The sequence below is a fragment of the Pyrus communis genome, chromosome 7 (genome assembly GCF_041283825.1).
Source record: "Pyrus communis isolate YQ-2024b chromosome 7, ASM4128382v1, whole genome shotgun sequence".
NCBI lineage: Eukaryota > Viridiplantae > Streptophyta > Magnoliopsida > Rosales > Rosaceae > Pyrus > Pyrus communis.
The window spans coordinates 13,968,295-14,112,473 of NC_142571.1; positions in this window are offsets into that span (position 1 = coordinate 13,968,295).

Sequence of the window (144,179 nt, forward strand, 5' to 3'; positions counted from 1 at the left end):
GATTAGCAAAGTTGCTAATCCCCGGCAACGGCGCCAAAATTTGATGCGAGATTTATACGCACACAAATTAAACCCTCTTTTTGTCGATTTGTAGTATAAGTATAAGTAGGGATCGTTCTGGACCGGGGATTAGGAGGGATTGCAAATCTCTTGGAAACTGACTCAAAAACGTAAAATAACAATATGAAATACTAACTTAGACTCAAAGAATGCAAAACTAAAAATAAGAAAGATTAAGACTAAGACTTAAACGAAATATGGGGGGATTGATTTGGACGAATTTAAACTAAAATGAATACTTGGAAACAAAACAAATTGTAAATATGGATTTGACGGAAATGAATGGATGGGAAGCTAGCTAAGGGGTTCATCTCCATACATGTTACACTTGCATAATAAAATGGTTTCCAATTGCATTTCAATAAACCATGAATTCTCAACACCCCGGGTTAATTAGGTCCGCTTAAATTAACCGTCAAGTTTTCCTTAAGTTAATGAATTGGATGATTGCATACGACAACCCAAAGCATTCCTCACAAGTTCCCTACATGAATTGCATAATAGAGAAACAAGCAAGAATCATTAAGCATCATGAAAACTATAAGTGTTGACGAGGCATTCGTTACTATGATTGCATGAAACTTATGCCAAGAATTCATTTAACACGATTGTTTATAAGCAACCTCCACTACTTGTGAATATAAGTTCATAACGATTAGGTGAAACTCACTTATATTCTAGCGTCATATTCATGCATGAAAATTAAGCGCGCATTCTTAATAAACATACATAAATAAGTTATCAATCAAACGGTTAAACAAATTGAATCCACAACTTATGAAACGCAATTAGAAGTAATCAAATCAAAATGCAAGCATAAACATATATTTCGAATCCCCCCCTAGCTAAAGGGGGGTTTAGTTCCTCATACAAAACAAAGAGAATTGAAATTAAACATTGAAATCAAAGAAACGCCTAAACATTCCAACAACTCAAACTTGAATTGTATGAACGTTTAGGCCCTCTTCTCTTCCTCTTTATTGTAGCATAAGGTCTAGGGATAATTGGTTTGGGGGATGGAAGTGTGGAATGGAAAAGGAATTATGGAAATAGGTGAGGAGTGGTGGAGAAAATGGTACAGAAAATGGAGAGAAACTCACGGCTAGAGAAGGAATGGAGTGTTTGTGTTGTGGTATCTACAATGGAATGAGATGTTTTGAATGATGGGAATGCAAGGGTATTTATAGGAGGAGTGGAGATGTATATGGCTATTTGTTTAAGGTGTTTGTGTGGAGGAATGATGGAGAATTGCATGTGGAATGGCTGCAATGATGAAGAATGAAAGCTGGAAAATAAAAGGGAAAGCTGGAAATCTGAAAATGCAAATGGGAATCCTGAAATGCAAAGGTGGCCACGGTTTTGAGTGTGTTTTGTGTTGGAAATGCATGTGAATGCATGTGAATGTTGTTTGTGTGAAGTGTGTGTGGGTTAAAGAGTGAATGGTGGTGTAATGATGAAGTGTGATGGCTGAAAATGTCAAGGGAAATGCATGTGATTGCATGGCAAAGAATTTCAGGATGCATGTGTGTGTTGAATGGTTTCTTGGTGAGGGATGTGGAGTGGTTGAATGTGGTGCAATGATAATGTTTTGTGGCTGAATTGGTGGTGGAATTATGATGGGAGTGCATATGATTAAAGAGTGGGAGTGCATGTGGGTGAATGTGAAGGGAATGCATGTGTTGATGACTAGGTTAGTGGGTGGAAATCTGAAAATGGCATAAGGGAATGGGAGCTCACGGTTTTGAGTTGTTTGTTTGTGTGAAGTGTGTGTGAATGCATGTGAAGATGCTAATAAATAATGCATGTAGGGTTAGGAAATAAAATCATAACTTAAAGGGAGATGATTAAAGGGTGTTGAAAGGTTTGAAATGCATGTGTTGAATTGGTGGTTGAATGATGAAAGAATAAGTGAATGATTATGATAAGTGTATAAGTGAATGATTATGATAAGTGTATGATATGTTAAGTGATAAATGAATGATATGTGGTGAGTGATAAGTGAATGGAAGTGATAAGTGATAAGTGAATGGAAGTGATAAGTGAATGGTTTGATAAGTGAATGATATGATAAGTGAATGCTTATAATAAGTGAATGATATGATAAATGAATGCTTTAAGTGTTTAAAATAGGGAACAAAGCCCTTCCTTGCATGGCAAGGAAGGGAGACACAAGGAAACACACGACAATGTCCTAAGGTTGCAAGGAATGTTGTTTTTGTGTTCTAAAATGCGTAGGAGTCTTCAATGATGCTTAAACATGAGGTCTTTTAGGATTTAACTTTCCTACTTCAAGTCTTTAATTTCGTCCATCCTCTTGGCTCCAAGCATATGATATCCATTCCAATCTCTAATTTGCTCCAAAAGGCTCCAAAAGGCATCCTTTTGCATACCTTGCCCTTAGAACCTGAAAACACACAAAAGAAGCATAAAGGACTAAAATAACTAGAGAAACATAACGTAAATGCACGAGAACAAGCCATTTAAGTCGCATGAATATGCTCCTATCAAATACCCCCACACTTATCTTTTGCTAGTCCTCGAGCAAAACAGAAAGAAAAACAAAACAAAACCAAACGAAACAAAACAAGTAAAACACAACCTAAACCTTCCAACAACCGTCTTAGGGATTTCCAATGCACATGACATGTTAAAAATCATTATTCCCACAGATTTTAGCCATCTTTACACTTAAGTACATTCTTACTCATAGTCACCACATACTAGTTCGCATTTAATCAATTAAAACACATTTCGAATGTAGTAACATGCCTTAGAGAATTTTCTCAATTCCTCACTAGAATGCACTCTATTTTCACACAGATTTTCTAGCTTCACACCCTACACTAGGTATATGTGAGAAGATTGATGTAAATATGAATTCTAACACTCACATATGTTATATCAAAGAAAGCATTATCTGGAGTTAATAAGCATGTTTAGGTATGATCTCATGAATGGAATGCTACTACTTAGAAGCGAGAACCAGTGACACCATAAGCTCATACCAAGTTCAAACTCCACAAATTGAAACACATAACACTCAAGATAGAAGTCAAAGGGTTGTAACGGGGCTAGGGTATTGGCTAACAAAGAAGGGATATGGAAAACAAAGGTTCTTAAAGAAATAGCGAGCAAAGCATTTGAATCATCTTAGAATTCACTTTTGAATGAAAACTCAACTTTTGAACAAAAAGGGAGAACAAGCTCTTTTTTCTTTCTTTCTTTCTTTTCTTTTCGGTTTTTCTTTTTCATATGTTTTTCACAATTTTTTTTTTTTTTTCTTTTGACTCTCAAAACATACATATACACTTAAGAACAAAACATTCTCTCCCCCACACTCATTTTCTTTCATAATGTACTCAAAAGGAATTCATTTAAGTCATGCTCACTATCTTTTAAGAACAAGGGTGTGGATTGTCCTAAACTAGGCTAGGTGAGGATAATATGGGTTAACAAAGAATAAAGGCTAAACAAAGCTCAATGGGGGTAAAACTTACAACATATACGAAATATGGGAAGTGAGGCTATTTGGCTATGGTGGCAACTACACAACTTCATCTTGATATATGTTATGCAGTTCAATGTCATGCTTTGAATGAAACGGATATAAGTTCTAGCATTTAGTTCTATCATGATACAATTGCATTCTAAGTAGCAACCAAGCAAGGAATAATGAGATCATGCAACAACTAATTTATAACTCTCCAAAGAAGGTAATGGCTCGAGTCTCACAGGGTTGTAGCGTTTGTTTGAGTTCCTTCCTTCAAGCATGTTACAAAAACTAATTTTTCTTTTATGATTGCATGTGAAGTCATACATTATAACCATAACCAAGCATATACCAAGAGTAAATCAAACTTTCTCTAGTACTTGAATTCAATAAACAAAACACAAATCACAAACTAAAACTAAAATATATAACAGAAACGAAAACTAAAACTAATAAGAAAACGAAAATAACAATCCAAAGGATTAGCAACTACAATTTGTGTGCGTATAAATCACGCAACGGCGCCAAAATTTGATGCGAGATTTATACGCACACAAATTAAACCCTCTTTTCGTCAAATTGTAGTATAAGTATAAGTAGGGATCGTTCTTAACCGGGGATTAGGAGGGATTGCAAATCACTTGGAAACTGACTCAAAAACGTAAAATAAAGTTAAAAACGTTCACAAAGACTCAAAGGACTCAAAACGAGTTCAAAAGACTCAAAACTGCCTAAAAACACTAACTAGGCAGTTTCTGACCTTAAACCCAATGTTGGACGAATTTAAGATTATGGTTTGATTCAAACGTAAAAACACAATATAAAACACTATACTAGACTCAAAGAATGCAAAACTAAACTTTAAAACACTAAAACAAACCAAAAGACTCAAACATCACCCAAAACACTCAAAACAGCCTTAAAATCACTTTCTGGGCAGTTTTGAGCACTTTGGTGAATTTGGACGAATTTTGGGAAATAAATTGAATCAAAACACTTTAAAACATAAACTAAACAAAGTCTAAACACTAAAGAACAAGAAAGTAAAGGGGGGTTTTAAATTGACGAGAATTGAAATAACGAAAAAAGTTAATAAACTAGACAGAATGTAAAGATGAATTTGATGGAATTGAATGGATGGGAACCTAGCTAAGGGGTTCATCTCCGTACATGTTATACTTGCATAATAAAATGATTTCCAATTGCATTTCAATAAACTATGATACTCAACACCCCAAGTTAACCGTGATGCACTAATTAACCTTCAAATCTTCCTAACGTTATTGAATTGGATGATGCATGCGACAATTCAAAACATTCCCCACAAGTCCTCAACATGAATGCATAGAAGAGGTACAAGCAAGAATCATTACGCTCTATGAAAATTATAAGTGTTGACGAGGCATTCGTTACTATGATTGCATGAAACTTATGCCAAGAATTTGTTTAACGCGATTGTTTATAAGCAACCTCCACTACTTGCGAATATAAGTTCGTAACTATTAGGTGAAACTCACTTATATTCTAGCGTCATATTCATGCATGAAAATTAAGCGTGCATTCTCAATAAACATACATAAATAAGTTATCAATCAAACAGTTAAATAAATTGAATCCACAACTTATGAAACGCAATTAGAAGTAATCAAATCAAAATGCAAGCATAAACATATATTTCGAAACCAAATTCATGATAGCTTATGTTTGGAGCAAAAGGAATGGACGAAATTGAAGGATTCCTAATCCATTGTAGCCACATACACCCATAATCATTCACACCTTGCATCCACATGCATTCACATGCATAAATCAGCCACATGCATCTCCCATCACCATATCAGATTTCCATCATATTCACATGCATTCCATCCTTTAAAACATTGCACATGCACTCCCTTTAATTAATTAAGCCACATGCACTCCCATCCATTTCATCATTGCAGCCAACACATGCTTTCACATGCATTTTCAGATTGTCCCCTTGCACATGCAGCCACATATTCATTGCACATGCAATTCCAACCCACATGCATCCTTTAATCATTCAAACATGCAGCCACATTCCCTCCTAGCTGTCATGTTCCCCCCATTTCACCTATAAATAAGCATCCATTGCATTCATTCTCATTCACTCTTCCATATTCCAGAAATTCGTCAAAACCTCTCCACACCCTTGCAGCAGCCACCAAAACACTTTTCTCCTCCATTGCAACCACTCCAACCACTCCCCAAACCATTCACACCATCAAACTATCCTTAGACCTTGTGCTACAACGAAGAGGAAGATAAGAGGGCCTAAACGTTCATACAATTCAAGTTTGAGTTGTTGGAATGTTTAGGTGTTTCTTTGATTTCAATGTTTAATTTCAATACTCTTTGTTTTGTACGAATGAGGAATGGAAGAGAAGAGGGCCTAAACGTTCATACAATTCAAGTTTGAGTTGTTGGAATGTTTAGGTGTTTCTTTGATTCCAATGTTTAAATTCAACTAAACCCCCCTTGGCTAGGGGGGGGGATTCGAAATATATGTTTATGCTTGCATTTTGATTTGATTACTTCTAATTGCGTTTCATAAGTTGTGGATTCAATTTGTTTAACCGTTTGATTGATAACTTATTTATGTATGTTTATTGAGAATGCGCGCTTAATTTTCATGTATGAATATGTGATGCGAGATTTATACGCACACAAATTAAACCCTCTTTTCGTCAAATTGTAGTATATGTATAAGTAGGGATCGTTCTAGACCGGGGATTAGGAGGGATTGTTAACCACTTGGATTTGACTCAAAAACGTAAAATAACAATATGAAACACTATTGATGCGAGAATTATACGCACACAAATTAAACCCTCTTTTTGTCAATTGTAGTATAAGTATAAGTAGGGATCGTTCTTAACCGGGGATTAGGAGGGATTGCAAATCACTTGGAAACTGACTCAAAAACGTAAAAACACAATATAAAACACTATACTAGACTCAAAGAATGCAAAACTAAACTTTAAAACACTAAAATAAACCAAAAGACTCAAACATCACCCAAAACACTCAAAACAGCCTTAAAATCACTTTCTGGGCAGTTTTGAGCACTTTGGTGAATTTGGACGAATTTTGGGAAATAAATTGAATCAAAACACTTTAAAACATAAACTAAACAAAGTCTAAACACTAAAGAACAAGAAAGTAAAGTGGGGTTTTAAATTGACGAGAATTGAAATAACGAAAGAAGTTAATAAACTAGACAGAATGTAAAGATGAATTTGATGGAATTGAATGGATGGGAACCTAGCTAAGGGGTTCATCTCCGTACATGTTATACTTGCATAATAAAATGATTTCCAATTGCATTTCAATAAACTATGATACTCAACACCCCAAGTTAACCGTGATGCACTAATTAACCTTCAAATCTTCCTAACGTTATTGAATTGGATGATGCATGCGACAATTCAAAACATTCCCCACAAGTCCTCAACATGAATGCATAGAAGAGGTACAAGCAAGAATCATTACGCTCTATGAAAATTATAAGTGTTGACGAGGCATTCGTTACTATGATTGCATGAAACTTATGCCAAGAATTTGTTTAACGCGATTGTTTATAAGCAACCTCCACTACTTGTGAATATAAGTTCGTAACTAGTAGGTGAAACTCACTTATATTCTAGCGTCATATTCATGCATGAAAATTAAGCGCGCATTCTCAATAAACATACATAAATAAGTTATCAGTCAAACGGTTAAACAAATTGAATCCACAACTTATGAAACGCAATTAGAAGTAATCAAATCAAAATGCAAGCATAAACATATATTTCGAATCCCCCCCCTAGCCAAGGGGGGTTTAGTTCTTCATAATATTGAAATCAAAGAAACACCTAAACATTCCAACAACTCAAACTTGAATTGTATGAACGTTTAGGCACTCTTCTCTTCCATTCCTCATACGTACAAAACAAAGAGTATTGAAATTAAACATTGAAATCAAAGAAACACCTAAACATTCCAACATCTCAAACTTGAATTGTATGAACGTTTAGGCACTCTTCTCTTCCTCTTCGTTGTAGCACAAGGTTTAAGGATAGTTTGATGGTGTGAATGGTTTGGGGAGTGATGGAAATGGAAGAGGAGTGGTGTTTGGATTTGTAGGGAATTGGTGGATTTGCACGGCAAAGGGGGAGGGGTTTTGGTGAATTTCTGAATATGGAAGAATGAATGAGAATGAATGCAATGGATGCTTATTTATAGGTGAAATGGGGGGGAACATGACAGCTAGGAGGGAATGTGGCTGCATGTTTGAATGATTAAAGGATGCATGTGGGTTGGAATTGCATGTGCAATGAATATGTGGCTGCATGTGCAAGGGGACAATCTGAAAATGCATGTGAAAGCATGTGTTGGCTGCAATGATGAAATGGATGGGAGTGCATGTGGCTTAATTAATTAAAGGGAGTGCATGTGCAATGTTTTAAAGGATGGAATGCATGTGGATGTTTAGTGGCTGAAATGATGAAGTGGGAAGTGCATGTGGGTTGGAAATATAAAAGGGGAATGCATGTGGCTGCAAGGTGTGGTGAATGATGATGTGCATGTGGCTGCAATGGATTAGGAATCCTTCAATTTCGTCCATCCTCTTGGCTCCAAGCATATGATATCCATTCCAATCTCTAATTTGCTCCAAAATGCTCCAAAATGCATCTTTTTGCTTCCTTAGCCATATGAACCTAAAAACACACGAAAATGGCTTAAACTACTAAAACAACTATGAATTAACAATATAAATGCACGAAAACAAGCTAAGTAAGTCGCCTAAATATGCTCCTATCAAATTCCCCCACACTTATCTTTTGCTAGTCCTCGAGCAAAACAAAACAACAAAAGAACACGAAACTAGACAAAACGAACAAAACACAACCTACACCTTCCAACAATCGTCTCACGGATTTCCAATGCACATGACAAGTTAAAAATCATTAGTCCCATAGATTTTAGTCATCTTCACACTTGAATACATTCTTAATCATAGTCACCACATACTATTTCACAACTAAGCATTTAAAACCATGTTTTGAATGTAGTAACATGCCTTAGAGAATTTGCTCAAATCCTTAGAAGATATGCACTCGTTTTTCACACAGATTTTCTAACTACACACCCTATACTAGTTATATGTGAGAAGATTGGTGTAAATATGAATTCTAACACTCACATATGTTATATCAAAGAAAGCATTTTCTGGATTTATGATAATGACATGAATATGATCTCATGAATGGAATGCTACTACTTAGAATGAGAACCAGTGATTCCATAAGCTCATATCAATTCCAAACTCCACATATTGAATACATAACATCAAGATAGAAGTTGAGGGTTGTAACGGGGCTAAGGGTAATGGTTTAACAAAGAAAGGTAAAGTAAAACAAAGGTTCTTAAAGTAATAGGAAGCGAAGTAATGAAATTGACACTTAAACTCACTTTTAATGGCAGAAATCAACTTTTAAACACAAGGGAAGATTCATGCAACAACTAGGGTCAATTTCACTCTTTTGGACCCTTCCTTCAATAACCAATGCTTGTGAGATCATTCTCACTTATTTTTCAACTCTTTTTTTTTTTTTTTTCTTTCTTTTCAACAATTTTTTTTTCTTTATTTCATTCTTTGGCCGTGCCCTATTATCTTCCCCCACACTTATTTTCTGCAGTATATTGATCAAAAGGAGTTCATTCTAGGTCATGCTTCACTATCCTTTAAGAACAAGGGGTTAATAAAGAAAATAAGCTTGAAAAGGCTCAAAAGGGGTAATCCTACAATACATGTGAAAAGGGATAGGCTTTTTGGCTTTGGCTTGACTAACAACTTCATCTTATTGTATGTTATGCAATCAATATCATGCTTTGAATGAAACGGATATAAGTTCTAGCATTTAGTTCTATCATGATTCAATTGCATTCTAAGTAGCAACCAAGCAAGGAATAATGAGATCATGCAACAACTTTAGAAAACAAAGAATCACAGAAAATAACTCTCCAAAGAAAGTAATGGCTCGAGTCTCACAGGGATGTAGCGTTTTTTTTTAGTTCCTTCCTTCAAGCATGTTACAAAAACGAATTTTTCTTTTATGATTGCATGTGAAGTCATACATTATAACCATAACCAAGCATATACCAAGAGTAAATCAAACTTTTCTCTATGTTTACAACTCTTTTTAACCGTCATGCAATTACAAACCAAATCCTTATCATTGTGTTGGAAGGTACCCTAAGACACAAACACACAAAAACAACTCAAAACACTCTTTTTAGGCTTTTTAAAACATGTTTTTCAAATTTTTATGTGATTTTTGGAGTTATAAAAACAAAACATACTAAAACACTCTAAAACAACTTTAAAACACCTTAAAACAGCAAGGAACAACATTTGAAGTCATGGGTGATAAAATCCCACGAATTTGCATTAACAACATTAGTTACCAATACCCCCACACTTAAATCAAACATTGTCCTCAATGTTTTAAGCATAGATTCACACAAAACATAAGTAAACACACAAAAAGCACTTAAACATACTAAACATGGCAAAATGTAATTAACAAAGAGAAGAGTTTAGGGACGCAAATCTGGTTATGGAGTGTAAATTCCATCTTCTCTTTGTTGATTACAAAAACGAATTTTTCTTTTATGATTGCATGTGAAGTCATACATTATAACCATAACCAAGCATATACCAAGAGTAAATCAAACTTTTCTCTATGTTTACAACTCTTTTTAACCGTCATGCAATTACAAACCAAATCCTTATCATTGTGTTGGAAGGTACCCTAAGACACAAACACACAAAAACGACTCAAAACACTCTTTTTAGGCTTTTTAAAACATGTTTTTCAAATTTTTATGTGATTTTTGGAGTTATAAAAACAACACACACTAAAACACTCTAAAACAATTTAAAAACACCTTAAAACAGCAAGGAACAAGATTTGAAGTTATGGGTGATAAAATCCCACGAATTTGCATTAACAACATTAGTTACCCCCCCCCCCCCCCCACACTTAAATCAAACATTGTCCTCAATGTTTTAAGCATAGATTCACACAAAACATAAGTAAACACACAAAAAGCACTTAAACATACTAAACATGGCAAAATGTAATTAACAAAGAGAAGAGTTTAGGGACGCAAATCTGGTTATGGAGTGTAAATTCCATCTTCTCTTTGTTGATTGCAATGAGGCTTGATCTTGATGATTCCACAGGCTTACTCTCGAACTGGTTTCTGCCCATCATTGATTTTCCTTTGTGCTACTGGGCTGGAGGATTCTTTTGGTCTTCCCCGAAGGTCTGAGCATACCCTTTTGGTCTGTTTCTTTGTTCAATCTTTCCAATTCGTATTGAAAAGGGTTGGAGGATAACTCAGCCTATGTTTGTCTCCACTTGCTTCAATGTATCATTTTCACTTGCCTTACTCGCTCCCCTTTGCAGAAGTGGTCCCTTCTCCGGAAGTGTATCAACCGTTGAAGATGACTACTCGAGAGCAACGCTAGGTAAGCAATCAGGAATAGATTCCAGGCAGTTGGCTCCAGAACGGAAGACTGACTCCAAGTGCCGGCTGATTGCTTGTTTTACTTTGCCATGCGAGTAAGAACAAGGACAAAGAAAAAGACAGGGAAAGAGCATGATATGAGATACTTTTGCTTTTGACCTTGATGATATGAGATACCTTTGCTTTTGAAGAAGCGGTGAATGAATCAGCACAAGTATTTGTTGTGCTGTTTCCTCCTGGGTCATCTGTACTCCAGGCATCTGGTATCATCTTTGGGGAAGAGGAAAGAATTGAGTATTTCGAAAGGCTTTGCTAGGAGTGCGCCCTCAGAGGTGAAGGAGAGTTGGGCATTTTCTTCAGGTTTGCCCTGCCATAAAAGACGAAGGTCGACATATATAGAGATAATAGCAAGTGGTGGTACTTTTTACCTTTGTCGACAAACGTTTTGATCCCGCAACTCCGGCTTTTTGAAATAGTGGCGCCTCTTCGATCTTTGAATTCGCCTCTTCGATTTCTGAGCAGGCGCCCCTTCGATTTCTGAACGACGCCCCTTCGCTTTCTGAACGACACGTGGTAGTGCAGATGCGGCTCCTTTTGACAAAGCTGCACGCGTTTTCTGAAAAGCAGAGAAAGCGTCGCCGAACTTTGCGCTTGTTGGCTAAAGATGTGTAGTTGCGATGATGGCCTCCACGTGTTTTCAGCTTTGTCAGAAATCTTTTGACAAAGTTGAACGCGTCTTCTGAAAAGCCGAGAACGCGTCGCCTAAATTACGCCGGAAAATCCGGCTCTTTGAATCGGTGGACGCGTCGCCTTGGCTTTTTATAGAGCTATCGATCACCGCCAACATACACACTCTGAAGATCTCCCATTCTTGAAAATCGTCTCCGGCCCTTCGAAATTTAACTCCATCCACCCATTCTCTTTGAACACTTTTGAAAAAAATGGCAAACTCATCGAACCTTAGCTTAGATTTGAGTCTCAGCAGCGATCCGGTTGCGCCCCGTCAAGGTAATGTATGGCGCCCTTCTTTTTTATCTTCTAACGGTCCTCTTTCAGGTGAAGACTCTGTGATGCAGGACGCCACAACAGCTACAATAGTAGCTAGGAACCTCCTCACTCCAAAAGATAGTAGGCTGCTGTCAGGACGATCCGATGAGTTGGCCGTTCAAGAGTCCCTCGCACTTAGTGTTCAGTGTGCGAGCTCTGTGTCCAACATGGGCCTACGCCTGCTTGCTCGGTCCCGCCAAGTGGAATCGTTGATGGCAGAGGTGGAAAGTCTTAAGCAGGAAATCAAACAGCTTAAGTACGAGAATAGAAGTTTGCATGTGCTTGCAAATAACTATTCGGCGGGCATGAAGAGGAAGCTTGATGAGCTGCAAGAATCTGAGGGTCGAATTCACAATGACCGTCAAAGGCTTGCGTCTTATCTCCAGAGGCACCTTTTTCCTGGGTCATCCAGCGCTTGGCCAAGTATTGAGGCCTGGAATGCTCTAGCTCCGATGCCTCCCGCTCTGATGACTTCCGCTCCGATGCCTCCCGCTTTTATGCCTCCCGCTTCTGCGCCTTCCGCTTCTGCGCCTCGTAGTGGGGCTTCACGCAAACAACCTTTGTGAAGCTCCACCTTTCTCCATGTTTAGTATCTTTCTTTTTTTTCTTTTTTTTTTTTTTTATTTTTTTTTTATTTTTATTTTATTTATTTTTATTAACATAAATAAAATCAAACGGCATGGAATTGGTCCTTGAATGGAAGGTGATACTTGAAGTGAACCGGCATTGGTTTGAATTCTAATGTAGGTGCCTGATTCAAAAAAAACAAGAAGTTAGTATAAAATGTAATGGAATTTGAAAAAAATGACTTACTTGTTTTGTCTGACAAGAACTCAATGACAAACACCACTCCTTTGAAAGTTTCAGGGATATTGGACTTGGCCAGATTGCATGTGATGGTTATGACTTGTCCAATGTCATCAAATTCAACTTCTTTGGGCATTGTTGTCTCAAGTATATCCTCTTTGATGAATTCATGAAATTCCCTACTTTGCACCTTTGGAAGGTCTTCCAAGATGTCTTTTTCACTTTCTTCTTCCTTGGAATTCATGAACCTGCAAGGAATAGGGATATTAGGTGGAATGGGGTTAGAACTAATTGGAACAACCTTACTTGAATTAGGTGGCGTAGGAGCAATAAGTGCTTCCAGCAAAGGTGCTTCAAATTCTCCCTTCGGATTTACAATGGTTGAACTAGGGAGTTTGCCTTGGTCGCAAAATTGTCCTACGAACTCCGCTATCTGCCCAATTTGCTTTTCCAAGTGGTCCAACCTTTTGTCTTCTTGTCGAGCCTCATTGTCTTGATTTTGTGAGCCCTGCACCAAACAAATTAATTCGTTAAGCTTTTGATTATAATCTATTGACGAACTTAAGTTTGGTTGGGCATATTGAATATGTGGTTGTGGTGGCTGCCAATATCCTCCTTGTTGAGCATTTTGAGGTTCCCACCACATAGAGTTTGAATGATCACTCCAATCCGAATTGTAAGTATTGGAAAACACGTTATTCCTTGATTGAAGATTCAATATATCAACTCTTTGCATTTGGGACCTTTCCATGAGTTGTGACAAAAGAGAAGCATTATCAAGTGCCATCTAGTACTTGAATTCAACAAACAAAACATAAATAAATAAAAAAACTAAATCTAAAATACATAACAGAAACAAACAATCCAAGGGATTAGCAAATTTTCTAATCCCCGGCAACGGCGCCAAAATTTGGTGCGAGATTTATACGCGCACAAATTAAACCCTCTTTTTGTCAAATTGTAGTATAAGTATAAGTAGGGATCGTTCTGGACCGGGGATTAGGAGGGATTGTTAATCACTTGGTGATGCGAAAATTAACTTAACACACAAATTAACCCTCTTTTGACAATTGTAGCATATAAATAAGTAGGGATCGTTCTAAACCGGGGATTAGGAGGGATTGCTAAATCACTTGGAAACTGACTCAAAAACGTAAAACAAAGCTTAAAACACTAAACTAGACTCAAAGAATGCAAAACTAAACAATAAAAACACTAAAACAAACCCAAAGACTCAAAACAGCCCCAAAACACTCAAAACTGCCTTAAAAACACTTTCTGGGCAGTTTTGAGCACTTTCACTAATTTGGACGAATTTGGGTAACAACTTGAATCAAAACACTCAAAAACACAATCTAAAACATATTCTAACTAATTAGACACTCTAAGACACTTGGGGATTTGGTTTTTGACGAAAATCAAACAAACAAAACAAATATGTAAAATAGGCAGATTCTGACGAAATTGGTGAAATTAAGTGGATGGTGAGATGGCTAGGAGGTTTTTCTCCACACATGGCATACTTGCATACAAAATAATCTCCAGTTGCTTATTCGATGAATTTATGAACCTCAACACCCCAAGTTAATTAGGTACGCTTAAATTAACTCTCAGATTTCCCTTAGGTCATTGAATTGAATGGAATTAGCGCATTGCAATCAAATTATTCCTTAAAAGTTTTCTATATGAAAGCGCATGATAGGAAGACAATCAAAGATCATTAGGTTCTATGGAAATCATAGGTGTTGACGAGGCATTCGTAACTATGAAAGCGCATGATACTTATACCAAGAATTTACTTAACATAATTGCGACCAACAATCTTAACTACTCATGGATGTGAGTTCCCAACGATTAGGTGAAGTTCCCTCATATCCTAGCATCATGTTTATGCATGCAAATCAAGCGTGCACTCTCAATTCATATACATAAGCAAGTTTTAATTAAAATAGATAAGTAAATTGAATTCATCATTCATGAAATCACAACTGAAAGTAATCAAATCATCATGCAAATATAACCATGGTTTCGAAATTCCCCCCTAGCCAAAGGGGGGATTAGTTCCTCATGCTTGCACAACAAAAAGTATTGAATTTAAACATGGAAATCATAAGAAAGAATACACCTAAATGCTCAGCAATTCCAAGATGGATTCGATGCACAGATTGGCTCATCTTCCTCCTCCTTGCTGCGGCACAAAGTTAGGGTGATGGAATTGGTGGTGTTGGATGGTGTTTTCTAGTTTGGAGGGATGGAGGATGGTTGATTATGGTGGGGAAGGGTGCGGCAGAGATGTATGGATGTGTAGGGAGGTCTATGGAGGCTTAGAATGGAGAATGGAGGTGCGGCACAAGGGTTTCTGAATAGCATAAGGGGGTGGTACGAATTTGTGGCTGAAAATATGTTTATATAGTCCTAGGGTTTATTAGATTAGGGTTTACTTAGCAGATTTGGTGGATTATGATGCGTGATTTACTTGACACTCAAATTAAACCCTCGTTTGACAATTGTAGTAGAATGGATAAGTGAGGGATCGTTCTAGACCGGGGATTAGGAGGGCTTGCTAAAACCTTCTAAATTGACTTAAAAACGTAAAAACATAATATAAAACACTAAACTAGACTCAAAGAATGTAAAACTAAACTTTAAAACACTAAAACAAATCAAAAGACTCAAAATGCTTTTAAAAACACAAACTAAAATGCTATACTAAACTCGAAGAATTCAAAACTAAAAATAAGAAAGATTAAGACTAAGACTTAAACGAAATATGGGGGGATTGATTTTGGACGAATTTAAACTAAAATGGATAGATTGTAAAGAAAACAAATTGTAAATATGAAATTGACGGAAATGAATGGATGGTATGTTAGCTACGGGGTTCATCTCCACATATGTTATACTTGCATAATAAAACGATTTCCAATTGCATTTCAATAAATCATTAATTCTCAACGCCCCGGGTTAATTAGGTCCGCTTAAATTAACCGTCAAGTTTTCCTTAAGTTAATGAATTGGATGGGTTAGCGCAACGCAATTCACAACATTCTCCAAAAGTCCTTTACGTGAAAAGCACAATAAAGATACAATCAAAGATCATTAAGCATAATGAAAACTATAAGTGTTGACGAGGCATTCGTTACTATGATGAGCATGAAACTCGTGCCAAGAATTCATTTAACGCGATTTTTTATAAGCAACCTCCACTACTTGTGAATATAAGTTCGTAACTATTAGGTGAAACTCACTTATATTCTAGCGTCATATTCATGCATGAAAATTAAGCGTGCATTCTCAATAAACATACATAAATAAGTTATCAATCAAACGGTTAAACAAATTGAACCACAACTTATGAAACGCAATTAGAATTAATCAAATCAAAATGCAAGCATAAACATATATTTCGAATCACCCCCTAGCTAAAGGGGGTTTAGTTTATTATAACTTTGAAATCAAAGAAATACCTAAACATTCCAACAACTCAAACTTGAATTGTATGAACGTTTAGGCACTCTTCTCTTCCATTCCTCATACGTACAAACAAAGAGAATTGAATTTAAACATTGAAATCAAAGAAACACCTAAACATTCCAACAACTCAAACTTGAATTGTATGAACGTTTAGGCACTCTTCTCTTCCTCGTTGTTGTAGCACAAGGTCTAAGGATAGTTTGATGGTGTGAATGGTTTGGGGAGTGGTGTTTGGATTAATAGGGAAATGGAAAAATGGTGTTTGGATTACAAGGGAAATGGAAAAATGGTGTGTTGTGTATGAAATGAGATCTCCATGAATGAATGAATGCAAGGGTATTTATAGGAGTAGTGGAGGGAACATATGGCTATGTCATTTGTAGGTGAAGTAAGTGTGTGAGGTTGGTGAAGTAAGTGGAGGTTGTAGGTGAAGTAGGTGGATGTTGTAGGTGAAGTAGGTGGATGTTGTAGGTGAAGTAGGTGGATGTAGTAGGTGGATGTAGTAGGTGAAGTAGGTGGATGTTGTAGGTGAAGTACATGTGTTTAAATGGTTGAAATGTGTAGATGATTATGAGTGATAAGTGATAAGTGTATGATATGTTAAGTGATAAGTGAATGATTATGATAAGTGATAAATGAATGTATGATATGATAAGTGGTGAATGATATGTGGTGAATGATAAGTGGTAGTGTTTAAGTATTTAAAATAGGGAACAAAGCCCTTCCTTGCATGGCAAGGAAGGGAGACACAAGGAAACACACGACAATGTCCTAAGGTTGCTAGGAATGTTGTTTTTGTGTTCTAAAATGCGTAGGAGTTTTCAATGATGCTCAAACATGAGGTCTTTTTAGGATTTAACTTTCCTACTTCAAGTCTTCAATTTCGTCCAACCTTTTGGCTCCAAGCATATGATATACATTCCAATCTCTAATTTGCTCCAAAAGGCTCCTTTAGCATACTTTGCCCTTAGAACCTGAAAACACACAAAAGAAGCATAAAGAACTAAAATAATTAAAGAAACATAACGTAAATGTACGAGAACAAGCCATTTAAGTCGCATAAATATGCTCCTATCAAATACCCCCACACTTAGCTTTTGCTAGTCCTCGAGCAAAACAGAAACAAAACAAAAAGAACAAAACACAACCTACACCTTCCAACAATCGTATCAGGGACTTCCAATGCACATGACAAATTAAAAATCATTATTCTCACAGATTTGAGCCATCTTTACACTTAAGTACATTCTTACTCATAGTCACCACATACTAGTTCACAATTAAGCATTTAAAACCATGTTTTGAATGTAGTAACATGCCTTAGAGAATTCCCTCAATTTCTTACTAGATGTACTCTCGTTTTTCACACAGATTTTCTGACTACACACCCTACACTAGGTATATGTGAGAAGATTGATGTAATCATAAAAACGAACACTCACATATATGTATTTCAAAGGAAGCAATTTCTGGAGTTAATAAGCATGTTTAGATATGATCTCATGAATGGAATGCTACTACTTAGACGCGAGGACCTGTGATACCATATGCTCATACCAAGTTCAAACTCCACAAATTGAAATACACAACACTCAAGATAGAAGTCAAGGGTTGTAACGGGGCTTGGGGTATGTGGATAATAAAGAAGGGATATGGAAAACAAAGGTTTTTAAAGAAATAGTGAGCAAAGCATTTGAATCAACTTAGAATTCACTTTTGAATGAAAACTCAACTTTTGAACAAAAAGGGAGAATTTAGACAATTTACGCCCAGAATTGGTGTTTTGGAACCTTTCTTCAATCACTTATTCTTTCATTTTTTTTTAAGCTCTTTTTTCTTTCTTTCTTTCTTTTCTCTTTTTTTTTTTTTTTTTTTCTTTTCTTTTGAATCTCAAAACATAAACACTTAAACATTCTCTCCCCCACACTTATTTTCTTTCATAATGTAACTCAAAAGGAATTCAATTAAGTCATGCTCACTATCTTTTAAGAACAAGGGTGGGGATTGTCCTAAACTAGGCTAGGTGAGGAAAATGTGGGTAAACAAAGAATAAAGGCTAAACAAGGCTCAACGGGGTTAAAACTTACAACATATACGAAGTATGGGAAGTAAGGCTATTTGGCTATGGTGGTGGTCACTACACAACTTCTTCTTGAATATGTGTTATGCAAATCAATAACATGCTTTGAATCAAATGGGCATGAGTTCTAGCATTTAGTTCTATCATGATACAATTGCATTCTAAGTAGCAACCAAGCAAGGAATAATGAGATCATGCAACAACTTTAGAAAATAAAGAATCACAGAAAATAACTCTCCAAAGAAAGTAATGGCTCGAGTCTCACAGGGATGTAGCGTTTGTTTGAGTTTCTTCCTTCAAGCATGTTACAAAAACGAATTTTTCTTTTATGATTGCATGTGAAGTCATACATTATAACCATAACCAAGCATATACCAAGAGTAAATCAAACTTTTCTCTATGTTTATAACTCTTTCTAACCGTCATGCAATTATAAACCAAATCCTTATCATTGTGTTGGAAGGTACCCTAAGACACAAACACACAAAAACGACTTTTAAAACAACTCTTTTTGGGTTTTTCAAAACAATTTTTCAAATTTTTATGGGATTTTCGAATTATAAAACAAAACACACTAAAACACTCTAAAACAACTTAAAAACACCTTAAAACAACAAGGAACAACATTAGAAGTTATGGTGGATAAAACCCTACGAATTTGCATCAAAACACTTTAGTTACCCCCCCACACTTAAATCAAACATTGTCCTCAATGTTTTAAGCATAGATTCACACAAAACATAAGTAAACACACAAAAAGCAACTAAACATTTTAAACATGGCATAATGTAATTAACAAAAAGAAGAGTTTAGGGACGCAAATCTGGTTATGGAGTGTAAATTCCCTCTTCTCCTTGGTGATTGCATTGAGGCTTTGATCTTTGTGATTCCACAGGCTTACTCTTGAACTGGTTTCTGCCCATCGTTGATTTTCCTTTGTGCTACTTCTTGAACTGGGCAGCAGGATGGTTCTTTTGGTTTCCCCCGAAGGTCTGAGCTTCCTCCTGTTATCTGTTTCTTTGTTCAATCTTTGCAGGAGTGGTCCCTTCTCTGGAAGTGTATCAACCGTTGAAGATGACTACTCGAGAGCAACGCTAGGTAAGCAATCAGGAATAGATTCCAGGCAGTTGGCTCCAGATCGGAAGACTGACTCCAAGTGCCGGCTGATTGCTTCTTTTACTTTGCCATGCAAGTAAGAACAAGGACAAAGAAAAAGACAGGGAAAGAGCATGATATGAGATACTTTTGCTTTTGACCTTGATGATATGAGATACCTTTGCTTTGAAGAAGCGGTGAATGAATCAGCACATGCTTCAATCCGCCGTTTCCTCCTGGGTCATATGTACTCCAGGCATCTGGTATCATCTTTGGGGAAGAAGAAAGAATTGAGTATTTTGAAAGGCTTTGCTGGGAGTGCGCCCTCAGAGGTGAGGGAGAGTTGGGCATTTTCTTCAGGTTTGCCCTGCCATAAAAGACGAAGGTCAACATATATAGAGATAATATCAAGTGGTGGTACTTTTTACCCTTGTCGACAAACGTTTTGATCCCGCAAATCTGGTTCTTTGAAATAGTGGCGCCTCTTCGATCTTTGAATACGCCTCTTCGATTTCTGAGCAGGCGCCCCTTCGATTTCTGAACGACGCCCCTTCGCTTTCTGAACGACACGTGGTAGTGCAGATGCGGCTCCTTTTGACAAAGCTGCACGCGTCTTCTGAAAAGCAGAGAAAGCGTCGCCGAACTTTGCGCTTGTCGGCTAAAGATGTGTAGATGCGATGATGGCCTCCACGTGTTTTCAGCTTTGTCAGAAATCTTTTGACAAAGTTGAACGCGTTTTCTTGAAAAGCCGAGGGGGCGTCGCCTAAATTACGCCGGAAAATCCGGCTCTTTGAATCGGTGGACGCGTCGTCTTGGCTTTTTATAGAGCTATCAATCACCCCAACACACACACTCTGAAGATTTCCCATTCCTGAAACTCGACTCCGGCCCTTTGTGAAATTTTAACTCCATCCACCCCTTCTCTTTGAACATCGTTGAAAAAAAATGGCAAACTCATCGAACCTTAGCTTAGATTTGAGTCTCAGCAGCGATCCGGTTGCGCCCCGTCAAGGTAATGTATGGCGCCCTTCTTTTTTATCTTCTAACGGTCCTCTTTCAGGTGAAGACTCTGTGATGCAAGACGCCACAACAGCTACAATAGTAGCTAAAAACCTCCTCACTCCAAAAGATAGTAGGCTGCTATCAGGACGGTCCGATGAGTTGGCCGTTCAAGAGTCCCTCGCACTTAGTGTTCAGTGTGCGAGTTCTGTGTCCAACATGGGCCAACGCCTGCTTGCTCGGTCCCGCCAAGTGGAATCGTTGATGGCAGAGGTGGAAAGACTTAAGCAAGAAATCCAGCAGCTTAAGTACGAGAATAGAAGTTTGCATGTGCTTGCAAATAACTATTCGTCGGGGATGAAGAGGAAGCTTGATGAGCTGCAAGAATCTGAGGGTCGAATTCACAGTGACCGTCAAAGGCTTGCGTCTTATCTCCAGAGGCACCTTTTTCCTGGGTCATCCAGCGCTTGGCCAAGTATTGAGGCCTGGAATGCTCTAGCTCCGATGCCTCCCGCTCCGATGGCTTCCGCTCCGATGCCTCCCGCTTCTATGCCTCCAACTTCTATGCCTTCCGCTTCTGCGCCTCGTAGTGGGGCTTCACGCAAACAACCTTTGTGAAGCTCCACCTTTCTCCATGTTTAGTATCTTTTTTTTTTTTTTTTTTTTTTTTTTTTTTTTATTAACATAAATAAAATCAAACGGCATGAAATTGGTCCTTGAATGGAAGGTGATACTTGAAGTGAACCGGCAGTGGTTTGAATTCTAGTGTAGGTGCCTGATTCAAAAAAAATAGCAAGTTAGTATAAAATCTAATGGAATTTGGAAAAAAAAACTTACTTGTTTTGTCCGATAAGAACTCAATGACAAACACCACTCCTTTGAAAGTTTCAGGGATATTGGATTTGGCCAGATTGCAAGTGATGGTTATGACTTGTCCAATGTCATCAAATTTAACTTCTTTGGATTTTGTGGTTTCAAGAACGTCCTCTTTGATGAATTCATGACATTCCTTACTTGTCACCTTTGGAAGGGCTTCCAAGATGTCTTTTTCACCTTCTTCTTCCTTGGAAGTCATGAATCTTGGAACAGGGTTAAAAATAATGAAATTTGGAACAACCATACCTGTATTAGATGGCATAGGAGCAATAGGTGCCTCCGGTAAAGGTGTTTCCACCCTTTCCGTGGGTTGGGTGTATTCCTCTTCCTTGTGATTTGATTTTGATGGTTGAGGGTCCGTTCCAACCTCCTTGTCACTTCTCAACATGATTTCCTTGGCAGTTTCAAATTCTCCCTTCGGATTTGCAATGGTTGAACTAGGGAGTTCGCCTTGGTCTCGAAAATGTCCTATGAACTCCGCGATCTGCCCAATTTGCTTATCCAAGTGGTCCAACCTTTGTGGTGGCTGCATAGGCGTTGAATAGAACTCCTCATATGGCTGCCAATATCCTTCTTGTTGAGCCTCATTGTCTTGAATTTGTGAGCCCTGCACCAAACAAATTAATTCATTAAGCTTTTGATTATAATCTATTGACGAACTTGAGTTTGGTTGGGCATATTGAATATGAGGTTGTAGTGGCTGCCAATATCCTCCTTGTTGAGCATTTTGAGGTTCCCACCACATAGAGTTTGAATGATCACTCCAATCCGAATTGTAAGTATTGGAAAACACGTTATTCCTTGATTGAAGATTAGATATATCAACTCTTTGCATTTGGGACCTTTCCATGAGCTGTGACAAAAGAGAAGCGTTATCAAGTGCCATGTTGTTCTTAACAAACAAAACACAAATAAAAACTAAATCTAAAAGACAATACAGAAACAAACAATCCAAGGGATTAGCAAATTTTCTAATCCCCGGCAACGGCGCCAAAATTTGATGCGTGATTTACTTGACACTCAAATTAAACCCTCGTTTGACAATTGTAGTAGAATGGATAAGTGAGGGATCGTTCTAGACCGGGGATTAGGAGGGCTTGCTAAAACCTTCTAAATTGACTTAAAAACGTAAAAACATAATATAAAACACTAAACTAGACTCAAAGAATGTAAAACTAAACTTTAAAACACTAAAACAAATCAAAAGACTCAAAATGCTTTTAAAAACACAAACTAAAATGCTATACTAAACTCGAAGAATTCAAAACTAAAAATAAGAAAGATTAAGACTAAGACTTAAACGAAATATGGGGGGATTGATTTTGGACGAATTTAAACTAAAATGGATAGATTGTAAAGAAAACAAATTGTAAATATGAAATTGACGGAAATGAATGGATGGTATGTTAGCTACGGGGTTCATCTCCACATATGTTATACTTGCATAATAAAACGATTTCCAATTGCATTTCAATAAATCATTAATTCTCAACGCCCCGGGTTAATTAGGTCCGCTTAAATTAACCGTCAAGTTTTCCTTAAGTTAATGAATTGGATGGGTTAGCGCAACGCAATTCACAACATTCTCCAAAAGTCCTTTACGTGAAAAGCACAATAAAGATACAATCAAAGATCATTAAGCATAATGAAAACTATAAGTGTTGACGAGGCATTCGTTACTATGATGAGCATGAAACTCGTGCCAAGAATTCATTTAACGCGATTTTTTATAAGCAACCTCCACTACTTGTGAATATAAGTTCGTAACTATTAGGTGAAACTCACTTATATTCTAGCGTCATATTCATGCATGAAAATTAAGCGTGCATTCTCAATAAACATACATAAATAAGTTATCAATCAAACGGTTAAACAAATTGAACCACAACTTATGAAACGCAATTAGAATTAATCAAATCAAAATGCAAGCATAAACATATATTTCGAATCACCCCCTAGCTAAAGGGGGTTTAGTTTATTATAACTTTGAAATCAAAGAAATACCTAAACATTCCAACAACTCAAACTTGAATTGTATGAACGTTTAGGCACTCTTCTCTTCCATTCCTCATACGTACAAACAAAGAGAATTGAATTTAAACATTGAAATCAAAGAAACACCTAAACATTCCAACAACTCAAACTTGAATTGTATGAACGTTTAGGCACTCTTCTCTTCCTCGTTGTTGTAGCACAAGGTCTAAGGATAGTTTGATGGTGTGAATGGTTTGGGGAGTGGTGTTTGGATTAATAGGGAAATGGAAAAATGGTGTTTGGATTACAAGGGAAATGGAAAAATGGTGTGTTGTGTATGAAATGAGATCTCCATGAATGAATGAATGCAAGGGTATTTATAGGAGTAGTGGAGGGAACATATGGCTATGTCATTTGTAGGTGAAGTAAGTGTGTGAGGTTGGTGAAGTAAGTGGAGGTTGTAGGTGAAGTAGGTGGATGTTGTAGGTGAAGTAGGTGGATGTTGTAGGTGAAGTAGGTGGATGTAGTAGGTGGATGTAGTAGGTGAAGTAGGTGGATGTTGTAGGTGAAGTACATGTGTTTAAATGGTTGAAATGTGTAGATGATTATGAGTGATAAGTGATAAGTGTATGATATGTTAAGTGATAAGTGAATGATTATGATAAGTGATAAATGAATGTATGATATGATAAGTGGTGAATGATATGTGGTGAATGATAAGTGGTAGTGTTTAAGTATTTAAAATAGGGAACAAAGCCCTTCCTTGCATGGCAAGGAAGGGAGACACAAGGAAACACACGACAATGTCCTAAGGTTGCTAGGAATGTTGTTTTTGTGTTCTAAAATGCGTAGGAGTTTTCAATGATGCTCAAACATGAGGTCTTTTTAGGATTTAACTTTCCTACTTCAAGTCTTCAATTTCGTCCAACCTTTTGGCTCCAAGCATATGATATACATTCCAATCTCTAATTTGCTCCAAAAGGCTCCTTTAGCATACTTTGCCCTTAGAACCTGAAAACACACAAAAGAAGCATAAAGAACTAAAATAATTAAAGAAACATAACGTAAATGTACGAGAACAAGCCATTTAAGTCGCATAAATAGCGTGCACTCTCAATTCATATACATAAGCAAGTTTTAATTAAAATAGATAAGTAAATTGAATTCATCATTCATGAAATCACAACTGAAAGTAATCAAATCATCATGCAAATATAACCATGGTTTCGAAATTCCCCCCTAGCCAAAGGGGGGATTAGTTCCTCATGCTTGCACAACAAAAAGTATTGAATTTAAACATGGAAATCATAAGAAAGAATACACCTAAATGCTCAGCAATTCCAAGATGGATTCGATGCACAGATTGGCTCCTCTTCCTCCTCCTTGCTGCGGCACAAAGTTAGGGTGATGGAATTGGTGGTGTTGGATGGTGTTTTCTAGTTTGGAGGGATGGAGGATGGTTGATTATGGTGGGGAAGGGTGCGGCAGAGATGTATGGATGTGTAGGGAGGTCTATGGAGGCTTAGAATGGAGAATGGAGGTGCGGCACAAGGGTTTCTGAATAGCATAAGGGGGTGGTACGAATTTGTGGCTGAAAATATGTTTATATAGTCCTAGGGTTTATTAGATTAGGGTTTACTTAGCAGATTTGGTGGATTAGGGCCCTAGAATTCGGCCATGGTGATTCAAATCCACTTAGGAGAAGGTTTTGGCCCACATAGTTCTATAAACTGATTTGTATACCCAAATCCACAAGGATTAGGCCTTGGAATTCAGAATCCCAAAGGGATTGGGCCTAGGAAGGTGCGGCTGATTTAGGGGAGAGGGTAGCTTGCCTTGCAAGGCAAGGTAAAGCCTTCTAGAAAGGTTTGGGCGCCACTTTTCTAGGGTTTCTAGAAAGAATAGGTTTTGTGGCAGATTTGGCCCTTCTAGACTAGGATGCTTCTAGAAATAGGTTCTAGAATGATCCATTTAGGTCCCCATGTAATTAGGAGTAAGACATGATAAGGTTTGGATAAGATAAGATGAGATAAGGTTTGGATAATGTTTTGGATAATTGGATAATGTTTAGATAATGTTTTGGATAAGGTTTCCTCTTTTCTTGCACTTTCCTTATCCACTTTGTCCAAAGCTTAGTTCCTTCCTCTTCTTATCACATTTCCACCTTCTTGAAGTCCAAATTCGTCCATCCATGTTAGCCCACATGCAAGCTCACCACCTAGTGTCCAAAATAGCTCCAAAATGCACCAAAATGCACTTTCTTGATACTTTAACCCATAGGACCTACAAACACACGAAATTGAGTTGTAATACGACATTAACTAAGAAATAATAGCACAAATGCACAAGAATAAGCTAGTTAAGTCGCCTAAATATGCTCCTATCAAATTCCCCCACACTTATCTTTTGCTAGTCCTCGAGCAAAACAAATAAACAAAAGAAACAAAACATAACTCTAAACCTTCCAACGTTGCCTCAGGGATTTCCAATGAAACATAACATGTTAAAGGTCACTACTCACATAGATTTAAGCAATCCTTACCCTCGAGCATACTTAATCATAGTCACCATTCACTAGCTCGCATTTAATCAATTAAAACAACATTTTGAATGTAGTAACATGCCTTAGAGAATTCCCTCAATTCCTTACTAGATGTACTCTCAATTTTCACACAGATTTTCTAACTACACTCCCTACACTAGGTATATGTGAGAAGATTGATGTAAACATGTAGACGAACACTCACATATGTTAGAACAAGAAAAGCATTTTCTGGAATTATTAACATGTATGTATATGATCTCATGAATGGAATGCTACTACCTAGATACGAGAACCAGGGATACCATATGCTCCAAACCCACTTTAAACTCCACATATTGAAACACATAACAATCAAGATAGAAGTCAAAGGGTTGTAACGAGGCTAGGGTATTGGCTAACAACGAAAGGTAAAGGATAACAAACATTCTTAAAGCAATAGTGAGCAAAGTATTGAATTAGGCACTTAGAATTCCCTTTATAACGCGGAAGTCAACTTTGATCACCCAAGGGGGAATCACACAAAACTTAGGGCCATATTCAAACTTTTTGGACCCTTTCTTCAACAATCAACACTTGTGAGTTCATTCTCACTTATTTTCACTCTTTTTCTTTCTTTTCTTCTTCTTTTTTCTTCTTTTTCACAATTTTTTTTCTTTTCGTTTTTTTTTTTTTTCTTTCTTTTCTCGTGCCCCTTTTAAGACATTGGCACACACACACTCACAAAATCCCTTCCCCCACACTCGTTTTCTGCACAAATGTCACTCAAAAGGAATTCCTTCTACATTATGCTCCACTATACTTTAAGAACAAAGGTATGGGAAGTCCTATTCTAGGCTAGGTAAGGATGATGTGGTTAACAGGAAAATAGGCTAAATAAGGCTCAAAGGGGTTTAAACCTACAATACAAGTGACAAGGGTGGATTCGGCTATTTGGCTATGGTGGTGACTACTACACAACTTCATCTTGTTATTTGTTATGCTAATCAATTTCATGCTTTGAATAAAACGGGTATGAGTTCTAGTATTTGGAACTACAGTGATGAAACGCATTCTAAGTAGCAACCAAGCAAAGAATAATGAGATCATGCAACGACTTTTAGAAAACAAGAATGCACAGATTAATAACTCTCCAAATAAACGTTTAGGCTCAAGTCTCTCAGGGATGTAGCGTTTGTTTGAGTTCCTTCCTTCAAGCATGTTACAAAAACTGATTTTATCCTTTGTGATTATGATAGGAGCATATTTATGCGACTTAAATGGCTTGTTCTCGTACATTTACGTTATGTTTCTTTAGTTATTTTAGTACTTTAAGCTATTTTCGTGTGTTTGTAGGTCTAAAGGGCTAAAGGAGCAAAAAGATGCATTTTGGAGACTTTTGGAGCACTTTTGGGCTAAGGACGGATAGCTTATGCTTGAAGCCAAAGTGTTGGACGAAATTGAAGACCTAATTGGAGCCAAAGTGTTGGAACCTTGTTCTCTTTAGTTTTAGGACATTTAAACCTTTCCTAATCCCAATCATGCCATGCATAACACACATCCATTCTAACACATTGTCATTGCACATGCATTTCCTTCATTAGTTAACCCACATGCACTTATCACTTATCATCACCACATATCATATCACTTAATCACTTATCACTTATCATCACCACTTAACCACTTATCATATCATAACCACATATCATATCACTTATCACTTATTACTTCACCTACAACATCCACCCACTTCACCTACAACATCCACCCACTTCACCTACAACATCCACCTACTTCACCTACAACATCCACCCACTTCACCTACAACATCCACCTACTTCACCTACAACATCCACTTCACCTACAACATCCACCTACTTCACCTACAAATGACATAGCCATATGTTCCCTCCACTACTCCTATAAATACCCTTGCATTCATTCATTCATAAACATCTCATTTCATACACAACACATTACAAACACATTCTCCCTTCCCTAGCCGTGAGCTTCCCATCCATTCCCTTATAATCCAAACACCACTCCTCATCCATTTCCATAATCCCCCAAACCTCACCTTAGACCTTGTGCTACAACAACGAGGAAGATAAGAGGGCCTAAACGTTCATACAATTCAAGTGTGAGTTGTTGGAATGTTTAGGTGTTTCTTTGATTTCAAAGTTTAAATTTAATTCTCTTTGTTTTGTACGTATGAGGAATGGAAGAGAAGAGTGCCTAAACGTTCATACAATTCAAGTTTGAGTTGTTGGAATGTTTAGGTGTTTCTTTGATTTCAAAGTTATGAGGAACTAAACCCCCTTTAGCTAGGGGGTGATTCGAAATATATGTTTATGCTTGCATTTTGATTTGATTAATTCTAATTGCGTTTCATAAGTTGTGGTTCAATTTGTTTAACCGTTTGATTGATAACTTATTTATGAATGTTTATTAAGAATGCGCGCTTAATTTTCATGCATCAATATGACGCTAGAATATAAGTGAGTTTCACCTAATAGTTACGAACTTATATTCACAAGTAGTGGAGGTTGCTTATAAACAATCGCGTTAAATAAATTCTTGGCATAAGTTTCATGCGTAGTCCATAGTAACGAATGCCTCGTCAACACTTAAAGTTTTCATGATGCTTAATGATCTTTGATTGTATCTTTATTGTGCTTTTCACGTAAAGGACTTTTGGAGAATGTTGTGAATTGCGTTGCGCTAACCCATCCAATTCATTAACTTAAGGAAAACTTGACGGTTAATTTAAGCGGACCTAATTAACCTGGGGTGATGAGAATTCATAATTTATTGAAATGTAATTGGAAATCTTTTTATTATGCAAGTGTAACATATGTGGAGATGACCCCCTTGGCTAGCATCCATTCATTCCATTTCATCAATTTCATATTTACATTCTGTCTAGTTTATTAACTTGTTTCGTTATTTCAATTTTCGTCAAACATCAATCCCCCTTTTGCTTTAATGTTCAATTTAGTTAGAAATCAATTTAGTTTGTGTTTTTAAAGCATTTTGAGTATTTGGTTTGTCTTAGTGTTTTAACGTTTAGTTTCGCATTCTTTGAGTCTAGTTTAGTGTTTTATATTGTTTTTACATTTTTAAGTCAGTTTCCAAGAGATTAACAATAACTCCTAATCCCCGGTCCAGAACGATCCCTACTTATACTTATACTACAATTGTCAAAAAGAGGGTTTAATTTGTGTGCGTATAAATCTCGCATCAGATTACATGTGAATTCGTAAACTATAACTACAACCAAGCATAAACCAAAGAGCAAATCAAACTTCCATCATTGTTTGTAACTCTCTTTAACAGTAATGCATTAAAAACCAAATCCTCATCATTGTGTTGGAAGGTACCCTAAGACACAAACAAACACACAAAAACAACTCTTTTTGGCTTTTTCAAAACACTTTTTTCAATTTTTTTCAAATTTTCGGATTTTTACTTCAACACACACCAAAATAGCTCAAAATGCATTAAAAACACTTAAAAACAGTGAGAAACAACATTAGAAGTGATAGGTGATAGAATCCCACGAATTTTGCATAAAAAACACTTGTTTACCCCCCCACACTTAAATCAAACATTGTCCTCAATGTTTCACACAAAGACTCACATAAAAGCAAACAAATAATAAGCAACTAAGCATGAGAAAATAAACAGCAAGGAGAAGGGTTTAGAAACGCAAATCTGGGTTTGGAATGGAAGTTCCATCTTCTCCTTGTCGAATACATGGGTTGCCTCCCAAGAAGCGCTTGCTTTAACGTCTTCCAGCCAGACGAATACGCCGTGTTAAGCTTCACTAGTAGTAGCCACGGCATGGAGGGATCTGTCCTCCACGGCATGCTTCCCAAAGTGTTCATAGCATGGCTCAATGAATGGGAGGGAATAGTGATCCTCCCGGATTGTGGTGTTTTGGTTCCTAAAGTCCATGTAAATGCTCCCACCACCTTGAAATCGATTGGGTACCTGCACCAAAGAAGGTAACACCGTATTAGTTGACATGGGAATTGGAATTGGGGTTGGAGACTTACAAACATATGGTGATGGAGGCTCAAAAGTGGCAGCCATATCAACAAAGTCACTATGGCTACTCTCGGCCAGATTGGATGGTTTTAGGGCAACCACTCCAATTCCCTCTTCAATGGTGGTTTTTGATGCATCCTTCTTGATAGGTGTGGATTGTTCCTGCCCTATATCCTTATGCACATCAATGGCAAAACAAGAACGAACATCATTAGGCTTCTTAATAGAATCATAAACATTGAATTTAATTATATCACCACCAAACTCCATTGTTAATACTCCCTTGGCCACATCAATCTTCGTTTGAGCTGTTTTCATGAATGGTCTTCCAAGTAGGAGTGGCAAGGGTGGAGAATGAACCGAGTCTTCCATTTCAAGTACATAAAAATCAGCCGGAAAGATTAAATCATTAACCTGCACTAAAACATCTTCCAAAACACCCTTTGGATAGGCATTAGATCTATCGGCCAATTGAATAACCACACCATCATTTTTTAACTCACCTAGGTTCATAGATGCATAAATTGAGTAAGGCATAACATTAATAGATGCACCTAAGTCTAGCATGGCATGTTCAAAACGATTATTGCCAATAACACAGGGAATTGTAAAACTACCCGGATCTTTGCATTTAGGGGGTAATTTACGTTGCAAGATGGCTGAGACATTTTCACTTACCTTTACAACCTCTTTGTCCGAAATTTTCTTCCTAGTAGTGCAAAGTTCTTTTAAAAACTTAGCATACCTTGGAACTTGCTTAATTGCATCCAAAAGTGGTATATTGACTTGTACTTTCCTAAATGTCTCCAAGATGTCCTTTTCAGCTTCCTCCTTCTTTGTTTGCATGAATCTACGAGGAAATGGTGCATTTGGAGGAATAACATTAGAAATAATCGAACTTGGAACATTCTTACCCTTGGAAGCCGAATGGTGTAGGTTAGGTGGCTGGGGCATGGTACTTTCTACCCTTGCCGTGGCTTGCTCTGGCTCCCCCTCCTCAAATTGCAACTTTTCGTCCTCCGTTGGGGCTGATTTAGAGGGTTGTGAGGCCGTGCCAATTTGTTTTCCACTTCGCAACATGATTGCTTTCGCAGATTCGAATCCTCCTTTCGGGTTGACCACTGTTGAGCTAGGCAACCTTCCTTGCTCACGAAATTGCCCCATGAATTCGGCAATCTGTCCCACTTGCTTCTCCAAGTTGTCCACCCTCTTGTCTTGGATTTGCTGATGCGAAAATAGTTAAACACACAAATTAAACCCTATGGATGACAATTGTAGTAAATGAGCAAATAGGGATCGTTCTAGACCGGGGATTAACTAGGGATGCTAATCAATGTGAAATTGACTCAAAAACGTAAGAACACAATATAAAACACTTACTAGACTCAAAGAATGCAAAACTAAACTTTAAAACACTAAGACAAACCAAAAGACTCAAAACAACACAAACACACTCAAATCTGCCTAAAAACCACTTTCTGGGCAGATTTGAGCACAAACACAAATTTGGACGAAATTAAGTAATAACTTGACTCAAGAATGTAAAAACACTAAACTAAAACACTAAACTAACTCAAAGAATGTAAAACTAAACACTTAAAACATTAAAACAAACCAAAAGACTCAAACATCACCCAAAACACTCAAAACTGCCTTAAAATCACTTTCTGGGCAGTTTTGAGCAGTTTGGTGAATTTGGACGAAATTGGGAAATAAAATGAATCAAAACACTTAAAAGCACAAACTAAATTGATTTCTAACTAAATTGGACATTAAAGTAAAGGGGGATTTAGATTTATACGAAAATTGAAATAACAAAACAAGTTAATAAACGAAACAGATTGTAAAACGAATTTGAGAAACAAGATGATGGATGGATTAGTTAGAGGTCCATTCTCCACACATGACACATTTATATATGAATCGATTCTCCAATTGTTTTTCATTAACTATGATGCTCAACACCCCAAGTTAACCGTGATGCACTAATTAACTCTCAAATTTTCCTTAAGTTATTGAATTGGATGATGCATGCGACAATTCAAATCATTCTCCAATGGTTCTCAACATGAATGCATAGAAGAGATACAATGAGAGATCATTATGCTCTATGAAAATTATAAGTGTTGACGAGGCAATTGTAACTATGAATGCATGATACTTTTGCCACGAATTCAATTAACGCGGTTGTGACTAGCAACCTTCACTACTCATGTTTATAAACTTGTGACGATTAGGTGAAACTCGTTTATAAACTAGCATTGAGTTTATGCATGAAGACTAAGTATGCATCCCTAATCAACATACAAAAACAAGTCTTTAATAAACATGATAATTGAATTGCAATCACAAATTAACAAATCACAATTGGAAGAAATCAATTCATATTTCAAACATATCCATGGCTTCAAACTTTCCCCTAACTAATTAGGGGTTTAGCCACTCATGATTACAACAAACTTAGAGAGTAATAACAAAGTAAACATTGAAAACAAGAATCGAAGTACACCTAAAAATTCCAACAACTCAATCTTGAATTGTATGAACGTTTAGGCCTCTTCTCCTCTAGTTGCTGCGGCACAAGGGGTTTTGGTGATTTTTGGAGGTTATGGATGATGTAGAAGGATGTGTTTAGGGTAGGGATGGATGTAGGGGAAGGTAAGGAGTGTTTTTGGGCAGAAAATATGAAGAATGGTGAAGTATGGTAGTGCTAGAGAGAGGGGAGGAATTTCTGGCGTGAATGAATGTGTATGAGAGATGGTTTTCTGAAATGGAAGAGTGTGTGTTTTGTGGCTGCAATGCATGCTTATTTATAGGTGAAATGGGGGGAACATGATGACTAGGAATCAGGTGGAAAGCTGAAATGGTGATGGGAGATGCATGTGGCAGAAATGCATGTGATTAAAGGGTGGGAATGCATGTGTTTTGACAGAAAATAAAAGGGAATGTTGGAAATCTGGAATGGGAACCCACGGCATGGTTGTTTTCTGGTGGTGAATGGGTTTATGTTTGAATGGTGCATGTGGGTTGATTATTTAAAGGGAGTGCATGTGGAATAAAGGTTGGAATGAACATGAAATGCACAGTTTTGAGAGATGATTAGGGATGCATGTGTTGAATGATTATGGGTGTATGTGTGAATGTGGTTGAATGATTAAAGTGTAAATGATTAATGAATGGTTCTTTGTTGATGGTGGAAATCTGAAATGATTAAGTGGAATGTGCATGTGGCTGTAATCATGGTGTTTTGCACGGCAATGATGGAGAAAGAATGTGTGGATGTATGGTTGTGTTGGTGATGAATGTGAACTCTTTGTTCTTCATTTTCATTCCTTTGGTCTTCAATTTCGTCCATCTACTTGGCTTTAAGCATATGCAATCCATTCCAATCTCTAATTTGCTCCAAAAGGCTCCGAAAGGCATCCTTTTGCATCCTTAGCCATATGAACCTATAAACACACGAAAATGACTTTAAACACTAAATTAAGTAAGAAAACACAACATAAATGCATAAGAACTAGCTAACAAAGGCGCATAAATATGCTTCTATCAAATTCCCCCACACTTAGCTTTTGCTAGTCCTCGAGCAAAACAAAGAAACAAAACATAACCTAAACCTTCCAACGTTCACCTCAGGGATTTCCAATGGTACATGACAAGTTAAAAATCATCATCCCCACAGATTTGAGTCATCTTTACAATTGAAAACATACTTAATCATAGTCACCACTTACTAGTTCACAATTAATCGATTAAAAGAATGTTTTGAATGTAGTAACATGCCTTAGAGAATTTGCTCAATCTTTACAAGATATGCACTCAATTTTCACTCAGATTTTCTAACTACACACCCTATACTAGTTATATGTGAGAAGATTGATGTAAATATGAAAACGAATGCTCACATATACGTATAACAAAGAACGCAATTTATGGAGTTAATAAGCATGTTTAGAAATGATCTCATGAATGGAATGCTACTACTTAGATGCGAGAACTAATGACCATATGCTCATACCAAATTCAAACTCCACAAATTGAAACACATAACACTCAAGAATGAAGTCAAGGGTTGTAACGGGGCTTGGGGTAGTGGTTAACAAAGAAAAGATAAGGAGAACAAGCGTTCTTCAAGTAATAGTAAGCAAAGTAGTGTACTTAAGACTTAGAATTCATTTAGATTGCAGAAATTAACTTTAAAACACAAGGGGAAGACTTAGACAACTCCTTAGGGCCGAATTCATTGTTTTGGACCCTTACTTCAACAAACAATACTTTGGAATTCTTTTTCACAACTTTTCAACTCTTTTTCATACTTTTCACGCCTTTTTTTTTTTTTTTTTTTTTTTTTTTTCTTTCATGCCGTGCCTATGGCACACAAATTCTCACACAAGAACACTTCCCCCACACTTGTTTTCTGCCAACATAAATCGAAAGAAATTCAATTTGAATCATGCTTTACTAAGCTTTAAGAACAAGGGTGTGGATGGTCCTAATCTAGGCTAGGTGAGGATAATGTGGGTTAACTTAAACATAAAATGACATGGGATACACGGCAATATGGCTAAGGTGGTGGTCACTACACAACTTCATCTTGAATCTGTGTTATGCAAATCAATAACATGCTTTGAATGAAATGGGCATGAGTTCTAGCATTTGGAACTAAATGATGAAACGCCTCTAAGTAGTAACCAAGCAAAGAATAATGAGATCATGCAACGAGTTAGAAAACAAAAATGCACAGATTCTAACTCTCCAAATAAACGTTTAGGCTCAAGTCTCACAAGGTTGTAGCGTTAATTTGAATTCCTTCCTTCAAGCATGTTACAAAAACTGATTTTTTATTTTTTTTTTTGATTGCATGTGAAGTCATAAGTTATAACCACAACCAAGCATACACAAAGAGTAAATCAAACTTTCATCCATGTTAATCACTCTCTTTAACAGCCATGTAATTACAAACCGAATCCTCATCATTGTGTTGGAAGGTACCCTAAAACAAAAACAAACACACAAAAACACTTTGAAAACAACTCTTTTCGGGTTTTTAAAACAAATTTTTCAAATTTTTATGTGATTTTCGGATTTTTACTTCAAAACACACCAAAACTGCTTAAAAACACTTAAAAACAGCAAGGAACAAGTCTATAAGTAAAGGGTGATAAAATCCCATGAATTTGCATCAAAAACACTTAGTTACCCCCACACACTTAAATCAAACATTGTCCTCAATGTTTCAAGCATAAAATCACACAAAACACAAAGAAACACACAAACAGCAAGTAAAACAACTAAATAGGCAGATTCGAAATAAACAACAAAGTGAAGGGTTTAGGAACGCAAATCTGGAATTGGAGTGATTCCTTGAGCTTCCTTTGTTGAATTGCATGGGTTGCCTCCCAAGTAGCGCTTTCTTTAACGTCTTGCAGCCGGACGAAGACACGTTCATGCTCCTTAAGAGCCCACGGCATGGAGTGGGATCTCCTCCACGACATGTTCCACAAAGTTCTCATAGTATGGCTTCAATCTATGTCCATTCACCTTGAACTCGTGGCCACTTTTTAAGCTTTGGACTTGGACTGCACCATGAGGAAAAACATTAGTAACAACAAGAGGTCCAATCCATTTAGAACGTAACTTACCAGGGAATAACCGAAGTCTTGAATCAAAAAGCAACACTTTCTGCCCCTTGGAGAACGTTTTGGTACGAAGCATCTTATCATGATAAGCCTTCGTCTTGTCCTTGTAGATGCGAGCATTCTCGTAAGCCTCGTTCCTAATCTCCTCAAGTTCATCTAATTGGAGCTTCCTATGAACTCCAGCAGCGTCTATGTCCAAATTGAAGGTTTTCACAGCCCAACGTGCCTTGTGCTCTAACTCAACGGGCAAATGACATGGCTTACCATATATAAGCCGAAAAGGTGACATGCCAAGGGGAGTTTTGTAAGCCGTACGATAGGCCCACAATGCATCGTCCAAGCGCAAACTCCAATCTCTTCTTGAGGGTCCCACGGTTTTCTCTAGGACTTGTTTGATCTCCCTATTTGAAACCTCCGCTTGCCCATTGGTTTGAGGGTGATAAGGTGTGGAAACCTTATGAGTAACGTTGTACTTCTTGAGCAAAGCTTCAATGGTGCGGTTACGAAAGTGAGAACCCCCATCACTAATTAAAACTCGTGGCATCCCAAACCTAGCAAAAATATTAGATTTCACAAAATCTGCAACAACCTTAGAATCGTTAGTACGGGTGGCTTTGGCTTCCACCCATTTGGAAACATAATCGACAGCTAGCAAGATATAAGTGAAACCAAAAGATGGAGGGAAGGGGCCCATGAAATCAATACCCCAAACATCAAAAATTTCCACAAAGGAGAGAGATTGTTGCGGCATTTGGTCCTTAGGCCCTATGTTACCTGTTCTTTGACACTTATCGCATGTTACACAAAACATTTTAGCATCTTTAAAGAGATTAGGCCAATAAAATCCAGATTGTAACACCTTTAGGGCTGTCCTTTGGGTGCCAAAATGTCCCCCACATGCATAAGTATGGCAGAATGTAAGAATGGAATTAAATTCAGATTCGGGCACACATCTACGCACAATCTGATCTGGGCAGAATTTCCATAAATATGGATCATCCCAAACATAAAAACGTGCATCATGAACAAGTTTATCACGTTGGAACTTGTTTAGGGTACTAGGAACTTGCTTAGACACTAAGAAATTGACCAAATCGGCATACCAAGGGGTTCTTACCTCAATGGACAGAAGTTGCTCATCCGGAAACGTTTCTAAAATGGGGGTGGACTCTTCCTCACGCACCATTCTACTTAGGTGGTCAGCCACCACGTTTTCACACCCTTTCTTGTCTCGGATTTCAAGATCAAACTCTTGAAGTAGGAGCATCCAACGAATGAGTCTTGGCTTAGCCTCCTTTTTGGTGAGAAGATACTTCAAGGCTGCATGGTCAGTGAAAACAATTACTTTAGTACCAAGAAGATATGATCTAAACTTATCTAAAGCAAATACAACCGCCAAAAGTTCTTTTTCGGTTGTAGAATAATTCAATTGAGCATCATTTAAAGTGCGTGAAGCATAATAAATAACATGTGGCTGTTTATTTTTCCTTTCCAAAACAGCCCCAAGTGCATAATCCGATGCATCACACATCAATTCAAAGGGAATGGACCAATCCGGGGGAGTTATGATGGGTGCCGTGGTGAGTAAGTCTTTTAGATGCTTGAATGCCTTCTCACACGCCTCGTTGAACTCAAAAGACACATCCTTTTGGAGTAGGCGGCATAGGGGTTGTGCAATCTTGGAAAAGTCCTTGATAAATCGTCGATAGAATCCTGCATGGCCAAGAAAAGAACGGACCTCTCTAACCGACGTAGGAGAGGGTAAGTGACGTACAAGATCTATTTTAGACTTATCAACTTCAATTCCTTTTTCAGAGATGATATGACCCAAAACTATACCTTGTTTAACCATAAAATGACATTTTTCCCAATTCAAAACAAGGTTAGTTTCCATGCATCTTTTCAAGATTAAAGTGAGATTATGCAAACAAGCATCAAATGAGTCTCCAAACACACTAAAATCGTCCATAAATACTTCAATTATCTTTTCAACATAATCAGAGAAGATACTTACCATGCATCGTTGGAAAGTGGCCGGTGCATTGCATAAACCAAATGGCATACGACGATATGCAAAAGTACCAAATGGACAAGTAAAGGTGGTCTTTTCTTGATCATCCGGCGTTATGACAATTTGATTATAACCCGAATAACCATCAAGAAAGCAATAAAAAGAATGACCGGCTAACCTTTCAAGCATTTGATCAATGAATGGCAAAGGGAAGTGATCTTTCCTTGTTGCGGCATTTAGCTTTCTATAGTCAATGCACACCCTCCAACCGGTTTGAATGCGTGTAGGCACAAGTTCATCTTCTTCATTCTTCACCACAGTCACTCCGGATTTCTTTGGCACAACTTGAACCGGTGAAACCCAACGGCTATCCGAGATAGGATAGATCACCCCACAATCTAGAAGCTTGATAATCTCCTTTTTCACAACTTCCATCATTGGAGGGTTGAGCCGGCGTTGAGCCTCTCTGGTTGGTTTAGCCCCCTCCTCTAAAAGTATGCGATGCATGCAAGTTGTAGGACTAATACCCTTTATGTCGGCCAAGGTCCATCCTATGGCCGTCTTGTGCTCTTTCAACACCCGAATCAATTTCTCCTCCTCCATTGCTGTGAGGGATAAGGAAACTATGACAGGCAACGTCTCATTGTCTCCCAAATAGACATACTTCAAATGATCCGGCAATGGTTTAAGCTCAAGAATGGGTGCCTGAATCACTGAAGGTAACAACTTGTTAGTCGAAACAGGAATTGGACTCGGTTTTGGAGGCTTACCAAAGTGTTGTGGCAATGACTCAAGTGCAGCAACCATCTCGGCCTCATCTTCACTTCTAGGCACGGCAAAACCAGATTTTTGCCCAATTCCTTGTGCAATTGTTGTTTCAAGTGTATCCCTCTCCAAAGAATCGAGAAATTCCTGCGCCAAATCATCAATTATATCAATAGAAAAGCAAGAATGATCGTCCTTAGGAAATTTAATACTTTCAGAAAGATTGAAATCAATGACTTCCCCATCAAATTCCATCGTTAAAGTTCCTTTAAACACATCTATCTTGGTGCGGGCTGTTTTCATGAAGGGCCTCCCTAATAGAATCGGTAATGGGGTGGAATGGGGTGAATCCTCCATGTCAAGCACGTAGAAATCCGCTGGAAAAATCAAGTTATCAACCTGTACCAAAACATCTTCCAAAACACCCTTTGGATATGCATTAGAACGATCGGCTAATTGAATTATCACACCATCATTTTTAAGCTCACCTAAGTTCATAGATGCATAAATAGAGTATGGCATAACATTAATCGAAGCCCCTAAGTCTAACATGCATTGTTCAAACTTAGTATTACCAATAACGCACAGAATTGTAAAACTACCCGGATCTTTGCATTTAGGGGGTAATTTCCTTTGTAACACAGCAGAGACATTTTCACTTACCTGGACCACCTCCTTGTTTGAAATCCTCTTCCTCGTTGTGCAAAGCTCTTTTAAGAACTTGGCATACTTAGGGACTTGCTTGATTGCATCAAGGAGCGGAATGTTAACTTGAACTTTCCTAAAGGTTTCCAAAATGTCCTTTTCACTCTCCTCCTTCTTTGATTGCCTAAACCTGCTAGGAAAGGGCACGTTTAGTGGAATAGAACTTGACAAAGTCGAATTTGGACTTACCTTAGGCATATTGGACGGTTTTGGCACAATAGGGGGCTGCGGCAAAGATTCTTTCACCCTTTCCGTGGCCTTTATTTCTTGTTCCTCCTCTTCTTGCAGCAACACGTCCTCTTCTTGACTTGTTTTGGACGTGCTTGGGGTGGTTTCGACCTCCTTACCACTTCTCAACATGATTGCCTTGGCAGATTCGAATCCTCCCCTTGGATTGACAATGGTTGAGCTAGGGAGCTTGCCTTTGTCTCGGAATTGTCCTACAAATTCCGCAATCTGCCCAATTTGTTTCTCCAAGTGATCCACCCTTTTGTCTTGGTTTTGCATGGCTTTGGTTTGATCCTCTTGCCCCTGAGACAAATTGGTAAGTAATTTAAGAAGTGTTTCATTTCCCAACGACGTACCTTGATTGTTTTGGGCAGGTTGTGCTTGGTTTGGATTGGGGCCGAATGGCTTGGTGTAGAACCCCGGGGGTTGTTGTCTAAAGCCTCCTTGTTGTTGAGGTTGTTGAGGTTCCCTCCACTTGAAGTTTGGATGGTCTCTCCAACCCGGATTGTATGTGTTGGAATATGGATCATTCCTTGGTTGATTGTGGCTCGGAAATCCAATGGCATTTGCACTCTCCCATCCCCCATTCTCAATCAATTGAGGGCATTTTTCCGAAGGGTGTCCTTGGATAGAACATACACCACATACAATTGTTCCTTGTATCTTCATTCCTTCGGCCATCTGAGACACAATAGAAGTAAGATTAGCTATCTGAGATTGAATATCGGATTGAGAACTTACCTCATTCAAGTGTTGCCGTGGGGGGTCCCTTTGCCCAAGTCCTTCATATTGTTGTGCATTTAGAGCACGGTTTGCAATTAGGGTCTTGGCCGACATAGGAGTTTTGTCCACCAATGCACCTCCCGCCGAAGCATCGAGCATTTGCCTTTCAATGGGAAGAAGGCCCTCATAGAAATATTGAAGGAGAAGCTCCTCCTTCATTTGATGTTGAGGACATGATGCAACAAGGGCTTTAAAACGCTCGTAGTATGCCGGAAAAGATTCTCCTTGACTTTGTTGGATTCCGCTAATTTTCTTCCTCAAGAGAATGACTCTTGAAGTAGGGAAGAACTTCTCCAAGAACGCTCTCTTCATGCTCTCCCAAGAAGTAACGGTCCCGGGTGCCAATTCATAAAGCCAATCCTTAGCTTTTTCCACAAGAGAGAATGGAAAAGCTTTCATCATTAGAATGTTCCCATCGACATTTATGGGTGTCATGCTCGAACAAACAACCTCGAACTCCTTGAGATGCTTGTTGGGATCTTCCATGGAAAGCCCATGGTATTTCGGAATGTGGTGCAACAAGCTTGACTTCAACTCGAATTCATCGGTCTTGCCTTGGGCAGCCGCGGGGTATTGAATGCATAATGGTGCGGCATTGGCCAACCCCGAGGCCGAAAGCTCTTTAATGGTCCGATTGTCCGCTGCCATAACTTCTTCTTCCACACTTTCAAACTCAGATTCGGCCTCTGAACTTGAACTAGGTTCACTAGGTTCACTAGGTTCGGGATGCCTCCTCTTTCTTCTCAAATCACGTTCAAAATCGTCGTTAAAGTCCAAGATATGTGCATGCACAGTTTGAGAACTCCGCGTCATGCACTAGTACCTAAACCAAGAAAACAAAACAAAATAAGAAAACTAGGTAAATTACACTAAAAACATACGGCAAAAACACAAGGGATTAGCAATTTTGCTAATCCCCGGCAACGGCGCCAAAATTTGATGCGAAAATAGTTAAACACACAAATTAAACCCTATGGATGACAATTGTAGTAAATGAGCAAATAGGGATCGTTCTAGACCGGGGATTAACTAGGGATGCTAATCAATGTGAAATTGACTCAAAAACATAAGAACACAATATAAAACACTTACTAGACTCAAAGAATGCAAAACTAAACTTTAAAACACTAAGACAAACCAAAAGACTCAAAACAACACAAACACACTCAAATCTGCCTAAAAACCACTTTCTGGGCAGATTTGAGCACAAACACAAATTTGGACGAAATTAAGTAATAACTTGACTCAAGAATGTAAAAACACTAAACTAAAACACTAAACTAACTCAAAGAATGTAAAACTAAACACTTAAAACATTAAAACAAACCAAAAGACTCAAACATCACCCAAAACACTCAAAACTGCCTTAAAATCACTTTCTGGGCAGTTTTGAGCAGTTTGGTGAATTTGGACGAAATTGGGAAATAAAATGAATCAAAACACTTAAAAGCACAAACTAAATTGATTTCTAACTAAATTGGACATTAAAGTAAAGGGGGATTTAGATTTATACGAAAATTGAAATAACAAAACAAGTTAATAAACGAAACAGATTGTAAAACGAATTTGAGAAACAAGATGATGGATGGATTAGTTAGAGGTCCATTCTCCACACATGACACATTTATATATGAATCGATTCTCCAATTGTTTTTCATTAACTATGATGCTCAACACCCCAAGTTAACCGTGATGCACTAATTAACTCTCAAATTTTCCTTAAGTTATTGAATTGGATGATGCATGCGACAATTCAAATCATTCTCCAATGGTTCTCAACATGAATGCATAGAAGAGATACAATGAGAGATCATTATGCTCTATGAAAATTATAAGTGTTGACGAGGCAATTGTAACTATGAATGCATGATACTTTTGCCAAGAATTCAATTAACGCGGTTGTGACTAGCAACCTTCACTACTCATGTTTATAAACTTGTGACGATTAGGTGAAACTCGTTTATAAACTAGCATCGAGTTTATGCATGAAGACTACGTATGCATCCCTAATCAACATACAAAAACAAGTCTTTAATAAACATGATAATTGAATTGCAATCACAAATTAACAAATCACAATTGGAAGAAATCAATTCATATTTCAAACATATCCATGGCTTCAAACTTTCCCCTAACTAATTAGGGGTTTAGCCACTCATGATTACAACAAACTTAGAGAGTAATAACAAAGTAAACATTGAAAACAAGAATCGAAGTACACCTAAAAATTCCAACAACTCAATCTTGAATTGTATGAACGTTTAGGCCTCTTCTCCTCTAGTTGCTGCGGCACAAGGGGTTTTGGTGATTTTTGGGGGTTATGGATGATGTAGAAGGATGTGTTTAGGGTAGGGATGGATGTAGGGGAAGGTAAGGAGTGTTTTTGGGCAGAAAATATGAAGAATGGTGAAGTATGGTAGTGCTAGAGAGAGGGGAGGAATTTCTGGCGTGAATGAATGTGTATGAGAGATGGTTTTCTGAAATGGAAGAGTGTGTGTTTTGTGGCTGCAATGCATGCTTATTTATAGGTGAAATGGGGGGAACATGATGACTAGGAATTAGGTGGAAAGCTGAAATGGTGATGGGAGATGCATGTGGCAGAAATGCATGTGATTAAAGGGTGGGAATGCATGTGTTTTGACAGAAAATAAAAGGGAATGTTGGAAATCTGGAATGGGAACCCACGGCATGGTTGTTTTCTGGTGGTGAATGGGTTTATGTTTGAATGGTGCATGTGGGTTGATTATTTAAAGGGAGTGCATGTGGAATAAAGGTTGGAATGAACATGAAATGCACAGTTTTGAGAGATGATTAGGGATGCATGTGTTGAATGATTATGGGTGTATGTGTGAATGTGGTTGAATGATTAAAGTGTAAATGATTAATGAATGGTTCTTTGTTGATGGTGGAAATCTGAAATGATTAAGTGGAATGTGCATGTGGCTGTAATCATGGTGTTTTGCACGGCAATGATGGAGAAAGAATGTGTGGATGTATGGTTGTGTTGGTGATGAATGTGAACTCTTTGTTCTTCATTTTCATTCCTTTGGTCTTCAATTTCGTCCATCTACTTGGCTTTAAGCATATGCAATCCATTCCAATCTCTAATTTGCTCCAAAAGGCTCCGAAAGGCATCCTTTTGCATCCTTAGCCATATGAACCTATAAACACACGAAAATGACTTTAAACACTAAATTAAGTAAGAAAACACAACATAAATGCATAAGAACTAGCTAACAAAGGCGCATAAATATGCTTCTATCATTTGCCTCTCTTTGTTTTGAGTTTGGACTTCCTGCGTCAAAGTAGTAAGTAATTGAAAAATCTTATCATTTTCACTTGAATTACCTACATTGCTTTGGGCAGGTTGTGCTTGGGCTTGTGGTGGTGCCAACGGCTTTTGATAGAAACCCGGGGGTTGTTGCCTAAATCCGCTTTGTTGTTGACCTTGTTGGGGGTCTCGCCATTTGAAATTCGGATGATCACGCCAACCGGGATTGTAAGTATGAGAGAACGGATCACCACGTGATTGGTATTGGTTGCCATATCCCACGGCATTGAGTGTCTCCCACCCTCCATTCTCGATTAATTGTGGGCACTTGTCTGTAGGGTGTTCTTGCATGGAGCATACGCCACAAGAAGCTACGGTTTTGACTTTTGGACCTTCCACCACCTGAGAAAGCAACGTAGTAAGGTTAGCCATTTGATTTTGAAGTTCGGTTATGGCACTTACCTCATTGACTTGGTGTTGCCGTGGGGTACTCCTCTGTCCAACGCCTTCGTATTGTTGAGCGTTCAATGCTCGATTAGCAATCAAGGACTTTGCAGCCGTGGGGGTCTTGTCCACCAATGCTCCTCCCGCTGAGGCATCTAGCATTTGACGTTCAATAGGTAGAAGTCCCTCGTAAAAGTATTGTAGAAGTAGTTCCTCCTTCATTTGATGCCGTGGACATGAAGCAACAAGAGATTTAAAACGTTCATAATAAGTAGGAAAGGATTCACCTTCATCTTGTTGGATTCCACTTATCCTTTTTCGTAGGAGGATGACTCGAGAAGTTGGGAAAAACTTCTCCAAGTAAGCTCGTTTCATGCTCTCCCATGATGTGACCGTTCCGGGAGCCAACTCGTACAACCAATCTTTCGCTTTCTCTTGGAGAGAAAAGGGAAAGGCCTTCATCTTCAAGATGCTCTCATCCACGTTCACCGGAGTCATGCTTGAGCAAACAACTTCAAACTCCTTCAAGTGCTTGTTCGGATCTTCCATGGACAGCCCATGGTACTTCGGAATGTGATGTAACAGGCTTGACTTCAATTCGAACTCGGCAGTCTTGTCTTGAGCCGCCCTTGGGTATTGGATGCACAAGGGTGCGGCATTGGCCAATCCCGAAGCGGAAAGCTCCTTGATTGTTCGGTTGTCCGCTGCCATGTCTTCCACTTCCTCTTCAAATTCAGAAACGGACTCGGAACTTGCACTTGATTCACTAGGTTCCGGGTTCTTCCTCTTACGTCTCAACTCACGCTCAAAATCGTCGTCAAAGTTTAAAATATGTTCGTGAACCGGATTAGAACTCCGAGTCATAAACAAGTACCTAAAACAAGAAACAAAATAACATAAGAATCTGATCTAATAAGAAAAACGAAAATAACAATCCAAGGGATTAGCAAAGTTGCTAATCCCCGGCAACGGCGCCAAAATTTGATGCGAAAATTAACTTAACACACAAATTAACCCTCTTTTGACAATTGTAGCATATAAATAAGTAGGGATCGTTCTAAACCGGGGATTAGGAGGGATTGCTAAATCACTTGGAAACTGACTCAAAAACGTAAAACAAAGCTTAAAACACTAAACTAGACTCAAAGAATGCAAAACTAAACAATAAAAACACTAAAACAAACCCAAAGACTCAAAACAGCCCCAAAACACTCAAAACTGCCTTAAAAACACTTTCTGGGCAGTTTTGAGCACTTTCACTAATTTGGACGAATTTGGGTAACAACTTGAATCAAAACACTCAAAAACACAATCTAAAACATATTCTAACTAATTAGACACTCTAAGACACTTGGGGATTTGGTTTTTGACGAAAATCAAACAAACAAAACAAATATGTAAAATAGGCAGATTCTGACGAAATTGGTGAAATTAAGTGGATGGTGAGATGGCTAGGAGGTTTTTCTCCACACATGGCATACTTGCATACAAAATAATCTCCAGTTGCTTATTTGATGAATTTATGAACCTCAACACCCCAAGTTAATTAGGTACGCTTAAATTAACTCTCAGATTTCCCTTAGGTCATTGAATTGAATGGAATTAGCGCATTGCAATCAAATTATTCCTTAAAAGTTTTCTATATGAAAGCGCATGATAGGAAGACAATCAAAGATCATTAGGTTCTATGGAAATCATAGGTGTTGACGAGGCATTCTGATAGGAGCATATTTATGCGACTTAAATGGCTTGTTCTCGTACATTTACGTTATGTTTCTTTAGTTATTTTAGTACTTTAAGCTATTTTCGTGTGTTTGTAGGTCCAAAGGGCTAAAGGAGCAAAAAGATGCATTTTGGAGACTTTTGGAGCACTTTTGGGCTAAGGACGGATAGCTTATGCTTGAAGCCAAAGTGTTGGAACCTTGTTCTCTTTAGTTTTAGGACATTTAAACCTTTCCTAATCCCAATCATGCCATGCATAACACACATCCATTCTAACACATTGTCATTGCACATGCATTTCCTTCATTAGTTAACCCACATGCACTTATCACTTATCATCACCACATATCATATCACTTAATCACTTATCACTTATCATCACCACTTAACCACTTATCATATCATAACCACATATCATATCACTTATCACTTATCACTTAACATAACATCCACCTACTTCACCTACAACATCCACTTCACCTACAACATCCACCTACTTCACCTACAACATCCACCCACTTCACCTACAACATCCACTTCACCTACAACATCCACCTACTTCACCTACAACATCCACCTACTTCACCTACAAATGACATAGCCATATGTTCCCTCCACTACTCCTATAAATACCCTTGCATTCATTCATTCAATTGACATCTCAATTTCATACACAACACATTACAAACACATTCTCCCTTCCCTAGCCGTGAGCTTCCCATCTCTCCCCTTATAATCCAAACACCATTTTTCCATTTCCCTTCCACTTCTACACCACTCCTCATCCATTTCCATAATCCCCCAAACCTCACCTTAGACCTTGTGCTACAACAACGAGGAAGAGAAGAGTGCCTAAACGTTCATACAATTCAAGTTTGAGTTGTTGGAATGTTTAGGTGTTTCTTTGATTTCAAAGTTTAAATTCAATTCTCTTTGTTTTGTACGTATGAGGAATGGAAGAGAAGAGTGCCTAAACGTTCATACAATTCAAGTTTGAGTTGTTGGAATGTTTAGGTGTTTCTTTAATTTCAAAGTTATGAGGAAATAAACCCCCCCTTTAGCTAGGGGGTGATTCGAAACTATGTTTATATTTGCAATATGAATTGATTAACTTTCGTTGGAATTTCATAAGTTGTTGATTCAATTTGTTTAACCGTTTGATTGATAACTTATTTATGTATGTTTATTAAGAATGCGCGCTTAATTTTCATGCATGAATATGACGCTAGAATATAAGTGAGTTTCACCTAATAGTTACGAACTTATATTCGCAAGTAGTGGAGGTTGCTTATAAACAATCGCGTTAAATGAATTCTTGGCATAAGTTTCATGCGTATTCCATAGTAACGAATGCCTCGTCAACACTTATAGTTTTCGTAATGCTTAATGATCTTTGATTGTATCTTTATTGTGCTTTTCACGTAAAGGACTTTTGGAGAATGTGGTGAATTGCGTTGCGCTAACCCATCCAATTCATTAACTTAAGGAAAACTTGACGGTTAATTTAAGCGGACCTAATTAACCCGGAGTGTTGAGTTTCATAATTTATCGAAAGACCAACTGAGAATCAATCTTGTATGCAAGTGTAACATGTGTGGAGAAGAACCCCTTGGCTATTCCATCATCCATATTTTCATCACATTCATATTTACATTTTGCCTTTAATTACAATTTGTCCATTTAATTTAATCTCGTCCAAACACAATCCCCCCTTTACTTTATTGTTCAATTTAATTAGAAATCAATTTAGTTTATGTTTTAAAGTATGTTTGAATTCTTTGAGTCTAGTATACTGTTTTATATTGTGTTTTTACGTTTTTGAGTCAGTTTCCAAGAGATTTGCAATCCCTCCTAATCCCCGGTCCAGAACGATCCCTACTTATACTTATACTACAATTGTCAAAAAGAGGGTTTAATTTGTGTGCGTATAAATCACGCATCAAATTTTGGCGCCGTTGCCGGGGATTAGAAAATTTGCTAATCCCTTGGATTGTTTGTTTCTGTATTGTCTTTTAGATTTAGTTTTTTTTATTTATTTGTGTTTTGTTTGTTAAGAACAAGATGGCACTTGATAATGCTTCTCTTTTGTCACAACTCATGGAAAGGTCCCAAATGCAAAGGGTCGATATATTTGATCTTCAATCAAGGAATAACGTGTTTTCCAATACTTAGAGTTCAGATTGGAGTGATCATTCAAACTCTATGTGGTGGGAACCTCAACATGTTCAAGAAGAAGGATATTGGCAGCCATACGATGAGTTCTATTCAAGACCTATGCACCCACCACAACCTCATATTCAATATGCCCAACCAAATTTAAGTTCGTCAATAAATTATAACCAAAAGCTTGATGAATTAATTTGTTTGGTGCAGGGCTTACAAAATCAAGACAATGAGGCTCAACAAGAAGGATATTGGCAGCCGTATGAGGAGTTCTATTCAACACCTATGCAGCCACCACAACCTGCCCAAAGTAATGTAGGTAATTCAAATGATAATGATACGATTTTTCAATTACTTACTACTCTGGAAAAGCAAATTGGGCAGATAGCGGAGTTCGAAGGACAATTTTGCGACCAAGGCGAACTCCCTAGTTCAACCATTGCAAATCAGAAGGGAGAATTTGAAACTGCCAAGGAAATCATGTTGAGAAGTGACAAGGAGGTTGGAACGGACCCTCAACCATCAAAATCAAATCACAAGGAAGAGGAATACACCCAACCCACGGAAAGGGTGGAAACACCTTTACCGGAGGCTCCTATTGCTCCTATGCCATCTAATACAGGTATGGTTGTTCCAAAATTCATTATTTTTAACCCCGTTCCAACAAGTATCCCTATTCCTTGTAGATTCATGACTTCCAAGGAAGAAGAAGGTGAAAAAGACATCTTGGAAGCCCTCTCAAAGGTGACAAGTAGGGAATGTCATGAATTCATCAAAGAGGACGTTCTTGAAACCACAAAATCCAAAGAAGTTAAATTTGATGACATTGAACAAGTCATAACCATCACTTGCAATCTGGCCAAGTCCAATATCCCTGAAACTTTCAAAGGAGTGGTGTTTGTCATTGAGTTCTTGTCGGACAAAACAAGTAAGTTTTTTTAAAATTCCTTTACATTTTATACTAACTTGCTGTTTTTTATGAATCAGGCACCTACACTAGAATTCAAACCAATGCCGGTTCACTTCAAGTATCACCTTCCATTCAAGGACCAATTCCATGCCGTTTGATTTTATTTATGTTAATAAAAAAATAAAAATAAAAAAAAAAAAAAAAGAAAGAAAGAAAGATACTAAACATGGAGAAAGGTGGAGCTTCACAAAGGTTGTTTGCGTGAAGCCCCACTACGAGGCGCAGAAGCGGAAGGCATAGAAGCGGGAGGCATAGAAGCGGGAGCCATCGGAGCGGGAGGCATAGAAGCGGGAGCCATCGGAGCGGGAGGCATCGGAGCGGAAGCCATCGGAGCGGGAGGCATCGGAGCTAGAGCATTCCAGGCCTCAATACTTGGCCAAGCGCTGGATGACCCAGGAAAAAGGTGCCTCTGTAGATAAGACGCAAGCCTTTGACGGTCACTGTGAATTCGACCCTCAGATTCTTGCAGCTCATCAAGCTTCCTCTTCATCCCCGACGAATAGTTATTTGCAAGCACATGCAAACTTCTATTCTCGTACTTAAGCTGCTGGATCTCTTGCTTAAGACTCTCCACCTCTGCCATCAATGATTCCACCTGACGGGAGCGGGCAAGCAGGCGTTGGCCCATGTTGGACACAGAACTCGCACACTGAACACTAAGTGCGAGAGACTCTTGAACGGCCAACTCATCGGACCGTCCTGACAGCAGCCTACTATCTTTTGGAGTGAGGAGGTTCCTAGCTACTATTGTAGCTGTTGTGGCGTCCTGCATCACAGAGTCTTCACCTGAAAGAGGACCGTTAGAAGATAAGAAAGAAGGGCGCCATACGTTACCTTGACGCGGCGCGGCCGTATCACTGCTGAGACTCAATTCTAAGCTAAGGTTCGATGGGTTTGCCATTTTTCAAAAGTGTTCAAAGAGATGGGGTGGATGGAGTTAATTCTCAAAGGGCCGGAGTCGATTTTCAAGAATGGGAATTCTTCAGAGTGTGTTTGTTGTGGTGATCGATAGCTCTATAAGAAGCCAAGGCGACGCGTCCACCAATTCGAAAAGCCGGAATTTCCGGCGTAATTTAGGCGACGCTCCCTCGGCTTTTCAAAAAACGCGTTCAACTTTGTCAAAAGATTTCTGACAAAGCTGAAAACACGTGGAGGCCATCATCGCATCTACACATCTTTAGTCGACAAGCGCAAAGTTCGGCGACGCTTTCTCTGCTTTTCAGAAGACGCGTGCAGCTTTGTCAAAAGGAGCCGCATCTGCACTACCACGTGTCGTTCAGAAAGCGAAGGGGCGTCGTTCAGAAATCGAAGGGGCGCCTGCTCAGAAATCGAAGAGGCGTATTCAAAGATCGAAACGGCGCCACTATTTCAAAAAGCCGGATTTGCGGGATCAAAACGTTTGTCGACAAGGGTAAAAAGTACCACCACTTGATATTATCTCTATATATGTCGACCTTCGTCTTTTATGGCAGGGCAAACCTGAAGAAAATGCCCAACTCTCCCTCACCTCTGAGGGCGCACTCCCAGCAAAGCCTTTCGAAATACTCAATTCTTTCTTCTTCCCCAAAGATGATACCAGATGCCTGGAGTACATATGACCCAGGAGGAAACGGCGGATTGAAGCATGTGCTGATTCATTCACCGTTTCTTCAAAGCAAAGGTATCTCATATCATCAAGGTCAAAAGCAAAAATATCTCATATCATGCTCTTTCCCTGTCTTTTTCTTTGTCCTTGTTCTTACTTGCATGGCAAAGTAAAAGAAGCAATCAGCCGGCACTTGGAGTCAGTCTACCGATCTGGAGCCAACTGCCCGGAATCTATTCCTGATTGCTTACCTAGCGTTGCTCTCGAGTAGTCATCTTCAACGGTTGATACACTTCCAGAGAAGGGACCACTCCTGCAAAGATTGAACAAAGAAACAGATAACAGGAGGAAGCTCAGACCTTCGGGGGAGACCCTAAAAGGAATCCTGCTGCCCAGTTCAAGAGTAGCACAAAGGAAAATCAACGATGGGCGGAAACCAGTTCAAGAGTAAGCCTGTGGAATCACAAAGATCAAAGCCTCAATGCAATCACCAAGGAGAATAGGGAATTTACACTCCATAACCAGATTTGCGTCCCTAAACTCTTCTCTTTGTTAATTACATTCTGCCATGTTTAGTATGTTTAAATGTTTTTTGTGTTTACTTATGTTTTGTGTGAACCATATGCTTAAAACATTGAGGACAATGTTTGATTTAAGTGTGGGGGGGGTAACTAAGTTTATTTAATGCAAATTCGTGGGATTTTATCACCCATAACTTCAAATGTTGTTCCTTGCTGTTTTAAGGTGTTTTTAAGTTGTTTTAGAGTGTTTTAGTGTGTTTTGTTTTATAACTCCGAAAATCACATAAAAATTTGAAAAACTTGTTTTAAAAACCCTAAAAAGAGTGTTTTGAGTCGTTTTTGTGTGTTTGTGTCTTAGGGTACCTTCCAACACAATGATAAGGATTTGGTTTATAATTGCATGACGGTTAGAAAGAGTTATAAACATAGAGAAAAGTTTGATTTACTCTTGGTATATGCTTGGTTATGGTTATAATGTATGACTTCACATGCAATCATAAAAGAAAAAAATTCGTTTTTGTAACATGCTTGAAGGAAGGAACTCAAACAAACGCTACAACCCTGAGAGACTTGAGCCTATAACGTTCTTTGGAGAGTATAATCTGTGATTTCTTGTTTTCTAAAGTCGTTGCATGATCTCATTATTCTTTGCTTGGTTACTACTTAGAAGGCGTTTCATCATATAGTTCCAAATGCTAGAACTCATGCCCATTTCATTCAAAGCATGTTATTGATTTGCATAACACATATTCAAGAAGAAGTTGTGTAGTGACCACCACCATAGCCAAATAGCCTTACTTCCCATACTTCGTATATGTTGTAAGTTTTAACCCCGTTGAGCCTCGTTTTGCCTTTATTCCTTGTTTACCCACATCACCCCTTACCTAGCTTAGAGTAGGACTTTCCTATACCCTTGTTCTTAAAGTTTAGTGAGCATGACTTAAATGAATTCCTTTTGAGTTACATTATGCAAGAAAATGAGTGTGGGGGAGTAAAAGTTTGTTCTTACGTTTATATGTATGTTTTGAGATTCAAAAGAAAAAGAAGAAAAGAAAAAAAAAAAAAAAAAAAAAAGAGTGAAAATAAGTAAGAATGAACTCACGAGCGTTGATGGTTGAAGAAAGGGTCCAAAAAGTTGAATATGGCCCTAAGTTTTGTGTGATTTTCCCTTGGGTGTTCAAAGTTGACTTCTGCGTTCTTAAGGGAATTCTAAGTGTCTAATTCAATACTTTGCTCACTATTGCTTTAAGAATGTTTGTTTATCCTTCACCTTTCATTGTTAGCCAATACCCTAGCCCCGTTACTACCCTTTGACTTCTATATTGAGTGTTATGTATTTCAATTGTGGAGTTTGAACTTGGTATGAGCTTATGGTGTCACTGGTTCTCGCGTCTAAGTAGTAGCATTCCATTCATGAGATCATATCTAAACATGCTTATTAACTCCAGAAAATGCTTTCCTTATTATAACATATGTGAGTGTTCGTCTACATGTTTACATCAATCTTCTCACATATACCTAGTGTAGGGTGTGTAGTCAGAAAATCTGTGTGAAAAACGAGAGTACATCTAGTAAGAAATTGAGGGAATTCTCTAAAGGCATGTTACTACATTTGAAATGTGTTTTAATTGCTTAATTGTGAACTAGTATGTGGTGACTATGATTAAGAATGTACTTAAGTGTAAAGATGGCTCAAATCTGTGAGAATAATGATTTTTAACTTGTCATGTGCATTGGAAGTCCCTGATACGATTGTTGGAAGGTGTAGGTTGTGTTTTGTTCTTTTTGTTTTGTTTTTCTGTTTTGCTCGAGGACTAGCAAAAGCTAAGTGTGGGGGTATTTGATAGGAGCATATTTATGCGACTTAAATGGCTTGTTCTCGTACATTTACGTTATGTTTCTTTAGTTATTTTAGTACTTTAAGCTATTTTCGTGTGTTTGTAGGTCCAAAGGGCTAAAGGAGCAAAAAGATGCATTTTGGAGACTTTTGGAGCACTTTTGGGCTAAGGACGGATAGCTTATGCTTGAAGCCAAAGTGTTGGAACCTTGTTCTCTTTAGTTTTAGGACATTTAAACCTTTCCTAATCCCAATCATGCCATGCATAACACACATCCATTCTAACACATTGTCATTGCACATGCATTTCCTTCATTAGTTAACCCACATGCACTTATCACTTATCATCACCACATATCATATCACTTAATCACTTATCACTTATCATCACCACTTAACCACTTATCATATCATAACCACATATCATATCACTTATCACTTATCACTTAACATAACATCCACCTACTTCACCTACAACATCCACTTCACCTACAACATCCACCTACTTCACCTACAACATCCACCCACTTCACCTACAACATCCACTTCACCTACAACATCCACCTACTTCACCTACAACATCCACCTACTTCACCTACAAATGACATAGCCATATGTTCCCTCCACTACTCCTATAAATACCCTTGCATTCATTCATTCAATTGACATCTCAATTTCATACACAACACATCACAAACACATTCTCCCTTCCCTAGCCGTGAGCTTCCCATCTCTCCCCTTATAATCCAAACACCATTTTTCCATTTCCCTTCCACTTCTACACCACTCCTCATCCATTTCCATAATCCCCCAAACCTCACCTTAGACCTTGTGCTACAACAACGAGGAAGAGAAGAGTGCCTAAACGTTCATACAATTCAAGTTTGAGTTGTTGGAATGTTTAGGTGTTTCTTTGATTTCAAAGTTTAAATTCAATTCTCTTTGTTTTGTACGTATGAGGAATGGAAGAGAAGAGTGCCTAAACGTTCATACAATTCAAGTTTGAGTTGTTGGAATGTTTAGGTGTTTCTTTAATTTCAAAGTTATGAGGAAATAAACCCCCCCTTTAGCTAGGGGTGATTCGAAACTATGTTTATATTTGCAATATGAATTGATTAACTTTCGTTGGAATTTCATAAGTTGTTGATTCAATTTGTTTAACCGTTTGATTGATAACTTATTTATGTATGTTTATTAAGAATGCGCGCTTAATTTTCATGCATGAATATGACGCTAGAATATAAGTGAGTTTCACCTAATTGTTATGAACTTATATTCACAAGTAGTGGAGGTTGCTTATAAACAATCGCGTTAAATGAATTCTTGGCATAAGTTTCATGCGTATTCCATAGTAACGAATGCCTCGTCAACACTTATAGTTTTCGTAATGCTTAATGATCTTTGATTGTATCTTTATTGTGCTTTTCACGTAAAGGACTTTTGGAGAATGTGGTGAATTGCGTTGCGCTAACCCATCCAATTCATTAACTTAAGGAAAACTTGACGGTTAATTTAAGCGGACCTAATTAACCCGGAGTGTTGAGTTTCATAATTTATCGAAAGACCAACTGAGAATCAATCTTGTATGCAAGTGTAACATGTGTGGAGAAGAACCCCTTGGCTATTCCATCATCCATATTTTCATCACATTCATATTTACATTTTGCCTTTAATTACAATTTGTCCATTTAATTTAATCTCGTCCAAACACAATCCCCCCTTTACTTTATTGTTCAATTTAATTAGAAATCAATTTAGTTTATGTTTTAAAGTATGTTTGAATTCTTTGAGTCTAGTATACTGTTTTATATTGTGTTTTTACGTTTTTGAGTCAGTTTCCAAGAGATTTGCAATCCCTCCTAATCCCCGGTCCAGAACGATCCCTACTTATACTTATACTACAATTGTCAAAAAGAGGGTTTAATTTGTGTGCGTATAAATCACGCATCACATTCGTAACTATGAAAGCGCATGATACTTATACCAAGAATTTACTTAACATAATTGCGACCAACAATCTTAACTACTCATGGATGTGAGTTCCCAACGATTAGGTGAAGTTCCCTCATATCCTAGCATCATGTTTATGCATGCAAATCAAGCGTGCACTCTCAATTCATATACATAAGCAAGTTTTAATTAAAATAGATAAGTAAATTGAATTCATCATTCATGAAATCACAACTGAAAGTAATCAAATCATCATGCAAATATAACCATGGTTTCGAAATTCCCCCCTAGCCAAAGGGGGGATTAGTTCCTCATGCTTGCACAACAAAAAGTATTGAATTTAAACATGGAAATCATAAGAAAGAATACACCTAAATGCTCAGCAATTCCAAGATGGATTCGATGCACAGATTGGCTCCTCTTCCTCCTCCTTGCTGCGGCACAAAGTTAGGGTGATGGAATTGGTGGTTTTGGATGGTGTTTTCTAGTTTGGAGGGATGGAGGATGGTTGATTATGGTGGGGAAGGGTGCGGCAGAGATGTATGGATGTGTAGGGAGGTCTATGGAGGCTTAGAATGGAGAATGGAGGTGCGGCACAAGGGTTTCTGAATAGCATAAGGGGGTGGTACGAATTTGTGGCTGAAAATATGTTTATATAGTCCTAGGGTTTATTAGATTAGGGTTTACTTAGCAGATTTGGTGGATTAGGGCCCTAGAATTCGGCCATGGTGATTCAAATCCACTTAGGAGAAGGTTTTGGCCCACATAGTTCTATAAACTGATTTGTATACCCAAATCCACAAGGATTAGGCCTTGGAATTCAGAATCCCAAAGGGATTGGGCCTAGGAAGGTGCGGCTGATTTAGGGGAGAGGGTAGCTTGCCTTGCAAGGCAAGGTAAAGCCTTCTAGAAAGGTTTGGGCGCCACTTTTCTAGGGTTTCTAGAAAGAATAGGTTTTGTGGCAGATTTGGCCCTTCTAGACTAGGATGCTTCTAGAAATAGGTTCTAGAATGATCCATTTAGGTCCCCATGTAATTAGGAGTAAGACATGATAAGGTTTGGATAAGATAAGATGAGATAAGGTTTGGATAATGTTTTGGATAATTGGATAATGTTGGATAAGGTTGGATAATGTTTAGATAATGTTTTGGATAAGGTTTCCTCTTTTCTTGCACTTTCCTTATCCACTTTGTCCAAAGCTTAGTTCCTTCCTCTTCTTATCACATTTCCACCTTCTTGAAGTCCAAATTCGTCCATCCATGTTAGCCCACATGCAAGCTCACCACCTAGTGTCCAAAATAGCTCCAAAATGCACCAAAATGCACTTTCTTGATACTTTAACCCATAGGACCTACAAACACACGAAATTGAGTTGTAATACGACATTAACTAAGAAATAATAGCACAAATGCACAAGAATAAGCTAGTTAAGTCGCCTAAATATGCTCCTATCACTTGGATTTGACTCAAAAACGTAAAAACAATATAAAACACTATACTAGACTCAAAGAATGCGAAACTAAACGTTAAAACACTAAGACAAACCAAAGACTCAAAATGCTTTTAAAAACACAAACTAAATTGATTTCTAACTAAATTGAACATTAAAGTAAAAGGGGGATTGAGGTTTGACGAAAATTGAAATAACGAAACAAGTTAATAAACTAGACAGAATGTAAATATGAAATTGATGAAATGGAATGAATGGATGCTAGCCAAGGGGGTCATCTCCACATATGTTACACTTGCATAATAAAAAGATTTCCAATTGCATTTCAATAAATTATGAAACTCATCACCCCGGGTTAATTAGGTCCGCTTAAATTAACCTTCAAATCTTCCTAACGTTATTGAATTGGATGATTGCATACGACAACCCAAAACATTCCCCACAAGTCCCCTACATGATTGCATAATAGAGATACAAATAAGAATCATTACGCTCTATGAAGATTATAAGTGTTGACGAGGCATTCGTTACTATGATTGCATGAAACTCGTTGATGCGAAAATAGTTAAACACACAAATTAAACCCTATGGATGACAATTGTAGTAAATGAGCAAATAGGGATCGTTCTAGACCGGGGATTAACTAGGGATGCTAATCAATGTGAAATTGACTCAAAAACGTAAGAACACAATATAAAACACTTAGTAGACTCAAAGAATGCAAAACTAAACTTTAAAACACTAAAACAAACCAAAAGACTCAAACATCACCCAAAACACTCAAAACTGCCTTAAAAACACTTTCTGGGCAGTTTTGAGCACTTTGGTGAATTTGGACGAATTTGTGTAACAAATTGAATCAAAACACTTAAAAACACAAACTAAGACACTTTCTAACTAAGTTGGACACTAAAGTAAAGGGGGATTAAGGTTTTGACGAAATTAAATTAAATAAAACAAGTTAATAAACTAGGCAGATTGTATAAACGGATTTGAGAAACAAGATGATGGATGGATTAGTTAGAGGTCCATTCTCCACACATGACACATTTATATATATGAATCGATTCTCCAATTGTTTTTCATTAACTATGATGCTCAACACCCCAAGTTAACCGTGATGCACTAATTAACTCTCAAATTTTCCTTAAGTTATTGAATTGGATGATGCATGCGACAATTCAAATCATTCTCCAATGGTTCTCAACATGAATGCATAGAAGAGATACAATGAGAGATCATTATGCTCTATGAAAATTATAAGTGTTGACGAGGCAATTGTAACTATGAATGCATGATACTTTTGCCAAGAATTCAATTAACGCGGTTGTGACTAGCAACCTTCACTACTCATGTTTATAAACTTGTGACGATTAGGTGAAACTCGTTTATAAACTAGCATCGAGTTTATGCATGAAGACTAAGTATGCATCCCTAATCAACATACAAAAACAAGTCTTTAATAAACATGATAATTGAATTGCAATCACAAATTAACAAATCACAATTGGAAGAAATCAATTCATATTTCAAACATGTTCATGGCTTCAAACTTTCCCCTAACTAATTAGGGGTTTAGCCACTCATGATTACAACAAACTTAGAGAGTAATAACAAAGTAAACATTGAAAACAAGAATCGAAGTACACCTAAAAATTCCAACAACTCAATCTTGAATTGTATGAACGTTTAGGCCTCTTCTCCTCTAGTTGCTGCGGCACAAGGGGTTTTGGTGAGTTTTGGGGGTTATGGATGATGTAGAAGGATGTGTTTAGGGTAGGGATGGATGTAGGGGAAGGTAAGGAGCGTTTTTGGGCAGAAAATATGAAGAATGGTGAAGTATGGTAGTGCTAGAGAGAGGGGAGAAATTTCTGGCGTGAATGAATGTGTATGAGAGATGGTTTTCTGAAATGGAAGAGTGTGTTGTTTGTGGCTGCAATGCATGCTTATTTATAGGTGAAATGGGGGGAACATGATGACTAGGAATTAGGTGGAAAGCTGAAATGGTGATGGGAGATGCATGTGGCTGTTTGTGCATGTGATTAAAGGGTGGAAATGCATGTGCTTTGACAGAAATGAAAGGGAATGCACGGTTTTGGTTGATTTCTGGTGGTTGTGAGGTGGAAATCTAGGTGGAAATGCATGTGGATTAAAGCTATGTGAATGATTAAGGTGAATGTGCATGAGTGCATGTGAAATCTGCCAAGATGCATGTGTTATGAAGTGGATTTTCTGCAAAGGCAAGGTGAATGTGCATGTGATTAAATTAAAAGATGGAATGCATGTGAAAGGTTGGAGATTGAATGTGTGTTGGTGTGATTGAATGATTAAAGTGCATGTGGCTGATTTATGAAGGGGAAATGCAAAGGGGAAATCTGGAAATGGGATAGGAGCCACGGCATTGTGTGGTGTTTGTTTGAATGTTTGCAATGATGAAATGGATGGGAGTGGTTTGATGAATGAGTGGATGGAATGATGAAAGAATAAAGGGAATGATGAAAGGGGAACAAGTGCATGTGGCTGCAATGATGGTGTTTTGCACGGCAATGATGGAGAAAGAATGTGTGGATGCATGGTTGTGTTGGTGATGAATGTGAACTCTTTGTTCTTCATTTTCATTCCTTTGGTCTTCAATTTCGTCCATCTACTTGGCTTTAAGCATATGCAATCCATTCCAATCTCTAATTTGCTCCAAAAGGCTCCGAAAGGCATCCTTTTGCATCCTTAGCCATATGAACCTATAAACACACGAAAATGACTTTAAACACTAAATTAAGTAAGAAAACACAACATAAATGCATAAGAACTAGCTAACTAAGGCGCATAAATATGCTTCTATCACTCGTGCCAAGAATTCATTTAACGCGATTGTTTATAAGCAACCTCCACTACTTGTGAATATAAGTTCATAACGATTAGGTGAAACTCACTTATATTCTAGCGTCATATTCATGCATGAAAATTAAGCGTGCACTCTCAATAAACATACATAAATAAGTTATCAATCAAACGGTTAAACAAATTGAATTCACAACTTATGAAACGAAATTAGAAGTAATCAAATCAAAATGCAAGCATAAACATTTATTTCGAATTACCCCCTAGCTAAAGGGGGTTTAGTTCCTCATAACTTTGAAATCAAAGAAACACCTAAACATTCCAACAACTCAAACTTGAATTGTATGAACGTTTAGGCCCTCTTATCTTCCTCGTTGTTGTAGCACAAGGTCTAAGGTGAGGTTTGGGGAATTATGGAAATGGATGAGGAATGGTGGAAGGGGGACTCACGGTTTTGGATTCTAAGGGGAAGTGTTTGTGTTAGTTGTGGTGTGAGAAATGGAGAGATGGAGTGGGGAGTGAATGAATTTCTCAATGAATGCATGGGTTTTTATAGGGGGAATGGGAGAATATGTTGTTGATTGTTTAAGAGTGCATGTGGCTCTTATGATTGTTTAAGAGTGCATGTGGCAGAATTTCCATAAATATGGATCATCCCAAACATAAAAACGTGCATCATGAACAAGTTTATCACGTTGGAACTTGTTTAGGGTACTAGGAACTTGCTTAGACACCAAGAAATTGACCAAATCGGCATACCAAGGGGTTCTTACCTCAATGGACAGAAGTTGCTCGTCCGGAAACGTTTCTAAAATGGGGGTGGACTCTTCCTCACGCACCATTCTACTTAGGTGGTCAGCCACCACGTTTTCACACCCTTTCTTGTCTCGGATTTCAAGATCGAACTCTTGAAGTAGGAGCATCCAACGAACGAGTCTTGGCTTAGCCTCCTTTTTGGTGAGAAGATACTTCAAGGCTGCATGGTCAGTGAAAACAATTACTTTAGTACCAAGAAGATATGATCTAAACTTATCTAATGCAAATACAATAGCCAAGAGTTCTTTTTCGGTTGTGGAATAATTAAGTTGAGCATCATTCAACGTCCGTGAGGCGTAGTAGATGACATGCGGCCTCTTGTCCTTTCTTTGTCCTACAACTGCTCCTAAAGCATAGTCGGACGCATCACACATAAGCTCGAACGGGAGGCTCCAATCCGGGGGAACAATAATGGGTGCCGTGGTCAACAACTCCTTGAGTTGGTTGAATGATGCCGTGCACTCCTTAGTGAATTCAAACGCCACTTCTTTTTGTAGGAGACGGCATAGTGGTTGTGCAATTTTAGAAAAATCCTTGATAAATCGTCTATAGAATCCTGCATGGCCAAGAAAAGAACGGACCTCTCTAACCGAAGTAGGAGAGGGTAAGTGACGTATAAGATCTATTTTAGACTTATCAACTTCAATTCCTTTTTCAGAGATGATATGACCCAAAACTATACCTTGTTTAACCATAAAATGACATTTTTCCCAATTCAAAACAAGGTTAGTTTCCATGCATCTTTTCAAGATTAAAGTGAGATTATGCAAACAAGCATCAAATGAGTCTCCAAACACACTAAAATCGTCCATAAATACTTCAATTATCTTTTCAACATAATCAGAGAAGATACTTACCATGCATCGTTGGAAAGTGGCCGGTGCATTGCATAAACCAAATGGCATACGACGATATGCAAAAGTACCAAATGGACAAGTAAAGGTGGTCTTTTCTTGATCATCCGGCGCTATGACAATTTGATTATATCCCGAATAACCATCAAGAAAGCAATAAAAAGAATGACCGGCTAACCTTTCAAGCATTTGATCGATGAATGGCAAAGGGAAGTGATCTTTCCTTGTTGCCGCATTTAGCTTCCTATAGTCAATGCACACCCTCCAACCGGTTTGAATGCGTGTAGGCACAAGTTCATCTTCTTCATTTTTCACCACCGTGACTCCGGACTTCTTGGGAACCACTTGGACCGGTGAAACCCAACAACTATCCGAGATGGGATAGATGACGCCACAATCAAGCAATTTGATGATTTCCTTCTTCACTACTTCCATCATTGGTGGGTTGAGTCGACGTTGGGCTTCCCTTGATGGTTTGGCGCCTTCTTCCATGAGAATTCGATGCATGCACGTGGTAGGACTTATACCCTTGATGTCGGCCAAAGTCCACCCTATGGCTGTTTTGTGCTCTTTGAGAACCCTCACCAACTTCTCCTCCTCTTGTTCCGTGAGTGATGAAGCTATAATGACGGGCAATGTGTCTTGCTCTCCCAAAAACACATACTTCAAGTGATTTGGCAACGGTTTGAGCTCAAGGGTAGGTGGTTGTTCTATAGAAGGAAGCAACTTATTAGTTGAAATTGGAATGGAAATTGGACTAGGGGACTTACCTTGGAGCCGTGGCAATGACTCTAGAGCTGCCACGGTCTCTATTACATCTTCATCAAAGGCCACGGCATAATTGTTCATTTGTATGCCGTGGGTTGCTATGGTGCCATTCATGTGACCCTTCGTTTCCATGCCATTTGTAATGACCGTTTCAAGTGCATCGCCATGTAATTGATCAAGGTGTGCCTGCGCCAAAGAATCAAGAATATCAATAGAGAAACATGAGTGATCATCTTTAGGAAATCTCATAGTTTCAGAAATATTAAAATCAATCACTTCCCCATCGAATTCCATTGTTAAAGTGCCTTTAAACACGTCTATCTTAGTTCGGGCTGTCTTCATGAATGGCCTCCCAAGAAGAATCGGCAAGGATGGAGCATGGGTGGTTTCCTCCATTTCAAGGACATAGAAATCCGCCGGGAAGATCAAATTATTCACCTGCACTAAGACATCTTCCAATACGCCCTTTGGATAGGCATTAGATCTATCGGCCAACTGAATAATCACACCATCATTTTTCAAGTCACCAAGGTTCATTGAAGCATAAATAGAGTATGGCATGACGTTAATTGAAGCTCCTAAGTCTAACATAGCATGTTCGAACTTAGTTTGACCAATAATACAAGGGATTGTAAAGCTACCTGGATCTTTGCACTTTGGTGGTAACTTTCTTTGTAAAACAGCGGAAACGTTCTCACTTACCCTTACTACCTCTTTATGTGACGCCCTCTTCCTTGTAGTGCACAATTCCTTGAAGAACTTAGCGTATTTGGGCACTTGCTTTATGGCATCTAGGAGCGGGATATTGACTTGAACTTTCCTAAACGTCTCAAGAATGTCCTTCTCATGCTCCTCCTTCTTTGTTTGCAAAAATCTGTGAGGAAAAGGCACGTTTAGTGGAATAGAACTTGACAAAGTCGAATTTGGACTTACCTTAGGCGTGTTGGACGGTTTTGGCACAATAGGGGGCTGCGGCAAAGTTTCTTTCACCCTTGCCGTGGCCTTCTTTGCTTGTTCCTCCTCTTCTTGCAGCAACATGTCCTCTTCTTGACTTGTTTTGGATGGCCTTGAGGTGGTTTTGACCTCCTTACCACTTCTCAACATGATTGCCTTGGCAGATTCGCACCCTCCCCTTGGATTGACAACGGTTGAGCTAGGGAGCTTGCCTTTGTCTCGGAATTGTCCTACAAATTCCGCAATCTGCCCAATTTGTTTCTCCAAGTGATCCACCCTTTTGTCTTGGTTTTGCATGGCTTTGGTTTGATCCTCTTGCCCCTGAGACAAATTGGTAAGTAATTTAAGAAGTGTTTCATTGCCCAACGACGTACCTTGATTGTTTTGGGCAGGTTGTGCTTGGTTTGGATTGGGGCCGAATGGCTTGGTGTAGAACCCCGGGGGTTGTTGTCTAAAGCCTCCTTGTTGTTGAGGTTGTTGAGGTTCCCTCCACTTGAAGTTTGGATGGTCTCTCCAACCCGGATTGTATGTGTTGGAATATGGATCATTCCTTGGTTGATTGTGGCTCGGAAATCCAATGGCATTTGCACTCTCCCATCCCCCATTCTCAATCAATTGAGGGCATTTTTCCGAAGGGTGTCCTTGGATAGAACATACACCACATACAATCGGTCCTTGTATCTTCATTCCTTCGGCCATCTGAGACACAATAGAAGTAAGATTAGCTATCTGAGATTGAATATCGGATTGAGAACTTACCTCATTCAAGTGTTGCCGTGGGGGGTCCCTTTGCCCAAGTCCTTCATATTGTTGTGCGTTTAGAGCACGGTTTGCAATTAGGGTCTTGGCTGACATAGGAGTTTTGTCCACCAATGCACCTCCCGCCGAAGCATCAAGCATTTGCCTTTCAATGGGAAGAAGGCCCTCATAGAAATATTGAAGGAGAAGCTCCTCCTTCATTTGATGTTGAGGACATGATGCAACAAGGGCTTTAAAACGCTCGTAGTATGCCGGAAAAGATTCTCCTTGACTTTGTTGGATTCCGCTAATTTTCTTCCTCAAGAGAATGACTCTTGAAGTAGGGAAGAACTTCTCCAAGAACGCTCTCTTCATGCTCTCCCAAGAAGTAACGGTCCCGGGTGCCAATTCATAAAGCCAATCCTTAGCCTTTTCCACAAGAGAGAATGGAAAAGCTTTCATCATTAGAATGTTCCCATCGACATTTATGGGTGTCATGCTCGAACAAACAACCTCGAACTCCTTGAGATGCTTGTTGGGATCTTCCATGGAAAGCCCATGGTATTTCGGAATGTGGTGCAACAAGCTTGACTTCAACTCGAATTCATCGGTCTTGCCTTGGGCAGCCGCGGGGTATTGAATGCATAATGGTGCGGCATTGGTCAACCCCGAGGCCGAAAGCTCTTTAATGGTCCGATTGTCCGCTGCCATAACTTCTTCTTCCACACTTTCAAACTCAGATTCGGCCTCTGAACTTGAACTAGGTTCACTAGGTTCGGGATGCCTCCTCTTTCTTCTCAAATCACGTTCAAAATCGTCGTTAAAGTCCAAGATATGTGCATGCACAGTTTGAGAACTCCGCGTCATGCACTAGTACCTAAACCAAGAAAACAAAACAAAATAAGAAAACTAGGTAAATTACACTAAAAACATACGGCAAAAACACAAGGGATTAGCAATTTTGCTAATCCTCGGCAACGGCGCCAAAATTTGATGCGAAAATAGTTAAACACACAAATTAAACCCTATGGATGACAATTGTAGTAAATGAGCAAATAGGGATCGTTCTAGACCGGGGATTAACTAGGGATGCTAATCAATGTGAAATTGACTCAAAAACGTAAGAACACAATATAAAACACTTAGTAGACTCAAAGAATGCAAAACTAAACTTTAAAACACTAAAACAAACCAAAAGACTCAAACATCACCCAAAACACTCAAAACTGCCTTAAAAACACTTTCTGGGCAGTTTTGAGCACTTTGGTGAATTTGGACGAATTTGTGTAACAAATTGAATCAAAACACTTAAAAACACAAACTAAGACACTTTCTAACTAAGTTGGACACTAAAGTAAAGGGGGATTAAGGTTTTGACGAAATTAAATTAAATAAAACAAGTTAATAAACTAGGCAGATTGTATAAACGGATTTGAGAAACAAGATGATGGATGGATTAGTTAGAGGTCCATTCTCCACACATGACACATTTATATATATGAATCGATTCTCCAATTGTTTTTCATTAACTATGATGCTCAACACCCCAAGTTAACCGTGATGCACTAATTAACTCTCAAATTTTCCTTAAGTTATTGAATTGGATGATGCATGCGACAATTCAAATCATTCTCCAATGGTTCTCAACATGAATGCATAGAAGAGATACAATGAGAGATCATTATGCTCTATGAAAATTATAAGTGTTGACGAGGCAATTGTAACTATGAATGCATGATACTTTTGCCAAGAATTCAATTAACGCGGTTGTGACTAGCAACCTTCACTACTCATGTTTATAAACTTGTGACGATTAGGTGAAACTCGTTTATAAACTAGCATCGAGTTTATGCATGAAGACTAAGTATGCATCCCTAATCAACATACAAAAACAAGTCTTTAATAAACATGATAATTGAATTGCAATCACAAATTAACAAATCACAATTGGAAGAAATCAATTCATATTTCAAACATGTTCATGGCTTCAAACTTTCCCCTAACTAATTAGGGGTTTAGCCACTCATGATTACAACAAACTTAGAGAGTAATAACAAAGTAAACATTGAAAACAAGAATCGAAGTACACCTAAAAATTCCAACAACTCAATCTTGAATTGTATGAACGTTTAGGCCTCTTCTCCTCTAGTTGCTGCGGCACAAGGGGTTTTGGTGAGTTTTGGGGGTTATGGATGATGTAGAAGGATGTGTTTAGGGTAGGGATGGATGTAGGGGAAGGTAAGGAGCGTTTTTGGGCAGAAAATATGAAGAATGGTGAAGTATGGTAGTGCTAGAGAGAGGGGAGAAATTTCTGGCGTGAATGAATGTGTATGAGAGATGGTTTTCTGAAATGGAAGAGTGTGTTGTTTGTGGCTGCAATGCATGCTTATTTATAGGTGAAATGGGGGGAACATGATGACTAGGAATTAGGTGGAAAGCTGAAATGGTGATGGGAGATGCATGTGGCTGTTTGTGCATGTGATTAAAGGGTGGAAATGCATGTGCTTTGACAGAAATGAAAGGGAATGCACGGTTTTGGTTGATTTCTGGTGGTTGTGAGGTGGAAATCTAGGTGGAAATGCATGTGGATTAAAGCTATGTGAATGATTAAGGTGAATGTGCATGAGTGCATGTGAAATCTGCCAAGATGCATGTGTTATGAAGTGGATTTTCTGCAAAGGCAAGGTGAATGTGCATGTGATTAAATTAAAAGATGGAATGCATGTGAAAGGTTGGAGATTGAATGTGTGTTGGTGTGATTGAATGATTAAAGTGCATGTGGCTGATTTATGAAGGGGAAATGCAAAGGGGAAATCTGGAAATGGGATAGGAGCCACGGCATTGTGTGGTGTTTGTTTGAATGTTTGCAATGATGAAATGGATGGGAGTGGTTTGATGAATGAGTGGATGGAATGATGAAAGAATAAAGGGAATGATGAAAGGGGAACAAGTGCATGTGGCTGCAATGATGGTGTTTTGCACGGCAATGATGGAGAAAGAATGTGTGGATGCATGGTTGTGTTGGTGATGAATGTGAACTCTTTGTTCTTCATTTTCATTCCTTTGGTCTTCAATTTCGTCCATCTACTTGGCTTTAAGCATATGCAATCCATTCCAATCTCTAATTTGCTCCAAAAGGCTCCGAAAGGCATCCTTTTGCATCCTTAGCCATATGAACCTATAAACACACGAAAATGACTTTAAACACTAAATTAAGTAAGAAAACACAACATAAATGCATAAGAACTAGCTAACTAAGGCGCATAAATATGCTTCTATCACTCGTGCCAAGAATTCATTTAACGCGATTGTTTATAAGCAACCTCCACTACTTGTGAATATAAGTTCATAACGATTAGGTGAAACTCACTTATATTCTAGCGTCATATTCATGCATGAAAATTAAGCGTGCACTCTCAATAAACATACATAAATAAGTTATCAATCAAACGGTTAAACAAATTGAATTCACAACTTATGAAACGAAATTAGAAGTAATCAAATCAAAATGCAAGCATAAACATTTATTTCGAATTACCCCCTAGCTAAAGGGGGTTTAGTTCCTCATAACTTTGAAATCAAAGAAACACCTAAACATTCCAACAACTCAAACTTGAATTGTATGAACGTTTAGGCCCTCTTATCTTCCTCGTTGTTGTAGCACAAGGTCTAAGGTGAGGTTTGGGGAATTATGGAAATGGATGAGGAATGGTGGAAGGGGGACTCACGGTTTTGGATTCTAAGGGGAAGTGTTTGTGTTAGTTGTGGTGTGAGAAATGGAGAGATGGAGTGGGGAGTGAATGAATTTCTCAATGAATGCATGGGTTTTTATAGGGGGAATGGGAGAATATGTTGTTGATTGTTTAAGAGTGCATGTGGCTCTTATGATTGTTGTGCAATGATGAAAGGCAAAGTGCATGTGCAATGTTGGAGGATGAATGTGTGATGGTGTGATTGAATGATTTAAAGGGGCATGTGGGTGAATTAAAAGATGGAATGCATGTGAATTAGGTTGCAAAGAGAAAGAGAAAAGCTGGAAAATGGAATGGGATACATGGCAAGGTGTGTTTGGTGTTGGAAATGCATGTGTTTGCATGTGAATTAAAACTAGAGTGAATGATGATGAATGCATGTGGATTAAAGAGGTGTGAAGTGTGTGTGAATGCATGTGAAGATGCTAATAAATAATGCATGTAGGGTTAGGAAATAAAATCATAACTTAAAGGGGAATGATTAAAGGGTGTTGAAAGGTTTTGCATGGCTTTGAAATGATTGTGGATTGGGCTAGGGTTTAAGTACATGAAATGGACCCAAATTGCTCCCCCTTGCATGGCAAGGAATGGTGTTTGTGTTAAGCCCAAGGCAAGGTGAATGTAATTGGGTTAGGGCCATTGTTTTATGTCCTCAAGTGCTTACAAGGCCTTCAATTTCATCCAACACTTGGGCTCCAAGCATAAGCTATCCATCCTTAGCCCAATAGTGCTCCAAAACACTCCACAATGCATCCTTTCGTCAAACACGTCTTATTATCCTGAAAACACACAAAAGAAGCATAAAGGACTAAACTAACTAAAGAAACATAACGTAAATGTACGAGAACAAGCCATTTAAGTCGCATGAATATGCTCCTATCAGGGGTTTAGTTCCTCATGGTACAAAACAAAGAGAATCAAAGAAACACCTAAACATTCCAACAACTCAAACTTGAATTGTATGAACGTTTAGGCCCTCTTATCTTCCATTCCTCATTCGTACAAAACAAAGAGCATTGAAATTAAACATTGAAATCAAAGAAACACCTAAACATTCCAACAACTCAAACTTGAATTGTATGAACGTTTAGGCACTCTTCTCTTCCTCTTCGTTGTAGCACAAGGTCTAGGGATAGTTTGATGGTGTGAATGGTTTGGGGAGTGGTTGGAGTGATGGAAGAGGAGTGGTGGAATATGGAAGGATGGTGTTTGGATTCTAAGGGAGGGCACGGCACAAAAGAGTTTTGATGTCTACATTCTGAAATGTGGAAGGATTTATGAATGGAATGGATGGACTTTGTGAAGGGCACGGCCCCAAGGGACCAATTTCTGTTGTGAAATGAATTGTGAATGAATGAGAATGAATGAATGAGTATTTATAGGTGAAATGGGGGGAATATGACAGCTAGGTTGCATGTGCTAATGCTTGTGTGTGCATGTGAAATCTGCCAAGATGCATGTGAAAGTGTTTGAATGTGCACTGATGCGAGAATTATACGCACACAAATTAAACCCTCTTTTTGACAATTGTAGTATAAGTATAAGTAGGGATCGTTCTGGACCGGGGATTAGGAGGGATTGTTAATCACTTGGATTTGACTCAAAAACGTAAAAACACAATATAAAACACTATACTAGACTCAAAGAATGCAAAACTAAACTTTAAAATACTCAAACAAACTAAAAGATTCAAAACAACACAAACACACTCAAATTTGGACGAATTTGTTTAACAAATTGAATCAAAACACTTATAAACACAAACTAAAAATATTTCTAACTAATCTAACACTTTAAAATAAATGGGGATTGAGGTTTGGACGAAAATAAACTAAATGGACAGATTCTAATTAAAACAGATTATAAAAACGAAATTGATGAAATGGAATGAATGGATGATAGAATAGCTAAGGGGTTCTTCTCCACACATGTTACACTTACATAATAAAAAGATTTCCAATTGCATTTCAATAAATTATTAAACTCATCACCCCGGGTCAATTAGGTACGCTTAAATTAACCGTCAAGTTTTCCTTAAGTTAATGAATTGGATGGGTTAGCGCAACGCAATTCACAACATTCTCCAAAAGTCCTTTACGTGAACAGCACAATAAAGATACAATCAAAGATCATTAAGCATTATGAAAACTATAAGTGTTGACGAGGCATTCGTTACTATGATGAGCATGAAACTCGTGCCAAGAATTCATTTAACGCGATTGTTTATAAGCAACCTCCACTACTTGTGAATATAAGTTCATAACGATTAGGTGAAACTCACTTATATTCTAGCGTCATATTCATGCATGAAAATTAAGCGTGCACTCTCAATAAACATACATAAATAAGTTATCAATCAAACGGTTAAACAAATTGAATCCACAACTTATGAAACGTAATTAGAAGTAATCAAATCAAAATGCAAGCATAAACATTTATTTCGAATCCCCCCCTAGCCAAGGGGGGTTTAGTTCCTCATGGTACAAAACAAAGAGAATCAAAGAAACACCTAAACATTCCAACAACTCAAACTTGAATTGTATGAACGTTTAGGCCCTCTTCTCTTCCATGCCTCATTCGTACAAAACAAAGAGTATTGAAATTAAACATAGAAATCAAAGAAGCACCTAAACATTCTAACAACTCAAACTTGAATTGTATGAACGTTTAGGCACTCTTCTCTTCCTCTTCGTTGTAGCACAAGGTCTAGGGATAGTTTGATGGTGTGAATGGTTTGGGGAGTGGTGGAGGAATGGAAGTGGAGTTGTGGAGATGGAAGGATGGTGTTTGGATTTGTAGGGGAAGGCACGGCACAAGGGTGGTTTGATGTCTACATTTCTGCAATGGATGAGTGAATGAGAATGAAATGTGTATGAATTGAGATGTCCATGAATGAATGAATGCAAGGGTATTTATAGGAGTAGTGGAGGGAACATATGGCTATGTCATTTGTAGGTGAAGTAAGTGTGTGAGGTTGGTGAAGTAAATGGAGGTTGTAGGTGAAGTAGGTGGATGTTGTGGGTGAAGTAGGTGGATGTTGTAGGTGAAGTAGTGGATGTTGTAGGTGAAGTAGGTGGATGTTGTAGGTGAAGTAGGTGGATGTTGTAGGTGATTATGAGTGATAAGTGATAAGTTTATGATATGTTAAATGATAAGTGAATGATTATGATAAGTGATAAATGAATGTATGATATGATAAGTGGTGAATGATATGTGGTGAATGATAAGTGGTAAGTGATATGTGATAAGTGATATGTGGTGTGTGATAAGTGATATGTGATAAGTGATTGAGTGTATGATATGATAAGTGGTGAATGATATGTGATAAGTGATATGTGATGTATGATATGTGATAGTGTGGAATGTTGGAATGTTATGCACGGCTAAGGATAAAGGAAAGGTTTAAATGTCCTAAAACTAAAGGGAACAAGGTTCCAACACTTTGGTCTTTAATTAGGTCTTCAATTTCGTCCAACACTTTGGCTTCAAGCATAAGCTATCCGTCCTTAGCCCAAAAGTGCTCCAAAAGTCTCCAAAATGCATCTTTTTGCTCCTTTAGCCCTTTGGACCTACAAACACACGAAAATAGCTTAAAGTACTAAAATAACTAAAGAAACATAACGTAAATGCACGAGAACAAGCTATTTAAGTCGCATGAATAGGCTCCTATCAAATACCCCCACACTTATCTTTTGCTAGTCCTCGAGCAAAACAAAACAAAAGAACACGAAACTAGACAAAAGGAACAAAACACAACCTACACCTTCCAACAATCGTCTCACGGATTTCCAATGCACAAGACAAGTTAAAAATCATTATTCCCATAGATTTTAGTCATCTTCACACTTGAATACATTCTTAATCATAGTCACCACATACTATTTCACAATTAAGCATTTAAAACCATGTTTTGAATGTAGTAACATGCCTTAGAGAATTTGCTCAAATCCTTACAAGATATGCTCTCGTTTTTCACACAGATTTTCTGACTACACACCTAAACTAGTTATATGTGAGAAGATTGATGTAATCATAAAAACAAACACTCACATATATGTATTTCAAAGGAAGCAATTTCTGGAGTTAATAAACATGTTTAGATATGATCTCATGAATGGAATGCTACTATTTAGACGCGAGAACCAGTGATACCATAAGCTCATACCAAGTTCAAACTCCACAAATTGAAATACACAACACTCAAGATAGAAGTCAAGGGTTGTAACGGGGCTTGGGGTATGTGGATAACAAAGAAGGGATATGGAAAACAAAGGTTTTTAAAGAAATAGTGAGCAAAGCATTTGAATCAACTTAGAATTCACTTTTGAATGAAAACTCAACTTTTGAACAAAAAGGGAGAATTTAGACAATTTACACCCAGAATTGGTGTTTTGGAACCTTTCTTCAATCACTTATTCTTTCATTTTTTTCTTTTCTCTCTTTTTTTTTTTTTTTTTTTTTTTTTTTTTTTTTTTTTTTCTTTTGAATCTCAAAACATCAACACTTAAACATTCTCTCCCCCACACTTATTTTCTTTCATAATGTAACTCAAAAGGAATTCAATTAAGTCATGCTCACTATCTTTTAAGAACAAGGGTGGGGATTGTCCTAAACTAGGCTAGGTGAGGAAAATGTGGGTAAACAAAGAATAAAGGCTAAACAAGGCTCAACGGGGTTAAAACTTACAACATATACGAAGTATGGGAAGTAAGGCTATTTGGCTATGGTGGTGGTCACTACACAACTTCTTCTTGAATATGTGTTATGCAAATCAATAACATGCTTTGAATGAAATGGGCATGAGTTCTAGCATTTGGAACTATATGATAAAACGCCTTCTAAGTGGTAACCAAGCAAAGAATAATGAGATCATGCAACGACTTTAGAAAACAAGAAATCACAGATTATACTCTCCAACGAACGTTATAGGCTCAAGTCTCTCAGGGTTGTAGCGTTTGTTTGAGTTCCTTCCTTCAAGCATGTTACAAAAACGAATTTTTCTTTTATGATTGCATGTGAAGTCATACATTATAACCATAACCAAGCATATACCAAGAGTAAATCAAACTTTTCTCTATGTTTATAACTCTTTCTAACCGTCATGCAATTATAAACCAAATCCTTATCATTATGTTGGAAGGTACCCTAAGACACAAACACACAAAAACGACTCAAAACACTCTTTTTAGGGTTTTTAAAACAAGTTTTTCAAATTTTTATGTGATTTTCGGAGTTATAAAAGAAAACACACTAAAACACTCTAAAACAACTTAAAAACACCTTAAAACAGCAAGGAACAACATTTGAAGTTATGGGTGATAAAATCCCACGAATTTGCATTAAATAAACTTAGTTACCCCCCCCCACACTTAAATCAAACATTGTCCTCAATGTTTTAAGCATATGGTTCACACAATACATAAGTAAACACACAAAAAACATTTAAACATACTAAACATGGCAGAATGTAATTAACAAAGAGAAGAGTTTAGGGACGCAAATCTGGTTATGGAGTGTAAATTCCCTCTTCTCCTTGGTGATTGCATTGAGGCTTTGATCTTTGTGATTCCACAGGTTTACTCTTGAACTGGTTTCCGCCCATCGTTGATTTTCCTTTGTGCTACTCTTGAACTGGGCAGCAGGATTCCTTTTAGGGTCTCCCCCGAAGGTCTGAGCTTCCTCCTGTTATCTGTTTCTTTGTTCAATCTTTGCAGGAGTGGTCCCTTCTCTGGAAGTGTATCAACCGTTGAAGATGACTACTCGAGAGCAACGCTAGGTAAGCAATCAGGAATAGATTCCAGGCAGTTGGCTCCAGATCGGTAGACTGACTCCAAGTGCCGGCTGATTGCTTCTTTTACTTTGCCATGCAAGTAAGAACAAGGACAAAGAAAAAGACAGGGAAAAAGCATGATATGAGATATTTTTGCTTTTGACCTTGATGATATGAGATACCTTTGCTTTGAAGAAGCGGTGAATGAATCAGCACATGCTTCAATCCGCCGTTTCCTCCTGGGTCATATGTACTCCAGGCATCTGGTATCATCTTTGGGGAAGAAGAAAGAATTGAGTATTTCGAAAGGCTTTGCTGGGAGTGCGCCCTCAGAGGTGAGAGAGAGTTGGGCATTTTCTTCAGGTTTGCCCTGCCATAAAAGACGAAGGTCGACATATATAGAGATAATATCAAGTGGTGGTACCTTTTACCCTTGTCGACAAACGTTTTGATCCTGCAAATCCGGCTTTTTGAAATAGTGGCGCCTCTTCGATCTTTGAATACGCCTCTTCGATTTCTGAGCAGGCGCCCCTTCGATTTCTGAACGACGCCCCTTCGCTTTCTGAACGACACGTGGTAGTGCAGATGCGGCTCCTTTTGACAAAGCTGCACACGTCTTCTGAAAAGCAGAGAAAGCGTCGCCGAACTTTGCGCTTTGTCGGCTAAAGATGTGTAGTTGCGATGATGGCCTCCACGTGTTTTCAGCTTTGTCAGAAATCTTTTGACAAAGTTGAACGCGTCTTCTGAAAAGCAGAGAACGCGTCGCCTAAATTACGCCGGAAATTCCGGCTTCTTGAATCGGTGGACGCGTCGCCTTGGCTTTTATAGAGCTATCGATCACCACAACAAACACACTCTGAAGAATTCCCATTCTTGAAAATCGACTCCGGCCCTTTGAGAATTAACTCCATCTGCCCCTCTCTTTGAACACTTTTGAAAAATGGCAAACCCATCGAACCTTAGCTTGGAATTGAGCCTTAGCAGTGATACGGGCGCGCCGCGTCAAGGTAACGTATGGCGCCCTTCTTTCTTATCTTCTAACGGTCCTCTCACAGGTGAAGACTCCGTGATGCAGGACGCCACAACAGCTACAATAGTAGCTAGGAACCTCCTCACTCCAAAAGATAGTAGGCTGCTGTCAGGACGGTCCGATGAGTTGGCCGTTCAAGAGTCCCTCGCACTTAGTGTTCAGTGTGCGAGTTCTGTGTCCAACATGGGCCAACGCCTGCTTGCCCGGTCCCGTCAGGTGGAATCATTGATGGCAGAGGTGGAAAGTCTTAAGCAGGAGATCAAACTGCTTAAGCATGAGAATAGAAGTTTGCACGTGCTTGCCAACAACTATTCGACGGGCATGAAGAGGAAGCTTGATGAACTGCAAGAGTCTGAAGGTCGGATTCAAAGTGACCGTCAAAGGTTTTCGTCTTTCCTCCAGAGGCACCTTTTTCCTGGATCATCCAGCGTTTGGCCAAGTATTGAGGCCTCGAATGCTCTATCTTCGATGCCTCTAGCTCCGATGCCTTCCGCTTCTATGTCTTCTGCCCCGATGCCTTCCGTCTCGATGCCTTCCGCTTCAAGAGTTTTGCCACGTAGTGGGTCTTTAAGTAAACAACCTTTGTGAAGCCTCGCCACTTTTATTATTATTATTATTTTTTTTTTTTTTTTTTTTTTTTTTTTCAAAATGCATTGGGTTGCCTCCCAAGTAGCGCTTTCTTTTACGTCTTGCAGCCGGACGAAGAACCCAATCACTCCAGGATATGTTTACGAATCGGATGAGAACTCCGAGTCATAAACTAGTACCTAGAACAAGAAACAAAACAACATTAAGAATCTGGAATAAAAACAAACGAAAATAAAACAATCCAAGGGATTAGCAAATTTTCTAGTCCCCGGCAACGGCGCCAAAATTTGATGCGAGAATTATACGCACACAAATTAAACCCTCTTTTTGACAATTGTAGTATAAGTATAAGTAGGGATCGTTCTGGACCGGGGATTAGGAGGGATTGTTAATCACTTGGATTTGACTCAAAAACGTAAAAACACAATATAAAACACTATACTAGACTCAAAGAATGCAAAACTAAACTTTAAAATACTCAAACAAACTAAAAGATTCAAAACAACACAAACACACTCAAATTTGGACGAATTTGTTTAACAAATTGAATCAAAACACTTATAAACACAAACTAAAAATATTTCTAACTAATCTAACACTTTAAAATAAATGGGGATTGAGGTTTGGACGAAAATAAACTAAATGGACAGATTCTAATTAAAACAGATTATAAAAACGAAATTGATGAAATGGAATGAATGGATGATAGAATAGCTAAGGGGTTCTTCTCCACACATGTTACACTTACATAATAAAAAGATTTCCAATTGCATTTCAATAAATTATTAAACTCATCACCCCGGGTCAATTAGGTACGCTTAAATTAACCGTCAAGTTTTCCTTAAGTTAATGAATTGGATGGGTTAGCGCAACGCAATTCACAACATTCTCCAAAAGTCCTTTACGTGAACAGCACAATAAAGATACAATCAAAGATCATTAAGCATTATGAAAACTATAAGTGTTGACGAGGCATTCGTTACTATGATGAGCATGAAACTCGTGCCAAGAATTCATTTAACGCGATTGTTTATAAGCAACCTCACTTATATTCTAGCGTCATATTCATGCATGAAAATTAAGCGTGCACTCTCAATAAACATACATAAATAAGTTATCAATCAAACGGTTAAACAAATTGAATCCACAACTTATGAAACGTAATTAGAAGTAATCAAATCAAAATGCAAGCATAAACATTTATTTCGAATCCCCCCCTAGCCAAGGGGGGTTTAGTTCCTCATGGTACAAAACAAAGAGAATCAAAGAAACACCTAAACATTCCAACAACTCAAACTTGAATTGTATGAACGTTTAGGCCCTCTTCTCTTCCATGCCTCATTCGTACAAAACAAAGAGTATTGAAATTAAACATAGAAATCAAAGAAGCACCTAAACATTCTAACAACTCAAACTTGAATTGTATGAACGTTTAGGCACTCTTCTCTTCCTCTTCGTTGTAGCACAAGGTCTAGGGATAGTTTGATGGTGTGAATGGTTTGGGGAGTGGTGGAGGAATGGAAGAGGAGTTGTGGAGATGGAAGGATGGTGTTTGGATTTGTAGGGGAAGGCACGGCACAAGGGTGGTTTGATGTCTACATTTCTGCAATGGATGAGTGAATGAGAATGAAATGTGTATGAATTGAGATGTCCATGAATGAATGAATGCAAGGGTATTTATAGGAGTAGTGGAGGGAACATATGGCTATGTCATTTGTAGGTGAAGTAAGTGTGTGAGGTTGGTGAAGTAAATGGAGGTTGTAGGTGAAGTAGGTGGATGTTGTGGGTGAAGTAGGTGGATGTTGTAGGTGAAGTAGTGGATGTTGTAGGTGAAGTAGGTGGATGTTGTAGGTGAAGTAGGTGGATGTTGTAGGTGATTATGAGTGATAAGTGATAAGTTTATGATATGTTAAATGATAAGTGAATGATTATGATAAGTGATAAATGAATGTATGATATGATAAGTGGTGAATGATATGTGGTGAATGATAAGTGGTAAGTGATATGTGATAAGTGATATGTGGTGTGTGATAAGTGATATGTGATAAGTGATTGAGTGTATGATATGATAAGTGGTGAATGATATGTGATAAGTGATATGTGATGTATGATATGTGATAGTGTGGAATGTTGGAATGTTATGCACGGCTAAGGATAAAGGAAAGGTTTAAATGTCCTAAAACTAAAGGGAACAAGGTTCCAACACTTTGGTCTTTAATTAGGTCTTCAATTTCGTCCAACACTTTGGCTTCAAGCATAAGCTATCCGTCCTTAGCCCAAAAGTGCTCCAAAAGTCTCCAAAATGCATCTTTTTGCTCCTTTAGCCCTTTGGACCTACAAACACACGAAAATAGCTTAAAGTACTAAAATAACTAAAGAAACATAACGTAAATGCACGAGAACAAGCTATTTAAGTCGCATGAATAGGCTCCTATCATGCACGGCATGGGATGTTTGTGGAGTGGATTGTGCATGTGGGTTGCTGGAACAAAGATGGAATGCATGTGATTAAAGGGTGGAATGAATGGAATGCAGTCTGAAATGCATGTGAATTAAAACTAGAGTGATGATGATGAATGCATGTGCAAAGGAAGTGGATTTTCTGCAAATGCAAGGTGAATGTGCATGGCTGAAAATGCATGTGAAAGCATGTGAATTAAATGGATGTGAGCGGAAATGTGGCTGCAATGATGAAGTGAATGCATGTGGAATGGATGCAAAGGGAATTAGGCTCGGCAATGATGGTGTTTTTCTGTGGTGAATGGTAATGCAATGTGTTTGCATGTGAATTAAAGTTATGTGAATGATTAGGGTGAGTGTACATGTGCTTTGACAGCTAGGATGAATTAATTAAAGGAAGTGCATGTGATTGCAAAATGTGAATGATTATGAGTGTGTGTGAGTGAATTAAAGGATGGAACTCATGTGAAATGAATGAAATGCAATCTGAAATGGGATAGGAGTGCACGGCAAGGTTGTAGAAATGATTATGGATGCATGTGCTGAATGATTAAAGTGCATGTGCAATGTTTTAAAGGATGGAATGATGGAGGAACAAGTGCATGTGAATGCATGGTGATACCATGTGCACGGTTTTGGTTGGAATGATGGCAGATTGTGAAAACATGTGAATGCATGTGTTTGATGAATGATAAGTGGTGAATGATATGTGATAGGAGCATATTTATGCGCCTTAGTTAGCTAGTTCTTATGCATTTATGTTGTGTTTTCTTACTTAATTTAGTGTTTAAAGTCATTTTCGTGTGTTTATAGGTTCATATGGCTAAGGATGCAAAAGGATGCCTTTCGGAGCCTTTTGGAGCAAATTAGAGATTGGAATGGATTGCATATGCTTAAAGCCAAGTAGATGGACGAAATTGAAGACCAAAGGAATGAAAATGAAGAACAAAGAGTTCACATTCATCACCAACACAACCATGCATCCACACATTCTTTCCCCATCATTGCCGTGCAAAACACCATCATTGCACCACAATCCCCTTTTGCCGTGCATTACTCCATCAATTACAGTCACATTCCACATGCAACCTAGCTGTCAAAGCACATGCACTCCCATCCTTTACCATTGCAGCCACATGCACATTCCACTTCATCATTTCAGATTTCCACCATCAACAAAGAACCATTCATTAATCATTTACACTTTAAATAATCAACCCACATGCACCAATCAAACATAAACCCATTCACCACCAGAAAACAACCATGTCGTGGGTTCCCATTCCAGATTTCCAGCATTCCCTTTTATTTTCTGTCAAAACACATGCATTCCCACCCTTTAATCACATGCATTTCAGCCACATGCATCTCCCATCACCATTTCAGCTTTCCACCTAATTCCTAGTCATCATGTTCCCCCCATTTCACCTATAAATAAGCATGCATTGCAGCCACAAAACACACACTCTTCCATTTCAGAAAACCATCTCTCATACACATTCATTCACGCCAGAAATTCCTCCTCTCTCTCTAGCACTACCATACTTCACCATTCTTCATATTTTCTGCCCAAAAACACTCCTTGCCTTCCCCTACATCCATCCCTACCCTAAACACATCATTCTACATCATCCATAACCCCCAAAACTCACCAAAACCCCTTGTGCTGCAGCAACTAGAGGAGAAGAGGCCTAAACGTTCATACAATTCAAGATTGAGTTGTTGGAATTTTTAGGTGTACTTCGATTCTTGTTTTCAATGTTTACTTTGTTATTACTCTCTAAGTTTGTTGTAATCATGAGTGGCTAAACCCCTAATTAGTTAGGGGAAAGTTTGAAGCCATGAACATGTTTGAAATATGAATTGATTTCTTCCAATTGTGATTTATTAAGTTGTGATTGTAATTCAATTATCATGTTTATTAAAAACTTGTTTTTGTATGTTGATTAGGGATGCATACTTAGTCTTCATGCATAAACTCGATGCTAGTTTATAAACGAGTTTCACCTAATCGTCACAAGTTTATAAACATGAGTAGTGAAGGTTGCTAGTCACAACCGCGTTAATTGAATTCTTGGCAAAAGTATCATGCATTCATAGTTACAATTGCCTCGTCAACACTTATAATTCTCATAGAGCATAATGATCTCTCATTGTATCTCTTCTATGCATTCATGTTGAGAACCATTGGAGAATGATTTGAATTGTCGCATGCATCATCCAATTCAATAACATAAGGAAAATTTGAGAGTTAATTAGTGCATCACGGTTAACTTGGGGTGTTGAGCATCATAGATAATGAAAAGCAATTGGAGAATCGATTCATATATAAATGTGTCATGTGTGGAGAATGGACCTCTAACTAATCCATCCATCATCTTGTTTCTCAAATCCGTTTATACAATCTGCCTAGTTTATTAACTTGTTTTATTTAATTTAATTTCGTCAAAACCTTAATCCCCCTTTACTTTAGTGTCCAACTTAGTTAGAAAGTGTCTTAGTTTGTGTTTTTAAGTGTTTTGATTCAATTTGTTACACAAATTCGTCCAAATTCACCAAAGTGTCCAAAACTGCCCAGAAAGTGTTTTTAAGGCAGTTTTGAGTGTTTTGGGTGATGTTTGAGTCTTTTGGTTTGTTTTAGTGTTTTAAAGTTTAGTTTTGCATTCTTTGAGTCTAGTAAGTGTTTTATATTGTGTTCTTACGTTTTTGAGTCAATTTCACATTGATTAGCATCCCTAGTTAATCCCCGGTCTAGAACGATCCCTATTTGCTCATTTACTACAATTGTCATCCATAGGGTTAATTTGTGTGTTTAACTATTTTCGCATCAAATTTTGGCGCCGTTGCCGGGGATTAGCAAAATTGCTAATCCCTTGTGTTTTTGCCGTATGTTTTTAGTGTAATTTACCTAGTTTTCTCATTTTGTTTTGTTTTCTTGGTTTAGGTACTAGTGCATGACGCGGAGTTCTCAAACTGTGCATGCACATATCTTGGACTTTAACGACGATTTTGAACGTGATTTGAGAAGAAAGAGGAGGCATCCCGAACCTAGTGAACCTAGTGAACCTAGTTCAAGTTCAGAGGCCGAATCTGAGTTTGAAAGTGTGGAAGAAGAAGTTATGGCAGCAGACAATCGGACCATTAAAGAGCTTTCGGCCTCGGGGTTGGCCAATGCCGCACCATTATGCATTCAATACCCCGCGGCTGCCCAAGGCAAGACCGATGAATTCGAGTTGAAGTCAAGCTTGTTGCACCACATTCCGAAATACCATGGGCTTTCCATGGAAGATCCCAACAAGCATCTCAAGGAGTTCGAGGTTGTTTGTTCGAGCATGACACCCATAAATGTCGATGGGAACATTCTAATGATGAAAGCTTTTCCATTCTCTCTTGTGGAAAAGGCTAAGGATTGGCTTTATGAATTGGCACCCGGGACCGTTACTTCTTGGGAGAGCATGAAGAGAGCGTTCTTGGAGAAGTTCTTCCCTACTTCAAGAGTCATTCTCTTGAGGAAGAAAATTAGCGGAATCCAACAAAGTCAAGGAGAATCTTTTCCGGCATACTACGAGCGTTTTAAAGCCCTTGTTGCATCATGTCCTCAACATCAAATGAAGGAGGAGCTTCTCCTTCAATATTTCTATGAGGGCCTTCTTCCCATTGAAAGGCAAATGCTCGATGCTTCGACGGGAGGTGCATTGGTGGACAAAACTCCTATGTCGGCCAAGACCCTAATTACAAACCGTTCTCTAAATGCACAACAATATGAAGGACTTGGGCAAAGGGACCCCCCACGGCAACACTTGAATGAGGTAAGTTCTCAATCCGATATTCAATCTCAGATAGCTAATCTTACTTCTATTGTGTCTCAGATGGCCGAAGGAATGAAGATACAAGGACCGATTGTATGTGGTGTATGTTCTATCCAAGGACACCCTTCGGAAAAATGCCCTCAATTGATTGAAAATGGGGGATGGGAGAGTGCAAATGCCATTGGATTTCCAAGCCACAATCAACCAAGGAATGATCCATATTCCAACACATACAATCCGGGTTGGAGAGACCATCCAAACTTCAAGTGGAGGGAACCTCAACAACCTCAACAACAAGGAGGCTTTAGACGACAACCCCCGGGGTTCTACACCAAGCCATTCGGCCCCAATCCAAACCAAGCACAACCTGCCCAAAACAATCAAGGTACGTCGTTGGGAAATGAAACACTTCTTAAATTACTTACCAATTTGTCTCAGGGGCAAGAGGATCAAACCAAAGCCATGCAAAACCAAGACAAAAGGGTGGATCACTTGGAGAAACAAATTGGGTAGATTGCGGAATTTGTAGGACAATTCCGAGACAAAGGCAAGCTCCCTAGCTCAACCATTGTCAATCCAAGGGGAGGATTCGAATCTGCCAAGGCAATCATGTTGAGAAGTGGTAAGGAGGTCGAAACCACCCCAAGCACGTCCAAAACAAGTCAAGAAGAGGACGTGTTGCTGCAAGAAGAGGAGGAACAAGGAATAAAGGCCACGGCAAGGGTGAAAGAATCTTTGCCGCAGCCCCCTATTGTGCCAAAACCGTCCAACATGCCTAAGGTAAGTCCAAATTCGACTTTGTCAAGTTCTATTCCAGTAAACGTGCCCTTTCCTAGCAGGTTTAGGCAATCAAAGAAGGAGGAGAGTGAAAAGGACATTTTGGAAACCTTTAGGAAAGTTCAAGTCAACATTCCGCTCCTTGATGCAATCAAGCAAGTCCCTAAGTATGCCAAGTTCTTAAAAGAGCTTTGCATCACTAGGAAGAAGATTTCGACCAAGGAAGTGGTGAAGGTAGGTGAGTGATAGGAGCATATTTATGCGACTTAAATGGCTTGTTCTCGTACATTTAAGTTATGTTTCTTTAGTTATTTTAGTACTTTAAGCTATTTTCGTGTGTTTGTAGGTCCAAAGGGCTAAAGGAGCAAAAAGATGCATTTTGGAGACTTTTGGAGCACTTTTGGGCTAAGGACGGATAGCTTATGCTTGAAGCCAAAGTGTTGGACGAAATTGAAGACCTAATTGGAGCCAAAGTGTTGGAACCTTGTTCTCTTTAGTTTTAGGACATTTAAACCTTTCCTAATCCCAATCATGCCATGCATAACACACATCCATTCTAACACATTGTCATTGCACATGCATTTCCTTCATTAGTTAACCCACATGCACTTATCACTTATCATCACCACATATCATATCACTTAATCACTTATCACTTATCATCACCACTTAACCACTTATCATATCATAACCACATATCATATCACTTATCACTTATCACTTAACATAACATCCACCTACTTCACCTACAACATCCACCCACTTCACCTACAACATCCACCTACTTCACCTACAACATCCACTTCACCTACAACATCCACCTACTTCACTTACAACATCCACCTACTTCACCTACAACATCCACCTACTTCACCTACAAATGACATAGCCATATGTTCCCTCCACTACTCCTATAAATACCCTTGCATTCATTCATTCAATTCACATCTCATTTTCATACACAACACATTACAAACACATTCTCCCTTCCCTAGCCGTGAGCTTCCCATCTCTCCCCTTATAATCCAAACACCATTTTTCCATTCCACACTTCCATCCCCCAAACCAATTATCCCTAGACCTTATGCTACAATAAAGAGGAAGAGAAGAGGGCCTAAACGTTCATACAATTCAAGTTTGAGTTGTTGGAATGTTTAGGCGTTTCTTTGATTTCAATGTTTAATTTCAATTCTCTTTGTTTTGTATGAGGAACTAAACCCCCCTTTAGCTTGGGGGTGATTCGAAATTATGTTTATGTTTGTAATATGATTTGATTACTTTTAATTACGTTTCATAAATTGTGAATTCAATTTGTTTAACTGTTTGATTGATAACCTATTTATGTATGTTTATTAAGAATGAACGCTTAATTTTCATGCATGAATTTGACGCTAGAATATAAGTGAGTTTCACGTAATAGTTATGAACTTATATTCACAAGTAGTGGAGGTTGCTTATAAACAATCGCGTTAAACAAATTCTTGGCATAAGTTTCATGCAATCATAGTAACGAATGCCTCGTCAACACTTATAGTTTTCATGATGCTTAATGATTCTTGCTTGTATCTCTATTATGCAATTCATGTAGGGAACTTGTGAGGAATGCTTTGGGTTGTTGTATGCAATCATCCAATTCATTAACTTAAGGAAAACTTGACGGTTAATTTAAGCGGACCTAATTAACCCGGGGTGTTGAGAATTCATGGTTTATTGAAATACAATTAGAAATCATTTTATTATGCAAGTGTAACATGTATGGAGATGAACCCCTTAGCTATTCCATCATCCATATTTTTATCATATTTATATTTACGTTTTGCCTTTAATTACAATTTGTGCATTTTAGTTAATTTTCGTCAAATCAAACCCCCCCTTTACTTTCTTGTTCTTTAATGCTTAGAATTTGTTTAGTTTATGTTTTAAAGTATTTTTGAATTCTTTGAGTCTAGTATAGTGTTTTATATTGTGTTTTTACGTTTTTGAGTCAGTTTCCAAGAGATTTGCAATCCCTCCTAATCCCCGGTCCAGAACGATCCCTACTTATACTTATACTACAATTGTCAAAAAGAGGGTTTAATTTGTGTGCGTATAAATCACGCATCAAATTTTGGCGCCGTTGCCGGGGATTAGCAACTTTGCTAATCCCTTGGTTCTTTTTTTTTTTTTTTTTTTTTTTTTTTGGTTTAGTTGTTTTCGTTTTAGTTTCTAACTTAATGTTGTTTTCTTTGTTTGTTGTTACTTTTGATATTTGATTTAGTTCTCTTTCTTTGATTTTAGGTACTAGAGAAGTAAGATATGGATTTTGCTAGCATTCAAGCTCAATTGGCAAATCTTACTTCTAAATTGTCGCCGTATGCCGAAAGGACCACAATGCAGAGTGTCCCTACATTTGGTGCTTCATATAGGCAAGGATTTCAAGCCAATCAATGTCCACAAAGAGATTGGAGGGATCATTCAAACTCTATATGGTGGGAAGATCAACAAGTTCAACGTGAAGCATATTGGCAACCATATGAGGAGTTCTATTCAAGACCTATGCAGCCACCACAACTTCATATGCAATATGCTCAATTAAATTCAAGTTTGCCAATAGATTATAATCAAATTCTTAATGAAATAAATTCTTTGGCGCAGGGGTCACAAAATCAAGCCAAGGAGGCTCAACAAGAAGCATATTGGCAACCATATGATGAGTTCAATACAACACCTATGCAGCCACCACAACCTCCCCCACAACAATTCCAATCAAGTTCAAGTATGTCCATGGATAATGATAAAAATTTTCAATTACTAACCTCTTTGGCGCAGGGGTCACAAAATCAAGCCAAGGAGTTGGGTAAATTGGACGAGCAATTTGGGCAGATTATGGAGTTCATGAAACAAATTCAAGAGCAAAGTGAACTCTCCAACTCAACTATTGAAAACTCGAAGGAAGATTTTGAAATCCATAATGCTATCACTTTGGGAAGTGCTATGGAGGTTGGAGCTGACCTAAAAATGTCCAAACATAGCCTAGAAGTGGATGAAGAGCTGCTAATTGAGGAGGAGGAAGAAGACATGCACACGGCAAGGGTAGAACAACCCTTGCCGCAGATCCCTAAGCCCTCTAAACCACCCACCACCAGTAAGGACGTCCCAATTCCATGTTATTCTGATGTTATTCCACCCAATGTCCCTTTTCCTAGCAGGTTTTTGATTCCCAACCAAGAAGAGAGTAAAAAGGACATCGTGGAAGCCTTCCCAAAGGAGCAAAATGCTATTCAAATTCTTGGTGCAACACAGCAAGTTTTAGATGGTGTTGAATTCTTCAAAGGACTTTGTACACCAAGAAGAATGATTCAAGAGAAGGTAGTGGCTGGAGAAGATGTAGAATGCATCAAAGAGGACATATTTGAAACCACAATTCCCAAGGAAGTTGGATTTTATGACACGGGACAAGTCATAACTTTCGAAGGGGTGTTTATTCTGGAGTTCATTTTGGAGCACACAGGCAAGCCGCCTCCCCGAATTTCAATTTTCTTTTATACTAACATGTGGTTAATGATTCAGGCACCCAATCTGGAATTTAAACTATTACCGGATCATTTCAAGTATCACCGCCCATTCAAAGATAAATTCCATGCTGTTTGATTTTATTTATGAAAAAAAAAAAAAAAAAAAAAAAAAAAAACATGGCAGAATGATGGAGCTTCACAAAGGGCGTTTACTTGAAGCCCCACTACTGGGCAAAACTCTAGAAGCAGGAGGCATATATGCGGAAGGCATCGGAGCAGAAGGCATCGAGGCGGAAGACATCGGGGCGGAAGGTATCGGAGCGGAAGGCATCAAAGAAGAGGCCTCAATACTTGGCCAAACGCTGGATGAGCCCGGAAAAATGTGCCTCTGGAAGTAAGCCGCAAGCCTTTGACGGTCAGTTTGACGGTCACTTTGCATCCGACCATTGGATTCTTGTAGCTCATCAAGCTTCCTCTTCATACCCGTCGAATAGTTGTTGGCAAGCACGTGCAAACTTCTATTCTCGTACTTAAGCAGTTTGATCTCCTGCTTGAGACTTTCCACCTCTGCCATCAAAGATTCCACCTGACGGGAGCGGGCAAGCAGGCGTTGGCCCATGTTGGACACAGAACTCGCACACTGAACACTAAGTGCGAGGGATTCTTGAACGGCCAACTCATCGGACCGTCCTGACAGCAGCCTACTATCTTTTGGAGTAAGGAGGTTCCTAGCTACTATTGTAGCTGTTGTGGCGTCCTGCATCACGGAGTCTTCACCTGTAAGAAGACCGTTAGAAGATAAGAAAGAAGGGCGCCATACGTTACCTTGACGCGGCGCGCCCGTATCACTGCTAAGGCTCAATTCCAAGCTAAGGTTCGATGGGTTTGCCATTTTTCAAAAGTGTTCAAAGAGAGGGGCGGATGGAGTTAATTCTCAAAGGGCCGGAGTCGATTTTCAAGAATGGGAATTCTTCAGAGTGTGTTTGTTGTGGTGATAGATAGCTCTATAAAAGCCAAGGCGACGCGTCCACCGATTCAAGAAGCCGGAATTTCCGGCGTAATTTAGGCGACGCGTTCTCGGCTTTTCAGAAGACGCGTTCAACTTTGTCAAAAGATTTCTGACAAAGCTGAATACACGTGGAGGCCATCATCGCAACTACACATCTTTAGCCGACAAGCGCAAAGTTCGGCGACGCTTTCTCTGCTTTTCAGAAGACGTGTGCAGCTTTGTCAAAAGGAGCCGCATCTGCACTACCACATGTCGTTCAGAAAGCGAAGGGGCGTCGTTCAGAAATCGAAGGGGCGCCTGCTCAGAAATCGAAGAGGCGTATTCAAAGATCGAAGAGGCGCCACTATTTCAAAAAGCCGGATTTGCGGGATCAAAACGTTTGTCGACAAGGGTAAAAAGTACCACCACTTGATATTATTTCTATATATGTCGACCTTCGTCTTTTATGGCAGGGCAAACCTGAAGAAAATGCCCAACTCTCCCTCACCTCTGAGGGCGCACTCCCAGCAAAGCCTTTCGAAATACTCAATTCTTTCTTCTTCTCCAAAGATGATACCAGATGCCTGGAGTACATATGACCCAGGAGGAAACGGCGGATTGAAGCATGTGCTGATTCATTCACCGCTTCTTCAAAGCAAAGGTATCTCATATCATCAAGGTCAAAAGCGAAAGTATCTCATATCATGCTCTTTCCCTGTCTTTTTCTTTGTCCTTGTTCTTACTTGCATGGCAAAGTAAAAGAAGCAATCAGCCAGCACTTGGAGTCAGTCTTCCGATCTGGAGCCAACTGCCTGGAATCTATTCCTGATTGCTTACCTAGCGTTGCTCTCGAGTAGTCATCTTCAACGGTTGATACACTTCCGGAGAAGGGACCACTTCTGCAAAGGGGTGCGAGTAAGGCAAGTGAAAATGATACATTGAAGCATGTGGAGACAAACATAGGCTGAGTTATCCTCCAACCCTTTTCAATACGAATTGGAAAGATTGAACAAAGAAACAGACCAAAGGGGTATGCTCAGACCTTCGGGGGAGACCAAAAGAATCCTGCTGCCCAGTTCAAGAGTAGCACAAAGGAAAATCAACGATGGGAGGAACCCCTGTGGAATCAACAACATCAAGCCTCAATGAAATCAACAAGGAGAAGATGGAATTTACATTCCACAACCAGATTTGCGTCTCTAAACTCTTCTCTTTGTTATTTACATTCTGCCATGTTTAGTATGTTTAAATGCTTTTTGTGTGTTTACTTATGCTTTGTATGATTTTAAGCTTAAAACATTGAGGACAATGTTTGATTTAAGTGTGGGGGGGGTAACTAATGTTGTTAATGCAAATTCGTGGGATTTTATCGCCCATAACTTCAAATGTTGTTCCTTACTGTTTTAAGGTGTTTTTAAGTTGTTTTAGAGTGTTTTAGTGTGTTTTGTTTTATAACTCCGAAAATCACATAAAAATTTGAAAAACTTGTTTTAAAAACCCTAAAAAGAGTGTTTTGAGTCGTTTTTGTGTGTTTGTGTCTTAGGGTACCTTCCAACACAATGATAAGGATTTGGTTTATAATTGCATGACGGTTAGAAAGAGTTATAAACATAGAGAAAAGTTTGATTTACTCTTGGTATATGCTTGGTTATGGTTATAATGTATGACTTCACATGCAATCATAAAAGAAAAAAATTCGTTTTTGTAACATGCTTGAAGGAAGGAACTCAAACAAACGCTACAACCCTGAGAGACTTGAGCCTATAACGTTCTTTGGAGAGTATAATCTGTGATTTCTTGTTTTCTAAAGTCGTTGCATGATCTCATTATTCTTTGCTTGGTTACTACTTAGAAGGCGTTTCATCATATAGTTCCAAATGCTAGAACTCATGCCCATTTCATTCAAAGCATGTTATTGATTTGCATAACACATATTCAAGAAGAAGTTGTGTAGTGACCACCACCATAGCCAAATAGCCTTACTTCCCATACTTCGTATATGTTGTAAGTTTTAACCCCGTTGAGCCTCGTTTTGCCTTTATTCCTTGTTTACCCACATCACCCCTTACCTAGCTTAGAGTAGGACTTTCCTATACCCTTGTTCTTAAAGTTTAGTGAGCATGACTTAAATGAATTCCTTTTGAGTTACATTATGCAAGAAAATGAGTGTGGGGGAGTAAAAGTTTGTTCTTACGTTTATATGTATGTTTTGAGATTCAAAAGAAAAAGAAGAAAAGAAAAAAAAAAAAAAAAAAAAAAAAAAAAGGAGTGAAAATAAGTAAGAATGAACTCACGAGCGTTGATGGTTGAAGAAAGGGTCCAAAAAGTTGAATATGGCCCTAAGTTTTGTGTGATTTTCCCTTGGGTGTTCAAAGTTGACTTCTGCGTTCTTAAGGGAATTCTAAGTGTCTAATTCAATACTTTGCTCACTATTGCTTTAAGAATGTTTGTTTATCCTTCACCTTTCATTGTTAGCCAATACCCTAGCCCCGTTACTACCCTTTGACTTCTATATTGAGTGTTATGTATTTCAATTGTGGAGTTTGAACTTGGTATGAGCTTATGGTGTCACTGGTTCTCGCGTCTAAGTAGTAGCATTCCATTCATGAGATCATATCTAAACATGCTTATTAACTCCAGAAAATGCTTTCCTTATTATAACATATGTGAGTGTTCGTCTACATGTCTACATCAATCTTCTCACATATACCTAGTGTAGGGTGTGTAGTCAGAAAATCTGTGTGAAAAACGAGAGTACATCTAGTAAGAAATTGAGGGAATTCTCTAAAGGCATGTTACTACATTTGAAATGTGTTTTAATTGCTTAATTGTGAACTAGTATGTGGTGACTATGATTAAGAATGTACTTAAGTGTAAAGATGGCTCAAATCTGTGAGAATAATGATTTTTAACTTGTCATGTGCATTGGAAGTCCCTGATACGATTGTTGGAAGGTGTAGGTTGTGTTTTGTTCTTTTTGTTTTGTTTTTCTGTTTTGCTCGAGGACTAGCAAAAGCTAAGTGTGGGGGTATTTGATAGGAGCATATTTATGCGACTTAAATGGCTTGTTCTCGTACATTTAAGTTATGTTTCTTTAGTTATTTTAGTACTTTAAGCTATTTTCGTGTGTTTGTAGGTCCAAAGGGCTAAAGGAGCAAAAAGATGCATTTTGGAGACTTTTGGAGCACTTTTGGGCTAAGGACGGATAGCTTATGCTTGAAGCCAAAGTGTTGGACGAAATTGAAGACCTAATTGGAGCCAAAGTGTTGGAACCTTGTTCTCTTTAGTTTTAGGACATTTAAACCTTTCCTAATCCCAATCATGCCATGCATAACACACATCCATTCTAACACATTGTCATTGCACATGCATTTCCTTCATTAGTTAACCCACATGCACTTATCACTTATCATCACCACATATCATATCACTTAATCACTTATCACTTATCATCACCACTTAACCACTTATCATATCATAACCACATATCATATCACTTATCACTTATCACTTAACATAACATCCACCTACTTCACCTACAACATCCACCCACTTCACCTACAACATCCACCTACTTCACCTACAACATCCACTTCACCTACAACATCCACCTACTTCACTTACAACATCCACCTACTTCACCTACAACATCCACCTACTTCACCTACAAATGACATAGCCATATGTTCCCTCCACTACTCCTATAAATACCCTTGCATTCATTCATTCAATTCACATCTCATTTTCATACACAACACATTACAAACACATTCTCCCTTCCCTAGCCGTGAGCTTCCCATCTCTCCCCTTATAATCCAAACACCATTTTTCCATTCCACACTTCCATCCCCCAAACCAATTATCCCTAGACCTTATGCTACAATAAAGAGGAAGAGAAGAGGGCCTAAACGTTCATACAATTCAAGTTTGAGTTGTTGGAATGTTTAGGCGTTTCTTTGATTTCAATGTTTAATTTCAATTCTCTTTGTTTTGTATGAGGAACTAAACCCCCCTTTAGCTTGGGGGTGATTCGAAATTATGTTTATGTTTGTAATATGATTTGATTACTTTTAATTACGTTTCATAAATTGTGAATTCAATTTGTTTAACTGTTTGATTGATAACCTATTTATGTATGTTTATTAAGAATGAACGCTTAATTTTCATGCATGAATTTGACGCTAGAATATAAGTGAGTTTCACGTAATAGTTATGAACTTATATTCACAAGTAGTGGAGGTTGCTTATAAACAATCGCGTTAAACAAATTCTTGGCATAAGTTTCATGCAATCATAGTAACGAATGCCTCGTCAACACTTATAGTTTTCATGATGCTTAATGATTCTTGCTTGTATCTCTATTATGCAATTCATGTAGGGAACTTGTGAGGAATGCTTTGGGTTGTTGTATGCAATCATCCAATTCATTAACTTAAGGAAAACTTGACGGTTAATTTAAGCGGACCTAATTAACCCGGGGTGTTGAGAATTCATGGTTTATTGAAATACAATTAGAAATCATTTTATTATGCAAGTGTAACATGTATGGAGATGAACCCCTTAGCTATTCCATCATCCATATTTTTATCATATTTATATTTACGTTTTGCCTTTAATTACAATTTGTGCATTTTAGTTAATTTTCGTCAAATCAAACCCCCCCTTTACTTTCTTGTTCTTTAATGCTTAGAATTTGTTTAGTTTATGTTTTAAAGTATTTTTGAATTCTTTGAGTCTAGTATAGTGTTTTATATTGTGTTTTTACGTTTTTGAGTCAGTTTCCAAGAGATTTGCAATCCCTCCTAATCCCCGGTCCAGAACGATCCCTACTTATACTTATACTACAATTGTCAAAAAGAGGGTTTAATTTGTGTGCGTATAAATCACGCATCAGTGAGAATGTGTCCGCCATCTTGCAACGCAAACTACCTCCCAAATGCAAAGATCCGGGTAGTTTTACCATTCCTTGTGTCATTGGTAACACTAGATTTGAATCTGCCATGCTTGATTTAGGTGCTTCTATAAATGTTATGCCATATTCCATTTATGCATCTATGAACCTAGGAGTGTTGAAAAATGATGTTGTTATCATACAATTGGCTGATAGATCTAATGCTTATCCAAAAGGAGTTTTGGAAGATGTTTTAGTGCAGGTTAATCATTTGATCTTTCCGGCGGATTTCTATGTTCTTGAGATGGATGAATCGGATCATGCACCCTCGCTGCCCATTCTACTTGGAAGGCCATTCATGAAGACGGCCCGGACTAAGATTGACGTGTTTAATGGAACTTTGTCCATGGAATTTGATGGGGAAGTGGTTAATTTCAATCTTTCTGATTCCATTAAGTATCCTAGTGAAGATCATTCATGTTTCTCTATTGATATTGTTGACTCTTTGGCGCAGGGATATCTTGAAGATTTGAATGACGATGCACTTGAAAAGGTCATTACAAGAGGTGTAGAAGTCAAAACCAAGGAGGCAAGCTATATGCAAACCCACGGCACACTTGAACTACCCTATGCCGTGCCTCCTAGTGAGGAATTCCTTGAAGTAGTTGCTGCCCTTGAGTCATTACCTAAACATGAGGGAAAGTTTCCTAACCGTGAGTCCATTCCCATTTCGACCAACAAATTGCTTCCATCCGTAATTCAGGGACCTATTCTTGAACTCAAACCTTTACCAAGTCATTTGAAGTACATTTTCTTGGGGGAAAACGAGACACTACCTGCCATCATCTCTTCCTCCCTCACGGCACAAGAGGAGGAGAAATTAGTTCGTGTATTGAAGGAGTACAAATCTGCCCTAGGTTGGACATTGGCCGATATTAAAGGTATAAGCCCTACAACTTGTATGCATCACATATTTCTTGAGGAGGGGGCCAAACCAACTAGAGAGGCTCAACGCCGTCTTAACCCTCCGATGATGGAAGTTGTGAAAAAGGAGATAATTAAACTTCTAGATTGTGGAGTTATTTATCCTATCTCCGATAGTCGTTGGGTTTCACCTATCCAATGTGTGCCTAAGAAATCTGGGGTAACGGTTGTGGAGAATTCCGAGAATGAGCTTGTGCCTATGAGAATTCAAACCGGTTGGCGGGTATGCATTGATTATAGGAAGATAAATTCTACCACAAGGAAGGACCACTTCCCATTGCCGTTCCTAGATCAAATGTTGGAAAGGTTAGCAGGTCATTCCTTTTATTGTTTTCTTGATGGTTATTCCGGTTATAACCAAATTGTCATTGCTCCGGATGATCAAGAAAAGACCACTTTTACTTGTCCCTTTTGATAGGAGCATATTCATGCGACTTAAATGGCTTGTTCTCGTGCATTTACGTTATGTTTCTTTAGTTATTTTAGTCCTTTATGCTTCTTTTGTGTGTTTTCAGGTTCTAAGGGCAAAGTATGCAAAAGGATGCCTTTTGGAGCCTTTTGGAGCAAATTAGAGATTGGATTGGATATCATATGCTTGGAGCCAAGAGGATGGACGAAATTGAAGGATTCCTCCTCCATTGCAGCCACATGCACATTCAATCATTCACACCAAAACCTTGCACATGCTTTCCCATTTCATTATTCATTCACCTTGCAGCCACTCCACATGCATTTCTAGCTTTTCCTTTGCATTCCCCCTTTAATCAACACATGCATCCACTCACCAAGAAATCATTCATTCCACATGCACCCAAAACACCACCAGAAATCATCATTGCCGTGGGTACCTATCCCATTTCAGATTGTCATTCCACTTCATTGCACATGCATCTTCATAATTCAACACATGCATTCATTATTTATTTACTTTGCATCCTTTAATTTAATCACATGCACATTCAAACAAACACAATCATTCCAGCCATACCTTGCATTTTCAGATTGTTCCTCCATCATTGCACCACAATGCAGCCACATGCACTTGTTCCTCTAACATTTCAGCCACTTGCACTCCCATTCTCTCCCAAAACCGTGCACATGCCTTCTCCTTGCATTTCCAGCCATTCCACATGCTATTTCAGCCACATGCACTCATAATCATTCAACCAACATGTGCACATGCAACCTAGCTGTCATGTTCCCCCCATTTCACCTATAAATACTCATTCATTCACACTCATTCATACACAATCCATTCACCACAGAAATAAGGCCTTTGTGCCAGAAATTCATCCATTCCATAAACACTTCCATTCCATTGTACATACCACCAACACTTCCCCCTTTGTGCCGTGAGTTTCCCTTACAATCCAAACACCATCCTTCCATTCCTCCACCACTCCCCAAACCATTCACACCATCAAACTATCCCTAGACCTTGTGCTACAACGAAGAGGAAGAGAAAAGTGCCTAAACGTTCATACAATTCAAGTTTGAGTTGTTGGAATGTTTAGGTGTTTCTTTGATTTCAATGTTTAATTTCAATGCTCTTTGTTTTGTACGAATGAGGAATGGAAGATAAGAGGGCCTAAACGTTCATACAATTCAAGTTTGAGTTGTTGGAATGTTTAGGTGTTTCTTTGATTCTCTTTGTTTTGTACCATGAGGAACTAAACCCCCTTTGGTTAGGGGGTGATTCGAATATATGTTTATGCTTGCATTTTGATTTGAATACTTCTAATTGCGTTTCATAAGTTGTGGATTCAATTTGTTTAACCGTTTGATTGATAACTTATTTATGTATGTTTATTGAGAATGCATGATAGGAGCATATTCATGCGACTTAAATGGCTTGTTCTCGTGGCATTTACGTTATGTTTCTTTAGTTATTTTAGTCCTTTAAGCTATTTTCGTGTGTTTGTAGGTCCAAAGGGCTAAAGGAGCAAAAAGATGCATTTTGGAGACTTTTGGAGCACTTTTGGGCTAAGGATGGATAGCTTATGCTTGGCGCCAAAATGTTGGACGAAATTGAAGACCAAAGTGTTGGAACTTTGTTCCCTTTAGTTTTAGGACATTTAAACCTTTCCAATTCCCTTATGCCGTGCATCTCCACCTTTCTCCCAAAACCATACACATGCATTCATTATTCATTCTCTCAGCATTCATTTTAATCATTCAACACATGCATTCATTTCATCATTTCAGCCACTTCATCATTCCATCAGATTTCACAACCTAAGTCACATGTACATTCATCCACCTTTCTCCCAAAAAGCTTTGCACATGCATTCACTCACGACAAACAAGTCACATGCATTCATCAACATATCTAGCTGTCATTCACATGCATTCCATCTTTTAATTTAATCACATGCACATTCACCTTGCATTTGCAGAAAATCCACTTCATAACACATGCACTCATGCACATTCACCTTAATCATTCACATAGCTTTAATCCACATGCATTTCCACCTAGATTTCCACCTCACAACCACCAGAAATCAACCAAAACCGTGCATTCCCTTTCATTTCTGTCAAAGCACATGCATTTCCACCCTTTAATCACATGCACAAACAGCCACATGCATCTCCCATCACCATTTCAGATTTCCACCAAGTTCCTAGCTGTCATGTTCCCCCCATTTCACCTATAAATACTCATTCATTCATTCTCATTCATACACAATCCATTCACCACAGAAATAAGGCCTTTGTGCCAGAAATTCACCCATTCCAAACACTCTTCCATAAACTCATCCATTGCAGAAATGTAGACCATCAAACCACCCCCTTTGTGCCGTGAGTCTTCCCTACAAATCCAAACACCATCCTTCCATTCCTCCACCACTCCCCAAACCATTTACACCATCAAACTATCCTTAGACCTTGTGCTACAACGAAGAGGAAGAGAAGAGTGCCTAAACGTTCATACAATTCAAGTTTGAGTTGTTGGAATGTTTAGGTGTTTCTTTGATTTCAATGTTTAATTTCAATGCTCTTTGTTTTGTACGAATGAGGAATGGATGATAAGAGGGCCTAAACGTTCATACAATTCAAGTTTGAGTTGTTGGAATGTTTAGGTGTTTCTTTGATTCTCTTTGTTTTGTACCATGAGGAACTAAACTCCCCCTTGGTTGGGGGGTGATTCGAATATATGTTTATGCTTGCATTTTGATTTGATTACTTCTAATTGCGTTTCATAAGTTGTGATTCAATTTGTTTAACCGTTTTATTGATAACTTATTTATGTATGTTTATTGAGAGTGCACGCTTAATTTTCATGCATGAATATGACGCTAGAATATAAGTGAGTTTCACCTAATAGTTACGAACTTATATTCATAAGTAGTGGAGGTTGCTTATAAACAATCGCGTTAAACGAATTCTTGGCAAGAGTTTCATGCATTCATAGTAACGAATGCCTCGTCAACACTTATAATTTTCATAGAGCGTAATGATTCTTGCTTGTACCTCTTCTATGCATTCATGTTGAGGACTTGTGGGGAATGTTTTGAATTGTCGCATGCATCATCCAATTCAATAACGTTAGGAAGATTTGAAGGTTAATTAGTGCATCACGGTTAACTTGGGGTGTTGAGAATTCATGGTTTATTGAAATGCAATTGGAAATCATTTTATTATGCAAGTATAACATGTATGGAGATGAACCCCTTGGCTAGCATCCATCCATTCATTCCATTTCATCACATTCATATATACTATCTGTCTTAATTCGAATCTGTACATTTTATTTAATTTCGTATAAAACTCAATCCCCCTTTACTTTATTGTCCAATTTAGTAGAAAGTGTTTTAGTTTATGTTTATAAGTGTTTTGATTCATTTTGTTACATAATTTCGTCCAAATTCACCAAAGTGCTCAAAACTGCCCAGAAAGTGATTTTAAGGCAGTTTTGAGTGTTTTGGGTGATGTTTGAGTCTTTTGGTTTGTTTTAATGTTTTAAGTGTTTAGTTTTACATTCTTTGAGTTAGTTTAGTGTTTTATATTGTGTTTTTACGTTCTTGAGTCAAGTTATTACTTAATTTCGTCCAAATTTGTGGTTTTGCTCAAATCTGCCCAGAAAGTGGTTTTTAGGCAGATTTGAGTGTGTTTGTGTTGTTTTGAGTCTTTTGGTTTGCCTTAGTGTTTTAAAGTTTAGTTTTGCATTCTTTAAGTCTAGTATAGTGTTTCATATTGTTATTTTACGTTTTTGAGTCAAATCCAAGTGGTTAACAATCCCTCCTAATCCCCGGTCCAGAACGATCCCTACTTATACATATACTACAATTTGACGAAAAGAGGGTTTAATTTATGCGCGTATAATTCACGCATCAATGCACGCTTAATTTTCATGCATGAATATGACGCTAGAATATAAGTAAGTTTCACCTAATCGTTATGAACTTATATTCACAAGTAGTGGAGGTTGCTTATAAACAATCGCGTTAAACAAATTCTTGGCATAAGTTTCATGCAATCCATAGTAACGAATGCCTCGTCAACACTTATAATTTTCATAGAGCGTAATGATTCTTGCTTGTATCTCTTCTATGCATTCATGTTGAGGACTTGTGGGGAATGTTTTGAATTGTTGTATGCGCTAACCCATCCAATTCAATAACGTTAGGAAGATTTGAAGGTTAATTAGTGCATCACGGTTAACCCGGGGTGTTGAGTTTCATGGTTGATTGAAATGCAATTGGAAATCATTTTATTATGCAAGTATAACATGTATGGAGGTGAACCCCTTAGCCATTCTATCATCCATTCATTCCATTCCATCAAATTCGTTTTACAATCTGTTTAGTTTATTAACTTGTTTTGTTATTTCAATTCTCGTCAATTTAAAACCCCCCTTTACTTTCTTGTTCTTTAGTGTTTAGAATTTGTTTAGTTTATGTTTTAAAGTGTTTTGATTCAATTTTATTTCCCAATTTCGTCCAAATTCACCAAAGTGCTCAAAACTGCCCAGAAAGTGATTTTAAGGCAGTTTTGAGTGTTTTGGGTGATGTTTGAGTCTTTTGGTTTGTTTTAATGTTTTAAGTGTTTAGTTTTACATTCTTTGAGTTAGTTTAGTGTTTTATATTGTGTTTTTACGTTCTTGAGTCAAGTTATTACTTAATTTCGTCCAAATTTGTGTTTGTGCTCAAATCTGCCCAGAAAGTGGTTTTTAGGCAGATTTGAGTGTGTTTGTGTTGTTTTGAGTCTTTTGGTTTGTCTTAGTGTTTTAAAGTTTAGTTTTGCATTCTTTGAGTCTAGTATAGTGTTTCATATTGTTATTTTACGTTTTTGAGTCAAATCCAAGTGGTTAACAATCCCTCCTAATCCCCGGTCTAGAACGATCCCTACTTGCACCTATACTACAATTGATAAAAAGAGGGTTTAATTTGTGTGCGTATAAATCACGCATCACCTTTGGAACGTTTGCATATCGACGCATGCCATTTGGCTTGTGTAATGCTCCTGCCACGTTTCAAAGGTGTATGGTAAGAATATTTTCTGATTATGTTGAGAAGATTATTGAGATATTCATGGATGACTTTAGTGTTTTTGGTGATTCATTTGATCATTGTTTGGATAATCTCACTTTAATCTTGAAACGTTGTGTTGAAACAAATCTTGTTTTAAATTGGGAAAAATGTCACTTTATGGTTAAACAAGGTATTGTTTTGGGTCATATAATCTCTGAAAAAGGAATTGAAGTTGATAAGTCTAAAGTAGATCTTGTACGCTACTTACCCTCTCCTACTTCGGTTAGAGAGGTTCGTTCTTTTCTTGGTCATGCAGGATTCTATAGACGATTTATCAAGGACTTTTCCAAGATTGCACAACCCCTATGCCGCCTCCTCCAAAAAGATGTGTCTTTTGAGTTCAACGAGGCATGCGAGAAGTCATTCAAGCATCTCAAAGAGCTCCTAACCACGGCACCCATCATAACTCCCCCGGATTGGTCCATTCCATTTGAATTGATGTGTGATGCCTCGGATTATGCACTTGGGGCTGTTTTGGATCAAAGGAAAAATAAACAGTCACATGTTATTTATTATGCTTCACGCACTTTAAATGATGCTCAATTGAATTATTCTACAACCGAAAAAGAACTTTTGGCGGTTGTATTTGCTTTAGATAAGTTTAGATCATATCTTCTTGGTACTAAAGTAATTGTTTTCACTGACCATGCAGCCTTGAAGTATCTTCTCACCAAAAAGGAGGCTAAGCCAAGACTCATTCGTTGGATGCTCCTACTTCAAGAGTTCGATCTTGAAATCCGAGACAAGAAAGGGTGTGAAAACGTGGTGGCTGACCACCTAAGTAGAATGGTGCGTGAGGAAGAGTCCACCCCCATTTTAGAAACGTTTCCGGACGAGCAACTTCTGTCCATTGAGGTAAGAACCCCTTGGTATGCCGATTTGGTCAATTTCTTGGTGTCTAAGCAAGTTCCTAGTACCCTAAACAAGTTCCAACGTGATAAACTTGTTCATGATGCACGTTTTTATGTTTGGGATGATCCATATTTATGGAAATTCTGCCCAGATCAGATTGTGCGTAGATGTGTGCCCGAATCTGAATTTAATTCCATTCTTACATTCTGCCATACTTATGCATGTGGGGGACATTTTGGCACCCAAAGGACAGCCCTAAAGGTGTTACAATCTGGATTTTATTGGCCTAATCTCTTTAAAGATGCTAAAATGTTTTGTGTAACATGCGATAAGTGTCAAAGAACAGGTAACATAGGGCCTAAGGACCAAATGCCGCAACAATCTCTCTCCTTTGTGGAAATTTTTGATGTTTGGGGTATTGATTTCATGGGCCCCTTCCCTCCATCTTTTGGTTTCACTTATATCTTGCTAGCTGTCGATTATGTTTCCAAATGGGTGGAAGCCAAAGCCACCCGTACTAACGATTCTAAGGTTGTTGCAGATTTTGTGAAATCTAATATTTTTGCTAGGTTTGGGATGCCACGAGTTTTAATTAGTGATGGGGGTTCTCACTTTCGTAACCGCACCATTGAAGCTTTGCTCAAGAAGTACAACGTTACTCATAAGGTTTCCACACCTTATCACCCTCAAACCAATGGGCAAGCGGAGGTTTCAAATAGGGAGATCAAACAAGTCCTAGAGAAAACCGTGGGACCCTCAAGAAGAGATTGGAGTTTGCGCTTGGACGATGCATTGTGGGCCTATCGTACGGCTTACAAAACTCCCCTTGGCATGTCACCTTTTCGGCTTATATATGGTAAGCCTTGTCATTTGCCCGTTGAGTTAGAGCACAAGGCACATTGGGCTGTGAAAACCTTCAATTTGGACATAGACGCTGCTGGAGTTCATAGGAAGCTCCAATTAGATGAACTTGAGGAGATTAGGAACGAGGCTTACGAGAATGCTCGCATCTACAAGGACAAGACGAAGGCTTATCATGATAAGATGCTTCGTACCAAAACGTTCTCCAAGGGGCAGAAAGTGTTGCTTTTTGAATCAAGACTTCGGTTATTCCCTGGTAAGTTACGTTCTAAATGGATTGGACCTCTTGTTGTTACTAATGTTTTTCCTCATGGTGCAGTCCAAGTCCAAAGCTTAAAAAGTGGCCACGAGTTCAAGGTGAACGGACATAGATTGAAGCCATACTATGAGAACTTTGTGGAGCATGTCGTGGAGGAGATCCCACTCCATGCCGTGGGCTCCAATGGAGCATGAACGTGTCTTCGTCCGGCTGCAAGACGTTAAAGAAAGCGCTACTTGGGAGGCAACCCATGCAATTCAACAAAGGAAGCTCAAGGAATCGCTCCAATTCCAGATTTGCGTTCCTAAACCCTTCACTTTGTTGTTTATTTCGAATCTGCCTATTTAGTTGTTTTACTTGCTGTTTGTGTGTTTCTTTGTGTTTTGTGTGATTTTATGCTTGAAACATTGAGGACAATGTTTTATTTAAGTGTGGGGGGGTAACTAAGTGTTTTTGATGCAAATTCATGGGATTTTATCACCCTTTACTTATAGACTTGTTCCTTGCTGTTTTTAAGTATTTTTAAGCAGTTTTGGTGTGTTTTAGTGTGTTTTGAAGTAAAAATCCGAAAATCACATAAAAATTTGAAAAATTTGTTTTAAAAAAAACCCAAAAAGAGTTGTTTTCAAAGTGTTTTTGTGTGTTTGTTTTTGTTTTAGGGTACCTTCCAACACAATGATGAGGATTCGGTTTGTAATTACATGGCTGTTAAAGAGAGTGATTAACATGGATGAAAGTTTGATTTACTCTTTGTGTATGCTTGGTTGTGATTATAACTTATGACTTCACATGCAATCATAAAGAAAAAAATCAGTTTTTGTAACATGCTTGAAGGAAGGAACTCAAATTAACGCTACAACCTTGTGAGACTTGAGCCTAAACGTTTATTTGGAGAGTTAGAATCTGTGCATTTTTGTTTTCTAAGTCGTTGCATGATCTCATTATTCTTTGCTTGGTTACTACTTAGAGGCGTTTCATCATTTAGTTCCAAATGCTAGAACTCATGCCCATTTCATTCAAAGCATGTTATTGATTTGCATAACACAGATTCAAGATGAAGTTGTGTAGTGACCACCACCTTAGCCATATTGCCGTGTATCCCATGTCATTTTATGTTTAAGTTAACCCACATTATCCTCACCTAGCCTAGATTAGGACCATCCACACCCTTGTTCTTAAAGCTTAGTAAAGCATGATTCAAATTGAATTTCTTTTGATTTATGTTGGCAGAAAACAAGTATTTATGTTGGCAGAAAACAAGTGTGGGGGAAGTGTTCTTGTGTGAGAATTTGTGTGCCATAGGCACGGCATGAAAGAAAAGAAAAAGAAAAAGAAAAAAAAAAAAAAAAAAAAAAGCGTGAAAAGTTGTGAAAAAAAAAAAAAAAAGTTCCAAAGTATTGTTTGTTGAAGTAAGGGTCCAAAACAATGAATTCGGCCCTAAGGAGTTGTCTAAGTCTTCCCCTTGTGTTTTAAAGTTAATTTCTGCAATCTAAATGAATTCTAAGTCTTAAGTACACTACTTTGCTTACTATTACTTGAAGAACGCTTGTTCTCCTTATCTTTTCTTTGTTAACCACTACCCCAAGCCCCGTTACAACCCTTGACTTCATTCTTGAGTGTTATGTGTTTCAATTTGTGGAGTTTGAATTTGGTATGAGCATATGGTCATTGGTTCTCGCATCTAAGTAGTAGCATTCAATTCATGAGATCATTTCTAAACATGCTTATTAACTCCATAAATTGCGTTCTTTGTTATACGTATATGTGAGCATTCGTTTTCATATTTACATCAATCTTCTCACATATAACTAGTATAGGGTGTGTAGTTAGAAAATCTGAGTGAAGATTGAGTGCATATCTTGTAAGGATTGAGCAAATTCTCTAAGGCATGTTACTACATTCAAAACATTCTTTTAATCGATTAATTGTGAACTAGTAAGTGGTGACTATGATTAAGTATGTTCTCAATTGTAAAGATGACTCAAATCTGTGGGGATGATGATTTTTAACATGTCATGTACCATTGGAAATCCCTGAGGTGAACGTTGGAAGGTTTAGGTTATGTTTTGTTTCTTTGTTTTGCTCGAGGACTAGCAAAAGCTAAGTGTGGGGGAATTTGATAGGAGCATATTTATGCGCCTTAGTTAGCTAGTTCTTATGCATTTATGTTGTGTTTTCTTACTTAATTTAGTGTTTAAAGTCATTTTCGTGTGTTTATAGGTTCATATGGCTAAGGATGCAAAAGGATGCCTTTCGGAGCCTTTTGGAGCAAATTAGAGATTGGAATGGATTGCATATGCTTAAAGCCAAGTAGATGGACGAAATTGAAGACCAAAGGAATGAAAATGAAGAACAAAGAGTTCACATTCATCACCAACACAACCATGCATCCACACATTCTTTCCCCATCATTGCCGTGCAAAACACCATCATTGCACCACAATCCCCTTTTGCCGTGCATTACTCCATCAATTACAGTCACATTCCACATGCAACCTAGCTGTCAAAGCACATGCACTCCCATCCTTTACCATTGCAGCCACATGCACATTCCACTTCATCATTTCAGATTTCCACCATCAACAAAGAACCATTCATTAATCATTTACACTTTAAATAATCAACCCACATGCACCAATCAAACATAAACCCATTCACCACCAGAAAACAACCATGCCGTGGGTTCCCATTCCAGATTTCCAGCATTCCCTTTTATTTTCTGTCAAAACACATACATTCCCACCCTTTAATCACATGCATTTCAGCCACATGCATCTCCCATCACCATTTCAGCTTTCCACCTAATTCCTAGTCATCATGTTCCCCCCATTTCACCTATAAATAAGCATGCATTGCAGCCACAAAACACACACTCTTCCATTTCAGAAAACCATCTCTCATACACATTCATTCACGCCAGAAATTCCTCCTCTCTCTCTAGCACTACCATACTTCACCATTCTTCATATTTTCTGCCCAAAAACACTCCTTGCCTTCCCCTACATCCATCCCTACCCTAAACACATCATTCTACATCATCCATAACCCCCAAAACTCACCAAAACCCCTTGTGCCGCAGCAACTAGAGGAGAAGAGGCCTAAACGTTCATACAATTCAAGATTGAGTTGTTGGAATTTTTAGGTGTACTTCGATTCTTGTTTTCAATGTTTACTTTGTTATTACTCTCTAAGTTTGTTGTAATCATGAGTGGCTAAACCCCTAATTAGTTAGGGGAAAGTTTGAAGCCATGAACATGTTTGAAATATGAATTGATTTCTTCCAATTGTGATTTATTAAGTTGTGATTGTAATTCAATTATCATGTTTATTAAAAACTTGTTTTTGTATGTTGATTAGGGATGCATACTTAGTCTTCATGCATAAACTCGATGCTAGTTTATAAACGAGTTTCACCTAATCGTCACAAGTTTATAAACATGAGTAGTGAAGGTTGCTAGTCACAACCGCGTTAATTGAATTCTTGGCAAAAGTATCATGCATTCATAGTTACAATTGCCTCGTCAACACTTATAATTCTCATAGAGCATAATGATCTCTCATTGTATCTCTTCTATGCATTCATGTTGAGAACCATTGGAGAATGATTTGAATTGTCGCATGCATCATCCAATTCAATAACATAAGGAAAATTTGAGAGTTAATTAGTGCATCACGGTTAACTTGGGGTGTTGAGCATCATAGATAATGAAAAGCAATTGGAGAATCGATTCATATATAAATGTGTCATGTGTGGAGAATGGACCTCTAACTAATCCATCCATCATCTTGTTTCTTAAATCCGTTTATACAATCTGCCTAGTTTATTAACTTGTTTTATTTAATTTAATTTCGTCAAAACCTTAATCCCCCTTTACTTTAGTGTCCAACTTAGTTAGAAAGTGTCTTAGTTTGTGTTTTTAAGTGTTTTGATTCAATTTGTTACACAAATTCGTCCAAATTCACCAAAGTGTCCAAAACTGCCCAGAAAGTGTTTTTAAGGCAGTTTTGAGTGTTTTGGGTGATGTTTCAGTCTTTTGGTTTGTTTTAGTGTTTTAAAGTTTAGTTTTGCATTCTTTGAGTCTAGTAAGTGTTTTATATTGTGTTCTTACGTTTTTGAGTCAATTTCACATTGATTAGCATCCCTAGTTAATCCCCGGTCTAGAACGATCCCTATTTGCTCATTTACTACAATTGTCATCCATAGGGTTAATTTGTGTGTTTAACTATTTTCGCATCAATATGATAAGTGATAAGTGGTGAATGATAAGTGATGAATGATAAGTGGTGAATGATATGATAAGTGATAAGTGGTGAATGATATGATAAGTGGTGAATGATAAGTGATATGATATGTGATTATGATAAGTAATGGGAGCATGTGTATGGTTTTGGGAGAAAGGTGGAGATGCACGGCATAAGGGAATTGGAAAGGTTTAAATGTCCTAAAACTAAAGGGAACAAAGTTCCAACACTTTGGTCTTCAATTTCGTCCAACATTTTGGCGCCAAGCATAAGCTATCCATCCTTAGCCCAAAAGTGCTCCAAAAGTCTCCAAAATGCATCTTTTTGCTCCTTTAGCCCTTTGGACCTACAAACACACGAAAATAGCTTAAGGGACTAAAATAACTAAAGAAACATAACATAAATGCACGAGAACAAGCCATTTAAGTCGCATGAATATGCTCCTATCAATATGACGCTAGAATATAAGTGAGTTTCACCTAATAGTTACGAACTTATATTCGCAAGTAGTGGAGGTTGCTTATAAACAATCGCGTTAAACAAATTCTTGGCATAAGTTTCATGCAATCATCGTAACGAATGCCTCGTCAACACTTATAATTTTCATAGAGCGTAATGATTCTTGCTTGTACCTCTTCTATGCATTCATGTTGAGGACTTGTGGGGAATGTTTTGAATTGTCGCATGCATCATCCAATTCAATAACGTTAGGAAGATTTGAAGGTTAATTAGTGCATCACGGTTAACTTGGGGTATTGAGTTTCATAGTTTATTGAAATGCAATTGGAAATCATTTTATTATGCAAGTATAACATGTATGGAGATGAACCCCTTAGCTAGGTTCCCATCCATTCAATTCCATCAAATTCATCTTCACATTCTGTCTAGTTTATTAACTTCTTTCGTTATTTCAATTCTCGTCAATTTAAAACCCCCCTTTACTTTCTTGTTCTTTAGTGTTTAGACTTTGTTTAGTTTATGTTTTAAAGTGTTTTGATTCAATTTATTTCCCAAAATTCGTCCAAATTCACCAAAGTGCTCAAAACTGCCCAGAAAGTGATTTTAAGGCTGTTTTGAGTGTTTTGGGTGATGTTTGAGTCTTTTGTTTTGTTTTAGTGTTTTAAAGTTTAGTTTTGCATTCTTTGAGTCTAGTATAGTGTTTTATATTGTGTTTTTACGTTTGAATCAAACCATAATCTTAAATTCGTCCAACATTGGGTTTAAGGTCAAAAACTGCCTAGTTAGTGTTTTTAGGCAGTTTTGAGTCTTTTGAACTTGTTTTGAGTCCTTTGAGTCTTTGTGAACGTTTTTAACTTTATTTTACGTTTTTGAGTCAGTTTCCAAGTGATTTGCAATCCCTCCTTGATGCGAGAATTTATACGCACACAAATTAAACCCTCTTTTCGTCAAATTGTAGTATAAGTATAAGTAGGGATCGTTCTGGACTGGGGATTAGGAGGGATTGTTAATCACTTGGATTTGACTCAAAAACGTAAAAACACAATATAAAACACTAAACTAGACTCAAAGAATGCAAAACTAAACTTTAAAACACTAAAACAAATCAAAACACTCAAACATTACCCAAAACACTCAAAACTGCCTTAAAATCACTTTCTGGGCAGTTTTGAGCACTTTGAGTACTTTGGACGAATTTATGTAACAAATTGAATCACAACACTTATAAACATAAACTAAATTGATTTCTAACTAATTTGACAAGAAAGTAAAGGGGGATTTAGGTTTTGACGAATTTAAACTAAAAGAACAGATTGTAAGTAAAAGCAAAATGTAAATGTGAATGTGTGATAGAATTTAATGGAATGAAGGCTAGATAAGGGGTTCATCTCCATACATGTTATACTTGCATAATAAAACGATTTCCAATTGCATTTCAATAAATCATTAATTCTCAACACTCCAAGTTAATTAGGTCCGCTTAAATTAACTTTCAAATCTTCCTAATGTTATTGAATTGGATGATTGCATACGACAACCCAAAACATTCCCTACAAGTCCCCTACATGATTGCATAATAGAGATACAAGCAAGAATCATTATGCTCTATGAAAATTATAAGTGTTGACGAGGCATTCGTTACTATGGAATACGCATGAAACTTATGCCAAGAATTCATTTAACGCGATTGTTTATAAGCAACCTCCACTACTTGTGAATATAAGTTCATAACGATTAGGTGAAACTCACTTATATTCTAGCGTCAAATTCATGCATGAAAATTAAGCGCGCATTCTCAATAAACATACATAAATAAGTTAGCAATCAAATGGTTAAACAAATTGAATCCACAACTTATGAAATGCAATTAGAAGTAATCAAATCAAAACGCAAGCATAAACATATATTTCGAATCCCCCCCTAGCCAAGGGGGGTTTAGGTCCTCATAACTTTGAAATCAAAGAAACACCTAAACATTCCAACAACTCAAACTTGAATTGTATGAACGTTTAGGCACTCTTCTCTTCCATTCCTCATACGTACAAAACAAAGAGAATTGAATTTAAACATTGAAATCAAAGAAACACCTAAACATTCCAACAACTCAAACTTGAATTGTATGAATGTTTAGGCACTCTTCTCTTCCTCGTTGTTGTATCACAAGGTCTAAGGTGAGTTTTGGGATAGTGTGAAGTGTTTTGGAGGGATGGGGAGTGGTTGGAGTGGTGTTTGGATTAGTAGGGAAACTCACGGCCAAGGGGATGATTTCTGGTGGTGTTTTGGATGATTTTCTGAATATGGACGAATTGAATTAGAATGAATGGAATGGATGCTTAGTTATAGGTGAAATGGGGGGAACATGACAGCTAGGAGGGAATGTGGCTGCATGTTTGAATGATTAAAGGATGCATGTGGGTTGGAAATGCATGTGCAATGAATATGTGGCTGCATGTGCAAGGGGACAATCTGGAAATGAAAAGAGAAATGCATGTGGCTGCAATAGCATGTGGAATGGATGGGAGTGCATGTGGCTTAAAGGGGGAATGCATGTGGCTGAAATGAATTAAAGAGTGGGAAGTGCATGTGCATGGCAAAGGATGTATTTTCTGGATGAATGAATGTGCATGTGAATTGGTGCGAGATTTATACGCACACAAATTTTACCCTCTTTTTGTCAATTGTAGTATAAGTATAAGTAGGGATCGTTCTTAACCGGGGATTAGGAGGGATTGCAAATCACTTGGAAACTGACTCAAAAACGTAAAATAAAGTTAAAAACGTTCACAAAGACTCAAAGGACTCAAAACAAGTTCAAAAGACTCAAAACTGCCTAAAAACACTAACTAGGCAGTTTCTGACCTTAAACCCAATGTTGGACGAATTTAAGATTATGGTTTGATTCAAACGTAAAAACACAATATAAAACACTAAACTAACTCAAAGAATGTAAAACTAAACACTTAAAACATTAAAACAAACCAAAAGACTCAAACATCACCCAAAACACTCAAAACTGCCTTAAAATCACTTTCTGGGCAGTTTTGAGCACTTTGGTGAATTTGGACGAAATTATGTAACAAAATGAATCAAAACACTTATAAACATAAACTAAAACACTTTCTACTAAATTGGACAATAAAGTAAAGGGGGATTGAGTTTTATACGAAATTAAATAAAATGTACAGATTCGAATTAAGACAGATAGTATATATGAATGTGATGAAATGGAATGAATGGATGGATGCTAGCCAAGGGGTTCATCTCCATACATGTTATACTTGCATAAGAAAATGATTTCCAATTGCATTTCAATAAACCATGAATTCTCAACACCCCAAGTTAACCGTGATGCACTAATTAACCTTCAAATCTTCCTAACGTTATTGAATTGGATGATGCATGCGACAATTCAAAACATTCCCCACAAGTCCTCAACATGAATGCATAGAAGAGGTACAAGCAAGAATCATTACGCTCTATGAAAATTATAAGTGTTGACGAGGCATTCGTTACTATGAATGCATGAAACTCTTGCCAAGAATTCGTTTAACGCGATTGTTTATAAGCAACCTCCACTACTTATGAATATAAGTTCGTAACTATTAGGTGAAACTCACTTATATTCTAGCGTCATATTCATGCATGAAAATTAAGCGTGCACTATCAATAAACATACATAAATAAGTTATCAATAAAACGGTTAAACAAATTGAATCACAACTTATGAAACGCAATTAGAAGTAATCAAATCAAAATGCAAGCATAAACATATATTCGAATCACCCCCCAACCAAGGGGGAGTTTAGTTCCTCATGGTACAAAACAAAGAGAATCAAAGAAACACCTAAACATTCCAACAACTCAAACTTGAATTGTATGAACGTTTAGGCCCTCTTATCATCCATTCCTCATTCGTACAAAACAAAGAGCATTGAAATTAAACATTGAAATCAAAGAAACACCTAAACATTCCAACAACTCAAACTTGAATTGTATGAACGTTTAGGCACTCTTCTCTTCCTCTTCGTTGTATCACAAGGTCTAAGGATAGTTTGATGGTGTAAATGGTTTGGGGAGTGGTGGAGGAATGGAAGGATGGTGTTTGGATTTGTAGGGAAGACTCACGGCACAAAGGGGGTGGTTTGATGGTCTACATTTCTGCAATGGATGAGTTTATGGAAGAGTGTTTGGAATGGGTGAATTTCTGGCACAAAGGCCTTATTTCTGTGGTGAATGGATTGTGTATGAATGAGAATGAATGAATGAGTATTTATAGGTGAAATGGGGGGAACATGACAGCTAGGAACTTGGTGGAAATCTGAAATGGTGATGGGAGATGCATGTGGCTGTTTGTGCATGTGATTAAAGGGTGGAAATGCATGTGCTTTGACAGAAATGAAAGGGAATGCACGGTTTTGGTTGATTTCTGGTGGTTGTGAGGTGGAAATCTAGGTGGAAATGCATGTGGATTAAAGCTATGTGAATGATTAAGGTGAATGTGCATGTGATTAAATTAAAAGATGGAATGCATGTGAATGACAGCTAGATATGTTGATGAATGCATGTGACTTGTTTGTGGTGAGTGAATGCATGTGCAAAGCTTTTTGGGAGAAAGGTGGATGAATGTACATGTGACTTAGGTTGTGAAATCTGATGGAATGATGAAGTGGCTGAAATGATGAAATGAATGCATGTGTTGAATGATTAAAGTGCATGTGCAATGTTTTAAAGGATGGAATGATGGAGGAACAAGTGCATGTGAATGCATGGTGATAGCATGTGCACGGTTTTGGTTGGAATGATGGCAGATTGTGAAAACATGTGAATGCATGTGTTTGATGAATGATAAGTGGTGAATGATATGATAAGTGATAAGTGGTGAATGATAAGATAAGTGATAAGTGGTGAATGATAAGTGATATGATATGTGATTATGATAAGTAATGGGAGCATGTGAGAGAATGAATAATGAATGCATGTGTATGGTTTTGGGAGAAAGGTGGAGATGCACGGCATAAGGGAATTGGAAAGGTTTAAATGTCCTAAAACTAAAGGGAACAAAGTTCCAACACTTTGGTCTTCAATTTCGTCCAACATTTTGGCGCCAAGCATAAGCTATCCATCCTTAGCCCAAAAGTGCTCCAAAAGTCTCCAAAATGCATCTTTTTGCTCCTTTAGCCCTTTGGACCTACAAACACACGAAAATAGCTTAAAGGACTAAAATAACTAAAGAAACATAACGTAAATGCACGAGAACAAGCCATTTAAGTCGCATGAATATGCTCCTATCATGAATTAAAGCTAAAGTGGAATGACAATGGCATGTGGAATGGATGGGAGTGCATGTGGCTTAAAGGGGGAATGCATGTGGCTGAATTGAATTAAAGAGTGGGAGTACATGTGTTGAATGATTAAAGTGCATGTGCAATGTTTTAAAGGATGGAATGATGGAGGAACAAGTGCATGTGAATGCATGGTGATAGCATGTGCACGGTTTTGGTTGGAATGCAAGGGAATGTGCTGAAATGATGGTTTCTTTGGTGATGAATGTGGCTGCAAGGTGTGAATGATTATGGGTATGATAAGTGATAAGTGTATGGTTATAAGTGATATGATATGTGGTTATTATAAGTGATAAGTGGTGATGATAAGTGTATGATATGATAAGTGTATGATATGTGGTGAATGATATGTTAAGTGAATGGTTTAAGTGTTTAAAATAGGGAACAAAGAAACATACGATAATGTCCTAAGGTTGCAAGGAATGTTGTTTTTGTGTTCTAAAATGCGTAGGAGTCTTCAATGATGGTCAAACATGAGGTCTTTTAGGATTTAACTTTCCTACTTCAAGTCTTCAATTTCGTCCATCCTCTTGGCTCCAAGCATATGATATCCATTCCAATCTCTAATTTGCTCCAAAAGGCACCAAAAGGCATCCTTTTGCATACCTTGCCCTTAGAACCTACAAACACACGAAAATAGCTTAAAGTACTAAAATAACTAAAGAAACATAACGTAAATGCACGAGAACAAGCCATTTAAGTCGCATGAATATGCTCCTATCAAATACCCCCACACTTATCTTTTGCTAGTCCTCGAGCAAAACAAAACAAAAGAAACCAAAAACAAAACGACACTGAACAAGAAAAACACAACCTAAACCTTCCAACAATCGTCTCAAGGATTTCCAATGCACATGACAAGTTAAAAATCATTAGTCCCATAGATTTTAGTCATCTTCACACTTAAGTACATTCTTAATCATAGTCACCACATATTATTTCACAATTAAGCATTTAAAACCATGTTTTGAATGTAGTAACATGCCTTAGAGAATTTGCTCAAATCCTTACAAGATATGCACTCGTTTTTCACACAGATTTTCTGACTACACTCCCTACACTAGGTATATGTGAGAAGATTGATGTAAACATGTAGACGAACACTCACATATGTTATAACAAGGAAAGCATTTTCTGGAATTATTAACATGTATATATAAGATCTCATGAATGGAATGCCACTACTTAGATGCGAGAACCAGTGACACCATATGCTCATACCAAGTTCAAACTCCACAAATTGAAACACATAACACTCAAGATAGAAGTCACGGGTTGTAATGGGGCTTGGGGTGTGTGGCTAACTGATGCGAAATATATTAAGCACACAAATTAAACCCTCTTCTGACAATTGTAGCAAAGTATGTAAGTAGGGATCGTTCAAAACCGGGGATTAGGAGGGATTGCTAAACTCTTGAAAACTGACCTAAGAACTCCAAAACAAAGTTAAAAACACTAATTTGGACTCAAAGAATGAAAAACCAAAGTTAAAACACTAAAACAAAACAAAAACTCAAAACAGCAACTAGAAGACTCAAAACTACCTAAAAACCACTTTCTGGGCAGTTTTGAGCACCTACACTAATTTGGACGAAATTGGTTGAAAACTTGACTCAAAACACTTAAAAACATGAACCAAAACAATTTCTAACTAAATTGAGACTTCAAAGTAAAGGGGGATTTGATTTGGACGAAATTAAAGTTGAGAAAACAGATTGCAAAGTAAAACTGATTTTGAAACGTTTTTGGGGTTTTTAATGGATGATGGACTAGTTAGGGGTTCTTTCTCCACACATGACAAGTATGCAAATGACTCGATTTCCAGTTATTCCTTCATAGAATTATGAATGACAATGCCCCAAATTAACCGTGACATCACTTAGTTAATTCTCAAGTTTTCCTTGTGTTATTGAATTGGATGACATCATACGACAACCCAAAGTATTCTTCAAAAGTTCCTTACATGACATCATAATAAAGATACAATCAAAGATCATTACGTTCAATGAAAACTATAAGCATTGACAAAGCACTTGTGACTATGACATCATGACACTTATGCTAGGAATTGAACTTAACGCGATTGTGACTAGCAACCTTCACTACTTGTGAATATAAGTGTGTGACAATTATGTGAAACAAACTTATATTCTAGCATCATATTCATGCAAGCCAATTAAGTGTCGACCCCTAATTAACAAACACAAATACGTTATTACTCGCACAGTTAAGCCAATTGCATTCACTATTCAAGAACTCATAACTGGAATTTATCAAATCAACTTGCACACATAGTTATGGCTTTGAAATCACCCCTAACGAATAGGGGTTTAGCCACTCATGTTCATAGCAAAATGAAAGGAAAATAAATTAAACATTGAAATCATAAAACGAATTACACCTAGAATGCACCAACGACGAAGCTTGAGCATCCAAGAGTCTTTCCTTCTTTCTCCTTGCTACGGCACAAAGGTGGATGGGATGGTTGGGATGTGTTTTAGGATCAGGGATTATGGAATTGGATGGAGGATAGGCACGGCAAGGTGTAGTGTTTGGCTGGAATTGTGTTTCTAGGATTTTAGGATGTGTAGAGTGGTGTGGCTAGATGAATGGACGAAAATTGGGTGAATGAGTGATCCCCCCAAGTGCCTTGCTGCAAAGCCTTATTTATAGGGCTAGGAAAGGTTTTGAACTTAGTTGAAACCAAAAGGTTTTTTGTACCAGAAATTCTATACATGAAACACTTAAAGGATATATGTGTGTAGCTTGGACAAGGTAGGAGACAAGATAGGACGGCTAGGAGACAAGGTAGGACGGCTAGTGACGGCTAGGAGACAAGGTAGGACGGCTAGTGACAAGGTAGGACGGCTAGTAGATAAGGTAGTGATGCGAGATTTATACGCACACAAATTAAACCCTCTTTTTATCAATTGTAGTAAGTATGTAAGTAGGGATCGTTCTGGACCGGGGATTAGGAGGGATTGTTAATCACTTGGATTTGACTCAAAAACATAAAAACAAAGTTAAAAACGTTCACAAAGACTCAAAGGACTCAAAACAAGTTCAAAAGACTCAAAACTGCCTAAAAACACTAACTAGGCGGTTTCTGACCTTAAACCCAATGTTGGACGAATTTAAGATTATGGCTTGATTCAAACGTAAAATAACAATATAAAACACTATACTAGACTCAAAGAATGCAAAACTAAACTTTAAAACACTAAAACAAACCAAAAGACTCAAACATCACCCCAAAACACTCAAAACAGCCTTAAAATCACTTTCTGGGCAGTTTTGAGCACTTTGGTGAATTTGGACGAATTTTGGGAAATAAATTGAATCAAAACACTATAAAACATAAACTAAACAAAGTCTAAACACTAAAGAACAAGAAAGTAAAGGGGGGGTTTTAAATTGATGAGAATTGAAATAACGAAAGAAGTTAATAAACTAGACAGAATGTAAAGATGAATTTGATGGAATTGAATGGATGGGAACCTAGCTAAGGGGTTCATCTCCATACATGTTATACTTGCATAATAAAATGATTTCCAATTGCATTTCAATAAATCATGATACTCAACACCCCAAGTTAACCGTGATGCACTAATTAACCTTCAAATCTTCCTAACGTTATTGAATTGGATGATGCATGCGACAATTCAAAACATTCCCCACAAGTCCTCAACATGAATGCATAGAAGAGGTACAAGCAAGAATCATTACGCTCTATGAAAATTATAAGTGTTGACGAGGCATTCGTTACTATGATTGCATGAAACTTATGCCAAGAATTTGTTTAACGCGATTGTTTATAAGCAACCTCCACTACTTGCGAATATAAGTTCGTAACTATTAGGTGAAACTCACTTATATTCTAGCGTCAGATTCATGCATGAAAATTAAGCGCGCATTCTCAATAAACATACATAAATAAGTTATCAATCAAACGGTTAAACAAATTGAATCCACAACTTATGAAACGCAATTAGAAGTAATCAAATCAAAATGCAAGCATAAACATATATTTCGAATCCCCCCCCCTAGCCAAGGGGGGTTTAGTTGAATTTAAACATTGGAATCAAAGAAACACCTAAACATTCCAACAACTCAAACTTGAATTGTATGAACGTTTAGGCACTCTTCTCTTCCATTCCTCATACGTACAAAACAAAGAGTATTGAAATTAAACATTGAAATCAAAGAAACACCTAAACATTCCAACAACTCAAACTTGAATTGTATGAACGTTTAGGCACTCTTCTCTTCCTCTTCGTTGTAGCACAAGGTCTAAGGATAGTTTGATGGTGTGAATGGTTTGGGGAGTGGTTGGAGTGGCTGCAATGGAGGAGAAAAGTGTTTTGGTGGCTGCAATGAGGGTGTGGAGAGGTTTTGACGAATTTCTGGAATATGGAAGAGTGTATGAATGAATTTCTGAATATGGGAATGAATGAATGAGTATGAATGCAATGGATGCTTATTTATAGGTGAAATGGGGGGAACATGACAGCTAGGAGGGAATGTGGCTGCATGTGCAAGGGGACAATCTGAAAATGCATGCGAAAGCATGTGTTGGCTGCAATGATGAAATGGATGGGAGTGCATGTGGCTTAATTAATTAAAGGGAGTGCATGTGCAATGTTTTAAAGGATGGAATGCATGTGAATATGATGGAAATCTGATTTATTTGAAGATGCATGTGCAATGAAGTGGAATGACAGCTAGGTTATGATGATGAATGCATGTGGCTGATTTAATTGAATAGGAAGGCATGTGGATTTAATGGTTTAAAGGGTGAATGCATGTGGATGCATGTGTTGATGAATGGGATTGTGGAGTGGCTGGAATGATGAAAGAATAAAGGGTGCATGTGGATTAATTAATTAAAGGGAGTGCATGTGCAATGTTGTTGTTGGTGCAATGATGGAGGAACAAGTGCATGTGGCTGAAATGTGGAAGGTGTGTGGCTACTTCAAGTAGGAATCTGATAGGAGCATATTCATGCGACTTAAATGGCTTGTTCTCGTGCATTTACGTTATGTTTCTTTAGTTATTTTAGTACTTTAAGCTATTTTCGTGTGTTTATAGGTCCAAAGGGCTAAAGGAGCAAAAAGATGCATTTTGGAGACTTTTGGAGCACTTTTGGGCTAAGGATGGATAGCTTATGCTTGGAGCCAAAGTGTTGGACGAAATTGAAGACCTAATTGAAGACCAAAGTGTTGGAACCTTGTTCTCTTTAGTTTTAGGACATTTAAAACCTTTCCTAATCCCAATCATGCCATGCATAACACACATCCATTCTAACACATTGTCATTGCACATGCATTTCCTTCATTAGTTAATTCACATGCTCCATACTTATCATCACCACTCATTACTTATCACATATCATCACCACTTATCACTTATCATTCACCACTTATCATATCATACATTCATTTATCACTTATCATAATCATTCACTTATCACTTAACATATCATACACTTATCACTTACCACCTACTTCACCTACAACATCCACCTAATTCACCTACAACATCCACCTACTTCACCTACAACATCCACCTACTTCACCTACAACATCCACCTAATTCACCTACAACATCCACCTACTTCACCTACAACATCCACCTACTTCACCTACAAATGACATAGCCATATGTTCCCTCCACTACTCCTATAAATACCCTTGCATTCATTCATTCAAAAACATCTCATTTTCATACACAACACATTACAAACACATTCTCCCTTCCCTAGCCGTGAGCTTCCCATCTCTCCCCTTATAATCCAAACACCATTTTTCCATTCCCCTTCCACTTCTACACCACTCCTCATCCATTTCCATAATCCCCCAAACCTCACCTTAGACCTTGTGCTACAACAACGAGGAAGATAAGAGGGCCTAAACGTTCATACAATTCAAGTTTGAGTTGTTGGAATGTTTAGGTGTTTCTTTGATTTCAAAGTTTAAATTTAATTCTCTTTGTTTTGTGCGTATGAGGAATGGAAGAGAAGAGTGCCTAAACGTTCATACAATTCAAGTTTGAGTTGTTGGAATGTTTAGGCGTTTCTTTGATTTCAAAGATATGAGGAAATAAAACCCCCTTTAGCTAGGGGGTGATTCGAAACTATGTTTATATTTGCAATATGAATTGATTAACTTTCGTTGGAATTTCATAAGTTGTTGATTCAATTTGTTTAACCGTTTGATTGATAACTTATTTATGTATGTTTATTAAGAATGCGCGCTTAATTTTCATGCATGAATATGACGCTAGAATATAAGTGAATTTCACCTAATCGTTATGAACTTATATTCACAAGTAGTGGAGGTTGCTTATAAACAATCGCGTTAGACGAATTCTTGGCATAAGTTTCATGCGTATTCCATAGTAACGAATGCCTCGTCAACACTTATAGTTTTCATGTTGCTTAATGATCTTTGATTGTATCTTTATTGTGCTGTTCACGTAAAGGACTTTTGGAGAATGTTGTGAATTGCGTTGCGCTAACCCATCCAATTCATTAACTTAAGGAAAACTTGACGGTTAATTTAAGCGGACCTAATTAACCCGGAGTGTTGAGTTTCATAATTTATCGAAAGACCAACTAAGAATCAATCTTGTATGCAAGTGTAACATGTGTGGAGAAGAACCCCTTGGCTATTCCATCATCCATATTTTCATCACATTTATATTTACGTTTTGCCTTTAATTACAATTTGTGCAATTTAGCTAATTTCGTCAAATCAAACCCCCCCTTTACTTTCCTGTTCTTTAGTGCTTAGAATCTGTTTAGTTTATGTTTTAAAGTATTTTTTTGTTTTTTTGGTTTGTCTTAGTGTTTTAAACTTTAATTTTGCATTCTTTGAGTCTAGTTTAGTGTTTTAAACTTTATTTTACGTTTTTGAGTCAGTTTCCAAGAGATTTGCAATCCCTCCTAATCCCCGGCAACGGCGCCAAAATTTGATGCGGGAATTATACGCACACAAATTAAACCCTCTTTTGTTAATTACATTCTGCCATGTTTAGTATGTTTAGTTGTTGTTTGTGTGTTTACTTATGTTTTGTGTGAATCTATGCTTAAAACATTGAGGACAATGTTTGATTTAAGTGTGGGGGGGGGTAACTAAGTATGTTAATGCAAATTCGTTGAATTTTATCACCCATAACTTCAAGTGTTGTTCCTTGCTGTTTTAAATGTTTTTAAGGTGTTTTTAAACTGTTTTAGCGTATTTTGTTTTATAACTCCGAAAATCACATAAAAATTTGAAAAACATTTTTTTGAAAAGCCTAAAAAGAGTGTTTTGAGTTGTTTTTTGTGTCTTAGGGAACCTTCCAACGTTATGATGAGGATTTGGTTTGTAATTGCATGATGATAGGAGCATATTCATGCGACTTAAATGGCTTGTTCTCGTGCATTTACGTTATGTTTCTTTAGTTATTTTAGTACTTTAAGCTATTTTCGTGTGTTTGTAGGTCCAAAGGGCTAAAGGAGCAAAAAGATGCATTTTGGAGACTTTTGGAGCACTTTTGGGCTAAGGACGGATAGCTTATGCTTGAAGCCAAAGTGTTGGACGAAATTGAAGACCTAATTGGAGCCAAAGTGTTGGAACCTTGTTCTCTTTAGTTTTAGGACATTTAAACCTTTCCTAATCCCAATCATGCCATGCATAACACACATCCATTCTAACACATTGTCATTGCACATGCATTTCCTTCATTAGTTAACCCACATGCACTTATCACTTATCATCACCACATATCATATCACTTAATCACTTATCACTTATCATCACCACTTAACCACTTATCATATCATAACCACATATCATATCACTTATCACTTATCACTTAACATATCATCCACCTACTTCACCTACAACATCCACCTACTTCACCTACAACATCCACTTCACCTACAACATCCACCTACTTCACCTACAACATCCACCTACTTCACCTACAACATCCACTTCACCTACAACATCCACCTACTCCACCTACAACATCCACCTACTTCACCTACAAATGACATAGCCATATGTTCCCTCCACTACTCCTATAAATACCCTTGCATTCATTCATTCATACACATCTCATTTTCATACACAACACACCACAAACACTTCCATTCCTTCTCTTTGCCGTGAGTTCCCTTGTAATCCAAAAACCATCTTTCCATTTCCATCACTCCTCACTCCATTCCACACTTCCATTCCCCCAAACCAACTATCCTTAGAACCATATGCTACAACAACGAGGAAGAGAAGAGGACCTAAACGTTCATACAATTCAAGTTTGAGTTGTTGGAATGTTTAGGCGATTCTTTGATTTCAATGTTTCATTTTAATTCTCTTTGTTTTGTACGTATAAGGAATGGAAGAGAAGAGTGCCTAAACGTTCATACAATTCAAGTTTGAGTTGTTGGAATGTTTAGGTGTTTCTTTAATTTCAAAGTTATGAGGAAATAAACCCCCCTTTAGCTAGGGGGTGATTCGAAATAAATGTTTATACTTGCATTTTGATTTGATTACCTTTCGTTGGAATTTCATAAGTTTTGAATTCAATTTGTTTAACCGTTTGATTGATAATTTATTTATGAATGTTTATTAAGAATGCGCGCTTAATTTTCATGCATAAATATGACGCTAGAATATAAGTGAATTTCACCTAATCGTTATGAACTTATATTCACAAGTAGTGGAGGTTGCTTATAAACAATCGCGTTAAACGAATTCTTGGCACGAGTTTCATGCTCATCATAGTAACGAATGCCTCGTCAACACTTATAGTTTTCATAATGCTTAATGATCTTTGATCGTATCTTTATTGTGCTGTTCACGTAAAGGACTTTTGGAGAATGTGGTGAATTGCGTTGCGCTAACCCATCCAATTCATTAACTTAAGGAAAACTTGACGGTTAATTTAAGCGGACCTAATTAACCCGGGGCGTTGAGTTTCATAATTTATCGAAAGACCAACTGAGAATCAATCTTGTATGCAAGTGTAACATGTATGGAGATGAACCCCTTAGCTAGCATTCATCCATAAATTTCATATTTACATTCTGTCTAGTTTATTAACTTGTTTCGTTATTTCAATTTTCGTAAAAACCTCAATCCCCCTTTTGCCTTAATGTTCATTTTAGTTAGAATTCAATTTAGTTTGTGTTTTTAAAGCATTTTGAGTTTTTGGTTTGTCTTAGTGTTTTAAACTTTATTTTACGTTTTTGAGTCAGTTTCCAAGAGATTTGCAATCCCTCCTAATCCCCGGTCCAGAACGATCCCTACTTATACTTATACTACAAATCGACAAAAAGAGGGTTTAATTTGTGTGCGTATAAATTCACGCATCAAATTTTGGCGCCGTTGCCGGGGATTAGAAAATTTGCTAATCCCTTGGATTGTTTTATTTTCGTTTGTTTTTATTCTAGATTCTTAATCTTGTTTTGTTTCTTGTTTTAGGTACTAGTTCATGACTCGGAGTTCTCATCCGATTCGTGAACATATCCTGGAGTGATTGGGTTCTTCGTCCGGCTGCAAGACGTAAAAGAAAGCGCTACTTGGGAGGCAACCCAATGCACTGAATAAAACAAAGCATGTTCATAAAAAAAAAAAAAAAAAAAAAGGAAAAAAAAAAAAAGAAAGAAAGATACTAAACATGGAGAAAGGTGGAGCTTCACAAAGGTTGTTTGCGTGAAGCCCCACTACGAGGCGCAGAAGCGGAAGGCATAGAAGCGGGAGGCATAGAAGCGGGAGGCATCGGAGCGGAAGCCATCGGAGCGGGAGGCATCGGAGCTAGAGCATTCCAGGCCTCAATACTTGGCCAAGCGCTGGATGACCCAGGAAAAAGGTGCCTCTGGAGATAAGACGCAAGCCTTTGACGGTCACTGTGAATTCGACCCTCAGATTCTTGCAGCTCATCAAGCTTCCTCTTCATCCCTGACGAATAGTTATTTGCAAGCACATGCAAACTTCTATTCTCGTACTTAAGCTGCTGGATCTCTTGCTTAAGTCTTTCCACCTCTGCCATCAACGATTCCACTTGGCGGGACCGAGCAAGCAGGCGTTGGCCCATGTTGGACACAGAACTCGCACACTGAACACTAAGTGCGAGGGACTCTTGAACGGCCAACTCATCGGACCGTCCTGACAGCAGCCTACTATCTTTTGGAGTGAGGAGGTTTTTAGCTACTATTGTAGCTGTTGTGGCGTCCTGCATCACAGAGTCTTCACCTGAAAGAGGACCGTTAGAAGATAAAAAAGAAGGGCGCCATACATTACCTTGACGGGGCGCAACCGGATCGCTGCTGAGACTCAAATCTAAGCTAAGGTTCGATGAGTTTGCCATTTTTTTTTCAAAAGTGTTCAAAGAGAAGGGGTGGATGGAGTTAAAATTTCACAAAGGGCCGGAGTCGAGTTTCAGGAATGGGAAATCTTCAGAGTGTGTGTGTTGGGGTGATTGATAGCTCTATAAAAAGCCAAGACGACGCGTCCACCGATTCAAAGAGCCGGATTTTCCGGCGTAATTTAGGCGACGCTCCCTCGGCTTTTCAGAAAACGCGTTCAACTTTGTCAAAAGATTTCTGACAAAGCTGAAAACACGTGGAGGCCATCATCGCATCTACACATCTTTAGCCGACAAGCGCAAAGTTCGGCGACGCTTTCTCTGCTTTTCAGAAGACGCGTGCAGCTTTGTCAAAAGGAGCCGCATCTGCACTACCACGTGTCGTTCAGAAAGCGAAGGGGCGTCGTTCAGAAATCGAAGGGGCACCTGCTCAGAAATCGAAGAGGCGTATTCAAAGATCGAAGAGGCGCCACTATTTCAAAGAGCCGGATTTGCGGGATCAAAACGTTTGTCGACAAGGGTAAAAAGTACCACCACTTGATATTATCTCTATATATGTCGACCTTCGTCTTTTATGGCAGGGCAAACCTGAAGAAAATGCCCAACTCTCCCTCACCTCTGAGGGCGCACTCCCAGCAAAGCCTTTCAAAATACTCAATTCTTTCTTCTTCCCCAAAGATGATACCAGATGCCTGGAGTACATATAACCCAGGAGGAAACGGCGGATTGAAGCATGTGCTGATTCATTCACCGCTTCTTCAAAGCAAAGTTTTTTTTTTTTTTTTTTTTTTTTTTTTTTTTTTTAACATAAATAAAATCAAACGGCATGGAATTGGTCCTTGAATGGAAGGTGATACTTGAAGTGAACCGGCATTGGTTTGAATTCTAATGTAGGTGCCTGATTCATAAAAAACAACAAGTTAGTATAAAATGTAATGGAATTTGAAAAAAATGACTTACTTGTTTTGTCTGACAAGAACTCAATGACAAACACCACTCCTTTGAAAGTTTCAGGGATATTGGACTTGGCCAGATTGCATGTGATGGTTATGACTTGTCCAATGTCATCAAATTTAACTTCTTTGGATTTTGTGGTTTCAAGAACGTCCTCTTTGATGAATTCATGACATTCCCTACTTGTCACCTTTGAAAGGGCTTCCAAGATGTCTTTTTCACCTTCTTCTTCCTTGGAAGTCATGAATCTGCAAGGAATAGGGATACTTGTTGGAACGGGGTTAAAAATAATGAAATTTGGAAACACCTTTACCGGAGGCACCTATTGCTCCTATGCCATCTAATACAGGTATGGTTGTTCCAAATTTCATTATTTTTAACCCCGTTCCAACAAGTATCCCTATTCCTTGCAGATTCATGACTTCCAAGGAAGAAGAAGGTGAAAAAGACATCTTGGAAGCCCTTTCAAAGGTGACAAGTAGGGAATGTCATGAATTCATCAAAGAGGACGTTCTTGAAACCACAAAATCCAAAGAAGTTAAATTTGATGACATTGGACAAGTCATAACCATCACATGCAATCTGGCCAAGTCCAATATCCCTGAAACTTTCAAAGGAGTGGTGTTTGTCATTGAGTTCTTGTCAGACAAAACAAGTAAGTCATTTTTTTCAAATTCCATTACATTTTATACTAACTTGTTGTTTTTTATGAATCAGGCACCTACATTAGAATTCAAACCAATGCCGGTTCACTTCAAGTATCACCTTCCATTCAAGGACTCAAAGGACTCAAAACAAGTTCAAAAGACTCAAAACTGCCTAAAAACACTAACTAGGCAGTTTCTGACCTTAAACCCAATGTTGGACGAATTTAAGTAATAACTTGACTCAAGAACGTAAAAACACAATATAAAACACTAAACTAACTCAAAGAATGTAAAACTAAATGCTTGAAACACTAAAACAAACCAAAAGACTCAAACATCACCCAAAACACTCAAAACTGCCTTAAAATCACTTTCTGGGCAGTTTTGAGCACTTTGGTGAATTTGGACGAAATTGGGTAATAAATTGATTCAAAATACTTAGAAACACAAAATAAGATACTTTCTAACTAAAATGGACAATAAAGTAAAGGGGGATTTGGTTTCTGATGAAATTAAATAAAATGTACAGATTCTAAGTTAAACAGATAGTAAAGATGAATTTGATGAAAATGAATGGATGGGAACCTAGCTAAGGGGTTCATCTCCATACATGTTACACTTGCATAATAAAATGATTTCCAATTGCATTTCAATAAACTATGATACTCAACACCCCGGGTTAACCGTGATGCACTAATTAACCTTCAAATCTTCCTAACGTTATTGAATTGGATGATGCATGCGACAATTCAAAACATTCCCCACAAGTCCTCAACATGAATGCATAGAAGAGGTACAAGCAAGAATCATTACGCTCTATGAAAATTATAAGTGTTGACGAGGCATTCGTTACTATGGATTGCATGAAACTTATGCCAAGAATTCATTTAACGCGATTGTTTATAAGCAACCTCCACTACTTGTGAATATAAGTTCATAACGATTAGGTGAAACTCACTTATATTCTAGCGTCATATTCATGCATGAAAATTAAGTGTGCACTCTCAATGAACATACATAAATAAGTTATCAATCAAACAGTTAAACGAATTGAATCCACAATTTATGAAACGCAATTAGAAGTATTCAAATCAAAATGCAAGCATAAACATATATTCGAATCACCCCCTAACCAAGGGGGGTTTAGTTCCTCATGGTACAAAACAAAGAGAATCAAAGAAACGCCTAAACATTCCAACAACTCAAACTTGAATTGTATGAACGTTTAGGCCCTCTTATCATCCATTCCTCATTCGTACAAAACAAAGAGCATTGAAATTAAACATTGAAATCAAAGAAACACCTAAACATTCCAACAACTCAAACTTGAATTGTATGAACGTTTAGGCACTCTTCTCTTCCTCTTCGTTGTGGCACAAGGTCTAAGGTGAGTTTGATGGTGTGAATGGTTTGGGGAGTGGTTGAATGGATGAATTTCTGGTGGTGTTTGGATTATAGGGAACTCACGGCAAAAGGGCAGTTTTGATGTGGGAAATGGGTGAATTTCTGAAATGGAAGAATGAATATGGAAGAGTGAATGACAGAAATCTGTATGAATGAGTATGAATGCAATGGATGCTTATTTATAGGTGAAATGGGGGGAACATGACAGCTAGGAGGGAATGTGGCTGCATGTGCAAGGGGACAATCTGAAAATGCATGTGAAAGCATGTGTTGGCTGCAATGATGAAATGGATGGGAGTGCATGTGGCTTAATTAATTAAAGGGAGTGCATGTGCAATGTTTTAAAGGATGGAATGCATGTGAATATGATGGAAATCTGATTTATTTGAAGATGCATGTGCAATGAAGTGGAATGACAGCTAGGTTATGATGATGAATGCATGTGGCTGATTTAATTGAATAGGAAGGCATGTGGATTTAATGGTGTAAAGGGTGAATGCATGTGCAATGTTGTTGTTGGTGCAATGATGGAGGAACAAGTGCATGTGGCTGAAATGTGGAAGGTATGTGGCTACTTCAAGTAGGAATCCTTGTGACATCAACTCTTCAATTTCGTCCATTCCTTTTGCTCCAAGTATAAGTTATCCCTTCCAAGTCCAATTTTGCTCCAAAATGCTCCAAAATGCATCTTTTTGCTTCCTTAGCCACATGAACCTAAAAACACACGAAAATGGCTTAAACGCCAAAAACAACTATGAATTAACAATATAAATGCACGAAAACAAGCTAAGTAAGTCGCCTAAATATGCTCCTATCAAATTCCCCCACACTTAGCTTTTGCTAGTCCTCGAGCAAAACAAAACAAAAGAAACCAAAAACAAAACAAAACGAACAAAACACAACCTACACCTTCCAACAATCGTCTCAGGGATTTCCAATGCACATGACATGTTAAAAATCATTATTCCCACAGATTTTGGTTATCTTTACACTTAAGTACATACTTAATCATAGTCACCACATACTAATTTCACAATTAAGCATTTAAAACCATGTTTTGAATGTAGTAACATGCCTTAGAGAATTTGCTCAAATCCTTACAAGATATGCACTCGTTTTTCACACAGATTTTCTGACTACACTCCCTACACTAGGTATATGTGAGAAGATTAATGTAAACATGTAGACGAACACTCACATATGTTATAACAAGGAAAGCATTTTCTGGAATTATTAACATGTAAATATATGATCTCATGAATGGAATGCCACTACTTAGATGCGAGAACCAGTGACACCATACGCTCATACCAAGTTCAAACTCCACAAATTGAAACACATAACACTCAAGATAGAAGTCAAAGGGTTGTAACGGGGCTAGGGTATTGGCTAACAATGAAAGGATATGGAAAACAAAGGTTCTTAAAGAAATAGCGAGCAAAGCATTTGAATTAACTTAGAATTCACTTTTGAATGAAAACTCAACTTTTGAACAACAAGGGGGAACAAGCTCTTTTTTTTTTTCTTTCTTTCTTTCTTTTCTTTTCTGTTTTTTTTTCTTTTTCATATGTTTTTCAGAATTTTTTCTTTTCTTTTGACTCTCAAAACATACATAAACGCTTAAGAACAAAACATTCTCTCCCCCACACTCATTTTCTTTCATAATGTACTCAAAAGGAATTCATTTAAGTCATGCTCACTATCTTTTAAGAACAAGGGTGTGAACAGTCCTAAACTAGGCTAGGTTAGCATAATGTGGGTTAACAATGAATAAAGGCTAAACAAAGCTCAACGGGGTTAAAACTTACAACAAATACGAAAAATGGGAAGTAAGGCTATTTGGCTATGGTGGCAACTACACAACTTCATCTTGATATATGTTATGCAATTCAATGTCATGCTTTGAATGAAACAGATATAAGTTCTAGCATTTAGTTCTATCATGATACAATTGCATTCTAAGTAGCAACCAAGCAAGGAATAATGAGATCATGCAACAACTTTAGAAAACAAAGAATCACAGAAAATAACTCTCCAAAGAAAGTAATGGCTCGAGTCTCACAGGGATGTAGCGTTATTATGAGTTTCTTCCTTCAAGCATGTTACAAAAACGAATTTTTCTTTTATGATTGCATGTGAATAGGCAAAGTTTCCATGTGCAATGAGGAGTCCTTATCCATTTAGGGCACCTTATCCTTGTTCTAGAAACCTTATCCTTGTTCTAGAAACCTTATCTTTGTTCTAGAACCCTTATCCATCCTTGCCATGAGTTTTCCTTGCATTGGAGGGTTTCTAGAAGCCCTAATCTGCCCTATCCTTTAGGTGCCGCACCCTTATCCCTTTTTCCCTACAAATTTGGCCCTTAAAACATGTTTCTAGGAACCTTATCTTATCTCCTACAAAAGTGGCGCCCCAAATCCTTCTAGAAAGCTGATTTCCCTTGCCTTGCAAGGCATTCTAGAAGCCTTATCACCTTATCTCCTTACCTGCCGCACCTAGGAAGCATTATCCCTTTCTATTTCTGATTTCTAAGCCTATTTCCTTGTGGATTTGGGTTATTCAAGTCCATATCTGATTACCCTAGGGTTTTAAGTGCCTATATATACTCATATTAACCCCTAGATCAGATCACCACCCCTCATACACATTCATTAATTCCAGAAATTCGTCCAACCCTCTCCACACCCTTGCCACAGCCACCAAACACCTTTCTCCTTAGTTTTAAGCTTTGCCGCACCATCCCCTTCCCCTAAACACTACTACATCCCTCCATAACCATTCATCCATACACCTAAGGCCCTAAACCTGTCCCTAGACCCTTGCCGCACCAAGGAGGAGGAGAAGGAAGCTCGGAAGTTCATGCAATTCGAGTTCGCGTCACTGGAATTTCTAGGTGTTTCTTTTCCTTTGAATTCAATGTTTAATTTCAATTCTCTTTGTTTTGTGCGTATGAGGAACTAAACCCCCCCTTGGCTAGGGGGGGATTCGAAACCATGAACATACTTGCTATATGATTTGATTACTTCTAAAAAAAAAATTTTTTTTTCTTTTTCTTTTCTTTCATGCCGTGCCTATGGCACACAAATTCTCACACAAGAACACTTCCCCCACACTTGTTTTCTGCCAACATAAATCGAAAGAAATTCAATTTGAATCATGCTTTACTAAGCTTTAAGAACAAGGGTGTGGATGGTCCTAATCTAGGCTAGGTGAGGATAATGTGGGTTAACTTAAACATAAAATGACATGGGATACACGGCAATATGGCTAAGGTGGTGGTCACTACACAACTTCATCTTGAATCTGTGTTATGCAAATCAATAACATGCTTTGAATGAAATGGGCATGAGTTCTAGCATTTGGAACTAAATGATGAAACGCCTCTAAGTAGTAACCAAGCAAAGAATAATGAGATCATGCAACGACTTAGAAAACAAAAATGCACAGATTCTAACTCTCCAAATAAACGTGTAGGCTCAAGTCTCACAAGGTTGTAGCGTTAATTTGAGTTCCTTCCTTCAAGCATGTTACAAAAACTGATTTTTTATTTATTTTATTTATTTATTTATTTTTTTTATGATTGCATGTGAAGTCATAAGTTATAACCACAACCAAGCATACACAAAGAGTAAATCAAACTTTCATCCATGTTAATCACTCTCTTTAACAGCCATGTAATTACAAACCGAATCCTCATCATTGTGTTGGAAGGTACCCTAAAACAAAAACAAACACCCAAAAACACTTTGAAAACAACTCTTTTTGGGTTTTTAAAACAAATTTTTCAAATTTTTATGTGATTTTCGGATTTTTACTTCAAAACACACTAAAACACACCAAAACTGCTTAAAAACACTTAAAAACAGCAAGGAACAAGTCTATAAGTAAAGGGTGATAAAATCCCATGAATTTGCATCAAAAACACTTAGTTACCCCCCCACACTTAAATCAAACGTTGTCCTCAATGTTTCAAGCATAAAATCACACAAAACACAAAGAAACACACAAACAGCAAGTAAAACAACTAAATAGGCAGATTCGAAATAAACAACAAAGTGAAGGGTTTAGGAACGCAAATCTGGAATTGGAGTGATTCCTTGAGCTTCCTTTGTTGAATTGCATGGGTTGCCTCCCAAGTAGCGCTTTCTTTAACGTCTTGCAGCCGGACGAAGACACGTTCATGCTCCATTGGAGCCCACGGCATGGATTGGGATCTCCTCCACGACATGCTCCACAAAGTTCTCATAGTATGGCTTCAATCTATGTCCGTTCACCTTGAACTCGTGGCCACTTTTTAAGCTTTGGACTTGGACTGCACCATGAGGAAAAACATTAGTAACAACAAGAGGTCCAATCCATTTAGAACGTAACTTACCAGGGAATAACCGAAGTCTTGAATCAAAAAGCAACACTTTCTGCCCCTTGGAGAACGTTTTGGTACGAAGCATCTTATCATGATAAGCCTTCGTCTTGTCCTTGTAGATGCGAGCATTCTCGTAAGCCTCGTTCCTAATCTCCTCAAGTTCATCTAATTGGAGCTTCCTATGAACTCCAGCAGCGTCTATGTCCAAATTGAAGGTTTTCACAGCCCAATGTGCCTTGTGCTCTAACTCAACGGGCAAATGACATGGCTTACCATATATAAGCCGAAAAGGTGACATGCCAAGGGGAGTTTTGTAAGCCGTACGATAGGCCCACAATGCATCGTCCAAGCGCAAACTCCAATCTCTTCTTGAGGGTCCCACGGTTTTCTCTAGGACTTGTTTGATCTCCCTATTTGAAACCTCCGCTTGCCCATTAGTTTGAGGGTGATAAGGTGTGGAAACCTTATGAGTAACGTTGTACTTCTTGAGCAAAGCTTCAATGGTGCGGTTACGAAAGTGAGAACCCCCATCACTAATTAAAACTCGTGGCATCCCAAACCTAGCAAAAATATTAGATTTCACAAAATCTGCAACAACCTTAGAATCGTTAGTACGGGTGGCTTTGGCTTCCACCCATTTGGAAACATAATCGACAGCTAGCAAGATATAAGTGAAACCAAAAGATGGAGGGAAGGGGCCCATGAAATCAATACCCCACACATCAAAAATTTCCACAAATGAGAGAGATTGTTGTGGCATTTGGTCCTTAGGCCCTATGTTACCTGTTCTTTGACACTTATCGCATGTTAAACAAAACATTTTAGCATCTTTAAAGAGATTAGGCCAATAAAATCCAGATTGTAACACCTTTAGGGCTGTCCTTTGGGTGCCAAAATGTCCCCCACATGCATAAGTATGGCAGAATGTAAGAATGGAATTAAATTCAGATTCGGGCACACATCTACGCACAATCTGATCTGGGCAGAATTTCCATAAATATGGATCATCCCAAACATAAAAACGTGCATCATGAACAAGTTTATCACGTTGGAACTTGTTTAGGGTACTAGGAACTTGCTTAGACACCAAGAAATTGACCAAATCGGCATACCAAGGGGTTCTTACCTCAATGGACAGAAGTTGCTCATCCGGAAACGTTTCTAAAATGGGGGTGGACTCTTCCTCACGCACCATTCTACTTAGGTGGTCAGCCACCACGTTTTCACACCCTTTCTTGTCTCGGATTTCAAGATCGAACTCTTGAAGTAGGAGCATCCAACGAATGAGTCTTGGCTTAGCCTCCTTTTTGGTGAGAAGATACTTCAAGGCTGCATGGTCAGTGAAAACAATTACTTTAGTACCAAGAAGATATGATCTAAACTTATCTAAAGCAAATACAACCGCCAAGAGTTCTTTTTCGGTTGTAGAATAATTCAATTGAGCATCATTTAAAGTGCGGGAAGCATAATAAATAACATGTGACTGTTTATTTTTCCTTTGACCCAAAACAGCCCCAAGTGCATAATCCGAGGCATCACACATCAATTCAAATGGAATGGACCAATCCGGGGGAGTTATGATGGGTGCCGTGGTTAGGAGCTCTTTGAGATGCTTGAATGACTTCTCGCATGCCTCGTTGAACTCAAAAGACACATCTTTTTGGAGGAGGCGGCATAGGGGTTGTGCAATCTTGGAAAAGTCCTTGATAAATCGTCTATAGAATCCTGCATGACCAAGAAAAGAACGAACCTCTCTAACCGAAGTAGGAGAGGGTAAGTAGCGTACAAGATCTACTTTAGACTTATCAACTTCAATTCCTTTTTCAGAGATTATATGACCCAAAACAATACCTTGTTTAACCATAAAGTGACATTTTTCCCAATTTAAAACAAGATTTGTTTCAACACAACGTTTCAAGATTAAAGTGAGATTATCCAAACAATGATCAAATGAATCACCAAAAACACTAAAGTCATCCATGAATATCTCAATAATCTTCTCAACATAATCAGAAAATATGCTTACCATACACCTTTGAAACGTGGCAGGAGCATTACACAAGCCAAATGGCATGCGTCGATATGCAAACGTTCCAAAGGGACAAGTAAAAGTGGTCTTTTCTTGATCATCCGGAGCAATGACAATTTGGTTATAACCGGAATAACCATCAAGAAAACAATAAAAGGAATGACCTGCTAACCTTTCCAACATTTGATCTAGGAACGGCAATGGGAAGTGGTCCTTCCTTGTGGTGGAATTTATCTTCCTATAATCAATGCATACCCGCCAACCGGTTTGAATTCTCATAGGCACAAGCTCATTCTCGGAATTCTCCACAACCGTTACCCCAGATTTCTTAGGCACACATTGGATAGGTGAAACCCAACGACTATCGGAGATAGGATAAATAACTCCACAATCTAGAAGTTTAATTATCTCATTTTTCACAACTTCCATCATCGGAGGGTTAAGACGGCGTTGAGCCTCTCTAGTTGGTTTGGCCCCCTCCTCAAGAAATATATGATGCATACAAGTTGTAGGGCTTATACCTTTAATATCGGCCAATGTCCAACCTAGGGCAGATTTGTACTCCTTCAATACACGAACTAATTTCTCCTCCTCTTGTGCCGTGAGGGAGGAAGAGATGATGGCAGGTAGTGTCTCGTTTTCCCCCAAGAAAATGTACTTCAAATGACTTGGTAAAGGTTTGAGTTCAAGAATAGGTCCCTGAATTATGGATGGAAGCAATTTGTTAGTCGAAATGGGAATGGACTCACGGTTAGGAAACTTTCCCTCATGTTTAGGTAATGACTCAAGGGCAGCAACTACTTCAAGGAATTCCTCACTAGGAGGCACGGCATAGGTTTGTTCAAGTGTGCCGTGGGTTTGCATATAGCTTGCCTCCTTGGTTTTGACTTCTAAACCTCTTGTAATGACCTTTTCAAGTGCATCGTCATTCAAATCTTCAAGATATCCCTGCGCCAAAGAGTCAACAATATCAATAGAGAAACATGAATGATCTTCACTAGGATACTTAATGGAATCAGAAAGATTGAAATTAACCACTTCCCCATCAAATTCCATGGACAAAGTTCCATTAAACACGTCAATCTTAGTCCGGGCCGTCTTCATGAATGGCCTTCCAAGTAGAATGGGCAGCGAGGGTGCATGATCCGATTCATCCATCTCAAGAACATAGAAATCCGCCGGAAAGATCAAATGATTAACCTGCACTAAAACATCTTCCAAAACTCCTTTTGGATAAACATTAGATCTATCGGCCAATTGTATGATAACACCATCATTTTTCAACACTCCTAGGTTCATAGATGCATAAATGGAATATGGCATAACATTTATAGAAGCACCTAAATCAAGCATGGCAGATTCAAATCTAGTGTTACCAATGACACAAGGAATGGTAAAACTACCCGGATCTTTGCATTTGGGAGGTAGTTTGCGTTGCAAGATGGCGGACACATTCTCACCTACCTTCACCACTTCCTTGGTCGAAATCCTCTTCCTAGTGATGCAAAGCTCTTTTAAGAACTTGGCATACTTAGGAACTTGCTTGATTGCATCAAGGAGCGGAATGTTGACTTGAACTTTCCTAAAGGTTTCCAAAATGTCCTTTTCACTCTCCTCCTTCTTTGATTGCCTAAACCTGCTAGGAAAGGGCACGTTTAGTGGAATAGAACTTGACAAGGTCGAATTTGGACTTACCTTAGGCATGTTGGACGGTTTTGGCACAATAGGGGGCTGCGGCAAAGATTCTTTCACCCTTGTCGTGGCCTTTATTCCTTTTTCCTCCTCTTCTTGCAGCAACACGTCCTCTTCTTGACTTGTTTTGGACGTGCTTGGGGTGGTTTCGACCTCCTTACCACTTCTCAACATGATTGCCTTGGCAGATTCGAATCCTCCCCTTGGATTGACAATGGTTGAGCTAGGGAGCTTGCCTTTGTCTCGGAATTGTCCTACAAATTCCGCAATCTGCCCAATTTGTTTCTCCAAGTGATCCACCCTTTTGTCTTGGTTTTGCATGGCTTTGGTTTGATCCTCTTGCCCCTGAGACAAATTGGTAAGTAATTTAAGAAGTGTTTCATTTCCCAACGACGTACCTTGATTGTTTTGGGCAGGTTGTGCTTGGTTTGGATTGGGGCCGAATGGCTTGGTGTAGAACCCCGGGGGTTGTTGTCTAAAGCCTCCTTGTTGTTGAGGTTGTTGAGGTTCCCTCCACTTGAAGTTTGGATGGTCTCTCCAACCCGGATTGTATGTGTTGGAATATGGATCATTCCTTGGTTGATTGTGGCTCGGAAATCCAATGGCATTTGCACTCTCCCATCCCCCATTCTCAATCAATTGTGGGCATTTTTCCGAAGGGTGTCCTTGGATAGAACATACACCACATACAATCGGTCCTTGTATCTTCATTCCTTCGGCCATCTGAGACACAATAGAAGTAAGATTAGCTAATTGAGTTTGAAGGTCGGATTGAGAACTTACCTCATTCACTTGTTGCCGTGGGGGGTCCCTTTGCCCAAGTCCTTCATATTGTTGTGCATTTAGAGCACGGTTTGCAATTAGGGTCTTGGCCGACATAGGAGTTTTGTCCACCAATGCACCTCCCGCCGAAGCATCGAGCATTTGCCTTTCAATGGGAAGAAGGCCCTCATAGAAATATTGAAGGAGAAGCTCCTCCTTCATTTGATGTTGAGGACATGATGCAACAAGGGCTTTAAAACGCTCGTAGTATGCCGGAAAAGATTCTCCTTGACTTTGTTGGATTCCGCTAATTTTCTTCCTCAAGAGAATGACTCTTGAAGTAGGGAAGAACTTCTCCAAGAACGCTCTCTTCATGCTCTCCCAAGAAGTAACGGTCCCGGGTGCCAATTCATAAAGCCAATCCTTAGCCTTTTCCACAAGAGAGAATGGAAAAGCTTTCATCATTAGAATGTTCCCATCGACATTTATGGGTGTCATGCTCGAACAAACAACCTCGAACTCCTTGAGATGCTTGTTGGGATCTTCCATGGAAAGCCCATGGTATTTCGGAATGTGGTGCAACAAGCTTGACTTCAATTCGAATTCATCGGTCTTGCCTTGGGCAGCCGCGGGGTATTGAATGCATAATGGTGCGGCATTGGCCAACCCCGAGGCCGAAAGCTCTTTAATGGTCCGATTGTCTGCTGCCATAACTTCTTCTTCCACACTTTCAAACTCAGATTCGGCCTCTGAACTTGAACTAGGTTCACTAGGTTCACTAGGTTCGGGATGCCTCCTCTTTCTTCTCAAATCACGTTCAAAATCGTCGTTAAAGTCCAAGATATGTGCATGCACAGTTTGAGAACTCCGCGTCATGCACTAGTACCTAAACCAAGAAAACAAAACAAAATGAGAAAACTAGGTAAATTACACTAAAAACATACGGCAAAAACACAAGGGATTAGCAATTTTGCTAATCCCCGGCAACGGCGCCAAAATTTGATGCGAAAATAGTTAAACACACAAATTAACCCTATGGATGACAATTGTAGTAAATGTGCAAATAGGGATCGTTCTAGACCGGGGATTAACTAGGGATGCTAATCAATGTGAAATTGACTCAAAAGACTCAAAACAACACAAACACACTCAAATCTGCCTAAAAACCACTTTCTGGGCAGATTTGAGCACAAACACAAATTTGGACGAAATTAAGTAATAACTTGACTCAAGAACGTAAAAACACAATATAAAACACTAAACTAACTCAAAGAATGTAAAACTAAACACTTAAAACATTAAAACAAACCAAAAGACTCAAACATCACCCAAAACACTCAAAACTGCCTTAAAATCACTTTCTGGGCAGTTTTGAGCACTTTGGTGAATCTGGACGAAATTGGGAAATAAAATGAATCAAAACACTTAAAAGCACAAACTAAATTGATTTCTAACTAAATTGGACATTAAAGTAAAGGGGGATTAAGGTTTTGACGAAGTTAAATTAAATAAAACAAGTTAATAAACTAGGCAGATTGTATAAACGGATTTGAGAAACAAGATGATGGATGGATTAGTTAGAGGTCCATTCTCCACACATGACACATTTATATATGAATCGATTCTCCAATTGCTTTTCATTATCTATGATGCTCAACACCCCAAGTTAACCGTGATGCACTAATTAACTCTCAAATTTTCCTTATGTTATTGAATTGGATGATGCATGCGACAATTCAAATCATTCTCCAATGGTTCTCAACATGAATGCATAGAAGAGATACAATGAGAGATCATTATGCTCTATGAGAATTATAAGTGTTGACGAGGCAATTGTAACTATGAATGCATGATACTTTTGCCAAGAATTCAATTAACGCGGTTGTGACTAGCAACCTTCACTACTCATGTTTATAAACTTGTGACGATTAGGTGAAACTCGTTTATAAACTAGCATCGAGTTTATGCATGAAGACTAAGTATGCATCCCTAATCAACATACAAAAACAAGTTTTTAATAAACATGATAATTGAATTACAATCACAACTTAACAAATCACAATTGGAAGAAATCAATTCATATTTCAAACATGTTCATGGCTTCAAACTTTCCCCTAACTAATTAGGGGTTTAGCCACTCATGATTACAACAAACTTAGAGAGTAATAACACACTCTTCCATTTCAGAAAACCATCTCTCATACACATTCATTCACGCCAGAAATTCCTCCTCTCCCTCTAGCACTACCATACTTCACCATTCTTCATATTTTCTGCCCAAAAACACTCCTTGCCTTCCCCTACATCCATCCCTACCCTAAACACTAAACCCTTTCAAACTCAGATTCGGCCTCTGAACTTGAACTAGGTTCACTAGGTTCACTAGGTTCGGGATGCCTCCTCTTTCTTCTCAAATCACGTTCAAAATCGTCGTTAAAGTCCAAGATATGTGCATGCACAGTTTGAGAACTCCGCGTCATGCACTAGTACCTAAACCAAGAAAACAAAACAAAATGAGAAAACTAGGTAAATTACACTAAAAACATACGGCAAAAACACAAGGGATTAGCAATTTTGCTAATCCCCGGCAACGGCGCCAAAATTTGATGCGAAAATAGTTAAACACACAAATTAACCCTATGGATGACAATTGTAGTAAATGTGCAAATAGGGATCGTTCTAGACCGGGGATTAACTAGGGATGCTAATCAATGTGAAATTGACTCAAAAGACTCAAAACAACACAAACACACTCAAATCTGCCTAAAAACCACTTTCTGGGCAGATTTGAGCACAAACACAAATTTGGACGAAATTAAGTAATAACTTGACTCAAGAACGTAAAAACACAATATAAAACACTAAACTAACTCAAAGAATGTAAAACTAAACACTTAAAACATTAAAACAAACCAAAAGACTCAAACATCACCCAAAACACTCAAAACTGCCTTAAAAACACAATCTGGGCAGTTTTGAACACTAGACACAACTTTGGACGAAAATTGGTTTTACTTTGACCTAAGACACTTAAAAACACAAACTAAAGTGGTTTCTAACTACTATGACTCAACAAAGTAAAGGGGGATTGGTTTTGGACGAAATTAAAAACAAAACAAACTTTTTAAATTAGAACAGATTGTAAAACGAATTTGATGGAATCGAATGGAATGGAAGCTAGCTAGGGGGTTCATCTCCACACATGTTATACTTGCATATAAAACGATTTCCAATTGCTTTTCAATTACCCATGAATTCTCAACGCCCCAAGTTAATTAGGTTCGCTTAAATTAACCTTCAGATTTTCCTAATGTTATTGAATTGGATGATTGCATACGACAACCCAAAACATTCCCCACAAGTCCCCTACATGATTGCATAATAGAGGTACAAGCAAGAATCATTAAGTTCTATGAAAACCATAAGCATTGACGAAGCACTTGTTACTATGATTGCATGAAACTTGTGCCAAGAATTTACTTAACGCGATTGAGATCATCAACCTTTACTACTTGTGAATATAATTCCATAACGATTAGGTGAAATTTCCTTATATCCTAGCATCCAATTTATGCATGATAATTAAGCGTGCACTCTCAACCAACACACACAAATCAATGTAATTTACATAGATAAGTAAATTGAATTCACAACTTATGAAACGCAATTAGAAGTAATCAAATCATATAGCAAGTATGTTCATGGTTTCGAATCCCCCCCTAGCCAAGGGGGGGTTTAGTTCCTCATACGCACAAAACAAAGAGAATTGAAATTAAACATTGAATTCAAAGGAAAAGAAACACCTAGAAATTCCAGTGACGCGAACTCGAATTGCATGAACTTCCGAGCTTCCTTCTCCTCCTCCTTGGTGCGGCAAGGGTCTAGGGACAGGTTTAGGGCCTTAGGTGTATGGATGAATGGTTATGGAGGGATGTAGTAGTGTTTAGGGGAAGGGGATGGTGCGGCAAAGCTTAAAACTAAGGAGAAAGGTGTTTGGTGGCTGTGGCAAGGGTGTGGAGAGGGTTGGACGAATTTCTGGAATTAATGAATGTGTATGAGGGGTGGTGATCTGATCTAGGGGTTAATATGAGTATATATAGGCACTTAAAACCCTAGGGTAATCAGATATGGACTTGAATAACCCAAATCCACAAGGAAATAGGCTTAGAAATCAGAAATAGAAAGGGATAATGCTTCCTAGGTGCGGCAGGTAAGGAGATAAGGTGATAAGGCTTCTAGAATGCCTTGCAAGGCAAGGGAAATCAGCTTTCTAGAAGGATTTGGGGCGCCACTTTTGTAGGAGATAAGATAAGGTTCCTAGAAACATGTTTTAAGGGCCAAATTTGTAGGGAAAAAGGGATAAGGGTGCGGCACCTAAAGGATAGGGCAGATTAGGGCTTCTAGAAACCCTCCAATGCAAGGAAAACTCATGGCAAGGATGGATAAGGGTTCTAGAACAAAGATAAGGTTTCTAGAACAAGGATAAGGTTTCTAGAACAAGGATAAGGTGCCCTAAATGGATAAGGACTCCTCATTGCACATGGAAACTTTGCCTATTAGGATTAGGAAACCTTGTCTTTGTCATTCCTTCTTCATCTTGGACTCCTTTTCCTTCTTGGACTTGGAAAACTTCTTTGTTGCTTCACTTGAGACCATTTGGATTTTGACTTTCCTTCATCAAGTAGGAAACCTTATTTGAGTAGGAAACTTTGTTCTTCTAGGAATCCTAATTCAACTAGGAAACCCATTTTAACTAGGAATCCTAATTCAACTAGGAAACCCATTTTAACTAGGAATCCTAATTCAACTAGGAAACCATCTTCCATTAGGGACTTTCCTACTTCAACTAGGAACCCTTGCTCAAGTAGGAATCATCATCTTCAAGTCTTCAATTTCGTCCATCCTCTTGGCTCCAAGCATATGATGTCCATTCCAAGCTCTAATTTGCTCCAAAAGGCTCCAAAATGCATCCTTTTGCATACTTTGCCCTTAAAACCTGAAAACACATAGAACTAGCTTAAAAGACTACTTTACTAAGGAAAAACACTATAAATGCACAAAACAAGCTAAACTAAGGTGCGTAAATATGCTCCTATCAACACGAAAATGACTTTAAACACTAAATTAAGTAAGAAAACACAACATAAATGCATAAGAACTAGCTAACTAAGGCGCATAAATATGCTTCTATCAAATTCCCCCACACTTAGCTTTTGCTAGTCCTCGAGCAAAACAAAGAAACAAAACATAACCTAAACCTTCCAACGTTCACCTCAGGGATTTCCAATGGTACATGACATGTTAAAAATCATCATCCCCACAGATTTGAGTCATCTTTACAATTGAGAACATACTTAATCATAGTCACCACTTACTAGTTCACAATTAATCGATTAAAAGAATGTTTTGAATGTAGTAACATGCCTTAGAGAATTTGCTCAATCCTTACAAGATATGCACTCAATTTTCACTCAGATTTTCTAACTACACACCCTATACTAGTTATATGTGAGAAGATTGATGTAAATATGAAAACGAATGCTCACATATACGTATAACAAAGAACGCAATTTATGGAGTTAATAAGCATGTTTAGAAATGATCTCATGAATGGAATGCTACTACTTAGATGCGAGAACCAATGACCATATGCTCATACCAAATTCAAACTCCACAAATTGAAACACATAACACTCAAGAATGAAGTCAAGGGTTGTAACGGGGCTTGGGGTAGTGGTTAACAAAGAAAAGATAAGGAGAACAAGCGTTCTTCAAGTAATAGTAAGCAAAGTAGTGTACTTAAGACTTAGAATTCATTTAGATTGCAGAAATTAACTTTAAAACACAAGGGGAAGACTTAGACAACTCCTTAGGGCCGAATTCATTGTTTTGGACCCTTACTTCAACAAACAATACTTTGGAATTCTTTTTCACAACTTTTCAACTCTTTTTCATACTTTTCACGCCTTTTTTTTTTTTTTTTCTTTTTCTTTTCTTTCATGCCGTGCCTATGGCACACAAATTCTCACACAAGAACACTTCCCCCACACTTGTTTTCTGCCAACATAAATCGAAAGAAATTCAATTTGAATCATGCTTTACTAAGCTTTAAGAACAAGGGTGTGGATGGTCCTAATCTAGGCTAGGTGAGGATAATGTGGGTTAACTTAAACATAAAATGACATGGGATACACGGCAATATGGCTAAGGTGGTGGTCACTACACAACTTCATCTTGAATCTGTGTTATGCAAATCAATAACATGCTTTGAATGAAATGGGCATGAGTTCTAGCATTTGGAACTAAATGATGAAACGCCTCTAAGTAGTAACCAAGCAAAGAATAATGAGATCATGCAACGACTTAGAAAACAAAAATGCACAGATTCTAACTCTCCAAATAAACGTGTAGGCTCAAGTCTCACAAGGTTGTAGCGTTAATTTGAGTTCCTTCCTTCAAGCATGTTACAAAAACTGATTTTTTATTTATTTTATTTATTTATTTATTTTTTTTATGATTGCATGTGAAGTCATAAGTTATAACCACAACCAAGCATACACAAAGAGTAAATCAAACTTTCATCCATGTTAATCACTCTCTTTAACAGCCATGTAATTACAAACCGAATCCTCATCATTGTGTTGGAAGGTACCCTAAAACAAAAACAAACACCCAAAAACACTTTGAAAACAACTCTTTTTGGGTTTTTAAAACAAATTTTTCAAATTTTTATGTGATTTTCGGATTTTTACTTCAAAACACACTAAAACACACCAAAACTGCTTAAAAACACTTAAAAACAGCAAGGAACAAGTCTATAAGTAAAGGGTGATAAAATCCCATGAATTTGCATCAAAAACACTTAGTTACCCCCCCACACTTAAATCAAACGTTGTCCTCAATGTTTCAAGCATAAAATCACACAAAACACAAAGAAACACACAAACAGCAAGTAAAACAACTAAATAGGCAGATTCGAAATAAACAACAAAGTGAAGGGTTTAGGAACGCAAATCTGGAATTGGAGTGATTCCTTGAGCTTCCTTTGTTGAATTGCATGGGTTGCCTCCCAAGTAGCGCTTTCTTTAACGTCTTGCAGCCGGACGAAGACACGTTCATGCTCCATTGGAGCCCACGGCATGGATTGGGATCTCCTCCACGACATGCTCCACAAAGTTCTCATAGTATGGCTTCAATCTATGTCCGTTCACCTTGAACTCGTGGCCACTTTTTAAGCTTTGGACTTGGACTGCACCATGAGGAAAAACATTAGTAACAACAAGAGGTCCAATCCATTTAGAACGTAACTTACCAGGGAATAACCGAAGTCTTGAATCAAAAAGCAACACTTTCTGCCCCTTGGAGAACGTTTTGGTACGAAGCATCTTATCATGATAAGCCTTCGTCTTGTCCTTGTAGATGCGAGCATTCTCGTAAGCCTCGTTCCTAATCTCCTCAAGTTCATCTAATTGGAGCTTCCTATGAACTCCAGCAGCGTCTATGTCCAAATTGAAGGTTTTCACAGCCCAATGTGCCTTGTGCTCTAACTCAACGGGCAAATGACATGGCTTACCATATATAAGCCGAAAAGGTGACATGCCAAGGGGAGTTTTGTAAGCCGTACGATAGGCCCACAATGCATCGTCCAAGCGCAAACTCCAATCTCTTCTTGAGGGTCCCACGGTTTTCTCTAGGACTTGTTTGATCTCCCTATTTGAAACCTCCGCTTGCCCATTAGTTTGAGGGTGATAAGGTGTGGAAACCTTATGAGTAACGTTGTACTTCTTGAGCAAAGCTTCAATGGTGCGGTTACGAAAGTGAGAACCCCCATCACTAATTAAAACTCGTGGCATCCCAAACCTAGCAAAAATATTAGATTTCACAAAATCTGCAACAACCTTAGAATCGTTAGTACGGGTGGCTTTGGCTTCCACCCATTTGGAAACATAATCGACAGCTAGCAAGATATAAGTGAAACCAAAAGATGGAGGGAAGGGGCCCATGAAATCAATACCCCACACATCAAAAATTTCCACAAATGAGAGAGATTGTTGTGGCATTTGGTCCTTAGGCCCTATGTTACCTGTTCTTTGACACTTATCGCATGTTAAACAAAACATTTTAGCATCTTTAAAGAGATTAGGCCAATAAAATCCAGATTGTAACACCTTTAGGGCTGTCCTTTGGGTGCCAAAATGTCCCCCACATGCATAAGTATGGCAGAATGTAAGAATGGAATTAAATTCAGATTCGGGCACACATCTACGCACAATCTGATCTGGGCAGAATTTCCATAAATATGGATCATCCCAAACATAAAAACGTGCATCATGAACAAGTTTATCACGTTGGAACTTGTTTAGGGTACTAGGAACTTGCTTAGACACCAAGAAATTGACCAAATCGGCATACCAAGGGGTTCTTACCTCAATGGACAGAAGTTGCTCATCCGGAAACGTTTCTAAAATGGGGGTGGACTCTTCCTCACGCACCATTCTACTTAGGTGGTCAGCCACCACGTTTTCACACCCTTTCTTGTCTCGGATTTCAAGATCGAACTCTTGAAGTAGGAGCATCCAACGAATGAGTCTTGGCTTAGCCTCCTTTTTGGTGAGAAGATACTTCAAGGCTGCATGGTCAGTGAAAACAATTACTTTAGTACCAAGAAGATATGATCTAAACTTATCTAAAGCAAATACAACCGCCAAGAGTTCTTTTTCGGTTGTAGAATAATTCAATTGAGCATCATTTAAAGTGCGGGAAGCATAATAAATAACATGTGACTGTTTATTTTTCCTTTGACCCAAAACAGCCCCAAGTGCATAATCCGAGGCATCACACATCAATTCAAATGGAATGGACCAATCCGGGGGAGTTATGATGGGTGCCGTGGTTAGGAGCTCTTTGAGATGCTTGAATGACTTCTCGCATGCCTCGTTGAACTCAAAAGACACATCTTTTTGGAGGAGGCGGCATAAGGGTTGTGCAATCTTGGAAAAGTCCTTGATAAATCGTCTATAGAATCCTGCATGACCAAGAAAAGAACGAACCTCTCTAACCGAAGTAGGAGAGGGTAAGTAGCGTACAAGATCTACTTTAGACTTATCAACTTCAATTCCTTTTTCAGAGATTATATGACCCAAAACAATACCTTGTTTAACCATAAAGTGACATTTTTCCCAATTTAAAACAAGATTTGTTTCAACACAACGTTTCAAGATTAAAGTGAGATTATCCAAACAATGATCAAATGAATCACCAAAAACACTAAAGTCATCCATGAATATCTCAATAATCTTCTCAACATAATCAGAAAATATGCTTACCATACACCTTTGAAACGTGGCAGGAGCATTACACAAGCCAAATGGCATGCGTCGATATGCAAACGTTCCAAAGGGACAAGTAAAAGTGGTCTTTTCTTGATCATCCGGAGCAATGACAATTTGGTTATAACCGGAATAACCATCAAGAAAACAATAAAAGGAATGACCTGCTAACCTTTCCAACATTTGATCTAGGAACGGCAATGGGAAGTGGTCCTTCCTTGTGGTGGAATTTATCTTCCTATAATCAATGCATACCCGCCAACCGGTTTGAATTCTCATAGGCACAAGCTCATTCTCGGAATTCTCCACAACCGTTACCCCAGATTTCTTAGGCACACATTGGATAGGTGAAACCCAACGACTATCGGAGATAGGATAAATAACTCCACAATCTAGAAGTTTAATTATCTCATTTTTCACAACTTCCATCATCGGAGGGTTAAGACGGCGTTGAGCCTCTCTAGTTGGTTTGGCCCCCTCCTCAAGAAATATATGATGCATACAAGTTGTAGGGCTTATACCTTTAATATCGGCCAATGTCCAACCTAGGGCAGATTTGTACTCCTTCAATACACGAACTAATTTCTCCTCCTCTTGTGCCGTGAGGGAGGAAGAGATGATGGCAGGTAGTGTCTCGTTTTCCCCCAAGAAAATGTACTTCAAATGACTTGGTAAAGGTTTGAGTTCAAGAATAGGTCCCTGAATTATGGATGGAAGCAATTTGTTAGTCGAAATGGGAATGGACTCACGGTTAGGAAACTTTCCCTCATGTTTAGGTAATGACTCAAGGGCAGCAACTACTTCAAGGAATTCCTCACTAGGAGGCACGGCATAGGTTTGTTCAAGTGTGCCGTGGGTTTGCATATAGCTTGCCTCCTTGGTTTTGACTTCTAAACCTCTTGTAATGACCTTTTCAAGTGCATCGTCATTCAAATCTTCAAGATATCCCTGCGCCAAAGAGTCAACAATATCAATAGAGAAACATGAATGATCTTCACTAGGATACTTAATGGAATCAGAAAGATTGAAATTAACCACTTCCCCATCAAATTCCATGGACAAAGTTCCATTAAACACGTCAATCTTAGTCCGGGCCGTCTTCATGAATGGCCTTCCAAGTAGAATGGGCAGCGAGGGTGCATGATCCGATTCATCCATCTCAAGAACATAGAAATCCGCCGGAAAGATCAAATGATTAACCTGCACTAAAACATCTTCCAAAACTCCTTTTGGATAAGCATTAGATCTATCGGCCAATTGTATGATAACACCATCATTTTTCAACACTCCTAGGTTCATAGATGCATAAATGGAATATGGCATAACATTTATAGAAGCACCTAAATCAAGCATGGCAGATTCAAATCTAGTGTTACCAATGACACAAGGAATGGTAAAACTACCCGGATCTTTGCATTTGGGAGGTAGTTTGCGTTGCAAGATGGCGGACACATTCTCACCTACCTTCACCACTTCCTTGGTCGAAATCCTCTTCCTAGTGATGCAAAGCTCTTTTAAGAACTTGGCATACTTAGGAACTTGCTTGATTGCATCAAGGAGCGGAATGTTGACTTGAACTTTCCTAAAGGTTTCCAAAATGTCCTTTTCACTCTCCTCCTTCTTTGATTGCCTAAACCTGCTAGGAAAGGGCACGTTTAGTGGAATAGAACTTGACAAGGTCGAATTTGGACTTACCTTAGGCATGTTGGACGGTTTTGGCACAATAGGGGGCTGCGGCAAAGATTCTTTCACCCTTGTCGTGGCCTTTATTCCTTTTTCCTCCTCTTCTTGCAGCAACACGTCCTCTTCTTGACTTGTTTTGGACGTGCTTGGGGTGGTTTCGACCTCCTTACCACTTCTCAACATGATTGCCTTGGCAGATTCGAATCCTCCCCTTGGATTGACAATGGTTGAGCTAGGGAGCTTGCCTTTGTCTCGGAATTGTCCTACAAATTCCGCAATCTGCCCAATTTGTTTCTCCAAGTGATCCACCCTTTTGTCTTGGTTTTGCATGGCTTTGGTTTGATCCTCTTGCCCCTGAGACAAATTGGTAAGTAATTTAAGAAGTGTTTCATTTCCCAACGACGTACCTTGATTGTTTTGGGCAGGTTGTGCTTGGTTTGGATTGGGGCCGAATGGCTTGGTGTAGAACCCCGGGGGTTGTTGTCTAAAGCCTCCTTGTTGTTGAGGTTGTTGAGGTTCCCTCCACTTGAAGTTTGGATGGTCTCTCCAACCCGGATTGTATGTGTTGGAATATGGATCATTCCTTGGTTGATTGTGGCTCGGAAATCCAATGGCATTTGCACTCTCCCATCCCCCATTCTCAATCAATTGTGGGCATTTTTCCGAAGGGTGTCCTTGGATAGAACATACACCACATACAATCGGTCCTTGTATCTTCATTCCTTCGGCCATCTGAGACACAATAGAAGTAAGATTAGCTAATTGAGTTTGAAGGTCGGATTGAGAACTTACCTCATTCACTTGTTGCCGTGGGGGGTCCCTTTGCCCAAGTCCTTCATATTGTTGTGCATTTAGAGCACGGTTTGCAATTAGGGTCTTGGCCGACATAGGAGTTTTGTCCACCAATGCACCTCCCGCCGAAGCATCGAGCATTTGCCTTTCAATGGGAAGAAGGCCCTCATAGAAATATTGAAGGAGAAGCTCCTCCTTCATTTGATGTTGAGGACATGATGCAACAAGGGCTTTAAAACGCTCGTAGTATGCCGGAAAAGATTCTCCTTGACTTTGTTGGATTCCGCTAATTTTCTTCCTCAAGAGAATGACTCTTGAAGTAGGGAAGAACTTCTCCAAGAACGCTCTCTTCATGCTCTCCCAAGAAGTAACGGTCCCGGGTGCCAATTCATAAAGCCAATCCTTAGCCTTTTCCACAAGAGAGAATGGAAAAGCTTTCATCATTAGAATGTTCCCATCGACATTTATGGGTGTCATGCTCGAACAAACAACCTCGAACTCCTTGAGATGCTTGTTGGGATCTTCCATGGAAAGCCCATGGTATTTCGGAATGTGGTGCAACAAGCTTGACTTCAATTCGAATTCATCGGTCTTGCCTTGGGCAGCCGCGGGGTATTGAATGCATAATGGTGCGGCATTGGCCAACCCCGAGGCCGAAAGCTCTTTAATGGTCCGATTGTCTGCTGCCATAACTTCTTCTTCCACACTTTCAAACTCAGATTCGGCCTCTGAACTTGAACTAGGTTCACTAGGTTCACTAGGTTCGGGATGCCTCCTCTTTCTTCTCAAATCACGTTCAAAATCGTCGTTAAAGTCCAAGATATGTGCATGCACAGTTTGAGAACTCCGCGTCATGCACTAGTACCTAAACCAAGAAAACAAAACAAAATGAGAAAACTAGGTAAATTACACTAAAAACATACGGCAAAAACACAAATTAGGATGCGAAAATAGTTAAACACACAAATTAACCCTATGGATGACAATTGTAGTAAATGTGCAAATAGGGATCGTTCTAGACCGGGGATTAACTAGGGATGCTAATCAAT